Here is a 144,179-nt window from a genome sequence, read left to right on the forward strand (position 1 = left end):
ATGACCAAAAACTGAGAGGCACATTCAAGCCTTACAGCCTGACCAGTAAATCAATTGTTATCAATTACATAAAAGGTCCCCTGTAATCAATTCTCTCGACGTAGGAAACGGCACACTGGTGCACTGTTGTTTTAGGTACATGGCACATTCAAATTCATACTATGTTATTAAGGGCTGTGAACTGGCGAAAATCCCTCCAGCAATCGGTCTCCTTTCATCTCAACGTTGTCACTCTTTTCAGTGCCTGCTAGATACTTGAAGCAGTTTCCTCTTCTGGAATGCAAACAGTGCTTTATTTATTGAAACTGAGATGAAGACACAGTAATAGTATCTATGCAGTTATAAAGATCAAAATAGATCCCCGATTACAAAACACTATTGAGGTCTTGAAGGGTTGACTAAGAGCTTATTTCCTGTAATAACACACTGCATGCTGGTCTATTCTTCTAGTGAATACATGCCATGAGATTCAGAGAGTGGGAACAAGGGGCAAAATGCATTGTGCTCCAGTATGCTTTATGTGCTGAGTGGTTGCGCCTCCTACCATTCCCAATTTGCTACTTCTGGCCAATCAGTGAGTGGGTGTTGACGAATGTGTGGTTAAAACATATGTTCTTCATTTGTTAAGAAATGGGCACTCATAGTAATACCATTAGGATTACATGGTGTGATGGAGTGTACCTTCCCAGAGGGGGACTGGGAGGCTCTGGGACCCTGGGGGTTATGGAAGGTGCACTCCATCTTGGGAAAGGAAGCTGAACACAAGGTGGCCACCTTGGTAGAGGCTCTTCAGGCTGTAATTGGCTGTTGTCTGATGGGGTTAATAGGATAATTAAAGGCACTTGGGGAAGAATTATTTAAAAGCACATGAATACAAAGAGCAAAAGAGAGAAGGGAGTACAAAGGAGAATCTAAAGGAAAAGAAAAATGTAATATGGCTTAGTGGAGAAAATAAAGGTTTGTTTAGCATGGTAAACATATGTAGCTGTCCCTGGTCAGTTTATTTAATTTGCTGTATATTTAAGGACCCAGAGATGGGTTAGTTTTACAATAAAAACACGCCATGCTGTTCCCACATATCTGTGTGTGTGTGTTCCTGGGTGTCGGCAATACAGGGAAGCTGATCCTTCACAATGGGTAAGACCTCACAATAGAGTTTGTTGTATCTGTATTGCACTTTTTCTTCCTTTCTTGTTCATGATCCCATGATTCTCTTAACAGTCTGTCTGAACACATCATTATAAATAAACTACATGTATATGGTGAGAGCTAGAGAAAGATGCATTTGTTTTTATATTCTTAAATTGCATGGTTTCAAGAGCTGTTGGCAACAGCAACACTAACACATGTTGAAGGTTTTTTCCTAATGAGATAAGGGAAAGAATGATATCCAGATGTTATGGATAAGATTGGACGCCATGGAAGACTGAAGTCACCATGTTAAACAGGGTTCAGTGCTAAAACCCAACTATCCTGTTAGTGGTCAGTGGCTGTATGTCAACAGGGGTTTGGAAACGCCGGCAGCCTTCAGGAACAGCTGCAAACCTCCTCCAGAAGTGTTCATCACGAAGAGACCATGAGGAGCATGTGTAATATATTTTCAAAGTAGCAGATACCTGTACTTTGGGTATGTGGATAATTCTGTGTTTTAATTAAAAACAAGTGTGGTAAGTGAGACCAGATGCCAATAAAATACACACTTCTAACTGAAGTCTGAGAAACAAATCAACAAATCAAATCCTTCCCTGATGTTTTAATGACAGTTCAGCTTGAATCCCATTTTATCTTTTTAATCATCAACTGCAGAAGGCTATTCAAGAGTCTCAAGTACAGTCCAGCCCACAAAATAATTTGACCAGGTGATAATTTCAGCATAATAAATCGAGGAGTGTAATGTATATTTTAAGACTAAATTAAGAAGCTTAATATCTATGTTATGGTGAAGATGCATGAACAAAACTGGTATGGACATCGCTTCTCTAATCACATGATAATCGTGAGAGGGTACTTCCTTGAATATCTGACACAATCCAGATGGTTCTGTGGAAAGACCACTACCCTAGCAAAATGCATTTATTCTGGTGTAAGTGGCATTTTAGTAACATGATGCATACTGAAAAGTTTTTATATATATAAATGCTTCACTAATCAATAATGTCTCTGGAAGAAAAAAACTGTTTTTTTGCAGCCACAGTCTCCGAATAAAGCATTCCCTGCTTAGTCATTGTGCCCTGGTAGACCTCACCCTGGCACTGAGCCTGAAACAGTATGCATAAGCTCATTAGAATAAGGATTAAATTACACAAGACAGTCATTAATGAGAACAATGGGAGCCCAATTTGCCATGCATTGAGGTATTCTTTTAAAGACGTCATTGGTCTGAACTAAATTGATGAATGTCAGGAAGGATTTAACGGATAGAAGTAAATAAATATTGAAATATCAAATTACTACAATGTATTAGTAAGCATACACCTGCCAAATCTATACATGAAATAAGTTTCCACTAGAGAAATGCATGATTTGTTTAATGAAAGGAGAAACGTTATGTAATAGGAGAATCATTCATACACGCAAGTCTTTAATTTGAATCCGAAAGTCTTCAATGTCTAAAAACTAGTCTGTAGCTTTACCTCTGAATGATGTAACCATTTCTCTTGCTTGGCTCTCCATGTATATCATATAACTACATAATTAATCAAATGAGCATGGAATATCAGAATCCCCATTTAACATTTATGTTGTCTTATAAAGAGGTGTGAATTGTTTTCTTTTTTGGAATAAGGTAATGGATTGCGTTTCTGTTGTTTTCCTAGCACTTCGTGTTCCCTCTAAGGTGTCTGGAGTGTAGGGTTGAGATGAGCATCACTGAAGTCAAGACTATCAAAAATTTATATGAACAAACTTGTATCAACATGATTACAGGACATTGTGCATTTGATCTGAGCTGCCAGGTAAATAAAACATGAAGGCAGTATTGGGACCTCCGTTTTTATAGAATTATAATGTGTACTGTACCCAGGAAATAGTCAATAGAGCAACCATTGCTCATAATAGGATAGTAATAATAGTAAGGAGTGTGGGTGTGTGTGGTATAGACCTATTGTGCTGTATGAATGTGGGTCTCCTTGCAGAAGTCTGTGCTAGTACCCCTAAACATGGTTTGAATAGTGTATCCAGTATATTGGCTTCAGAGTGTGGTATGGTCTGGAGGAAAGGTCAGCCAGGCAGGGACTTTCAGAGATTTGCTAAAGCAAGCTGCTGCTGTGAGACACACTGTTGTTAGCAACTGTTGTAACTGGAGCTGTAACTTGCTGCATTCATGTTTTGTGTTTAGTATGCCATATTTTTCTTCCTGGAAAATGTATATTATTCCCAGAACTTAAGTCTCCTTAACCAGCCAAAAGAGTAGCCCAGGAAAACAAAAACGCAGTGTTGAAATGTGTTATAAAGTACAGAATAGTGCTGACCGAGAAAAACTATTTTTGAAATACTTTTTACAAGTAACTACATATTGCATAGAGATGCCAACAGTCTGTAGACAGAAGCAAAGCAAAACGAAGACAAATGTCAGTATTCTAGTTCTATGGCCATTAGCAAGAACATGTCCACCTGTATGACTCGAAGTGTCAAATGAAGTCCTTCAAATATGTAACTCATTAAAAACTGCACCACATGTTGTACGTTTGTGCTTTAATGTTCACTACAGATAGTTTCTGCATAAAGGTCTAACTATTTCACATCTTTCTGCAAGTTTTAATATTCCTTTTCCTTTATAACAAAAACATACTGTACTAGAAAGCAATATAAAACATACTACAATAAACTACAGCCCTACTTAGAGACTTTCCTGAGCATCTCTCCTGCTCGGGCCTGCGCTGTCTCAGTGTCATTGTGGAAGCCCAGCTGTGGCATTTTTGTCTGAAATGTTAAACCTCAATGTGAAAGGTTCACTGCAATGAGAGCAGGGAGGATCCAGAGGGGCACGGCATCGGGGGAAACATTTTATTTAAGAATTACAATGAAATGGCAAGTCAGGCCTTAATTAATACAATACAACAGGGCAATGAGAAATAAATTCAGACTGCAAAACATGATCGACTTTTCTTTGTATTGGAAAAACAACAGATTAAGTGATTCAGTAATAACCATATCAAAGCATAGCAACATAACATTATCGGAAAGCTGCTCATCCTGATGGGGGTCATGGTGAAACTGGAAACTATTCTGGAAACACAACACACTATGCCAGAGGACATTGCTACCCCCGCCCCATAGATGGGTACATTAATTTATACAATTGAGCATGTTGTGTAATCTTGGGCTCATTCTGGGGTCTTTGTAATGTGGAGATTTGTTTTGATTACATTCTTATGAGAAGGCGTATGAGAAGACTAGAATGCTCTACTATTTTAGTCTAACAGATTTGTCTGAAGGAGGTGTTGTAAAGTTGTTGAGATACAGGGCCCTTATAAGGCTCATTGGGCATTCAAACCACCATTGTGGGGCTACAGAGGGGAAAGAGCAAGACGGGTAGTTGAACACCTGAAGGAAGGCATCAATGTGCAGAAGATGAATGGAGAAATAGTAAGAAAAGGACATATTCTATAGATGTTGCTTAGAAAGAAGCCACAATATCTGGCCAGGGAAGATATGTTCAGAGTAGGAAAGAGAGGAATCCAGCATGACACCAGGAAGAGGCAGGTGGTCAGGAGGTGGTACAAGAAGACGGGAAGAGGGTGGTAGAGAAGGGGAATGCAGGTGGAAAGGTCCAGAGAGGATGACAAAAAGGGAAGGTCAAAGAGATTATTCCTGCAGGGGATGAAAATCATGAGATTTGATGATGTGAGAGGAAATACCATAATGAAAGTATGGGATAGAAACAAAGATCTGGGGATCATCTGCATAGAGATGTAAAAATAAAAATCCATGAGTAGAGATGACAGAACCCAAAAAGTGAGTGGAGAAAAGCAGGGATCTGAGCACCAAGCTTAGGGAGACACCTGTGTCAAAAAGGGAGCGCCACACCTGGAAACGTGGAAGGGGCTGGCAGTAAGAAGGAAGAGTGGAGTGGAGGATGGAGTGGTTAACAGTAACAACAGCAGCTGAGAGGTCAAAAACCACGGGGACAGAGGAGAGCTAAGCTGTGTGAGCAGAAAGCAGAGCATTCGTTACAGAGAGAGACGTCCATGGAGTGAAAACGCCATGTAACTTTTTTTTTTTTTTTTTCTGGGTAGTAAGTGTTATTTCCTAATTGAAATGCCTCAAAAGTATGGAAAATGGCTATTAAATGATATACTGTAAATACAGTATAATCGTAAATCTTGAAAAACTACTCACTTCACATTTTTTGTAGTCATTTTTGTATTACTTTAGTAAAAATAAATGTTAATTTGGATTAATGTTTTTTTTTTTTTTTTCTGACTATGTGAACAAAAAGACACACATTTGCACGTTTTCTCATTGGAAATAGTTTAATTTCAAAATATCACTGTCCTGGTCACAAAAGCAAAGTTTGTGGGGAATAGACATTTTCTATACTTTTGAGGCATAAACAATTAGGAAATAACACTTACTACCCAGGGGGAAAAAAAAAATTGCGTTACATAGTGAAATCAGCTTGCCATAAAACTGCCCTTTTGAGTGTTTTAGATAGTCAAGGAAAAAAAGAGATGGGACAACAGCAGTGGAGATAATTAGGGTCAATATCCTTTCTGAAGGATAGGGGTGGTGTTGGCCTTTTTGCTAGAAAAGCAGAGGAATTGAATAGAGAGCAAATTTAATAGATGAAACATCTTGGATAACAGACAGCAAAAGATGAGTAGGGAGTAGAGCCAAGGTGCACGTTGTTGGGTTGTTTTGAAGTAGACAACAGATCTGAGTCAGATAAAAGGAGTGAAGGAGGAGAATGTATGGTAGAGGAAGAGCAGAAGGAAGGGAGAGAGGAAGGAAGTAGGTGAGGAGGGCGTATTTTTGACATTTGTAAATCCAGAGATACCATTGCATTTGAGAGCGCAGCACAACTTGTCTTTCTTGTGCCGACTCCTATCATCCCTTTCTGTGGCCATGATGTTTAATTACCTCCGGACACATGTAGTTTAAAGGGGCTTCTATCTGTCATAGTTTTCTCTTTCTGCTTAATTTCTATGCATCATCAAATTCAGATTTAATGTAGGTAACATCTTTCCTCACAGCGAAGCATCCTAAGGTACTTCAGCCCTATCCCACAGGGGAAAACAACTGAATAAATATTTCAAAACTTTCTGCAACAAAATTAGTCATTCTATTTCTAATGGTGTTGATTTGGATATTGTCCGATTATAATTCTGATAAATCTTGTCTCAATCCTCTTTCTCCATTCCCCATTCATCTTGTTTTCCAGTCCTGTCAGAGACCATCAAAAGGATGCCAGATGCCACAATTCATTTCAGACAAGTAACATTCATCAGGTTCTAGAAAGAATCCACCAAACCTAATTAGTGTGCCATACTGAAAGGGGGTTTCGTTTAAAACAAATGTAGCTAACTATATTCTACATGTAAATGTGAGATTAGGCTACACCACTACCTTCTGGACTGAATATCATTGGGAGTCCTACATCTAAGAAGTTTTATTACTCTTTAACTATGTGTTCAGTTGTCATATTAAAGCCATACCAACTGTATATTGTCACTTAGTCCATTTAAAAATATGCAGACAGTACCTACATTATCTGGAGTATTATTTAACTTGAACCACAACCCCCTATTCCAACCAACAGCTAACAAACAATCTAAGACTTACTCTAACTGTAACACAAATACTTTCACTAAACCAGAGTTTCCCAGACCTGCAATTAGCAACCACCCTGTACCAAGTGTTGGGTTGAAGAAATCTCTTCATTTAAAAATATTGCGTCAGTGGTAGTGTCTTGAATTTAAGCGTTTGGACCTATGCAAAACGAAGAAATGATATATTATAAGAGCATTCGATAGTGTAATGTGCACCCATATCTGTACCTTATTAAGAGAGGTTAAGAAGTGGAGCAAGCAATTGATTTAAAGAAGGTGAATTAGCTCAACATATTTGTTACAGTATACTTAAAGAAGGGTAAGAAACAGTTGAAAAATAGCTCATCAAGAAAATTGATCAATTAAGACTTCAACAGGTCAAAGTAGTTGGAAACAAAAGCCAGAAATCACAATACCAAAAACCAGTACTGAGGAAACTCAAACACAAAAATGTAAGTGTTACGTACTGCAGGTTTTTTTTTTTTTAATTGTGCTTATCCAAAAAAAGCATGTATGTAAATTATGCAGGGGAATTCACATTTGCCGGATGCCAAATTGTTTGTATTTTGAACTTTGTGTGAATTGAGAAATGCCACCCACTTCTCTGATAACAAGTCACCTGGGACACCGTGTTGTTTGGGTTGATTTTTGGAAATTCTGCCAGGTGGAGTTAAAAGCAAGAACAATTCAAACAACATATACTGTGCGGTAATGATTGATTTAAAATAAATAAAGATGCTCATTTAAAAAAAAAAAAAAAAAGTTAATTTTTGTTAATTCAAAAATCAAGGTGTAACTGATTTCATAATCAAGCTGTTCGTTTATCAGGGATTTCGGTTATAAGATTGTCTATGGTTTTGTTTGTTTTTACACAACTGGCCTGGAATGCGTGTACATACAAACAAGGATGCTTATTATATCCACCTGTGGTACAAAGCTGAAAAGCTACTGGATAAGTCTGACAGTTTCTATAGATTACTGTTGAAACACTTCTTATTCCATCAAACAGAAACCACATGTACAAATACTGTATTGATCGGTTTACATAAATTACAAGTACTTAAAGTTCAGACTTGCATTAAGTTAGGTTACCTCTGGGGTTTCTTGTAGTCTTTAAGTGTATCCTGTTCTTCTGTGCTTGAAGATTATGTATTATTTAAATGCAATAGGTTACCATATCCTTCCATGTATTGTTCTTGCTAAAATGATTGCATATCTATCAGAGTGAAATGAAGACTTTTAAACGGACATACTATTTAGATGATGCAAACACATTTCAATAAGAACAGAAGCCCCATAACTTTGAATTCATGGGAAAAAAATGTATTGTAAGGATCTACCATACGTGCTTTGGACAGAATTAAGACATTAATGTTGTCTACATTTATGGCATCTCTGTATACCATATTTCACGGTAATACACATGTTTCTAATAATAATGAAAACTGATACTACTTCACCCTTTGTAAGCAATGTCACTTTCACTACGTTTCTTTCCAAATAAACCATTCAACTACCTCCAGTAATACATTTGAACTGATGTCGATGCATTGTGTTGCATGTATCAAATCGATAAATATTTTGGTACATCTTTTCCAGTTCTAAATGAAGTGTTAATATCTTGGTTTGGTTTGTTTGCTTGTTTTACCACAGATCCTTCCATTCACAGATGGAACCGCTCATGAAAGTAACAGATGGAAGTACTCTCATGAAACTAAATGGTAAGACAGACCTTAATCAAGGACATGTATTCTGCTCAATACTCACACACAAACAGAAACAAGTATTTGTGTATTTAAAACGAATTACGTTTTACTTTCAACATGCATGGTTATACTGTCCAACTTCTAACAGATAGCCATCCTGCAAACGATGTATGGTGAAGTCAGAAGTATAAGTCTGCAGACATAATATGTAAAGATCTTGTTTCCACACTTCCAGTGCCTGTATCAATACACCACCTCAAAGGAATCCACTCGCATTGTTCTCTGCAGCCCAGCTCCTGACTCCCATTGTGAATGAGCTGAACCTGCAAACTCCCCTATGTTGCAGCCCTAATCACGTTATTTGTAAAAAAAAAAAAAAAAAAAAAAAACTAACTTCTTGATTGTTTCAATTACACTTTCAGTTAGTAATTATCAGCAAAGAAATCTGTTTAAAATGCGGGGGCGGAGGTGACCTAAATGTTATTCAAATGAAGGCAGGATTAAAATATTTAACACATTCTTCATTGGGCAGCATCAAAAGCAGCCACAGTAGAACGATGTAAGTAGTATTCTAGACTTCGGATAGACGTGAGAAGAATGTGGGTGGCAATCATGTGTTGGAAAAGAAATCTGACAAATGTGTCCTTTTTTATTGGTGCCTATAATTCAACTGTCATCGGAAGCATGCACTGCCTGGAATGTACATTACTACTACTACGGTAGATCAAAGCTGTTGCTATGCAATTAACACATTGCACAGAAACACAGTATAGATGAGAGCATGTTTTCTCTGGGTACCAGTCGGAGGCTGACTCACAGTAATAAACCTCTTGTTTAAATGCTTTATAACAGCGGGCTCTGGGCAGCCGTGTAATGGGTTCGCATTACCGAGATCGCTAAAGTTTGGGTTCAAAAGTCCACCAATAACACACTCGGAGGAAAACGTTTTGTGACCGTGACCATATGCCACTGCTGCTCTCATTGCAGCTGTGCAGAGACTGCAGATATACGCACTGAAATCATCCTAGATTTGAGAGATCACGTCCTTTATGTTCAAGAGCTCCTAGGATACCCCTTGCAACGCACAATCATCCTTTTCCTCACGACTCGCAGGAGCAACGCATCCCGCAGCCCGAGCAGTGCAACAGCACCAGCACCAGCACCGGGAGAGGAGCAGAGGGGCAGCCGTGTCTTAAAAAAAGCCCTGTCCGTTTCTGCACATTCACCCAAACTGTCTGATTAATATTTAATCAGGCGGCTGGGTCCGGGCAGCGCGGCGGAGAGCTGCAGGGAGTGGCAAGGTTAACACATCCACCCGCGGATGCCTGTCACCGTGTCCGTGCCGCGCAGGGACACGCCGCGCTCCTGCACATCTTCATATTCCTCCGTTTTTCTTTCCCCAAAAGCCATCGGCAGGCAGGCATTGCGAATTTCATCATGCATTTGTGTCAAAGAAGCATAGCGAACATGGGTCTTACCTCTCCTCTCAATCCGCTCTCCTTGTTGCGGCTCTGCTCTGTCACTGGCTCCGCCCCTCCAACAGCTGAGGGTCCAAAACAAACCCTCCCCCTGCGAGGAGAAGGGCCACAGTGGCGCGGCCCAGCCCAGCCGGGATGGGTCACTGTTAGCGGAACCGCCTTTCCTACAATTACGTTATTTTAAGGCAATACAATCACAATATGAACGGTTTGGGTTATAAAAAAGGTCTGTTTATTCAAGATGTTTTAATTGCATACATGCTGTGAAGATCTCGGTAGTAAATGTCATTAGCAATAATGAGAAGCTGACCTATGCCGATGTGTGACGTCAGCTAGGATAAGCATTATATCAACGTGCTTACATTGAGGTTTGTTGTTACAGGAAGCCTGTAACATTGTGCGAGTTAAGGAATGGTTTGTGCTCTTGCAAACAAAACATGGATATAAATAATAATGCTTCAAAAAATTGTGTATACAGATGATTTAATGTAATGTTCTACGTGTTTGTATATATTATGACTTAAAAGTAATTAAGAATCTAACTAAAGGCTAGTTAATGCCATTTAATTATTCACTGTCTCTGTGTTTGCGTTATTTAGGCCTTCGTTTTACATTTAAATAATTCATTTATATTTAGCCTAATATATACACACACACTATACATATGTGCATTTACAACTATGCAATTTTCATATTTAAGATCGCAACCTCTCCAATTTCAACACACACACACTTAGGGCTATTTTACATATACACGTAGAGCATTACCTAACATGCAATACTTCATATTGAATATGAATGTTGTGAAGTTAAAATAACGAAGACCTGTAGAATTCCTAATTCAAAATAAAGTTATGACGCCAGACTTATACTAGTTCATATTAAAACATCTGACTGAACCCCATGGCTTTATCTAATGAAGGAAGTCTTGTGAAACAGGACTACAAACCCCACAAGCTCCTCGCCTGGCTGCGCATGTTGACACCGGACGCGTTGAGGCGGCGGACCGGAAGGAGCCCACCGGAAGCGGAAACTCACAAAAACAACGGAAGGTGGCTGGTAGAAATAGGAAAACGTATACAATGAAAACTCGATTAAGTTCAACAATTGCTCATGACTCCTCCGGTGCCCTCTCGGATGTATCGCACCAGCGAGGCTTTAAACTTGACCACTGCCTCCTTCTCCGCGGTGTGAGGATGTGCGCGGAGTAGCATCGCAGCGCGGACCGACAGCGGGGAAGCGGGCTTGTTTTTGTGTGAGCGGACACGGGTTGTCTACCGTAGTAATTTGTTAGCTACAGTAGTGTAAGTGGCGGATCGCACATCTTAAACAGACTGGCTAACATAAATGCACATTGGGGGAAGGTGTGTGAGGCTGACAGGTGTGGGAACTACATAAAAGCTGCAGTTGTGCGAGATCCTTGCAGCACTCCATTGAAAAGTTGGATTATTTCAATACACGTGTGTGGAATACATTTAATACGATATAGACGTTTCTGATTGCATTTGTTTTGAAAGACATTGCATAGGGTGATCTCGCCATGCAGCCGCCGGAGTAGCTCCCCTGAATGCGGAACAAAGCTTGGCCGTGGCCGGGTGACATGTTCCCAAGCTGGAGCCAGTGGTGCCTGCAGTGACAACACGGACAGGAAGAGCAGAGCTGCTGCACAGGGATGAGCTGAGTCCCACCGCCCGAGAGAACAGCGTGCGGAAGCGAGAAGACTGGCCGGAAAATGCCCAGAAGGAAACAATCTAACCCACAACCGGTGAAATGTAAGTGTCTTTCCCCCTTAACGTGCTGAACACATGCTTGTGCATTTCTGTGGTGTTTTGTATATATGTATGTATGTATGTATGTGTGTGTGTGTGTATATATATATAATACACACATACACAAATTTGCAAACGCATCAAGTCTGACTTAAATTGCTTAGTTTGCTACAAAAGGATGTCATGTGTTGACCAGGGCTGTCAAGTTTTCTAAGCATTAGCCCAGTGGTTCCCAAACCGGTCCTGGGGGACCCCTTACCCTGCTGGTTTTTGTTCCAACCGAGCTCTCAATTACTTAATTGAACCCTTAATTGAACTAATAATTTCCTAAATCAGATACTTTTAATTATTTTAAACAGTAGGGGTTTTAAGTATAGAATTATATTAAAAAACGTATTGAAGAAACAACTATTTTCTTACACAATTTAAAAAGTAAAATCTAAGCAGATTGTTACTTCAATTAAGGGTCCAATGAAGTAATTGAGAGCTCGACTGGAACAAAAACCAGCAGGGTAGGGGGTCCCCCAGGACCGGTTTGGGAACCACTGCCTAAATCAGTGGTTCTGAACCCTGCTCCTGGAGGAGCCCCTACCCTGTTAGTTTTTGTTCCAGTCGAGCTCTCAATTACTTCATTGGACCCTTAATTGAGGAAATTGGCTTACATTTGACTTTTTAAATTGTCTAAGCAATAAAAAGTTGGTTCCTTAATACGTTCCTTATACAGTTTTATACTTCACTTAAACCCCCTACTCATTAAAATAATGGAAAGAATCTGATTTAGGAATTTATTAATTCAAATAAGTAATTGAGAGCTCCATTGGTCCTCCCAAGACCAGGGCTGGGAACCACTGTTGTCAAATGTCACACTAGTTCCAGGACTACTTGCATGTAGCTGTAATCATTGCGCTGAATGCTATTACTTTCACATTTGATCTCGGCAATTTTTTAATCAACCTTTTATTTAATGTTGCTGAGGTGCTGTTTTTTTAATCATGTGATGTGTCATATAGCATAAGCAAGTCTGTCAGCCAGTTTTTCTGCCTTTGTTTTATGCAATCAGTTTTTGAAACATTATTGTCTATCCCTGCCTGCAACATGCTGTAGTGCAGTTGTCATATTTACCTTTATTGTATTGCACTTCATTTCCTGCTTGAAGAAAAACAATGGACACATAACAGTCATATTAATGATTATGAGAGAACGTAGTTGGATTTATTGTAGCTTATTGGTCCCCATTAGTTAAACATGTGCTGATGTCTGTTTTGACTGCTTTATGGTTCAAATGTAGAATATCTATTTCAGTTACTGGATTCATATTGTAAGCATATCATTTGTGCCCTTTATACAAATTAGACTATAATTTACTTCATTTAAACCAGATAGGCCTATACCATTATCATCGTGACAGTCAACAGATTCACTCTCCTTGTTGTTTCTGTTGAAATTATTTAATTATGTGATAGTAAATTGTTTAAGGGGGGGCGAATCTAAAGAGGTTTCTTGAACTTTTCAAGTTTAATTATATTAGTGCTGCACAGATGCATGCAAGCTAGAGGTGTCCTCATACTTGGTATTATAGGCCTACATTTTAGATGGGCAATTTCTAAAGACGGGGAACAAACAGTTATTTAAGTGTCACTCTTTCAGTTGGAAATCTGGAAATATCGTTCTTGGAAGCCTGAAGGTGTTTGGTCTGTATGATCTCCGTATTATCAAAGTAACCAAAACACATGCTTAATTGTGGTTGTCAGGGACTGGGATTGGACAGCACTAATGTTACATTGAAGAATTAAATTATTATTAGTGTGCCAAATATATAGGCTAGTTCTCTTTGATATTTCCTTTCAGCTTTTGAGCTGCTTTAATCAGAAAGTGTTAATTCTGAGTTATAGGGTGTCATACCAATCTTGGCAGAAACACAGAGTACAGTTTATATGCAAACAAATGAGACCCATTTCTGTTTTAATAATAAGACTAGCTTCTTTAAGTAATTTGTGGTTTGGTTTGAAATGCAACCATGATTCTCCACTAGCCCCAGTATTGCAGGTTTGTAGATGTCTTTAATTCAGGTCTTGAAAATCACATGTTGATAATAAATCCAATATTTGTTTGAATGATGCGATTGATAACCTTGTTACATTGAAAAGCAATAGATCCTGTAGATCTTTAGGACTGGTGTTTTGAGACCCCCAATACAGGGTATTCAGGGTACATTCTACAGAAAGTGACACTGCTCTGTGAAGGTGGTGGTAAAGATTTGAGTGAGCAATTCCATGATAGTGACCCTGGCCATGGGGGGTGGGGGGGGGGGAACACAGTTCTCAATTTTTACATAAAGGTTTAGGCCTATATTTGTGTGTGCTGTAATATTTTGGTTCACTTCATGCCTTTTCTTTAGTTTAAAGCCATTTAAAGTAACTGTTGAAAAAGAAAAAAAACATAATTTATAGAATTATTTTATAGGATGTTTTATGTATACATTTATGAATATGACCAATTTGAATCCAACAGGTATGTAATACCAAGTTAAAAGTGTTAGTATACAATTTGTGTCAATTTTATAAAAAAATAAATTGTTCCTTCAAAATGAAAAGTACTATACCTTTTTTAGCATTACTATTACTAGTTGCTATGGAGTCCACACAATTTTTCGCTAGGGAATACCACTATATTTTATTGTACATTGCTGCTTATTTTTGCAGCACAGCATTTATAATTTAAACCTACATTGCATGCATAAAGCACCAGGCAGGGGCTGCTGTTCAAATCACAAAATGATCGGGATTATTAGTTTTGTGTTTCTGTTTTTTGTTTTTGTTTTTTATTGATTTCCATTTAGAACTTCAAAGACATTCCACTTATGTAACAGATTGAGCCTTGGAGGGAAAGACTTGGCATTAAGCTCAATGTAAGAGTCGTTGATTCCTGTACCAGATTACCAGTACCATCACTTCAGTATGCGTTTCGTAGTCAGTCAGATTGTTGACCGTTAGCATGCTTAAAATGGACATGTAGGACAGAGTACGTAGTTAATCACTAAGTAACAGAAAACATTTAAGTGTAACATACAATTTCACATTAAGTGATTGTACGGTAACCAGATAAAAAAGGTTTACATTTCATTAAAAGCATGGTATCACATTTTAATTTTCTCAAAGGAAATATGTTTTAAAGCTGTAGTGCTCATTGGGAAGTGTCAACATGAGGCAGGCTTGTGTTGGCAATAATAAATGAGTAGGCCAAAATCAATCACACACAGCTTAAGTGTTTCCTCGTATCTAGTGCATGCAATGAAAATAATGGAGAATATTTAGGTTAACTTTCAGTTTGGACATTAAGGAGATTGTAAGCTTTTCTTTGTCATTAAACATATTGACTAGTTTACCTTATTATTTTCACTTGATTTAATGTGTGCCGACATAAGGCCTATATTTTGGAATCTTTTATTTTTATTTTATTTTTTATTTGCTTTTAGACTTAACAAGTATTTTTCTTAAATTACCACGGTCAAAATATTAATGTTTTCCCTTGAAGGCAGTATCTAAAACAAAGGAATTGAGAAAATCTGGGGAGACAGTTTTTTAACGAAGGGCAGGTCTTCTAAGGAAAGACAACCTAATTTCAGATTAAATATTTTAGATTTTCAGTGGTCTGTATCGGAGCAATAGATTAAAAGGCCCTTCTACATTTACTTTTCTAATCGCATTCATTTGATGAGAACTCTGTTTATACATTTTAAAAGATTTATGTTGAAACGTGTATCATTTCAATTCAGAGGTTTCTGCACACGGTTCTGTTGCTAGCAATGTTCACAGTGCATGTTACGATGCATTTTGCCCGTCCTCTGAAGGATACTCCACAGATCTTGCTGGTGTCTTAAATTTAATTCTAAAAATAGTGAAGACCAGTGTAGGCCATTAACTAGTAGTGCGACATATGTTTATACTGTAGAGATGTAAGATTCACTGCTTCATGACAGCACACTTTCCAAATCACTGTGTACAGGTAGACCCAACTTTGCACAAGAGAGGCTCCAGTATATTTCATGCTAAGCAGGGTCATGCATACATTGAATTGGGATAGGTTTCATAAATGTGAAAACATACATGAAAATGATCTAAATACTAATACTGTATAAATGTGTTAATCAGAATATTTGTTTGTTAACAATAATACAAATAATAAACTTGGTAAACTTGTTGTCAAGACTGTTCAGGGAGAAGGGGAGTTAGACTGACTGCAGGTACACTGTTTGATTTTGACTCGCTTTGTGGATTTTAATTTTGTTTTTAAATTACTGAAGATAACTGAACTTTAACAAAAAATGTAATATACAGATGTGGCCAAAAGTATTGGTACCCTTCCACTTATAAAAATAAATAAATAAATAAATAAAATCGGGAAAATTTTATCTGAACTAAGTAGAAATGGACAAAAGTATTTGGTATCCATCCTTTATTTCACATTCAATAGAACAAACTTTGCTTTTGATTTAAGACTTAACGTATTACTTTAAATAGTAAAACAAATGAAAATGGCACAGACAAAAATATTGGGACCTTTACCCTAATATTTCATTGCACAGCCTTTAGACTAGAGACAATAACTGCAATCAAGCCCTGAATGAGATTTCTACACTGGTAGTTTGGCCCACTCTTCTTGAGCAAACTGCTCCAGCTCTCTCAGGTTTGATGGGTGCCTTTTCCCAACTGCGAGTTGCAGCTCTTTCCACAGATTTAGATCAGGACTCATAGAAGACCACTTCAGAACGGTCTAATTGAGGTATGCTTTTTGAGGTATGTTTTGGGTCATTATCCTGCTGGAGGTCCGATGACCTGCGACTGATACACAGCTTTCTGACCCTGGGCTGTACGTTTAGCTCCAAAATGCCTTGATTAGGCTTTTGATTTCATTGTGCTCAGATTCATCCCTCAGCAGCAAAGCAACCCCAAAACATCACTGAGCCTCCTCCGTGTTTCACAGTAAGGATGGTGTTCTTTTCTTTGAAAGCTTCATTTCCCCCCCCCCCCCTGTAAACATGGAGTTGTTGTGATTTACCAAAAAGCTCTACTTTTGTGTTGTCTGTCCAAAGCACATTCACCCAGAAGGACTGCGGCTTGTCCACATGCATTTTGGCAAACTCCAGTCTGACTTTTTTGTTTGTCTCTCTCAAGAGGTCTTCTACCATGGAGCCCATTTTCATCCAGACAGCGACGGAAGGTGCGACTTGAAACTGTTGCACCTTGAGCTTGAACATTGCCTTGGATCTGTTTTGAAGTTTTCCTTGGTTCTTTCTCCACCATTTGAACAATCCCTCTCTTCATTCTTGGGTCAATTTTCCTCTTGCGGCCACGTCCAGGGATGTTGGCTACAGTCCCATTGGCCTTAAACTTCTTAATATTGGCAACAGTGCTCACAGGAACATCAGGCTCTTTAGAGATGGTCTTGTAGGACCATGCTTGGCTATTACCTTCTTTCTAACCTCCTCAGACAACTCTCTGGTTTTCCTTCTCTTTTCCATGTTCAGTGTGATACACACAGTGAGACGAAACAGCAGAGTAAACAGAGTAAACTATGTAAACTGTCTGAATGAGTGATAATGCGATTGAAGACACCTGTGATACTAATTAAAAAAGTTGTCTGCTTGAGGTATCGTTACAATACAATTATTTCATGTAACTTCTAAAGGGTTTCAATAATATTGTCCAGGCCATTTTAGAATGTCTTTATAGAATAAGCAATAATTCAGTTATTTTCAGTTTTTTTGGCTTTGTTCCACTGCAAACCAAAGACATGCATGTATAGACGACAAAATATCTTTTAATTTCAACACAGTGCGAATGGTGCATTATTTGAATAAAATACAAGGGTACCAATACTTTCGGCCATGTCATGTATGTATGTATCTATGTATGTATGTGTGTGTGTGTGTGTGTGTGTATGTATGTATGTATGTATGTGTATATATATATATATATATATATATATATATATATACACACATTATTATTATTAAATGTCATTTTAAATAAATGGATTTCATGAATCCATGCTGTAATGAATCTGTGCATAGGTGTATACAAAATAGCCTTTTTTCTTTCCCATTTCCCTCATCTCAGGTGTTTTTGTGCACAGCAAAAGAGCTGATTCTTTCCATACATCATTCACTGCCTTTGCTAATCTATACACAACTGTTTTTATAGGATTTTCCCCTGTGTTGGTGTAAATACAGTGCATTTATTGTGTTTATACAAGTAGACTATACCAAGAAGCCAAGTATGTTATAGCACTTTTATGCATGGGTGGTGAAATTGCTTCTGAACAGCTTGACTTCTCAGGGTTTTTGTTTTACCCATTCAAATTGAATAAAAACTAATGAATCTATGGGGTTGATGTACGTTTATGCTTTTCGCTCCTCAGGATATGTTCTGGTTTAATGAAACACTCCTACGGTCTTTGTCTGTATGAGACTCTAAATGACTAGAGAATGCCTATAACCAATAATAACAACAACAACCAAACCGTATCCATGGGGCTACAGTACTGAATCAGAAGTGTATTTCCTGCGCTCAGAGGTTGTGACACGATTAATTACTTAATTTGTCTCATTATAAAGGAAGGGATGTAGGGAAATTAAATCGTGGTCTGTTTTTCTTTTTTCCTTTCCTCAGACTTTCGAAATGATAATCATCTCTGGAATACTTGTGGTGCTATTTTGCCAGGATCTTTTATTTTGATGGTTTCTACCCAGCATGTGTGCTCTGTGATATTTTCCTGTGCTGACAAAGACAGTTCAAAGAGGGAGTTGCCCTCTAAGAACTAGGAAATCCTGCAAAGTATTATATTTCATAAGCTTACATTACTCCCTTTCTTTTTTTTATCCAAACAAACCAAAACCATAAATAGACATAAGATCTTGAGTGTAGTTGGCTGTTTTAGTGTTTTAATTATGGTTGTTTTTTGAAGTTGAGAAGGTATGATCCATGAAAACTGTACACGTTTGAAAGGTTGTTTTTTCATTAATCAAATGCATACACCAAGATTCTTCCTTTCATATTCCATACCTCACTGTTTCTTTGTTCAGCCATATAACTCTCCTTCTGCCACCTCAAAGCATGCTTCATCAGGTTGGAAAGTGGCCTTGATTGCCACTTGTTTTGAATGCTTAATTATTTTTTATTCTGATTTTAGTCAGTTTAAGGGGTGCAGCAATGAGCCACACAGAATAACTACAGACATTCTGCAAATACTTGCAATCAATCCACAGTAATTGTCAGGTCGTATCATCTGGGAAACTTGTTGTTATAATAGCGGTTTTATTTAGTCTTCATCAATTAAATGAACGGAATGTGGACAATTCCCACATATACTGATCCATGTGTTGTGCAGTAAGATTAATTACTTATACTCTTCATCAGTGTCATCGCAAGTAAGCCATCGCTTTTTTTCCCCCCAGTTTGTCGAATGGAGTACTTTGGTAGAATAATCCATTTTTTTTCTTTGAAACCCTTTATCTGTTATAGATGATCCTCCTACATGTTTATTATCCTTCAAAGGCTTTTTCTCTGCTGTCCTGAAAGAACCTGAACAATACTCTTAAGTGTTACTCCATAAGAGGGCAGTGTAGCACTCATCTGCACCAAGGAGCGTGTGCAGAATTGTAATTCTGCCTGAGTAGGATGCAGGGCATGGGGTGTGAATGTATAAAGGGGACATGTATATGTCTCGGAATTTATTTAAAACGTGAATGCACATTATAGAATCAAAATAGTTAGACTTAGTGACGAACATTCTTTCAATGTTTCTGAACAATATACTAAATTGTAATTTGACTCTAAATGTGAAGGAGAACGTGAAGTAAACATTTTCTTGCAGCACATTGTCCTTTCACACTGGGTTTGAATCTTGCCAAGTTCTCACACAAGCTTCATGGATGAGATTTGATGCAACTATGCAGTCATTACTGAACAAGATTTTTTTCTTATTTTTTCTGTTCTTAGAACAATGGAATTGATAAACCCTGCTTCCTTTCAGAACACAGACAAGACCACAACAGAGATGTTGGACTTCTGTTTTCTATGAGGAGACTGACTAACAATTAGCCTATAGCCAGAAATCGTTAGGAATTAGCAATTAGGAAGAGAAATGGCCTAATAGACTAAAAACATTCTCCGTGCAGACTTTTTTTTTAGGTTTTTGTACAAGCCCTGTTTGCTGAACTGTTTTTCATCAAAATAGTGATTTCCACTTGATTATATAATCAATTTAACCTAATATCTACTTCACAGGTAGATCAATTCAAAAACTCTGTCCAGTCAATATTTTAACTTCATTTGGCTGACATTGTAATCCTGTATGGGTGTCTTTCATGAGGAATACACCTTTTTCCCTTTCTTACTGTCTAGAAAAGGAAAAATAATATAATGTCTTGGCTTGGCAGGCGGTCTTTCCCATCTCAGACTCCTAAAATAGGCTTCCCACCCAAGTGTATAGAGATCATGGCAGATTTTGACCTGACCTATATTTCTTTCCTTCAATAGTTGTAATTGTTTTTCCCATGAAGCACCATTAGTCAATTTGATCATCAGCTTGTGCAATAGTGGTAATGAATATTGCATATAATAATCATGTTTTCCCTCCTGGGGATCTCATTCCATCCTATCATCATCATCATTATAAATAAAAAACATATATATTTCTGACATCTCCTCTGTAAATGATTGTGCGGGAATGAGCTATCGAGGCAGGTTGCTTGGCGGTGGGGTGTTGATGCGATGCTTGTGTTGTGCTTGCAGTGGATTCTGAAGATGGATTAGGGGTGGAGAATGCTGGGAGCCTCGTCTTGGAGAGTGACTTCCTCCTGGGTCAGGATCTGGAGTTTGGGGACAGCGACGACAAGATCATCGGATTCGAGAGGGACTCGGAAGGTTTGTGAGAAGCTTTATAACGATGCCCGTGTTGGTTTGAGGAGGTCACGTATGCAATAAGATAACCACAGAAGCATGTCCTCTTGCTCAGCCATGTGTTTTACACCTGTCCATGTGGAGTGAATGTGGAGTGTCTGGCCATTTCATGTAGTCCTCTCATTTCATGGACATGTTTTGGTGTTATTTCTGTTTGCCAGAGATTTTCCAACTGTATGCTACATTTCCAACATGTCCTTTAACTCTCACTCTCAACAGTTTGTATTCTTCTATCGGCTGATGAAAGTATATTATAATGAGCTTCCCCAAAAGTGCTTGGTGAAGTATGAAAAATGAGGATAGAATACTTGGCTTTTGTTCTCTGATTTTCCTTCCCTGTGACCTACTGGGATGATGATGATGATTTTGTTAGTTCAGACTAGCTTTCTTAACCTTCTAACAGTCATCGTAACAGTGAGGTTATAATCTAAACCGGTTTATTGTTGGTTTATTTTATAGAGATTGATTTTCTCCAGTTAAATTTTCTTTAACACTAGAGGGCAGTCTCAGTGTTCTGAGATTCTCTTTTAAGAAGTGTTAATTTTTGTAATGGCATCATCCATCTCTCAGTGGTGATGTGCTTGTTTTTTTTATCATTCTTAACACACACCTTTTGATATTTGTAAGTGCTACAAATTGCAACCTATGACAACATTCTGCAAAAGAGGCACATGATACAATAACATACAACACATAAAAACGTTTTTTTTTTTTCTTCCCCCCGCAATTTGTACCCATCCGACCTTTAACTATTGATGTTGCATCGCCATTTCGTTTGCTGACGTTTGAAGATGTAAGGCGTTCTTGTACCTTTTGTTCAGCAATTCTTGACCACATGATTTATAGTCTTTCCTATTCTGCGGTGCGGTACCATTTAGACAGCAAAATGACTTCACGGTTCAGTTTTTCTTTAATCTTATAACGCTATTAAGCTCCCCGTTTTCTTTCATCCTAAGTTGTAAATTACTTCAGCAACTAATTTGGGGGAGGCAGCTCAAGTAATTCACACACCTGCAGGGAAGAATCGAATCAAAAGACTGTAGGCTCAGACGTGCGTGTCCGAGAACCAGTCATGCTTAATCAAGATCTGCTTCAGCATCAACACTCTGCTGAGAATGGGCAGGAACACGCCACAGCTTCAAAACATAAATCATCAGGATAATAAGATGCAGTACTATATTATGAATGGGATTGATGGTAATGTTACTAAACATAGTATTTCCATTCTCTCTACAAATGAAGTTTATGCAGTAGGTTGAATTGAAGGTTTAGTAATTGAATAAAGGAAAAATAATGGGAGTTTATGAAGTACTGAAAATGTATGGTCTTTGACAGTAATAAGGTTAAAGTGCTTCTCGTAGAGGTTCTCTGGACTTATGGTGACAGTTCATCAAAATATTTGTACTTTGTATGTTTGGGATTTTGTGTATCTTTTTTTCACTTTTGCATGGAGAAATTAAAGCATGAAGATTCTGATTAACCTTTCTGAGACCTACACGGTATTGTTTTGGTGCAGGTCACAGATGGTATACACTTGGACACCGATACAATGAATAACAAAGATATAGCTTACACATTTCTTGATTTGAGAAGGTTTTGATCAGTTGACAAGCTTGGAAGTTATCAAAGAACAATTAAGTAGAAACATGCACACATGTATATTAATTATTATTAGCTTGCAGTTGATATTACAAGGTTTGCAAAGGCATTAAACCACTCCTTTTAGCAAAAGGAATAATTTCCAAAAATCCACCAGATTGAACCCTCTCATGCTTCATCATTATGGAGGTTATCAGGAAAACCATCAGAAAGACCATTATCGTAAAACACTCCTAGGGCATCATCATCATCATCATCACCATCATCATCATGCCCACTACCATTATCATTAATCCCCAGCACCATTTATCATCATCATCATCATCATCATCATCATCATTAGGCGTGGTAATCACCCTTGAGGCGATCCCAGAGAGCGCAATATAAGCCCCGGCCCTGCTCCTGCTAGGTGCACTTTTCTCTGGACCTGTGGCTTTAAGCAGCGCTCTTCCTCTTTAAACAAGCTTCTCATTAGCTTGCTTTTGAATCGTGGATCGATGGCTGAGAGCCAGTGGAGGCCCCCGACTCGCAGCTCTTCGTTTCCTTCAGCCGTCTCTCCTCCTCTTCACTAACAGCCTCGTCGTCTTCCTTTGTTCTTTGCGTTTTGTGGGATGCACTGGTTCTGCATGGAGTGTTTGTGTGCTGTGAGTGTCAGGCTTAGATTGAGCCTGTTTCAACATTTCCTTTTCACCTTTTTCTATTTATTTTTTTGCTTTGTTTTTCTAGTTATTCAAGTCAAGTGTAATTGAAAAGTACGGTGGGAATTATTGTAATCCAACCAGAGCTGCTGTTATTAAGCCAGGGAAGTTAACTGGAACCAGACTGGAATGGTTTTGTTTTTTAAATATTTTGTCTTAAGAGATTTGGGAAGCATCAGTATTTGTGTGATTATATTTGTTTCCTCTCAGACTCAGTTGCGGCGGAGATCGTCATCCCCGTGTACTCGCTGAGCGATGACGACTGCTCCAGCTACAACCGGCTCAGCATGGAGAGCGACGCTGAGGACCCCCGCGACACCGAGAGCGACCGGGAGGACCACCACGAGCACACGCTACAGCACTACCTCTCCTGCAAGCAGTGTGGCCAGCTGCTGGACGGCTCCCTGGGGGGGCTGGAGCTCAGCGCCCCCTACTGCCTGAAGTGCGGAGACGGGGGCGAGGGGAGCTACGGCGAGGGAGACGAGACGCCCTCCGACTCGAACACCCCAGCCTCCCGGGAGAACCGTGGCTCGGACGGCGGCGCGCGTAAGATCTACTCCTGCAAGCTGTGCAGCTTCTCCTCGCGCTACTCCAACCACCTGAAGCGGCACATGAAGACGCACAACGGCGAGAAGCCCTTCAAGTGCCCGCACTGCGCCTATGCCTCCGCCCAGCTGGTCAACTTACAGCGGCACGTGCGCACGCACACAGGCGAGAAGCCCTTCAAGTGCGAGTTCTGCGCCTTCGCCTGCAACTCGCTGGGCAATCTCAAGAGGCACGAGCGCATGCACACGCAGGACAAGCTCAACAAGTGCAGCCTGTGTGACTACCACGCCAGCAACGGCCGCAGCCTCAAGCGCCACGCCATGGGCCACGAGGCCGAGGAGCCCACGGGTGCCTCCGAAGGTATCGTACCGCCGTCGAATTGAGCCCCGGCAATGTCAGGTTTGCAGTGATAAAAATACGACTTTGGATCTAAGCAAAAACAGAAACTTAAAAAAAGAGGACTGTTAAATGCACACACAGGAACGTCAGTGTAGGTTCGATTCGATTTTGCTTTTTTTTTTTTTTTTTTTTTTTTTTTTTTTTTTTGTATCCTTGTTTTAACCTTCTCAGTTTGTTTTTTGCCTTTAATTCCTTATTTTCACTTTTTCTTAAATCAGTTTTCATATCCAGTCATTCACTGAAGAGGGTTTGTGAGCGTTTGCCTACGACTCTATATATAAATAGTACATCACAGGAACTGTAGGTCTGTTGGGATGGTTTGTTTTTCTACAGTACCATGTTTGTATATGCCTTGAGCATTTCATTTTCATATAATACAATACTATAGAATGCAGTCACAATGTCGCACCAGAAGGAAAAAATGAAATGAATTGGACCTAGAAAACATGGCAAGAGTATTTTGGATTGTGACCATGACTGATTGTGAAAAGGAGGGAGATTGTGAAGAGGGAGAAAAAAGTGATGGTTTGGATTTGAAACGGGAGACATGATGAATCTGCTGTGGAAATGCAGTTCGAGGTTACAGGTGTTGACAAGAAAACGGCAGATTTTTATCATTTTTTGTAATTAACATGGCAAACACTGGAGGTTCCCAAAGATCTTCTATAGGAAAAACACAGAAATGCAACCAATATCTTCTGTTCTTTGGGTTTTGCTGTTTTGCCAGCCTGTATGTGGTTGGTTGGCAGAATAGCCTGATTAACAGCTCTATACTCAGCCAGCGTCTTTCGTTCTGCTTTCCAGATGCCGTGGTTTCTGACCTGACCCTCCATGTCAGCAGCAGCAACGACTTCCTCCAGAGCTACCCCAGCCTGAAGCCCGAGATGGACCCCCGCAGCCTCCTGGACACCGAGGGGGTCCCGGAGGAGACGGACACCCTTCCCGAGCTCCTGTTCCCCTTCACCTGCCGGCTGTGTGGCCTGGTCCTGGACGATGGCTTCATGCACGAGGACGGCTCGTCCAACCAGATCTGCAGCAAGTGCGGCCTGGAGCTGCTCTCCAAGGAGGACCCCGGCGGCGCAGAGAAGTCCGACAAGGTCTACTCCTGCAACCTGTGCCCCTTCATCACCCACTACCCTAACCACCTGGCCCGGCACATGAAGACCCACAGCGGGGAGAAGCCTTACAAGTGCCCGCAGTGCGACTACGCCTCGGCCCACTTCGACAACCTCAAGCGCCACCAGCGGGTGCACACGGGCGAGAAGCCCTACAAGTGCCACCTGTGCGACTACGCCTGCGGCAACCTGGCCAACCTGAAGCGGCACGAGCGCATCCACTCAGGCGCCAAGCCCTTCAAGTGCAGCGTGTGCAACTACAGCTGCAACCAGAGCATGAACCTCAAGCGGCACATGCTGCGGCACACCGGCGAGAAGCCCTTCAAGTGCCAGGAGTGCCCGTACACCACCGGCCACTGGGACAACTACAAGCGCCACCAAAAGAAACACGGCCACTCCACCGAGGGCTGGACTAAAGAGCAGCAACCCGGGCACACGCTGTCCTAGCTGAGGCCTTTCCACTGATCTCGAGGAGGGAGAGAGACCCGTTCCCCGGTGGCTTTGAAACACAAGTGTCTGATCGGATAAAAAGGCACGTTTCTTCTCGCAAAGAGGTTTCAGAGGATTACCAGGCCTGGAGATGCCTTCATATCCAGCAGTGCAGCGTGTGCATTGCAGAACAGCACCAGGTGATCCATGCAGTTGTACCGGCACCTGCAGGCGGATCAGGGTCTTCTGGGCAACGCGTGGGGGGTCCCAGGGAGAACGAGGATTGGAATAAGGGGAGGTGATAACTGCATGGGCGCCTGGCGGAAGTCCAGGAAGACGCCGCACTGACTGACGCCCCACCCCTCGGACCTCCTCCAACACGCTCTTCACAGCGGCCTCCAGAGATCCGGCCGGGCAGGATGTGTGTAATATGAAGATAATGTTGCTGTTGATTAGTCTGTGATGTCAACTGTGAATTGGGCAATAGTTTTTCTTTCACGACAAACCTGTAATAAACTCGCGTGTCTCAGAGCGCTAGTAAAGCATTTCTATTCTAATGTGATTGTATGGTTTCATTACGAGCGGCAATATTCCATTTTATTTTGTTCATATTTACCGTTTTTTGGAGCAACAGAGGACCCCCTGGCATTTCATTTATATTTGCTCGGTCATTTTACTCCATTTATTGGGGGTGGAAAGTTTGCAAGGACCATGTCAATATAGCTAACTTATTTAATGTATTTCATAATTTAAAGCTGATTAAATAACAAATGAAAGACCATAAAATATAGTTAACCTTTTATATATAAAAGGAGGATCACAATAAAAGAAAATGCACATTCTGTTTTTAGCTTTGTTTTCTTTTTCAGTCTCATTAGAGGGAAAATATACATTTTATATATAATTGTATTTTTATTAATATACATGTATTTTTAAGGTAATGAAACCAAACACTTGAACTGTATCTTCATTGTGACAGTTTCTTTCCATAATCTTTGTTGCCATGGTAATCTGGTTCTTGCAAACTCCAGCACGTCGTATGTGTGTTTTATAGCTGCAGTAGATATACATACATACATACATACATACATAGGCCAGCTGGGGGTCAACAGCCCTGCAGGCCCGTCTGTCTGTCACGGGCCATTAAATCACTAAACAAAGTGCTATGTTTAAGGTACATTTTTAGTCTATTTGCCCACGTAATCCCCTTGCAATCTGGACAATACTGAGTCTTTCAACATTGAGATTTGATGATATCTGTTTCAGATCGTGGGTATGAAGTGCGGGTGTTTAATGCAGTTGCCTTCACTAAAAGGGATGGAGAGAGCTGATATAATTGACAAACTGCTGGGCCACACAGCAGTAAATGCTCTGTATGGAAAGCCAAGGTGATGCTGTTGGACTGTAGTTTCTATAGCAATATGAACTCTTCTGGATACTTTTCAAAAGTTATCGAGACCCGTGCTGCTAACCAGAAGGAAACCATTGGTCTGTTGTGCCGTTTATTAAAAAAAAAAAAAAAAACAAGCACAAACAAACCCAGAGTTACTCGGCCGTTTAAATGGGCAAACAATTTTACATTTGTATATTGTACTTGACTTATTTTATGATGCACACCATCGTCGATTTTAATCTTTCATTTGCACTTGTGTCTCAGGGAGGCACATTTTCCACTCAAATACTGCCTTATAAGTGCATTATACATGCTTTTATCTGAGGTTGTTCTGAATCCAAAAACATTGTGGTTCCTAGCAAAAGCCTCTTGTTTATAAGCTGCTATGTAAAAGTCTGTATCTGTCTCTACAGCAGAGCATAACCCGACACCTGCCTTATCAGCTCAGGGTTGATAGAGGGTCCTTTGGATTGGATCCCCATTTGCAGACTGAAAAAAAAAATATCATCTCTAGGGCTGATGATAGACCATAATAACATCCTTTCCATTGGTCAATACCATGCCATGTTCTGTAGCTGCGTACTGGATTGTAAGAGCCAGTTCTTTTCTTTTCAGCCGAATCTCGGCTACGCATGTCTAAACGCGTCTCTATCAGGAATAGTTTCCCCATAAATGAATACCTAGTAATACATGTCCCAATTCTGGGTGCATTTGCTCAATTCCAGTTCAGACTATTAAAAGAACGAATCACTTAAAAATTAAAAAAAAAAATTGTAACGAACGTGTGCTTCTAGTTGTTGTTTGTGGATGCTCTGTGGCAAGAACTTTATGTTCGCTGTTTGTTTTAAAAAATAATCTTAAATGATCATATCAAAACATTTGATGAGTCAAACTTGGCAGGACACTTTATTCTCGCAGCTCTTGTTCATGAACAACCGTAATTATACATCTCAATTTGTGTATTGGACGTTTTGCCCATGTAAGTTTTACACATTTTTCAAAATGTTGACGAATATGAAGTAGCCCCATGTAGTTTAACTGTCTGCAGGTGATCCTCTTGCATTAAGGTTCAGTCAGAGACAGCTGCTATGGAAATGTGTTGACGCTACAGCTGTGGTCAACCTGATGGACACAAAGTCCAATGTCTCTCCACTGTTTCAGTTTCTATCATAGCTGCAGGGTATTAATTAAGCACAGCTTTATATTTCTTTCTTGCCACACAAAATAAATAAATATAAAATGTAATGTCATTGAAAGATACAAATAATAGTCATATAAAACCTATAAGCTTGAATGTTTAAACTTACAACCCTAAAACAAACCAATAGACTATTTTTGCTTATGCTTGTAAACACTGCAGATTAAATACATCGGGGTGGTAAGAGAGTTCATCTAAAGGTAAAGGCCTATATTTATAATAAATCTGTATAAGCAGGTTTGGATTATTTTGTAGCACCCTTGAATGGATTCATAAGAGTGCTGCTTATCTGGTGTGTTAATGGAGTACAATCATTTCTCAGGAGAGCTATTTGCATTTTGAAACCCCTTAGCTATTTGAAATCTGAAACCCTGTCTGAGGCATTACTTTCTCCTTTTCTGATCGTGTCGGCAAAAATTCTGTTTGAGTATGAGTTTGATCCTGTCAAAACCTTCATTATAACTGACAGGACATCCTGCAGAGTGAGTTTTGGGAAGCCCACTTGATTTAAGCTAGTGATACACCACAGCCCTTTAATTGGTGATATTTCAGTCTCCTGACTTTCCAGATGTAAGCTGTCAAGCTTTATAATTGTATCTCTCAGCCCGCTTTGAAAGCTATCTCTTTAATTGCATTGCTCCACCATTATCGCATGACGCTAATTAGTATCAATGACATGTCTGTTCTTTTCGCATCAGTGTTTTTGAATCATACAATGAGGATAAATAGCAACACTGGAGAGCATTAAGTTAATTTCTGTACTGTAAAATGTGCCCCAGGAGAACAGCAGACCATTGCCGGATGTCTTTAGCATTCATTGAACACATTTGTAGAAAATGCTGTAATGCTCTTCTGTGGCTTTGTACACAAACCTGTTTGACATGTTTACAACAAGCAATTGTTCCTGACAACAGTGTGTTGCATTGAGAGAGGGAGACACTTTGAGAGAGGCTTCACTTCATCACGCAGGATGTTCATGTTGTCGTCCGTCCACTGTGTGTTCTGTTTGGTGGGGGTTTTTGGGTTGAGCTCTATAATGTCTCAGCCAGGTGAGTGGTTCTGAAACCAGCATCACCTTAACGCCCAAAGACTGCAGCCTTTTTCTGATCTTTGCCTCCCAAAACCAAGTCCTGGAGAAAATGGTTTGAGTCGTGCCAAACATGACCAAGTGTTTAAAGGTGTTCTGGTTCGAATGTGTGATCTGATTTCGGTCCCTCTAGTGCTCTCAAAGGGCAGGAGGGAATCCACTGAATAATAAATGAGAAACAAGGTGGGTTGTACCGACTGTGATGTAATTGTAATGAATGATTCATTTATGAAGGTCAGAAGGTGATGGTGTGCAGAGGATTCAAACTGAATAGAGCTACACTGAGAGTTAGGGTGTTTAATAAATAAAGGAGGCTGTTCCAGAGGTTTCCAAGAAGAGCACACAGTGTCAAAGATACAGCACCGTGTTACATTTAATGTTCGATACGGTGTTTAATTCTAAATCTGTGTATTTCCGCTCTCTCTCAACTGGCCTGTTATCCAATACAAGATCATATATTTCAGCACTGTGGACAGCGCCCAACAGAAATAATCTTCAGTTGTCACAAACAATACTGTGTGTGTTTGTTTGATCATAATGATGGCTCCAGTTATCTGAAATAGCAGGTGATACACTGTGAACTGATGAGACCTGCTACACACTGCACCCTGTAGGAGTCTGGGTTTGGCTGCAGCCCAGAGAACCAGCTCTGGTGTTCCCAGCAGTGCAGTGTACAGGTAACCAATTGCTTCTCATAGCTTAGACTTGGGACAGTTGTTGTCTTTTGTGACTGGATGACCGCATTGATGGGGTTGTCAGTCACGTGATATTATCACGTCGATAGATGTACGGGACCTTACCGTGAAATTCCAACACTACTAGTAGTCCGCTGTTGTCACAAAATGTCCCGAAACAAACTCGCAAACACACACACACACCCTATAAAACTCATTGCCTCTAGTACACTCCATTACTGCCAGCAATAGGCTTGTCCAGATTATTTCGCAAATAAAGTGTACGTATCTGGAAAATAGTTTCATAATCAGGATTTTCTCAAAGCTTGCCTCTGCATCTAAATGATGACCTATTTTAATAAGGCAACTGAAACTGACAAAGAACTCGTCATCGCTGCTGCTGTTGCAAAGAATTTCACCTTTTCAGAGTTTGTGTGAGAAGAGATGATTTTAGGGAAATGTGTGAAACCTGATTAACATTATAAATAACTCCAATTGGGATTTTCCAAGTTCTTCATTTTTGATGCCTGCAGCTATGAAATATAGGTGACCGATTATGTATCAGCTTAGTGTTGTGATTTGTCTGTTGTTGTTCTCATGTATTGGTTATGTCTTTAGAAAACATTTGGACTGAAAGCAAGCAAATTTGAACATCCGCCATACTTTTGTATGACTAAATGTATTACTTTATTGTAAAAGCCTTCACCAGAATGTTATTTTGCCACGGCGTATCTTAAACTGACGCTTTTTTCAATTTCCTCATTGTGACAAATAAGAGAATTTTCACCTCAGCATGAAGAACATTGTTTTATCGGTAAATGTATGTATTGTTTCCACTAGGGGGAGTTCCGGGATCACTTGCAAATATTTAATAACCCGTATGTGTGCTCATTATAATCATTTATAGAATTTTACCTCGATAAACACAGAATCCTCTTTCAGTATCAGTTGCATTATCCCATGGTTGTACCAGTTGAGTTAACCATAGCTCCCTCCTTTATGAATTAGAAACTATATATAGATTATTAAAATTTGGAGAAACAATAATTGAATATTGCTTCCAATACGACCCGTAGCTCATACATATAGATCTGATAGTTCATAGTTCTGAGAGATTTGTCCCCCCGACTTGAAGTTTGAGTTGAATTGTCCATCCATTTCAGTGATTATATTATAGAATCAAGGAAGGTCAATGAATGCAAATGTATTCAAATAAAGTATAAACCCTTTATTTTATAGAACCAGTATCCACAGTAACAATCCCAACCCAACATTGGAACTTAATTAGTAGCTCTCTTTTTACACAGTAGTGCTATCTATTATAGTTATAGGTGCTAATGATGATATTCCTCAAGGACGGGCGCAGAGGCTACATAGTATGCAAACTTAAGAAAAAATATTTCACTATTTCACTTTTAATCATGACCTTTCCGACACCACCTTTGAATTTGAAATGCAGTAGAAGTGCACAAAGTAACGGCACTTTTAATATAAAATAAATCAGTTTCGTGTTTTTTCTAAATGATCAAAAAACTGTTGTATTGTATGTTCTCTATTCTCTTCAACACTTTGATCAAATGTGACACAATTCAGCCAGTTATAGATTGAAATGCTGGTGTATATGTTTGTGTGGTCCTGAACTTATGCTGCCTTTTTTTTTTCTAATTCATAGTGTATTCTGCCTCACTATGAACACCCTTGACTCAATTCTTCAGAGCAGCATATTATTCACAGGTCCCTTCTTTCCTCTGTTCTTAGCCATGTCAAAGGTTATAAGTATAGTTAGCCGATGAGTTTCTCCAGTCACACCTCTGCTGTAATACTGTATAAAGCTGCACTCTAATAATGATCTTCACAGTTACTCAAGATTAATCTTATGTCATTCGCTCAGCGCTGGATGGGAATATAATGTCCCAGCTGTAGTTTTGGGTGCTTTTGACCGTGCGAGGCATTGAGGGTGCTGATCAAAGCCTCGGTCATGTGACATCGAAGGACACTTTCATTGCTGGGTTTCGTCATCTTGGGATGTTCATCTCTGCCATCAGTGAATGCGAGTATCGGGGGCCCATATCAACTGAACATAACCTTAGTTTCAGGAACGTGGGAGAAAAGGAGGCATTCTGCTTTCTGCATGGGATGAAACAAGGCCAAAGCTGAGGCAGTGAGTGTTCAGTGACACGGTGGCAGAGACATGCTTGTTTTTTCTTAATAAGGATTAGTTCCAGAACAAAAGTCAACAAAATTGACATTCATTCTAATAATGAAATGGACTATTTTTTAAAGACATACTGTTCAGTTGATCGTCGACATGTATCTTCATTCCTACCTAGATGAGTCACAGTATGACAGAGTGCTGTCCATTCATGCCTCCCAACCACAAGCGTAGAATCCTGCAATGAAAACCATCTTTCCCTTGGTGCTCTGCTCTTCAATTCCAAAACCCTGGGTCTATGTACTGCCCTTACACTTAACTGTCCCTGTTATTCAGATGATGTAATCGTAATTGTTACCCCGTCTTCTGACCTTTCCAATGTGTAGAGAACCGAGCTCTTCTCAGCCTCTAGATGGAGACAGCAACACAAGTAATCCCAGCCAGGACTGATTGCCACTGCTGAGTAAACAAGACACAGCGAGACAGAAGTCCACTGGGGGAAGAGCAGCCTGTCTGAGAGATTAGTTTGTGCTCAGACGGCCGGTTCAAACCTAATGGGTGAGGTAGTTCAAGAGAGTATTGCACCTCACGTGTTCCATCAAACCAATGAGTCTTGTGGCAAGACAGACCAATGCCATGTACCATGAAGAGGCCTTTGTTTGGATGCTAATGAAGCACAATCTCATCTCTCTGCAAGCCTCTACCAGTCACCTAATACAGATCACTGTTCACTGAGCTGCAAAGCACAGGCCGATGGCAGGGAAGTGTCGGGGCTCTTAGCGTGTCTCTGCAGTCTTTTCACCAAACATTCCCCAGACTTCTTCATTTGATTTAGGAAACTGAGAACTACAATCCTCTTTAAACCTCATTTGTGTATTCATTCACAATACAAGCGTGGGTTTCTTGAATATTAAAAACACTCAAGCAGGTCTGTTTTGTTCCAAAGTTGAATAAAAAAATGTATAGTTTTACATAACCTATGCAAATCAGCGCTGATGTAATTATGGTGCAGACGGTGAAATGTCTAATTGTGGGTGTTTCTGACGTATTATGAATAATTACGGTGATGAACAGGAAAACAAATTCCCCCAGGGCTGTTTTAGAAGAGTTTTAGGAGCCCAGTGAGGTCAAGTAGAGGAGGCTGGGATATTTAATGAACACTGCAATGTCAGAAAACAACAGAGCACTGTCTGTAGACATCCCCCCTAACGGACATTTTTCAAGTAAATGAGTTCTCCTTGCAGTGGACATGGAAGTTAAGTGCTCTCCTAGGACTGGAGGACAATTTAAGCTGCCAAGACTGTAACAGAATTTGAGTTTTTTGACCCAAGTGCCCCATTGGTCAGACTGACAAGCAATGGGGATTTGTTCCCAATGTGACCGAAGTGTTGTTGTTTTTTTTTTTTTTTATAATAGATGTTATTGAGAGCAGTATTTTTAATGCATCCACATTGCATTACTTGCATCTTGCATTGCAAGATGAGACTTCGTCTTCAAGCTCGAAATGGATGAAAGCTCAGCAGACACTAACACAACTTCAGGTGCTGACACCTGCCTGAGCAGGAAGTACCAAAAATATCTTAATTTCCCACAGAAAATCATTTCTGTTGGGTTAAGCAGACAGATGGTGACCATAGATCATAATTAAAAGGATAAAGTTGAGTCTCTAGTGTTCTGTGTCAGTTTCCAGTAAAACAGCTTTCTACACGTCTCCAAAGTATGATGCTTTGCAGGTTGATACTGCTATAACAAACTATTTCAGTGTTTTTTAATGGATGTAGCAATCCCTTCTGCTGTATGAAAGGCTGGTAGACTTACTCTGGTAAGCTTTCTCACTAAACAAATCAGGTCCCTCCTGAAGGTGATTACAATGCGCAGGCAGTAATAATCCCTCCACCCCCCCGACCAGCGCACAGAGCAGGGAAGCAGGGGGAACATGCTAATTGGATGTGCTCAGAAGATGCTGCCTGTTTAACCAATGTGAAATTACATGCCCTGATTGTTAATAAAGTGTCAGCAGAGCGCAGATGCAATGCCAATGCCTGCGCGCTCTGCAGGAAAGGTACAAGAGGCCTTGTTCAACTGTAACACACCGGACTATGAAATCATACGATACAATCTCACAACATTAGCATAACATTGCAGGGAAGGAGAGGAGAAAATTATGCAGCTTACCCTCTTCCCTTATTCTTTCAGTGCCTTTAATAACGTGTTAATACTTCCTGACAAATGGATTTAAACAATGTCCAATATTTTGTAAGTCACCCTGGCTAATGGCATCTGCCAACAAATAAATAATAATAATGATAATGATGGACAGCAATGTGTTACAGCTAAACAAGTGTTTTTTTTGTTCTTGTTTTTACATAAAATAGTGTGGAACTATCCCATCAAATGCATGGCTATAGATTACATCCTTTTAGTTTGTTTATCTGAACAACTTCTTAGAAAGCCGACTCGGGGGAAGGATTATGGTGAAAGATATTTGAGATTAAAAGGGATTGACTGATCGATATACACTCACCTAAAGGATTATTAGGAACACCTGTTCAATTTCTCATTAATGCAATTATCTAACCAACCAATCACATGGCAGTTGCTTCAATGCATTTAGGGGTGTGGTCCTGGTCAAGACAATCTCCTGAACTCCAAACTGAATGTCTGAATGGGAAAGAAAGGTGATTTAAGCAATTTTGAGCGTGGCATTGTTGTTGGTGCCAGACGGGCCGGTCTGAGTATTTCACAATCTGCTCAGTTACTGGGATTTTCACGCACAACCATTTCTAGGGTTTACAAAGAATGGTGTGAAAAGGGAAAAACATCCAGTATGCGGCAGTCCTGTGGGCGAAAATGCCTTGTTGATGCTAGAGGTCAGAGGAGAATGGGCCGACTGATTCAAGCTGATAGAAGAGCAACTTTGACTGAAATAACCACTCGTTACAACCGAGGTATGCAGCAAAGCATTTGTGAAGCCACAACACGTACAACCTTGAGGCGGATGGGCTACAACAGCAGAAGACCCCACCGGGTACCACTCATCTCCACTACAAATAGGAAAAAGAGGCTACAATTTGCACAAGCTCACCAAAATTGGACAGTTGAAGACTGGAAAAATGTTGCCTGGTCTGATGAGTCTCGATTTCTGTTGAGACATTCAGATGGTAGAGTCAGAATTTGGCGTAAACAGAATGAGAACATGGATCCATCATGCCTTGTTACCACTGTGCAGGCTGGTGGTGGTGGTGTAATGGTGTGGGGGATGTTTTCTTGGCAAACTTTAGGCCCCTTAGTGCCAATTGGGCATCGTTCAAATGCCACGGCCTACCTGAGCATTGTTTCTGACCATGTCCATCCCTTTATGACCACCATGTACCCATCCTCTGATGGCTACTTCCAGCAGGATAATGCACCATGTCACAAAGGTCGAATCATTTCAAATTGGTTTCTTGAACATGACAATGAATTCACTGCACTAAACTGGCCCCCACAGTCACCAGATCTCAACCCAATAGAGCATCTTTGGGATGTGGTGGAACAGGAGCTTCGTGCCCTGGATGTGCATCCCACAAATCTCCATCAACTGCAAGATGCTATCCTATCAATATGGGCCAACATTTCTAAAGAATGCTTTCAGCACCTTGTTGAATCAATGCCACGTAGAATTAAGGCAGTTCTGAAGGTGAAAGGGGGTCAAACACAGTATTAATATGGTGTTCCTAATAATCCTTTAGGTGAGTGTAGAATATGGCCACAAGGTAACTGGCTCTCTGAAACATTGAATTAATCATAACGGAAATTGCCATTCAGTTATTTTGCATGAATTGTGGTCTTCCTAGGCAATATCAGCAAGAAAAACACTGCATTCTCAAGAGAAAACACCCTACTTATTAATCATTGTCTATGAGATGTTATATTGGAAATTATATTGTTTGACATACGGATCTCAATTTGAAATGATTGCACTGCCTGCTTGTTAAGAAGGAGTAAAAACAACAACAACAAAATAACAGTTAAGAAACAGATCTTAAATAATTGGCGAAAGAATTTCAGACTAAAACAAATCAAATCTCAGCTGCTTTCCAAGCACGTTACATATTTGTTTTCATGTACAATAAGGAGGGGGTTTACTGTGCAGTAAATGCCTTGACATTAATAACAGTGCAGAGTGAGCAGGAAGAAACACTCAAACAAAAGAAGAGCCTGAGGGGCTTTGCTGTGGCTCTCATTTGCTCAGCCCTGCGAGGGACAGAGACAGAAAGACTCATAAATCTCTTTGATGTGTTTAGTGTTCCAGTTAAGCTAATGGCTCATTACTTTCCATTCCAATTCATGATGCAAGATTAGAATACCCTATTTTTGGTAAAGTCCTGGAAATATCTTTGCTAGACAAGCAAGATACAGTGCATCCGGAAAGTATTCACAGCGCTTCACTTTTTCCAGCCTTATTCCAAAATGGATTAAATTAATAATTTTCCTAAAAATTCTATAAACAATACCCCATAATGACAAGGTGAAAGAAATGTATTTAAAATCTTTACAAATTTATTAAAAATAAAAAACAAAAAAAGCACATGTACATAAGTATTCACAGCCTTTGCCATGACACTCAAAATTGAGCTCAGGTGCATCCTGTTTCCACTGATCATCCTTGAGATGTTTCTACAACTTGATTGGAGTCCACCTGTGGTAAATTCAGTTAATTGGACATGATTTGGAAAGACACACACCTGTCTATATAAGGTCCCACAGTTAACAGTGCATGTCAGAGCACAAACCAAGCCATGAAGTCCAAGGAATTGTCTGTAGACCTCCGAGACGACAGGATTGTAATCGAGGCACAGATCTGGGGAAGGGTACAGAAACATTTCTGCAGCATTGAAGGTCACAATGAGCACAGTGGCCGCCATCATCCATAAATGGAAGAAGTTTGGAACCACCAGGACTCTTCCTAGAGCTGGCCGCCCGGCCAAACTGAGCGATCGGGGGAGAAGGGCCTTAGTCAGGGAGGTGACCAAGAACCCGATGGTCACTCTGACATAGCTCCAGCATGTCTCTGTGGAGAGAGGAGAGCCTTCCAGAAGAACAACCATCTCTGCAGCACTCCACCAATCAGGCCTGTATGGTAGAGTGGCCAGACGGAAGCCACTCCTCAGTAAAAGGCACATGACAGCCCGTCTGGAGTTTGACAAAAGGCACCTGAAGGACTCTCAGACCATGAGAAACTAAATTCTCTGGTCTGATGAAACAAAGATTGAACTCTTTGGCCTGAATGGCAAGCGTCATGTCTGGAGGAAACCAGGCACCGCTCATCACCTGGCCAATACCATCCCTACAGTGAAGCATGGTGGTGGCAGCATCATGCTGTGGGGATGTTTTTCAGCGGCAGGAACTGGGAGACTAGTCAGGATCGAGGGAAAGATGAATGCAGCAATGTACAGAGACATCCTTGATGAAAACCTGCTCCAGAGCGCTCTGGACCTCAGACTGGGGAGAAGGTTCATCTTCCAACAGGACAACGACCCTAAGCACACAGCCAAGATAACAAAGGAGTGGCTACAGGACAACTCTGTGAATGTCCTTGAGTGGTCCAGCCAGAGCCCAGACTTGAACCCGATTGAACATCTCTGGAGAGATCTGGAAATGGCTGTGCACTGACGCTCCCCATCCAACCTGATGGAGCTTGAGAGGTCCTGCAAAGAAGAATGGGAGAAACTGCCCAAAATAGGTGTGCCAAGCTTGTAGCATCATACTCAAAAAGACTTGAGGCTGTAATTGGTGCCAAAGGTGCTTCAACAAAGTATTGAGCAAAGGCTGTGAATACTAATGTATATGTGCTTTTATATATTTTTTATTTTTAATCAATTTGCAAATATTTCAAACACACTTCTTTCACGTTGTCATTATGGGGTATTGTTTGTAGAATGTTGAGGAAAATAATTAATTTAATCCATTTTGGAATAAGGCTGTAACATAACAAAATGTGGAAAAAGTGAAGCACTGTGAATACTTTCCCGATGCACTGTAGATTGTCCCTCCTGGCCACATTCTTAAGTTGCCATCCAAAAGCCCTGTTTTGTGATGAGGATATTGCAGTGAATCAGGCCTATTGCACAGCTAGGCAGGGCTTTAAGAAAATAATTGTATTCCTTGACTTTACATTTAGGGAATTTGTTTGTCAATCAATCAATAAACAGCAGGAATATAGCACCTTTAGTCATTCAGGAATACTGAAGCGGTAGTGATGGACTTCTGTGACTGTATCCAGTATCAAAGTGCTACTCCCTATAGGCTGGAACACGTTCCCTCTCAAAAGCTCATCAGGAGAAGGAACACATGACTTTCCCCACTTCAGGTAAAGAAGATTTCGATGTGCCAGATTCAGGGAGTTGGGTTCCAGTCAGGACAATGCATCGGTCAGAGAATCAGGCTGCACAGAGGTGGTCTTCCACAAACCCCCCTGCACCAATGAGCATCACTTCAGGCCTGATGATTATAATGGGCCACATCTGTCCCTGCACTCTGACACCTGCCAGATGTTGCCGTTGTGTTTTTTTACTGGTGTACCGTGGCAGCTTCTTTGAAGCCAACAGCTGAGCCCAGGGTTGAAGGAGTGATGTGAACTAGTTCCCTCTTATTTTGCACCTGAGAAATACACCCAGGTCGACTTTGTCTGAGAAGGCAAACTCTCTCCACACAGAAGACAAATAAAACCCCCAAAACAAAGCAGTGTCACATTTAAAATGTAATTTATTTGGCACCTAAATTCAATACAATTCAGGGCTTGACTCTCCCATTCATTGTCCTTAAACAGTTTAATTGGTATTAGAAATTAGAATGATAAAGATTTGTTCTTATGACAATTTTTGATCCAAAAAAACTACCTTTTTTCCAGACACATCTGTGAACACATTCATTTCAGTCAAGGTCAAAGAGACTAAATAAATTTCACTTTAACCTCCCCCCCCACCCCATAAACAAAAACAAAACTAAAAAAAAAAAAAGAAAGACAAACAAACCCACAAAAAACTATGTGTGTAGGGTTAGTTCTCTCAGAACAAAGACTGAAACGATAAGGACATGATGTGCTCTAGTTCTGTCACTTCCAGACATATCCCATACCAGAGCCGGTAATTTCATGCTCGGCAGTAGTCTAGAAAATAGTAAAAACGTTCATCACTTCACGGTGATGAAAGATGCTGTTCTGATTGCCTAGATAGTCAAAAGATCTGACATTAATACAACTGAAAGCTTATGCAGATTAACACAGACCTTTTTGATTTATTTTTTCTATTTTTGTCTTCATGAATAACCCTGCGAAATTTGTTCAGAAATAAAGAAAAAGAAATGGGGGGGAAAAGCTGGAATCACTCAGTTTTCATAATACTCTGTTTAATTAATAAGACAAGCAGATGAAAGTCTGAATCTGTAAACATTTTGCATTGACTATATGTTTCTACAATTCTGTAAACAATGATACAGATTAGTTTCTATTTTGTTTGATACATCTTAGATTACATTAAGATCTATTTGATTACAATACACCGTAAGAGATACAGATATTAGTAACAATGCTCAGAATACCTTTTCTTTATTCATGTACATATATAAAAGTGACATTATTGTGATTTTGTTAATGCTCCTTTTGTGCAAAATGCTTTAGTAAACTATTATTTTGGCATTTATGAGAAGTCTTAATTTAATTTGACTCGCTGGACAAACAAAACTAGAAAATTGAGAGCACCCTTTCCCGGGTTTCATACACGCGTCCTAGAACTCTTGAAGGTTTTCATTGTGATCTGGATTTTGATTTCATTTTGTTGGAACGGTCAGTTCACCCATTTCCATTCTCAAAATACTGTGCAAAATGATTAGTTCCACAAGTGCAAGCCATTCAACAGAACTGACCAACAGATTTCCTCCAAATCCTGCAAGATTCCCGTGACTCAGCACTCACGGCTGCAACATGACACCATGCGACGGTCATGTGTCCACTGCCCCAGTGACCGTGCTTTTCTGACAAATGAGGTCTGAGGGAAAAGGACTGTTAAGGCTTTAGAAATACCTGTAAGGCAGCAAGAGAAGACCTTTCCCTTCCCAAACACAAAACTCTCAATGCCATCACCTTGTGGCTGCGTGGATGCAGAATCCAGTTTTTAAAACCCACAAGAGCAAATCTGAACACGACAACACCCAAACTGCTATTTTGTTACCAAGTAACAAATATATAATTTCCCACTGGAAAGGAAAACATAAGTCGTTCCTAATGGGTATGGTTTGTACTCACTGAACAGACCAGTAATGATGGTAGGGTGAATCAGCACCCCGCACCCACTGGTTGAAAGGAAAAATCGAATGCTATGCAACCCCGGCCGAGTGTGACTGTAGACTGCAGTCACACGCAGATTTGGCACAACTGCACACTTTGTGATCATCGTCCACTAGCGCATTTCCACAGACATACATTCCTCTTATTGCTGTGCAGAAAACTGACTGCCATGGCACTATGAACGGGAAATATCAATCTCTGTTCTGTGTCGTTTGTAGTAGGCCTTCCAAGTGACTTATATGCTATTTACATTCCAAACACACATTATAAAGGCTATGAATATCTCTTTTAAGAACTATATACAGTAAGTTTCACTAGTGTTAAACTCCATTGACCAAAGGCCTCTGTCAGACCATCCGAAGGCTATTGAGGACTGTCTGCTCAGGTATCATGTAGCTTTGAAGCTGTTCAATTCAACTCTCTTGAGGGGTCTTGGGAGCATCAGAAAGATTTTCAGTCAGTTAAGTCCATTGTGATGCGCTTTTTACAGATCCCAATATAATCCAATAAAACTGCATGCTGTCTCGTACCTGGGGTTCTTGCTGCAAAGCATAAAGCTACTATATGCTTTTTTTTTTTTTAAATGTAATTCTATTTCACATGCAACAACAGTAACTTTTTCACATTAGGAAAATGTCACCTTCTTTTCTGAAACACCCCGAGGTCGAACTCAAGAGACTTAATCATGTTGAGAGAAATGACTGGGAAATCATTCTTCTTGGCACTGATAAATACAGTCAAATGACAACTTAAATGAGTGGGGTTGTTTTTCTCTTCAAGAGAAGGTAACCGTACTAACCTGTGTGACGTTTTCCATCTTGCACACGTCAGATAAAATGACATAAATCTTTTAAACGTTTTTCTAAGGAAAATAACCGTGATTGTAAGGTATATTGTTGAACTGGGAAAATACGGAGAATGTTCAATATTTGTGAAAGTACTGACATGGCTGTGTGACTGATCTTACACAAATATGCTTTAACCAAATGTACTGGAAATTAAAAGCTTATAATACCCACAGTAAATGATAATACTCCTATTCATACAAGGACTGGACTGAGATACAAATCTGATCTTGTAGCCTATGTAATTTAGGGATATATTTGCAGGGAGTAAAACCCTTCGAATCTTGCAGAATTTGGCTCCCTGTCTCTCATCAGCCAGCTCTGGGTTTCTCAGGCGAGGACTGGAATGTTTTTCGTGTTTACAAGTCGTCGTCTCCAATCCCCTCGAAGGCGTAGTTGCCATGGAAATTGTTGCCGCTGATGTCGTTGGCAGAGTTGGACGTGCTGATTCCCCGCAGGGTCACAGAGGTCAGCTTACTCTGTGGAAACACCGTAAGCGGCAGGTAAGGGACAGCAGCACTTCCTCACGGGGGGGGCAAGGGAAATTTTCCCCCCTCACCTACAGGTTAATAGGACTTAATACCCTGTGGAGATTTTTCAGACCGTTGAAAAGTTGAACTGTCATTTGGTATAGACCTCTTTCCTGTTCCTATAATGCAGTTTACTTTCTCAATCCATTCACAAAATGCAGAAGGAACCAATTACCCGTATAATACATAGCACTGTTTAAAGTGCTTAACAAGTCAGGAGGTGCCTCCGCCTGGATCCAAGGCTTTTACCTGCTATGACAGCACAGAGGATGCCTGTATTTATCCAGGACGTCAGCTTAGACATGACCTTGACATGACCGCAGGGGCCGATTCTTTTCAGCCACTGTGATGCTGTTTATGCAAGGCAAGCCAACCAGGTATATGAGTACTAGGCCACCAGTCTTGGAAAGTGTGAAAATGTGCAATTATTAAGAACTTTAAACCCATATATGTAATCAGTAACAATTACCCATCCATTATCAATTAGTGCTTCATCCAATACAGGGTCAAACAGAGGCAGGGCTTTAACCGGGTGGCACAGGGTGTAAGACGGGGCACACCCGATCGCACGGTCAGCAACGAGGATAAACCAGGGAATTTCACTACAGTAACCCAGGCATGTTACATGTGCGTCATTTACATCTCATAAGTGCAAAAACACAACAACTCACCCCCAGTTTGACAACAGGCTCGCGGTTCGTATCTGGGGAGTCCTGGTTAAAATGACAAAGAAATAGAGTATTAGTAACCATGTGAGGAGCCGAGGGCTGATCACATGTTTAAACCTGCTTCCACTAAGAGTCTTACTAGTAAGGGCGGAGATTTCACAGCTTGTTGACTGTCAGATCGGCGGATGGAGCCGTTGTGGCGTTTCTTCAGCATCTGAAAGAACAAACACAAAGATGGCATTGAAAATAGACGTTGAGTGCCAGCTGGAAACAAAAACCTCATGTTTGCCCCTAAACCTCTATTCCCTTTTAAAAAAATCATTGTCCTCTACTGGAAATTTAAAACAGTAGCTGATCTGAAGAGCAAGCATTTGTTGCAGCTGGATTAGAAGATTAAAACAGTGCTGTCAACATCCTAGGAGCATCTCCTGGATGCCCAATACACACGTGCGTCCCATCTAGAAAAGGATCAATAACCTTTTTGATGCTGCCGCCAGACTTCTTCACCATTAGCTCATCCACCATGGACTGCAGACAGATGCTCATCATGATCGCCTTGAAAAGCAAGCAGCGTTGGCAGAACATTAGAAGCAATTCGGGGAAAGGAAATTAATAAAACACACAGCTACCTTCTGGTCCATGTTTCTACAGAGTAAGGAGCCAGGCCCCCCGTGAACAATGCATATCAGTTGAGCTATTGAATTTCTTTCATATGTTTCAGACTGGAGAGAGAGAGAGAAGAACGTAGCTGACTGAGCATAGACAGGGGGTGTAAACTTAACTTGGTTCCGTCCCCTGGATTCTATTTGTTCAACAAACTCAAGAAAAAACACATCACATATAAGTAACTGAATAACATGTTTTCATATGAAGGGTGTGAAAGCTTTTGCCTTCATTTGAACCACATTTGGCTCATGTAGCAGAGTCCGCCACCCACCTGGGGACTGGTGATCGTGACCCACTGTAAGCGATCTTTACTCATGAGATACTCGAATGCCAGTTCCAGTTTGACCTCACACTTCCCAGAGCCGCAACCGTTTGCCGTACCATTAGCCACTGGTACCTGCTGGAGGGCACAAGCACAAACACAACATTTATTGTCTTCTGTCCACCATGCTTGCATTCACACACAACATTAAATCCAAATCATGTCTATATATTTAGAATTATTGATATAACAAATCTGAAAAGTCAGTCTCCAGACATGAAGGAATTCCCTGCCTTCAGAAACTGTTGAAATCCATCTCCTGAAGAAAGTTGTTTTTCCTTGAAATGCTATATTAATATTGGGGGGGTTAATCAATGAATGAAGAAGACTTTTTTTATTATGATTATAATTTTTGCATAAGATACCTCTGTGAGACTCGGATGTTAAACCTGGCATGTTGCAGACCTGGCATGTTGCTCAAGGAGAAAAGACACCGGACGGTAACACAATAGCACAGTAAAGCCTGGGGTCCAGCCTTATCAAAAATGTAAATGTCCCTCAAATGTTAAATTTATGTCCTTCAATTATCCACATGGTACCTGTATTGTACACGCACTGCACCAGAGCTTGGCACTGCAACATGTGAAGCCCTATTCAATACATTTATCTACGCATCATAACTCATAAGACTTCAAACTCAAAATGTCCCTCTTTCTAGTCTTAGATCCTAAACTCGAATGAGCTCCTTCCTTGTCTTAAAGTGATGATATCCACACAGTAGCACTAGCAGTTCTCTTTCAGTTCATAGCCTTATGAAGATGCTTTTCAAGCCTATACCGTTCCACATGAACAAAGCTGCTTCCTTGTAAGCGTGAAGCAAAAGCAGGCTTTAATTTTCAGAAAATAGCAAATTGAGAGAAGATTGAAAGTACATTCTTATAAAATAAATCCGACAGAGAATAAACCATAAAAGTGACAGAAATTGTATCTCCTACAATCACATAAGCTTATACACAAATACAACTATATAATTCAGGAACCATATGGCCCTGCATTAATAAAAGATGACATACATTTATTGATTTCGAATCTTGATGATAAACAGTTGTTTTATGCCAGAGATGGGAAAACTGAGAATTTGACTAAATGTAAGAGTAAGTGCTTCTATAGCCTGTTTCTGCATTACTGCACTTTAGTAATGCCTTACAATGTCTCCTGTGTAAACTGTAAGTCACCCTGGACAAGAAACAAATACTTAAGAATGCTTAACAACAGGTGAAAGGAAATCTATAATCATTGACTTTCTTATGTCATCAGCAAAAGCTGTTGTTTGTATATGACAGTCACAAGACTGTTCATCCTTTTGTGTTGCAGAACATTATTTAACATAACACATTTTCTCTGGATTGCATTTGAATCCTATTCAATATACCAACTGTACCTGTGCGATCTGAAAATCAGTTCTGGATTGTTCAATCTGTACAACCAGTATCAATAAGATTGTATTACAGTGTGGCATTACAAACAAAATATTTGGACATAATAATGTAAAAATCACAGTTTTTACATCACCGAAACAGTGTGTTATGGAAGCAGCCATATTTTAATTTAAACCAAGTTAGAAGCACATCTGTATTCCAGCTGTGTAGATCCGAGATGTCAAGAGGCCCCAGTATCTTAAGACTGAGTTCTTTACAATACTGTATCCGTTCGCAGCTCACATTGCTTTTGTTATTTGTTGCTAGGAAACCCTGATGTGTATTTCTTGGCCTTGGGACACGTCTTGTAGTGCGTATGTTAATAAAGCACAGTGCTCTGAACGATTTACTGTGCACTTCCTCCCCGTTCACACACAAGTGTCATGCGAAACTGTTGCTAACTGGATTCAATCAGAGTCCATTTTGAAGGGATTTTAGGTCAATGTCTGGTATTGTCCTGATGCTCGTCTTTCCCTTCAAATGAAGAACTGATCTGCATGTACTTACAGAGGACGTGACACGCCAGCATCGCATCCGGGTCACTTTAAAGCTTCCTTCCTTGATCTGGTCGTTGGGCAGCTTGACGTGGAAGTTGAGTTCATTGTTGCCCGCGCTGACGATCACGTGACATCCCTTCTCAGGGAAGTCTGTGATGCAGGGATCGAACTTAATGTACCCAAAATATTTCAGGGTTTGAGCTAGATGGATAAACTGGAAAAAAAAAAAAAAAAGACTCAAAGCCATCCTTACTAACCCAAGGTCAACTATCAGGCTAAACATCATGAAACCTGTGAAATGGTCAAATACAAATAAATAGCTGGTTGGATGACATTTGCCATTATACGGCCTTAAATAAACTTGTACAGATTGTCAAATTTCACACAATTTTGTATCAGGATTAAAGTTGATGATTTGTAAAATATATTTGTTTTCGTTACTTACTTCTTTCTTGGAGCCTTTCTCCTGCAGGGATTTGAGCTGTCTGTGTTGGTCTTTATTGACCAGGATCCAATTTCGCTCAATATCAGAGACCGTCTGTAACAGAATAATTGAGATGAGAAAGGTCTTCCTCACCCACACAGAGATTGGCACAGTTTAACTATTGAAGCAGGTCTTCGGCATTTTAATAATATCCATGGTTCTTATTTTTCTCTAAGCTGCAGGTGACTGAAGTAACGGTAAATATTTTTGCAGTGATGGAGGAATAACTGGGTATCTTTTGACTGTGGGAATTATTTGAAGTCAGTTTAAACAAGACATCATTATTTTTACATACTTAACAGACATTTAAGAACTTCAGGTTCAAAAATAAAGAAAACAAAAGCCTGGATGGTTTACGGAAAACAGATACTGGGGGTTTGAAAGTTGAAAGACTAAACTTGATACATATGGTCAGACCAAGTAATAGCTGAAGCTCGGTTGATCAGATGAGACATTTCTGGTTCTCTTTAAAAACATGATGTTGCATGTTGACCTATGAATTATTTTAAAGCTACATCAGATTAAATATAGGAGAAATTACTCACCAGCCCTAACTGTCACATCATATCCCGACAGAGGAAAACATTGGAGACAGTCAAGGAGACAGCATATCATGCATGTTTATCAGTATGTGGGTGCACTTTTAATCATCTCCCCTGAGGCCCAGCTATCAGGGATACAAGAACGCTCTTGTTTACTTGTATCGTTTCATTTTTGTGACTTGCCTGGGAGAATTTCAAGGGATATAGATAAGAGTCTATATGTGCAAATATCAATGGTTACTGCAATCTTGAAGGCCATGCCACTTTTATTAAAGAATTCTTGTTTTTGTCTCAAAGTGGTTATAAAAATGCACAAATGTAGTTTTGTCGTGGTAAAAACTGAATGAAAACGGTGTATTATTGAAGAAAAGATGATAGCTCCAGGTTGTGTGCGTTTTATTTGGTGTCCGCTGTCAAGGACGTAGAAAATAGCATAGATTTACATGGGTTAACATTTTTATGGTGGACCACTTTAATGCAAAGATCTAGAAATATTTAAACCTACCTGAGCATATAGTAAGTTGAGCCCCACCCTGTTGTCCATGACATCGCTGTCATACGCAGAGTCCCAGTAACTACCAAACAAAATGTCAAATATTGAATTTAGCCCACCCCGAGTGGTTGATTTGTTATCTTCAAACATTGAAAGTCCTGATACAAAGAGAACAGCATTTGGACACGACTGAATTAGTATTTTATGCATCTACTGAGGCAAAAGGTAAAACTAACCATTATATGAAAACAACAACAGATGACTAGTTATATTCTGGGGTTCCATATACATAGACAATTTATATGAACTACTGCATGAATGAGTCTAATTGTACAATATATAGTTGTCATATTATATTAGTCTTGTGAATGAAAGTACAGAGTGGATGCTTGCCTAGGCATATACGAGAACACATTATCCAATAGACTAATATTAAATGGGATAGAAGTTCTCCTCACAGGCCATTGCTTCTTCTCCGATAATTGGCTAAAGGAGTTTGTGGTTTATAACTTGCAGTTTTTGACATTCTTTACAGACTATTAAGACAATCCTTGAGAATAAAACCCTTCATCAATACAGATGATGGTGGTCCAATTGCCCAATGAGCTTTTTACAGCCTACACAAAAAGGGAATCTGGTTAAATCAATGTTAAAAGCCAAGGCCCGTAAAGAGTTTTGTTTGTTTGTTGGTTTTTATATATACGAAAACCTTTCCTTTTCCTATATTCCCTTTTCTTAAAGTAAGTTGGTGAAAGTGAAAAATGTGAAGACTAAATCAGTAAAAAAATAAGAATCACACTCCACACCACACCAAATACATTTTCTATCTCCTGCTCCTTTATTTTATGTTATACCTCAAACAAACTGCTAGTAGTCTTCTGACACTGAGAATGTAATCCATACAACAATTTCATGATGCCATTTGTGTGCCATTCAGACAACCAACAGACTGTTATAAAGCAGCGAATGAAAGCTATACATATTCCCTTCCTTTGAAGACAGTTTATGAGTATTACGCTGCACAAGGCCGTCAGTGCTGGTTTCTGTGGGATCCTCCGAGAAGCATTAAAACAAAAATACACTCATTAATCTGCGTATTTTTTTTTTTATCTTCTCAATGACGGTTAGTTATTCTTTGCACCTTTGGATATTCTCTTGCGAGACGCTTTTAGATAAAAGTAGGTCAGATGGCAGTGTGCTTTCCTGTTCTTAGTCCACACAGGGAAGCAGCGAGGAATAAAGTCAGACATTTGTGTGTGTGGTACAGAACTCATGCCTTCAAATCATGCAGAACACAATGGCACAATGTTTTGCAGTCTGCAACATTTTGCAAACTGTGGCAACTGCCCTCCTGGAGAATTCGGGTTTGTTATTATAGCAGGGTGACGACACCTTGTACAGACATGTGAAGTTTTCCACAGAAACGCAGAAGTCTGCTCTGTGGGAGTCTGGCAAACTGATTGATCAACTAGAGAATGCCAGGACCATTCAAATAATTGAAGACCGCCAAGGACATTTAAGAGTCCACAAGGAACACAGCAGAGCTCTCACTGTTCAGGGAGAGGATGCAAGTATTTGTGTTTGTTTTAACTTCAGAATGACTTCATAATGGAAAAAAAAAAAAAAAAACAGTTCAACGTGCCTGAAATCGAGTATCTGACTGATTCGCGAAGGTCATTTCATTCATTCCCTTGTGCAGCCAGTTTTGCAGTAAATCTTTTTAGGGATTTATTTATTTGTGTGTAGATCCCATATTTATCCATTCTCCTAACTTATTTATCCTTATTAGCCAGAGCCACCTCTTATTTTTTGAGTGTTCAAATATGAGAAGAGGCAGCCCTCTCAAGTGTCTTAGTCTTCAGTTTAATATGTTGATGATGAATTTCATAGCTGAAGTTTTATCCATATCAGGGATTACCTATAACAGTCACCTATAACATGCAGTTTTCATATAAATATTCACTAAATATGTAGAACACATCTATAAATAAACACATAAATAAAATAAGACTAGTATAGGTTCAAATGCATGACCAGTTCCTAGTGACTAGAAACAAGTCAAGTCTTACCTCTTCCGAAGGACAATCCTGTATTCTGGATTCCTGAGGCTGGTGACCGAGACGTACGGCAACTCAAACTCCTGCAGCTTTCGTACGACTGGGGAATTTCAAATGACACAAAAGAAAGCCACAGTTAGCACAAGCACGGCCCGGCACAGATGCCAAGGGCAGGACATTTGCCACACGATAACAAAAACAGGAGAAATCTAGCACCCAACAAGAGAAGGCGGAAAACCTAGCGTTTCTTTACAGTTGCCGACAGGGAAACGGGGATATCGAGTGAGAGCCTCACAACATTTTCACACTTTGAAAGCAGAGTTATAACTCCTGTCTTTAATAAGGTTGTTGTGATGGCAGCAAACAGATAGAGCCTCAGTTATTTAATTTTCTGATCTATATCTTTGAAATGTACATGGAAAATATGAAATCTTACAAAATAAGATGCATTCAAAATGCATTTTAACTGACCTCATTAAAAAATTTTTTTTACCGAAACATGTTAATTTTAAAGGGCAAACTTTCAAAAGTAAAAAACTGTAGCAGATTTCCCCTCAGATAATTTTCATTGCACAAGCATTTGCAAAGACAATGGTTCCTAAAACCGTGCCCCCTCCCCCCAGATGACAACAGAAATAAAGTCAACTAAATGATGTCTCGGCAAGATCAACAAAAACAAAAAGCTGGCATTGTTCACTATGAAGCCAACCCAGGACAAGTATTACATGCATATATGCAGCATTTTTGTTTGGTAGCATTACCAAAACTTGAGTTAGACGGAGCAATTTCAATTATGCAACAGGCGCGTGAGAGAGGGAGAAATATTACTGCCTCTTGGAGTTCTTCCAGGATGTGTTTACTACAGATGGATTTGTTTTCTTTGTGTGTCACTGATGACAGATCCTGGCAAACGGAGGAGAGAAATAACTGGCAAAGGAGTCTGGAAAACCAGAGACTCTGTCCAGCTTGTAGGACCCCACTTGGACTGAATCTCTGGACTCCCATATGCCTGGCATCAAATCCAAAAAGCAACATCTTCCAGAGCGTCCGCTACTCATAGATCAAGTCTCTTATTAACCCCTGGAGCGCCTCAAGGACACGTCGACTGACAGCCAGGACCGGCGTGTCATCTGTAACAGCATGCTCAGAGGATTCAGAACATGGACCTGCCGAGGATACGTCCTCCAAAACCCCTGTGCCCTGAATAACGATGTCACGCTAATCAGAGGGGCTTTCTTCTGCCGTGTAGAGTGACCAAAAATCTCCTGGAGTCAAACGGTTTTACTATCACAGGGAAATGGAAGTGCCCGGAGGAGCCGAAGGATTTGATAACCTCTGATATTAACGCACAGCATCGTGGAATTTACAAGACACGGGACTCGAATGCAACAACAGACGTTCAGTATAATGAGGTCTCTATGGTAACGCGGTCAAGGGCGTCTTCCTGTGCTGAAGATATTCTGAGGAGGAATGCATGTGTGGACTACATGTTCCAAAACACTGTGTTGAGCCGAATGGCATTATTTTATTCTAATAGGTTGTTCTAGATTATTTAGCCATTTGCTGTATGGGTTTTCATTATATCCTAGCACTCTGTATTTTTCTGGGCACTTGCATATTTAGTAAGTAGGTTGGACTGTAGCTCCATTGCCTTTGTATATAAAAAGATAGACGTCTCTTTATACAGACATATCGACGGGATGTAGTTGAGGGGACATTCCTCGAGCCAGCTCAAAAGCTATATAGGCCGAGAATACAGTCCTGTGTGGAGCTGTCGTTGAGCAGATGAACACAGTATGAAATTAATTTCCCCCCATTCTTTTAATGAAATCCACTCAGCCCTGCCGACCATCAGCAGACTCGGCGCAATTGCAATAATAAATAGACCCACATAATGTAAAATGAATTGCTGTTCCTGGTGGACAGACATTGAGAGTAACTCCAGTTATGCAGTGCTCTATTCAACAGTTCGGTTGCACCATGCACTGAAAATCTCTCTACACAAAATACCCGTGGTCTGCATACCTTACAAAGAGAATACAGCACTCTGATCTTCCAGGCTAACATACTCTGAGAAATGTAAGGTACTTTATAATGATGAATAGGAAGTTACTAAGCATTTTTTTTTTTTTTGATCCTTATATAAATGGCTGGATGAATGTCTTTGATCAATACGGTACTAGACATTTGACAAGCAAGACAGGCTAAATGAATGACCTCTTCTAGCTACTGCTTTATCATTTTGCTTCGGGTTTCCCATGTTTAAGAGATTCAATGCATGCACTGTTATTAGACAGATCATGTTTCAGGAAATATATATTATCAACACTGCAGTGAATAGTTCATATATTTTCTTCATCATCATGTGAAAGAATTAATGTAATTGTCGAAAAATGTATTAAATCTCTGTTGCATATGGACAAAAAATACGAAAAAGTGAATACGTTATACTCCTACAGCTGGCAGCAAAGCAGATTACAGATTGCTTGCATTTGCACCACCTTGTGTTTGGGCCCAAATGACTTTAATAAAGGTACTTTTCTGTTTGCCGATATCCACAGCCTGAGGTATGCATCTGATTATAAATGTATAACAGAAAGCAGCAGTAATTAATAGTCTGGAATCTGTCACTGTTATGCAGCTTTTACAGCTAAGATGCTTCATTTATTATTCCAGTCTCTGAATCCATAAGCTTGGCTAATAAGGAGGATTCGAAGCGATTTATGCACGTCCAACTGGCAGACGTTCATGAAACCAGAAGGTCTTTATCTACAAAAAACAAAACTTGACTGAAATCCATTTGTAGGCTTGAGCAGGAGTGTTTAATTACCACCGCAAACTCAGTGAGACCACAGACAGGAGACTCCCACTGGATCGCAGTTTGAGTGACTGCAGGTAGTATATTGAGTCATTATTCTGTATAAACCACAACAATAGACATAATTCTGCTAAAAGTAAAGGGGATTAGTCTAAAACTAGGCAGTTAACATAATACTTCCTTTATTCCTCCTGAGCATTGACTGAACTGGTCTCTGAGTTTCTGAACTGGCCTACTTACCTCCCCATAAGCTGCCCAGGCTTGGACTGCATTAGTAAACTATGACACCACCATACAGCACAGCAAAGGCATATTATAGCCTACTAAGCTAGTATATGTTGCGCTACAGCAAGTGAATGCCATGCAGGTCAGTTGTCATCTGTATTTTGAATGTAAAAAGTTACCTCTACGTACAGCAGGAGCCATTGTCATCTCCCGATTAAACCGCCTTGTCCTTCAATACTTAATGCAGTAGACGAGGCAAAACAGTTGGCATCTCAACAGACAAGACTTGAAGTCTACACTATTTTCCCTTTGATACCAGAGCAAAAGGTTAAGTAGAGTAAGATGGGATACAAGAAGAAGAGCAGGAAAGTGCATCGAACCCCTTCAAAAATCACAAAAATACTCACATGTACAGCCACCATCCTTCCCCTCACGGATCAGGAAAAGGCTGAAATATCCAACCAGGTCATCTGGAAGGTCTAACTTCAAAGCTACAGCCTGTAAAACACAATGAAACGGAGATATTTCCTCCTTTAAAAGTTGTACATTATAATTGGACAATCAAAGTCTTATCAGAGACACTGGGAATTGTATCCTCGGCATTGAAGAACGGTTTCGTTTCGGGAGGAGATGCCAACAGAGCTTTGCAATTAAGATAGATAATGATTTGACCTTTTTAAAGGCTACAGTTAAATGCAAATAATAAAACCACATAAAGCGAGCATCTATAAAGGGTTGTTCATCAAAGCTGTAGTGAAGGTTACCAGTTATGCAACATCCAAAGTAATTGTTTCAATCCACCCAGGGATCACAGTGTTTTGTTAGCTTTAGTCATCTATGTTCATAATGTCTGAACATCACAATGAAGAAATGATATCCCCCCAGCCTGCCACTTTGTATTAATGAAGATTAAACGGGACCAGGCTGCTCATCCATCCTTTCAGACACTCAGACTTTGCACATAAACCTCTAGAGGGACACACACACTGTCCGAGTCCCCTGAAGTTGAATCCATGATTTCATGCACACGTTTCCAGATTAGGTATGATTGGGGTTCACTGGGTGTCGTTTTAATGTGGTTCTTGCTTTAACGATGGCCAAGTGTTGAGAAAGGTCAAGAAAATGTGAATCCTCTCCATCCAAGTTAAAGAGAAGCCGATCATCAGCAATGCTCATTTATTCATGAAACTTCCGACCCAGATGTGGTTTGAATTATTCAGTGTGAGACGGGCTTCAGCACAACTTTCATAAACTCCCACCAGAAAGTCAAAGCAGTCAGCCTGGACTTTGTACAGGCTATTCCAGCACATAAATCAGTTAAGAGCGAAGATGTCACAGTGTGGGAGATATAGGATCAGAATCTTTGAAACTATGCGAAAGATGGACTTTTACTCATTAGCTTTTAATGAACTGTGCTTTCTGCCACTGTATCCTTTCAACGTGCGAATTATGCAAATATAAATGGTGTGGTCTGTGTATTTAATTAATATACACATTTTAAAATTAGATCCATGTCATATAAGGCACTATAAATAACATATATAGACATAAATGTTGTAGAAAGAAAACTTACAGACAGTAGGGTCATAGTATTGTACAAAATGATTCTGCAAAACACACCCTATAACACAGCATTTTGCGGAAATTGGCCAGAATAATGCAGTCAGGTGAGAACAAGGTTAAGAAAGTGTTCTTTAAATATAAGCAGCCTGATACAATGAAGACCGTCCGGCACCCCTCTCCCCACAGGTCCTCAACGGCCTATAGTACGCAAACAGCTGTAAACAGATGCTCACAGTTCTGAACACCGAGATCTGGGATGATGCCTGTGCAGAGAGGCGGACATGCTATCCATAACAACCCCAGTCCTGGAACGCAGCTGGGGTCTCACACACACTGATTTCCACCTCCTTCCTCTTCCTCTTCCTCCCCTCTGCAGCTGTTGCATTCCTGATATCCGTCAGTTGAAGTCCAGAGTCATCATCGACACCACGCACTTCAACTTTAAACACTTGGAATACGAGCAACATCTTGCAACATGATGCTGCAGAGAGGATGGCTGCCACGTTCACTGCACACAAATGAGCGCTATTAACTTGAAAAAACAATAATTTCTTGCTTTATGACACGTCCGTTTATGCATCTATGCATTATTTATGTAGATGTATCAATATCCAACATGTATCAATTTATCACAGCAGAATATTGAAATAGTTCCACTCCTTCCGTGATTAAGAGCCGAGTAGACAGTAGGCAGCCATGGTGCAAACCCTTTAAGCAATCAAAACTATGTACTATGTACTGGGACTAACAAAGCCTTTTGCTAAAGAGAAAGACCAGTTACCTCCAGGACATCTTCGGTCTGGTCCGATGTCAGTATGATGACTTTGACCTTCTGGCCGTTTAAAAGGTACACTTCAAGGTGAACCTCCTCTGTTGGAATCTGCTGGGTCTCCTGTGAGATAAAAGGCAGGGATAAAAGTCAGCTGTGTTGTCAAATGCACCAGAGGGGCTACAGGAGTGCTCTCTGTCTCTATGGGGCCGCACAACCCCATCCACTGAGGCAGTCTGAGTTTAGGATCAAAGCTGCAGAACAGAAACCAGTAGGACGTTAAATTGTAGGGAATGGAGTAATTTCGCTCTGGAGCTGAGAAGCAATTCAAATGTATGCATTTTTGTTGATGGTCTCAGTGAGACCCAGGAATTCTTGGCACCCTTTTCATTCAAAATGCAAAGCTGGGATTGTGATGGTCTTCTAAACGGAATATATGATGCCTTAAACTCCATTTACCATATTATGAGGAATAAACACCATCCTATAATAAACTCCTCACATCAAATAAAGGCAAAACTTAATTAATATAAAAATATTTCAAGTAAAATATAGTTACACACTGTAGCCTTCAGGAGGGGATTTCGTTCATAAAGGTTAAAATGAGGACTTGCAATAATCTGGATCTCACTTGACACCTTAACGAAAGCTGCATTGTCAAACTCCCTGACAGCCTGATCAAGTGGCTACGTCAGCTACAGAAATAAATCAACTTCTCTCTCAGTTGTTGTAGAAATTATTACAAAATCAGTGCCTTCTGAAAACTATTACTTCCGATAAATGGGATCCTAACAATTTCAACTAAATGCCCTGCGAGTTAATTCAAATCGATCTCATTGTGTCATGCCCAGTCCTATATACACACACTGTAGAGTGCTGCTCTCAGTTAAAATCATGGAGCAACTATCTGAACTGTATTTCTGCACACCAGCCATACGGATCAATTTAGTTTAATTGGCTCGTACAGCACACTTATTAATCTAGTGCGCTTTGAACCGCAGACTGCAGGAGACTGCTGTTAATAATGCATGATATAATGGCACATTTTGTTGGATTGATGAAATTCATAATTCTGTTGTCAAATTCTGTTAAGTCAGAAGATTAAAATCACTGTATCCAATGTACTGGTTTGTGTAGTTAATCTATATTTAGTTCTCTATCTATGTTTTCTGTGTTGATGCTGTAAGATAAAAACTGAGGAAAGACTAAAAACTCTCGAGACCAAGGCCATGCTGTCCTATAACAAGTCAAAACCTTTTGGCACAATCATAATTCCACAAGGTACAATTTACATGCTATTGACTTGAGGGGGAAGGAAAAAAAAAAAAAAGAACCACAAAAAATATTTACATACACATGTACAAGGAATAGAAGTCCAGCTTCAAAAGCATTTGGGTTTATTCATTTTCTATCAAACATTCTAAAAAGAACAGGAACTGCAATCAAATGATTTCATTTCAAGGACACAGTTGAATGGTTCTGTGCAAATAAAAAAATAATTTAGATTATTACTATTATTATTATTATTATTTTTAAGAGATTAAATCTCAATTTATTACAGAAGCATTTCACCAAACATGCTTGGTTTCAGAAATTGATTCTCATGCTAATGCAGGGGACCGGGGGTTATTTGATTTTCACACTGCTGATTAAATGAAGCAAGACAAGAAAATGTATTCACCGTTGCTCTGTCTTACTGCCCCACCAAGTATCAAACCCAAGGTCGATTACTTTCTGATTACAGGCCATTGCATCTGCTTTCACATTAAACAAATGGGTCTGAGCGGAGATTGATTAGAAAAGCTCCCAGGAGTGATCATTGTTCATTTGTGCCTTTTGTGGTCATTTTAGTTTATTTGGCACTGCTCTTTAAATATATGATTCAAAATTAGAAGCGGCAATCAGGAGCAGGGGATTTGGGTCTCAGAGGTTCAATTGATAACTGAAATCATCTGGATCTCACTTTTAAATTACACCTTAAAGCATTCGAAACAGTTAATGCAAATGGCCATAAAATATATACACGTGGTTTTGCTATAAATTAAAGCATTCATCAGGATTTTATTGGAATATGTCCTACACATTTATGAAGTTATTATTGACATTATTTAGGGGAAAAAAACTGGATAGAGCAATAAAAGTAAAATCAAAGAGTTCTTGCGTACTTTATACGCCTGGCTCGTGTCACAACATTAGAAAAACAATAATAAAAAATATTACAGACCATTGGCAATGTATTTGGCAAGTAGCCTCTTATAATTTTGTGTCCAAGTATTTTAACAGGACACAGATATTACTTAAATGGGAGAAAAACAAGTTGTTCTATTTTCTCCTGCTGCTTATTAACATAGAATCGGCTGTACAAATGGGTAATTGTATCATAAAAAAGGGAGGGTATATTGTATGAAATATTATTAATACTATTATAAAATACAAATACAAAAGGTTATATATTAGTTGACCTTTAGCCTTATTTTAAGAACTAAGAGCAAGTCCGTGTAACTTAATTGTACTTTTTTGCCCTCAATTAGCTTTAGCCAATCACATTATTAATAAAAATGTCAATGAGCTAGATCATGGAGCTCTGATTGCCAAGATATTTAAAATTAAAGGCTTTAAATAAAGAACACATGTTGTTGTTGTTTTTAGGTGACAACAAAAATCCCTTCGGACACAAAATATTGTATTTACTTTTTAAATGTCCCATTTTTTTCTAGGCCTAAATCACAAAGATCCAATAACACTCCCTTCCAGATTGGCAATAACCCCTATTATTGTGGAAATTAATGGCATAAATCAATCTGTCTGTGTGCGGAGATTGCAAACACTCGAGCCATTTTCCTTGTTGGGGTTCCTTTGCATTGTTGAGTCGAATTTCAACACAACTGAGTTGTTACTGGCCCACAGTAACCTACAGTAATGCAGTGTTGTGTAACAAGCACAGGGTGGACTGTCACTGCCTTTCAGAAGACAAGACCAGAGCCAGTGATTGAAGGGGAAGTGGGTGGGAAATAGACCAAATTATATTAACTGTGGTTCTTTTTGGACAGTCAACCCTAACCAAACCCATTGGAGCCTGGCTTGACAGCAGGGAGATGGAGCCTTTTTCTTTTCAGCCGTTGCTGGCATCTGCTCGTACCTCAGTGACACTGATAAGGGCAAATGACTGGCCTACCTGCTGTGCTTTTCTCAGGAAGCTGTTGAATGTCTCACTGCCTCCGAGCATAGGGTCCTGCCGCACTGTGGGTTGAACAACAGACAGAGATTTCAGTGTGAAAGTCAACAGTATCTTATGAGTCAGTCTCATTCAAGTGAAGATGGCAGAGCACAAACAAATCTCGAACAGTTTCTATAAAAAAATGTTAGGGATCACATTTGCAGTGTTTGCTGTCAGACGTTGGATTTGGACCACACAAAGAAGCACCTTCAAGGATAATAATCTGTCTTTCTAATGCATATGGAAATACTAGATAGCTTGGTCTTTAATTTTGAATTAATTCATTCACATCATGACTAATTCAAACCTTAAGCAATTGTATAATATGGAAATGATGTAAACAGTTGTTGTTTTTTCATATTTTAAACATCAAATATGAAACCACATCCTATGTGGATAAAGTTCCCAAATGAAACTAGAAGTATTTTAACAAGAGACCATAAAAAGAAGAAGAATTAGACCCAAGACAAAATAACAGGAATTAATTAATCTAGACCCTTTAACCATTACCAAAACCAGTGTATAACCAAAATATCAAATTTTTAGGAAGGTGTACATTTGCAAAAACTGAGACAGTTGTTTCCTGTGCTGAAACAACAGAAGTGCACAGGCTTTTCAGATGAGCATCATATATTATTATATCAACTGTGAAAGTGCTTTAGTTAAAAAAAATAAAAAAAACATTAAACTAGCATTATAATGCAACATATTTGATATTACAAAGAATTGAGAATTCTCATGATTCATCATCAAATCGTTGGGAGGGGACTTCAGTATCAGATCATTCAGTGAGGAACGATAAGAGAGGGAACAGACAGGGCGTCAGAATGTGGAGTTGGACGTCTGTAAGAAAGTAAAGCTCTGTGCACACAGTGCTGCCTCATCTCTGTCTCATCCGGAAACGAGCACAGCCAGATGACCACAATGTTGGTCACTGTGTGTCTGAAACCAGGATACACACTCTTGATGCTGTGAAACAAGGATGTGCTCCATTCATGCATTTTCCTCTCTGAAATACAGAAAAAGTTGCGGCTGAAAGTTGTGTTCTCTTGATGGATGATGAGAATCCGGGCAAACGCCACTCCTGCTGGAATTCGGTATTGCTGTTTTCAAGCTGGATCCAGACAGAACAGTCACCACTAAATCCACCCAAATGGATAATAACAGGAACAGAGAGCAAACTATTAAATTAACAGTTTAAGATAATGCAACAAAAACACCTTAAAGATAATGCAATACTGGTTGAAAACATACATGATTTAGTAGCAGCTTTGATTCTTCAGTTTTTCATTTGACTTGTACTCCCATTAGTAAGAATATGCAGAATGAATATCTGTCAGAATGAATTTGCATTAAAGGGGCCCTAGTTCATTACAACAGAAAACACTAGTGTAGAATAACAAATATATTCCTAAAGGAATGGGACAAGCGTTCTTGCCAGAAACAATGTGTAAGTGGGTGTAAGCTCCCTATGGCCCAAACGAGCTGCATTGCTTTTGATAACAGGCCTAAGAGTTAAAACATTGAAATGGTCTTATCACTGTGCTTTTTGAATCCCAGCTTTATGGCATGGCACAATTGTGTGCTTTGACAATGTCACAGACACACACAAAACACTATTTTACCATTTAAAACAGATTAAAAGATGGTATTGATTTGTTTTCCACATTCTGGTCTTGAATGAGGAAATGGTCATATGAAGACACAATACACATAGTGTTGATCCATGATGTTCCTAAATGAAGGGCTGAAAGATCCCAGCATATTATTTACACATAACCAATAAAGCTTATTTTGTCCTCCAGAATGCCATTTCCTCGGGAGGTCAAATAAACTTAGCAATGACTGTTGAAGGATGCCATTGTTTTTGTTCTCTGTGGCAAAGGCTTAAAGTAGATTTGCTAAAATACTTTGTCAGCACAAAGTCTCATTTAACACCCATTCAGAGAATATATATCTTAACCCTGTGGATATCAACCAATACACAATGTTGACTGTCGATGCAGATTGTTCAGTGTGTTCATGTTGAGAAGTGAGAGTATTGATCTTTTGTTTCTTTTAAAGAAGTGACACTGATTTGATCACACTTGAGCTTGTTGCCCGGAGACCAGTTGCCACTCACCAGCCTGCATGTATTTCTCCAGCTGCTCCCGCCGCTGCTCCACTTCTGCTGGCGTGAGCGTGAAAATCTTCTTGGGAGGGAATGTGGGGACAACATTGTTCCCATACTCTTTCCTTAACTGAAAAACAGATATAAAAGGATGAAAGGATATTCGTTCACTACAATGCTATCAAAACCATATTTTGCAACTTTCAAACCTTTTATATTTTAACTACATCTCAAGTTAAATGCAAAAACAAAAAAGTTACAGCAATTCTAAATGCATCTAAAAGGTGATTTAATAGTAGAGAACAGTAAATATATCACAATATCATGCTGAATTTATCTATGAATCACTTATTGAGAGCAATATTTAAGTGATCTGAACCGTTGACCACAGACTCTGTAACATAAGCAAAATATTAAATCCTCGCCAATATTTGCCACATGCTAATAAACATGCTTTCCCAGAATGCTCCTCTTCCAGTCAGCATAAACAATGAGTGTGCAGCTTCTAGCACTGTTATCAAGAGACAATGACAGAAAACAGGCCTCCTGCAGCATCTTAATTAGGTGCAAAAGGCCATGGCAATGTATTTAACATTTAGCAGACAGCAGATATGATTCCAGCAATGGTGATTGTTTTTCTGCTTTTTAAATAAACAGAGCAGCACTGCACGTGTTATTTCAATCCTGTAATTGTAATAGGACTCTGTGATACATAAATCTTCTTTGGAAGGGGCTCACTGGCCACTGCAAGCATTATGCCAGAGGAGAATAAGGCCATGTTTAAAGAACAAAGCATATGCACATCCAAAAATATATCCATCTTTAGTTTCACAAATGCACAGACTGGAGTCTTCTGGACGAAACTTATAAAGAAAGACAAATATTTATAATGTGGCTGACGCACATATTCATTATCAGTTTCATTTTAATAATGTAACAATGGTTGTCTTCCTCTGGCATGTCCCTCTCTGACCCTCTTGAAACCATTGTGTGTTTAATGGATGCATTTCCTTCTCACTCAAAGGGCTGACGTCAGCTTTCAGAACGAATCGAGACGAGACGCGCAACGATCTGAGCCAAGCCTGTTTTAATGGAGAAGCTCAAAGAGGGTAGAAGAGGAGCGTACGTAAAGGGACTTACCGTGATGTCAAACACAGTGACCACTTATCCCTACCTACCTTTCAAATGGAAATGCATTTTAGGAGGGACCTTGTATGAAAAGTCATGGAGTTCAGAATACTATCAAGAGAAACAAAAAATGCTATACAAACAAGAGGCCAGAAGTTGAAGAGGAAAAACTAAAAGACTGACCTATCCTTTCCTAACCAGTAATCAGCTTGTTGCTCATTTAAATTCCACATCAAATCTGTCTCCACCAAAAGAAAAACAAAAGAATACCTCCATGAAGCGAACCAGTGTGCTGAGTGGGGGATACTGAACCAAAACAACAAACAAAAAAAGTGAGAAGAGATCTGGGTGGCATATTGTGAAAATGTTGTCATACTTACAGTGAAACAAGGAGGTGGTAAGATGCGTGTATAGCTGTGATGCATGACAAGTAGGAGTGCTAATCCCTTGCATTGCACTTGCACTTTTGAAATTGTTAACACTTACACAACACAAAACATTAGGTTTTGGTCAAAGTATTCTCCAGTACATTTCAGTAAGGCTGTCAATGCGGTGTGCTCTACAGAGGCCACCAGTGTGTATGAAGCAAGTGAGTTGCAAGGCTTCACAGGGAAGACTCTCGCTGTTCCATGTTTTGTGGACATGAAGGGGTGAGAAGTAGCTGGGGTAAGTTGCTACTACAAGCCCTGCAGAGCCACCATCTGGTAAGGGAAGGTGGAAGCGTGTTGAGATCAGCCATATTTCCCTGCATGCTGGAGCTTGCAACACCTGCTGCCAGACAGGAAGAGGCTGTCTGACACACTGGGGTGTTGGCAGTGTGCCTTTGAACCACTGAGCCCACATCCAAATTGGCACTGTCCATTGGTTAAACACAATGCTAAAGGGCAGGGTGGAGAATTACTGTTCCAATCTTTAACAATGCTCAAATTGTCACCGGTGGTTACAGCATTACATAATATTATGATGATTATGTTCTTCTCTATCACAATCTTCAAATTAGCTTAATTACAGACAGAAAAGCATGTAGGTTTCACATAGACTATATGCAGTTTCTAAATTCTAGTTCCTCTTTAAACTGTGGGTGATATAAAAATAGGCATTGTCAAACTATAGAATATTTAAAGAGAAATTAGGCTAATCTTGATAAGTGGAGAAAGTTGAAGTGCAAAAAGTGTTAAAAAATGTAATGTCTATCTTAAATGAACTGCATAAAACATTGGTCAGGGAAGCCAAAAAGCGGAAGGCTCTACCACTATTTATTAAGAAATGAAGGTTTCATGCCCCTCTCGTACAACACACAATTTGGCTTGATCCAAATCATATCTATATAAAACAATCAAATAATTATTTATTTCATACTAAAGTATTTATTTTATTTCATACTTTTATAGTATTCTGGTCAACTTTTGTAAACTAATGTGTTGCTTGTAAAACACAGTAAAATAAAATAAAAAATCAAGTTGTATGTTTACACTGTTCAACAAGATACTTCAAGAAGTCAAAAGGTTAGGTCTAACCTGGACAGCAAATCAATGCAGATTTCAAATCGAAAGAAGAGTGGGATGGAGTGCATTTGGAAGAAATTACACTATTTAATGGCAATCCTCCCACTTGCTAGAAGATAAACTATTTGATCAATGAATACTACCAGTGCTTATGGCTCTGAAACCTGGAAACCTGAAAAAATATATACAAAAACTGGAAAGAACGCAAAGCAGCACAGAAAGATATATTCTTGGAATAACAAGAAGAGACAGAAAACAAAACAAATGTATCTGAAAGTAAATAAAACTGTGACATCTTTGAAAGACCAAAGATGGACAAAATAAGCTGTAGAATGGATCCCAAGAGATGAGAAAAGACCTAGAAGACGACCACATAAAAGATGTGACAATGAAACTGGAAGATTTGCTGGTGTGACCTGGAAAAGAGGTGCTCCACATCAAAACAAGTGGAAACGTCTGGGGGAGGCCTTCATCCAGCAGGGGATCGATAAACACATATCATTATCTGCCTATATCGATCCCATTTATATATTATTTAAATAATTTTGTGCATGTTTTACAATAAAATTAAATAAGCTAAAAAGCTATAGATTGTTCTTGAATGTCCTATTTATGAACATAACACTGTGTAAGCCCAGAAGTGTAATTTCTCCTCATTTGATTCAGCCCCTAAACAGCAGCAGTAAAATATGGTGTGGAGTCTATTCTTTAATTATGTATAGGCTTCGTCCTTTTCCAAACACTTGCCCATATACCTACTGAAAGAAAAGATACAGATCTATACTTAAAAACTACTCAATTAAAGGGATTTACTCTCAGCAATGCTTCCCCACTCAAAGAATTACACACAGGGACACTCAATGAATAGATCATTACTCTTAACAGGAGTATTGCTCTGTAACACCTGGTAGTTTAAAGAGTGTTCCTTTAATTGCAGGAAATTATGCTTGATACATCAGATCTCCACAATTTAATTGAGAAACAGGCTGTAACTGTACTCTTGCGAATGTGTGCATCTCTGTTACCTGTTCATGTAGGCCCAGCAGCTGGCTGTATCGGACTCGACAGTGCAGCACGCCGTTCACATGGATATTATAGGCCTAGGAAAGAGGAACAGAAGAGCCATGAGGACAAAACTGCACACAAACAACAAGGAATGATTCGACAGCAAAGTTTAATTATGAGCTTTCAATCCCATTGTGGCCCCTTAGAGCTGCAGATCACCGGCATTCCTGACATACAGCTCAGGGCGTAATGTATCTGGACGGGCATGGAGACCTGCTTAAGATGATGGACAATATTTGCTACACTCTGGATTCCCTCAGTGTCTTTCAATGTAAAACAAAGTGATGCACTCAAACATCTAAACTCTACCCCCACTGGATCATTAATCTTTAAAGGTAAACATTATGTTAATTTATTCAACAACTTGAAAGACTTTCACTTTGCTTTCTCACAAGCATGTGTTAATGGTCCCCATCGAACACCGGAAGGAAAGGCACATGAGCAAAGATCGGATCATACAGGCAGTGCTTCAGAAGGTATACAGATCAGCCGACATGGTGTTTCTATTCCTAAACCACAGAAATACAGCAGCTGAACGGAAGAAGCTTTATTCCTTTGCATTAATAAATAATCGAAGAACTTAAACCAAATGATAAAACTATTGATGTCAAAATCAGAGAGATGTAGATAAGTTACTGCGTTATGATTGCAATAAAAAACAGCAATAAGATATCCTAATGCATTCTAAAATTGACACCAATAAACACTTTTTGCTCTCACATGTCCGATACAGAAATCATAATCTTGAAGGTGATAGTGATAACTTGTCCATTTTCTGCTGTACTTTTACAAATTATGCAATTCACACATCTAGATTCAGATTCTTCACACTAAGGCACTGCCATCAATCACTGCATTTTCCCTTCGACCTCGCCAGACCACAGACTGACAGAGAAAATTAAGGCTGAATCACATTGAAGGTGAATTCAGTTTGTACTCCTATTTACTATTGACTGTTTGTGTGCTGTGATTTGCCGGAGAGGGGGAAACATGAAAGGAAAAAAAAATAGAATTAAATAAAAAAACATGGGCTAATTTGAAAGACCGTCTTTGGGGATCGGATTTAAAAGGATTAAGTTTTTGAATCAGATTCTTTTCAAAATAAGACAGCATGCTCTCACAACATGGTCCGGAATACACTTTGCCTCCAATGCACAAAAGACTCGGAAACTCCAAAGCCCTGCCCTTCCTGTTTTCAAACAAACAAACACAATTGCTGTCCTCAACATTAATTTGCACCCTTCTCACCAAATTGGCGATAGACTGTGGTGTGCAGAATATAAATGAGTGAAAAGTGGCAGGCTGGCTTAATAAAAGTTTTAGCTTTGGCTAAGCCCAAAGCTCCATATTGCAAGGCAATAATGGGATGTTATATTGCTGCCGAGACATGAGACGGCCACCGTGCTGTTGCTGATAAACAAACCAGTGTGAAAACACAATGTACAGAAGGTGGGGAGGAAATAAAATAAAAATCTCCACTGCACTAGTAAAAAAAAGAAAAGGAATGCAAAAGCGAACAGGAAAAGGACACAGCTGGCTGTGGAGCATTAGACCGGTCATTACTGCGCTGTATGAGCCGTGCACAGCATACAATTACTGCACACAGAAGGGGAATGCTCGAGTCCTGCCACATCGAGCTCAATGGTGACAATTTCTTCCCAGTAAAAAGCAGATGTTTGTTTAGTGTAGGGCTGGGCGATATGACTTAAAAATGGTATCTCGATATTTTGGGACCATACACGATATATACCTCGATGTACCTTGTTTTTATCCAATCAAGCTACAAAATAAGACCAAAGACATTTAAACAACAATTCTTTATTTAATCATTAAATATGCAAAACTAACAAATACTACATGCAGGCTGTCATGGTAAATATATGCAGAATGCAATATATAACAGTGCAAGTGGTGTGTGATTACTATTATGTGTGTTATGTTATGGGATTTTATATATATATATATATATATATATACATACACATACACATACACACACACATACATACATATACACATGATTTACTGTCACATAACACAAGTAATAGTAATCAAGCAACACATGCGCTGTAAAATGGTACAGATTCAGTTATATTTACCACAGCCGGGTTTACAGGGGCGCATTAACATCTCAGGGACATTTCTTCCCTGACTGTCGCGTTTCGATTCTACTTACCGGTACAGCACGTGTTAATACTAAATAGTTATATTATTATTATTATTATTATTATTAATAATAATAATAATAATAATAATAATAATAATAATAATAATAATAATAATAATAATAAAAGCTGTTATACCACTTCACCATCTAATTAAACTTTCTGCATCTGTTTGCATTGCTTTCCAATTTATTAAAATGCAAACAAACTTTTATTCTTTAATTTTATACACATTATATCAGTCTAAATTAGCGGGGGTGGGGGGTGCTGCTTGCAGATCGAGTTCAGCCCGGCGATGAGAGCGGGACGGACCGTGTGCGCTTGCGCATTAAAGTATCTCTTGGTTGTGTAGGTTATTGTGCGTCAGGTCCCTCATGTCTGTCTGTGTTTCTGCTGCTCATTTCTTGCCGCATCCGACACGTGTGGAAGAACCGGGGAGAACGCAAAGCGACCTAATGACGAAAAATACTGCCGTAAAGAGTGCGATTTGCGACACCACGATATAAACGAGAGCATAATATGAAACGATAGACGTTTTTCTATCGTCATACGATATATATCGTCATATCGCACAGCCCTAGTTTAGTGCCATTTAATGTCAACAAAAATCTAATGAAGATTTTGCCATACTTCAATTATTTTACATAACAATATTTCTATGAAAGAAAAAGTGTTAAAAATCAAAAGACTTCACATTTATCCGACTTGAATTAATGGTTTCAATGTACTACTATTATTATTTTCGGGGTCTGAATAGCATTTTGACAAAATATCTTCCTGATATCTGGCTTTTTGAGTTTATGATGTCTCGTATGAAAGTCAGCAACTCCATGCACTGCACACTATTAAGATTGTAATATTGCTTTTACCTTCCAGATACATATTTGGTGTTATCACTAGTGTTTAGCCCTTTAAAACAGCACCACATGGACTTTATTTTTAAAAGACATTAATACATACAAGATCAACAAAAACCAGCATATCAAAGACGTTATCAGCTTGTGCAGCTACCAAGTGTCTGCTTGGATACTTTTGCTTACCAAGAAAGTTATCAGCCTTAAGATTTCCTGAAATCTCATCTGCGCTATAAAACAGAAACACAATGTTTCCAACAAGTGTTTAAAATAACAGCCACTGTTTGCCTTGTGAAACTGCCAACAAACGCAGCCAAGATGTGGAGTTACATGCTTGCAAAAGGAACATAAATATTTCTCCATCACAGCTAATTTTATTTTGGTTTCCAGAATAATGCTGCCTTTTCAGTAAGTTTTCTGGAGTCCAGTCAGCAGTGTCATGTACCTAACACTCACAACTTCAAAGCCTTAAACCACAACCAGTACGGTGTTAGATTGGAATAATAAAAATCATATCAAAATTATATGACTCCTATTGTTTTGAGTGCTGTGGCTTGGATATGTGCCTGGGCTTGACTAAACAAAATGCAGAATAAGGGATTTTCCCTTTGCCTTGAGTCATTTGGTGTAATTATATTTATAGAACATCAGCATTGGTCTGAATGACTTGTTCATCCCTTTAAATGCATGTGGTAGTGTAGTACTAAAAATTAAAAGCATATAAAATATACATATAAACTCACCTTATAAGTACAGTAAAATAATGTTTACCTAATTTCAGTTCACAGCTTTGTGTCTGGTCTGAATGCGTCTTTCTCTGCCATTATGCTTTCGTCCAGATAAAACACATGACTAAATCACAGTAAATAAAGACCAGAAGTCTGAAACACATTTCAGTCCTAATTTGGAAGATTCTATTGAGCTATACGAGCTTGTAAGGATAATGTTGTCCCTGTAGTCCTACAACTCTATACATCCCTTGCACTTCAGGAATGGTCTTGTGTGAAGGTGTTGTAAAACCAAGGTCTGGCTGTAAGCCGCATTTGTCCTGAACATTGTTGTAAAGGCCCTGAAAATCCACCCTGGTGACAAGAAGTGCTATAGAAATGTATATTTGTATTGCTGTTATTATGCAGATTTCTTCCTGAAAGCAGTAGTGCTGGTAAAGTATGATAATTACAGATTTTTCAAAAATGTTATTGAATGAAAAGCATGAACCCTCTAGATCGATTTTATTCTTTCACAGTCAGTTTAACTCATCAAATATTTCCAAGGCTATTTTCCGAGCTCCAAATACGCTAGGACTTCAATTGAACAACATCACAATCAACACAAACAACAATGTTGCTGCTTTGTACTTTAATCATTTCCTAAACCAATGTACAATAAATTACAATTATTTAGAAATGTAATTCAATCACAATACTTAAATTATTAATTAGTGGTTGATTATTTTCTTTCATCTACCAGTTCTTCTCCAGCACAATAATCTATTAAAACTATGTGTAAACCTTCAAAGGTGACCGAATCCAAAAATATACAGATTACTACTGTTTGTAGCTGTGACATCATACAAGGATGACACTGATATTCTCACAGACTTTATGAAACATATATTGGATAGTAGACCTATCTGATGCAAATTACTTTTTTTAATATAGGCAATTAAAAAAAAAAAAAAAATCAGTTCAGGACATGAAAACTGAAGAACAACCAATTTAACCACAAGAGAGATGCTGCAAATTCCCTGCTTTGTTGCATGTTTGTGTGTGTGATTGTGCATTTAAAACACCACCATACAATAACATCATTCATTCTTCTCAACCTTGATGACAAGTGCAGCATCGGACAGGCAATCTTTCAAAACATTTAAATACATCCTTAAACAGGGCTTAATAAGCCACCCAACCCCCTCTTTAGGAGATAATTAATAGCAAGTGTCACTTGGTCAATGCATCAAACTCTTTCTTCATTCACACGGCCTCTTCTGACACGGGTTCATTAGCACCCGGAAAGCAGATGGGCTGACGATGTAACATGATTTGAATGTAGTGACGTGCGTTTTATTTATTGTAATTTTCTGACTGGTTCCTCAAGATTACCATTTCCAAACACTGTGTATAAATACAGAATCAAAGCCCACAGAAGAGCAGTTTATGGGTTTGACATCTGGAACAGCAGGGGTGGGAAGAGGAATTGATTCGGCCGTAAGGAAATGAATTTATTAGGCACAATAGACACTAACACATAGTTACCTTTTCATACAAAACTGTTTGATCCACATCCAGTGCAGCTTAAAATAAATGCAGTATACAAAAATCACTGTAAAACCTTTACAGTGCCTCAGACAACAAGACTATGAATCATAGCAGGGTGCAAAAAGAGGCTTATTTAGAAAACCAGAACCTTCTTTTTGCACACATTTTCCAGTGATTCAGAGAGTTAAAATTTTAGTTTAACTGCTTGCTGAAAAACTGGCTACTGAGGTTGAGCTTCTAAAATCCAGATTGTTGTTCCTTTTTCAAGAAATAAATACAATAAGGAAACGAAACAGGTTTAACTAAGGGTTACATATTTTCTGGAGATTTTGTTACTTCCTTCATTTTCTGCAATGTTCACCATTTATTTGTACTAGAAAAGCCAAGATTTCTAGTACTCATCTGCAGTCTACTCTTATCTAAGCCTCTAAGATTTGGAAATAAAGTAACTTTTAAAGCAATTCAGCAGTTTCCTTCAAATTCCCCTGTTGTCAGCAGCTTCCATCAGAGTCCTGCCTGCTGCATTATCTCGACAGGAAATGAAGAATGGCAATTAAATTACGACACATTAGCTGCAGATTTGCAGTTTTTCTGCATTTTTCTGCTTGGATAGGTTTTCCTAAATGGGTGGTGTCTGGGTTAGATACAGGTGCTGAGCCCAAATTAAAAGGGAATACACTGACTTCTTAATACAATCAGATTTACAGTGCTGTGTGTGTGAAACCCGTGCAACGTACCAACTGTCACTTGAAAGCCCTTGCAGCTTCGATCATGTAAGTATGACATTAGATTTTGCTCTTTTGTCTTTTTCCTTTCTCAGTGAAGAAACTGAAATAGGCCACCAATTTCAAGAATGAAAAAGACAGGTAAATAGACAGGTAAATAAACTTGTACAGTGAGCGAAAAAAGTATTTGATCCCCTGCTGATTTTGTACGTTTGCCCACTGACAAAGAAATTATCAGTCTATAATTGTAGTGGTAGGTGTATTTTAACAGTGAGAGACAGAATAACAACAAAAAAATCCAGAAAAACACATTTCAAAAAAGTTATACATTGATTTGCATGTTAATGAGGGAAATAAGTATTTGACCCCTTCGACTTAGTACTTGGTGGCAAAACCCTTGTTGGCAATCACAGAGGTCAGACGTTTCTTGTAGTTGGCCACCAGGTTTGCACACATCTCAGGAGGGATTTTGTCCCACTCCTCTCTGCAGATCCTCTCCAAGTCATTAAGGTTTCGAGGCTGACGTTTGGCAACTCGAACCTTCAGCTCCCTCCACAGATTTTCTATGGGATTAAGGTCTGGAGACTGGCTAGGCCACTCCAGGACCTTAATGTGCTTCTTCTTGAGCCACTCCTTTGTTGCCTTGGCTGTGTGTTTTGGGTCATTGTCATGCTGGAATACCCATCCACGACCCATTTTCAATGCCCTGGCTGAGGGAAGGAGGTTCTCACCCAAGATTTGACGGTACATGGCCCCGTCCATCGTCCCTTTGATGCGGTGCAGTTGTCCTGTCCCCTTAGCAGAAAAACACCCCCAAAGCATAATGTTTCCACCTCCATGTTTGACGGTGGGGATGGTGTTCTTGGAGTCATTCCTCCTCCTCCAAACACGGCGAGTTGAGTTGATGCCAAAGAGCTTGATTTTGGTCTCATCTGACCACAACACTTTCACCCAGTTCTCCTCTGAATCATTCAGATGTTCATTGGCAAACTTCAGACGGGCCTGTACATGTGCTTTCTTGAGCAGGGGGACCTTGCGGGCGCTGCAGGATTTCAGTCCTTCACGGCGTAGTGTGTTACCAATTGTTTTCTTGGTGACTATGGTCCCAGCTGCCTTGAGATCATTAACAAGATCCTCCCATGTAGTTCTGGGCTGATTCCTCACCGTTCTCATGATCATTGAAACTCCACGAGGTGAGATCTTGCATGGAGCCCCAGACCGATGGGAGACTGACAGTTATTTTGTGTTTCTTCCATTTGTGAATAATCGCACCAACTGTTGTCACCTTCTCACCAAGCTGCTTGGCGATGGTCTTGTAGCCCATTCCAGCCTTGTGTAGGTCTACAATCTTGTCCCTGACATCCTTGGACAGCTCTTTGGTCTTGGCCATGGTGGAGAGTTTGGAATCTGATTGATTGATTGCTTCTGTGGACAGGTGTCTTTTATACAGGTAACGAGCTGAGATTAGGAGCACTCCCTTTAAGAGAGTGCTCCTAATCTCAGCTCTTTACCTGTATAAAAGACACCTGGGAGCCAGAAATCTTGTTGATTGATAGGGGATCAAATACTTATTTCCCTCATTAACATGCAAATCAATTTATAACTTTTCTGAAATGCATTTTTCTGGATTTTTTGTTGTTATTCTGTCTCTCACTGTTAAAATATACCTACCATTAAAAGTATAGACTGATCATTTCTTTGTCAGTGGGGAAACGTACAAAATCAGCAGGGGATCAAATACTTTTTTCCCTCACTGTATAAACATGAATTCTCAACATCAACAGGAAAGTTTCAGAAAACAATTTGTCCATGTCCTCAGGTACAATTCAGAACAGAAAAATAGAAAAGAAACTCTGAGGGCAGAAGTCTCAATTGGTTTCTACAACAGGCAAACTGCTCTCCTCTGCAGTGGAGGCCTACAGGAACATCTCCAGGCAAGCAAGAGAGATCAATTCACAGTGACATCGGTGCAGCAGTCGTTTCATACACTCTACAAACTATTTTCTCAATAGCAAATCTGCCCGAGAGTAACCAGAGTGGTTTAATTAATATTAAACCAAGCCTAGGTCTGCTCCCTACGGTACCGTCAGGGCTGCCTAGAGGTGGGCTCAGAATTGCTTCATGACTCCTGAGCAGCCTTTGTTATTCATAGGCTATAGCTGCTCCATCTGCTCATAAGAGATGTCACATTTCACTGCCTACTCATTTTTGCGAGATAATGAAACAGGCCTTTTTCAGAAGCACACGGGTGAATTAAGACACTCAAAAAATTGAGCTCCTGCAGCATTTGAGCCCTGTGCTTGATCCAGTGTGTGCCATCACAGTAAAGCCAGAGCAGAGTTCTCCACATGCATTTCCGCAGACAGTGGAAGCTCTGCACACCATGCGTGTTACATAACATAGAAGTGACCCAATGATCAACCCCAGTGCCTTGCTTCTGAAGGACAGACCAGTGAGCTGTCAGTTTCAGATCCGCAGTCCGCCCTGCAACTGCTCCCACACGCCCCTCCAGCTCCCAGTTCCCCATTTGCACCAGCTTTAGCTCAATTATTTTTCACTGAAGTGAACCTGGCTCTAGGCCTAAATGTTCTACCCATGTTGACCTCTGAAAATGTGAATATTGCACCTGACCTCATCAGTAAAACATTGCACTTTATTGCTGCTTTTTGGTTGGTAGAAGGGAACTTAAAACCAGAAGAAACAAGTTCTAAAAATTCCCAGACATGGTTTGTTTTCTTCCATTTCAAATCCGCTGTAAAAATAAAACCCAACCTCTACCCACAGTCTGATTCCTTCTTAACCTCCTAGTCCTGGCAGGAGAGCAGAAAAACAAAAAGGTCATTGTAGATGAGAAGTATGGTCTGTGAAGTGAACTACAGTGTGGCTCTGTAATTATGCCCGAGAATGTGTGCAAACTTGCAAACGTTCACCACAGTCCATTCAAAACTGTGTCAATCTCCACAAATGTATTTACAGTTTACTGAACGGAGATAAATTGCCTTCTTTATTCTCAAGGGAGATTGATCTAAACTCCACTGTAGCAATTACCTTATTACACTACTTGAGATTTAACAGCTGCACATCACAGAAGTACTCTCGTCTCCCAGTCAGTGAATCCCTGCACTTAACCATGCAGCATAAGAAGCTAAAATGGATCCCAGAATTAGGAATATTCTTAAGCAGGATTTGTTCTCCATTTCCTCTGCAACTAACACTGTCTCATGGTTACTGTATTTCTTGGGAGTAAAACTTGATCTTCTGTGCAGAAGCGCAATTCTTATTCTTATCTTAATATAGCAGAGAACATGACACTACAAAATAAATGTTAAAATAAAACTTCCATGTTTTTTACGTTTTCATTGCTGCCCCCTGCACTGCTGGTTTTTGTTCCAGCCGAGCTTTTAATTATATAATTGAGCCTTATATTGCTTTGTTTGTACAATTAAGGATTCAATTAAGCAATTAAAATCTCAGAACAAAAGCCAGCAGGACAGGGGGTCCTCCAGGAGCAGTTTGGGAATCCCTACTCTACTGAGCCACCAACGTATTTCACATTGGATGGAACGAAAAGTGGCTGGCATGAGCCAGTCAAAATCCTATGCTGACACACTCCCCATCTCAGTTGACCTGAACTCGGTCCAATCCAATGGAATCCATTTCCTTAAGTTGAAGCCGTTTTCAACAACGTGACATTTTCAGTGCTCAGAATAGTTTCATGAATTGTCTTTATTCAACTCGATGAATCACCACAAATAACATTGTTTCAAATGAATACTAATTTGAAGGGTGTGGATACATTCCATTACACATCTGTGTCATTTACCAGTGCTTTGAGCAGCATCACTTTCAAACAGATACTCATGAATTATACCATTGATCTCTTTAAATTCTGGATCTGGATTCTTGAAAAACATGGACCATAGCTTTGTCAGCAGGTAATCATGTGAACAATGGCGAGAGTGGGTCAGTTTTAAAAGCAACTGTAGTATAGCCTACATGTAACAGAGCTCACAGTGTGTAAAATGAACCTGGTAAGGTGACCGATTTCCCTACCAACCTAGTAGAGCATTCAAACACTGCTCATCATGGAACCAGTCTTTAGATGACGAGGTGTGCCTGAGATGGCCATTAAAGTCTGTGCATTGTCATAGCACGCTCACAACGCACAGCAAATTAATTCCCCTCAGAAAACTGAGGTCAAACAATGCCCAAACACCTTATCTGTTGCACAAACAACTGTCTAGAGTGGTCATTTTCTAAAAACATATCAAAAGCAAAAGTTGTCCTCTTTGGTTCGGTATCTGAACTTTGGAAGTTGTCTACTTTTGAAAAGATTCACGATTTGAACTAGAGGTGATGCGACTGGGTCTAGGAGCTAGGTGGTGTGCACAGGGGCAAAGTAGGTTTAACTTATTATACCAAAATACAATGTTACAGTAAATGATTTCTGCAAAAATAAATATATTGGCAAATCCTAATCTGCTGAGCTGTCATGTACGACAGATTATAATACTGTACTCGGTGCGTTTCTGAACTACAGATAACTACTATGAACTGTAGCTTTCATATGGCTTTACAACAATTTATCAGGACACCAAACAAAATTAGGCTCTCAGTGTGAGATTACCTGATCACTCGAATGTAATGCAGAACTGTAATTCTTGTGTTCTTCACCGAGACAATGCAACAGTGGATATCCTGTCCATTTACCGGTTCAGGGGCTGCGCTGATTTTGCAGATTCGGCATAATAGAATTGCAAAACAAAGAGCTGCCCGCCCTCATTCCTTCACAGTGCAGAAAGCAAAGACGAGGCTGCAGCTGAACACGGTACAGAATTGACTTCGGTGAATTCAGTCCTTACACACAACATATGAAGAAGGTCTTTATAAACTACCTTCACAAAATGCACTGCATTCACATAAATATACATCGAACATCAGTTGTGATAATAGTCAGACATGAACTGGAATTCAATCAGAACTTCGACCTGCCTGCTAATTGCAAATTACAAACCCCTCACAAATGGCTTTTCATTTTCTTTGGCTTGCTTTCTTCAATTCTAGCTGAGCTATGGACCACTTAGTCTAATTAAATCCATTAACTGAATTACTAATTTCATAAAACATTTTCCCCATAAACTAACAGTAGCTTCTAATAAGATCATTTGACATGAGCATCAGCATTTAGGTGACAGATTCCAGTGATGAGGTGTCTGCAATTTATCCAGTTGGGCACATACAGAATTAAAACTATTTACTGTGGGGGAGTTTGTAATTACCACCTGGATGTGTGGCTTATTTCAAAGGTTTAGGCAAGTTTACAAGATCAACAGTTTATGAGACATGTTGAGCGCAGAATTAAAATAATTCTGTTTTCTCAATGTTTTGGCAACAGCACACCTAAAACAGGGCGTTTCTGAAACCAAGGACTGAGAGCAAGGAAAAAACGACGATAAATAAATAGCGAATTAAATCAATTAGGGCTCAGTAAGTTTAGGAAATTACAAACATGGTTGAAACGGGAAACAGAAGATAGTTGGGAAACACTGATGTACTGGGGAGTAATTAAATCAAAACTTTCACCCCGTTAGTTACAAATCTGCCCCTAATGTTAATACATCCACCTGTTAACTCCAGCTGGACACGGGCCCAAACAAAGGAGCAATAAACTTCTATTTAGCGCATAGCCAAAGCTGGGAAACAAGTTATTCTTGATTCTCAGTTCAGTAAAAAAGTCAACAAACCTTTGTTTGTTGTAGGCCCTTATTTTTAATGCCGGGAGGGCAAAAAAAACATGGCACAAACACTCGACAATTATACCATGACTCGGCTTAAAAATGTAATTGGCAGCAAGGGGTGAGTGAGAGAGATGCAACAACAATGGAGCAAAGCTGCAAAAGGAGAGGAATGGCAACGCTGGGGAAAACAAGTGGTTTGTGGAGAATGTCTGTAGTGACCCAAACAAAAACTAAATATGCTCGAAGCAATATACATAAAGTGAGATGCATGAAAAGACCACAGGGAGCAGGAATAACTTTCAGTGTGATAACAAGAACTGCAAACACCATAGCAATTGGACTGGAAGCTGCCCAAAAATATAAGTTATCAAAATAGGTGTGGCACAGTAGTACTTTGAAAAAATTTCCTCCCCAGGGGTATTTCATAACCGGGCAGAAAACTAAATCAGGAGGCTGTTTTTTCAAACCCCCCAGTCAAACATTCTTTGTGTTTTTCATTTTTGCTTACTGTAGTGGTTTGCATATGTTTTTCCCTCTACAGGCAGTTGTTTTCATGTACATACATCAATTTATGGATCAGGAGAGAAAGGGTGCTTTTTTATGAGTCTTCCCGTTACACACTGTTACAGCAGAAAGGGAAAAAACTGAACCACAACTGCCAATCAATTAATTTAGTTTTGTGATTAGTTTACAAAAAAACATGGTTTGAAGTTTGTAGCTTGCTGGTTGAAAAGGCCAAGGGCGAACAGTGTAAACATGCAACTGAAAAAAACATGTAGGGCATGCTCAGAATAAAGGGAAAATCCACAAAATGACTGTGCACATAAAGAAAACAATGCACGGGTCAACAACATAGTCCTTCTTTTTCTCAACTCTAGTCGTGCACAAGAAAATATGTGTAACATATGAATACAATCTTGTCATGAGACAACAGAGCAAACAACAATACTAAAGACAGATAGGGACACTCATTGTAAATGGATCATTTGTAAGTGTTTGTTCAACCAATGATTGTAATACTTAAAATGTCTATTGTGCAATGCCAGGAAATGATAAAAAAAAAACATGTTTAATCTAATGTATGGTATTTAAACTCGAGTTATTTGTTGTTGTTGATACTCATTACATGACTTTCTATTATGTTCTCCACAGAATAGTTATCCTACTAATGCATTTGTAGGCTAAAGAGAGCAATATACAGAATGCAGGCACAGAGAAGAGAGGGAGAGCAGGCATTTGGCACAACTACAAGACCCAGATTTATAGATTAAAAAAAAATGGATTTATAAATTAAGTATGATCTCCACGGATTAGAAAAGAGGTTCATATCGGCCTCCACAACATTAAAACAGTTTAATTGGATAACAGGGAAAAAAGATCAAAGGGAAATTAAACTCCACATCCTGATATACTCCAGTACGAGCAGCACTAAGGGGGCCCCACAACTAATCAGATTCTATTTCCATCACTTTACATCTTTCTGAAACATTTTCAGTAAGCAGTTTCGCCTGAACTTACTTTAACTTTTTACAATCACTTTAACTTCAGCGTCTTCCTTGTCTAATTCCGAACCTTTTCTTCTTGCTAATCCCATAATTTACTAGCACTGGCTATTAGTCACACTAATATGCAAGCTGGGGTTTAAAAGCAGACATCATTCCGCGGATTACTTCTGTAAAGCTACCTAGAGAATCTTCCTAAGAAAATAAATAAATAAATAAATAAAATAAAGAAATAAATTGAATAAATGAAACGTTTTGACTGGGTAACTATGCTGTTTTTCCATTCAGAATGTTAATTTTATTGTGAATTTGACAATTTCACATTAATTAATTATTAGAAACATAAAATTGTATCTGCATAACTAAGTTGCTGGTCAGCACAAAGATAGAAAGTATGTAACCGCACAAGTACAATAATAAGTATATGGTTAACTATATAACAATTCAATATATATATGTCTTTCTTATATTACTGATTACTGGAAGATAGATTTTCAATAGTTTTGTTTAGAGCAGAATTATCTAAAAATGAGGATCTTGAAAACAGCTGATAGAAGACAAACTCCTTGAACAACTCCACTAATATTACTGGTATAAAGATCCACCTGTAATCGTTCGATTTATACTACAATATAAAGCTTTGAGTTGAGACAGGCAATATAAACTCTAAATCATAAACAAAGACATTGAAAAGTCCATAAACACTGACATTAGAAAATCCCAAATCACTGCATCTAGATAAGGTCCATCTAGATATGCCCTGAATAATCACAAACATGGGCCTACACTCGAAGACATGTCAGTGCAACAAAACATAAACCATGAATATCGATCCCTAGTAGACCAGATCCTGTCTATTACCTCACAAGCAGCAGTAAAATGCGATTGTGCTTCACCTAAAACATGGAAGGGACTAACTCAAGCACTTCATTTTCCAATCTCTGAAGTGACAAAGGTTGTTCTGCACTGCCCACATAACCAACTTATGGCAGTGGTGGCTTCTTTGTGAGCACTGGAGGTATTTAACTCCGGCTCATCTGCTGTAATTGGGTGAAGTGCCGTGAGAAGTATGTCAGCATTGGCCCAGGCAAAGAAACGATGCACTTTTAGGGCATGTCAGCAAACCAGGGGTCCTCCTTGTTTTTACATACATATAGACAGGAAGATAGAGCTTCCTAGTCTGCAGGAAGTGCTAGCAGTCATACAGCTTGAAAGAGGCGGCACACACAGGAATCTCAGCTTTATAAAGCAGGCTGTGTTTTCGTTAAGCCTTTCTGCTAGCTCTGCACATTTTGTAGGCTGACTGCACATTTTTCAAGGTACAGTACAGACAGTCCTATAGCATGCGGGTCTCAGCACACATTTCCAGAGATGGCAAAGTCACAAGCCTTTTCTTCAAGAGCAGTGTGTCACTGGAGCAAGTACCAAGGAGTCCAGAAGGACAATCACTTCAACAACCATTCTGCATCGTTAATATCCAAATGCCACACATTAGCTTGTGATTAAACGATTTAGATGATGCCGTTTGTCCTGTAGTGGACCAAACAAATGTGACATTGGTCTGGTATTTCGCTTTCAGTCTATTAACAAAAAGCAAGTGAGAGAGAGAGAAAACCGCAGGTTCTTATTACAGAATGTTCCTATAATTCTCAAGGTTACAAATACAGCTTATCTTGGTTGTAACATGAAACCAAGAGCTCCTCTCATCTCAAAACATACACATCCCTCTGGTAGCCAACACTTTTTGCTCAAATAAAACAAGGCGTATTAAATTAACCGGATGTTTTGTTGCGAAATATGAAGAGAGTAGGTCTACATTACAGCTGTTGATTAGTGAAAGCTGAATAAACAGAGGGAGAAATCAGCTGTTATGCATTTACCAGTGGTTTCCAAAAGCCTTCTGTGATTCATAATGTATTCTTGAGAAACTGTGAAAAAGGTGCAAGAGGTTTCTATTTTCTTCTTTCCTGGCCAATGTGTTTATCATAAATATCTGTACAGGCTTCAAACTACTTTACAATTAATGTCAGTCACACTGGGGAGTCCATAGTCAAGTGGGGCCACATTGTAATACACTGTTCAATGCATTTTGCTGGAAAGGATTGTCTATCAGATTGGTATTTTTGTTGTAGTTTTTTTTATTTATTTTTTATCACATTTGCTTTTCAGAGAAAAATAGTTAAAGCATAAAAATAAAATCAACACAGATTCTGTTATCTGCACAACAGATAGTACAACAGCAAAGCATGACAGAGTGGTTTGGAAATTCACTCAGGCACAGCAATTGAGCTTTCACAGCAGGTTCACAATACAGAGTACCCAGAGATTTTTTCACGAAATAACAGGTCCAAGGAATTGCAGGTTTCCAAAAGTGTAATATTATAACCTACTGTGATGGTTAACATAGTACATGTATTAAACAAGAAATATCCAAGTAGAGTGTGGCAAAGAACTTCACGACAATTAGAACAAATAATCGAAACCAAAAATGTGTAAAATCCCTGGAAAAATATCTTAATTTTCAAACCAAGCCTAACGCATTGCTGAAATGTCTCCATTATGACATCTAAGAATACCTATGGTCAATAAATATAAGAACAAATCACAGAATGCAGCACACAAGGTCAGATGGGTGTACACAGAATTTAATCTTATTGTCAAATATCTGGGTTTCGAAACAGTCTGTTTTCCAGGACGCTTATCTCTATTCAAGGTTACAGTGAGAAATGCAACACTGGCAGTAAGCTAATATTTCTCCTGCTAATCTAACATACTTGCCAATGCTGAGACAAGCGCCAGAGCCCATTTGTGAAACAGTGTGAATAACAACCTTGCACTCCTGATTAGGAGTTATTTTAATTAGGCATAGTTTCTGCTGTCACATTGCCTCGGATAAAGTGAGCACAGCTTATGGCAACAGCAGCATTAATCTTTCATGTGAAAAGCAGCTTCTGAAGTTCTCCGATTCTAAATGGGGGGAAAAGAAATGGTGCAATTAGAAGGAAGGAAAAATACTTTACGGTACACAGACCTTTTAAAATGGGTATTCGTGAAGAACAAACACATGGGAAACTATTAAAATCCATCTCAATACCTTGATATTTTTAATATGATCTTTAACTGATTAATCTGAGAAAACCAGCAAGAATGAGAAGTGAAAAAAGAGCTCTCGAGTTTATTTGGTTCCAATTTTCTCCAGGCCTGTAAATATGCAACGCTGCTAAACCCTCCCAAGGAGCAAACGGAAAGTGCGATTCAATGCAAAGCAGAAGGGTAAATAACTGGTGCTGTCAAGCTGACAGCTTTGGGGAGAGCAGAGCGCTGTATCTCAGCTGCTCCAGGACACCAGTACGACACACATGTAATAAATTCTGTAATCTCTTTCATGCTGGTACGAATTCCCCTATGACATAGATCTGCTGATATACAATATCCCCGGCTCCACTTTGTGCATTTTCAGCAGCCCGACTTTACAAAAATAAAACACAACAGTAGTTTCCAGTGCAAATTCACCAGCCTCCATCTACAGTGAGGGAAAAAAGTATTTGATCCCCTGCTGATTTTGTACGTTTGCCCACTGACAAAGTAATGATCATTCTATAATTTTAATGGTAGGTGTATTTTAACAGTGAGAGACAGAATAACAACAAAAAAATCCAGAAAAACACATTTCAAAAAAGTTATAAATTGATTTGCATGTTAATGAGGGAAATAAGTATTTGATCCCCTATCAATCAGTAAGATTTCTGGCTCCCAGGTGTCTTTTATACAGGGAACGAGCTGAGATTAGGAGCACTCTCTTAAAGGGAGTGCTCCTAATCGCAGCTCGTTACCTGTATAAAAGACACCTGTCCACAGAAGCAATCAATCAATCAGATTCCAAACTCTCCACCATGGCCAAGACCAAAGAGCTGTCCAAGGATGTCAGGGACAAGATTGTAGACCTACACAAGGCTGGAATGGGCTACAAGACCATCGCCAGGCAGCTTGCTGAGAAGGTGACAACAGTTGGTGCGATTATTCGCAAATGGAAGAAACACAAAATAACTGTCAGTCTCCCTCGGTCTGGGGCTCCATGCAAGATCTCACCTCGTGGACTTTCAATGATCATGAGAACGGTGAGGAATCAGCACAGAACTACACGGGAGGATCTTGTTAATGATCTCAAGGCAGCTGGGACCATATTCGCCAAGAAAACAATTGGTAACACACTACGCCGTGAAGGACTGAAATCCTGCAGCACCTGCAAGGTCCCCCTGCTCAAGAAAGCACATGTACAGGCCCGTCTGAAGTTCCCAATGAACATCTGAATGATTCAGAGAACTGGGTGAAAGTGTTGTGGTCAGATGAGACCAAAATCGAGCTCTTTGGCATCAACTCAACTTGCCATGTTTGGAGGAGGAGGAATGACCCCAAGAACACCATCTCCACCGTCAAACATGCAGGTGGAAACATTATGCTTTGGGGGTGTTTTTCTGCTAAGGGGACAGGACAACTGCACCGCATCAAAGGGACAATGGACGGGGCCATGTACCTTAAAATCTTGGGTGAGAACCTCCTTCCCTCAGTCAGGGCATTGAAAATGGGTCGTGGATGGGTATTCCAGCATGACAATGACCCAAAACACACAGCCAAGGCAACAAAGGAGTGGCTCAAGAAGAAGCACATTAAGGTCCTGGAGTGGCCTAGCCAGTCTCCAGACCTTAATCCCATAGAAAATCTGTGGAGGGAGCTGAAGGTTTGAGTTGCCAAACGTCAGCCTCGAAACCTTAATGACTTGGAGAGGATCTGCAAAGAGGAGTGGGACAAAATCCCACCTGAGATGTGTGCAAACCTGGTGGCCAACTACAAGAAACGTCTGACCTCTGTGATTGCCAACAAGGTTTTTGCCACCAAGTACTAAGTCGAAGGGGTCAAATACTTATTTCCCTCATTAACATGCAAATCAATGTATAACTTTTTTGAAATGCATTTTTCTGGATTTTTTTGTTGTTATTCTGTCTCTCACTGTTAAAATACACCAACCATTAAAATTATAGAATGATCATTTCTTTGTCAGTGGGCAAACGTACAAAATCAGCAGGGGATCAAATACAGTGAGGGGAAAAAAGTATCATACATGCACAGATAAACCAATTAGATTTCAATTTGGCGTGATAATGAATAGTCTAAATTCTTACTCAGAGCCCATTTTGTTGAGGATGTAAATCTAGATCATGTAATGCATGCAGAGTAAATCACGCACCTACCTATTCTCATGCAAAACACTATAGTCTGGACAACATTCTCTCTCTCAAAGATCAGCACCATAATTTTGCTGAGAATAAATTTTAAAAAAGCATGAAAGTCTTATTCAATTGATCAATTGATCAATAATATTTCACCAGTGAAGTCGGCTCACTTTGATCTTTAACACCAGACACTGTTTTGCAATTCCATTTGGTCCTGTGTGGCCAAAAAGACTTCCTTTGTCAATTTGCCTTTATTTATTCTGGTTTAATTTCAAGGACATAAACACTACAATCTACTGATGGCCATACTCTTAACATAATGACAACGTGAAAGAAGTGTGTTTGAAATCTTTGCAAATGTATTAAAAATAAAAAACAAAAAAAGCACATGTACATAAGTATTCACAACCTTTGCCATGACACTCAAAATTGAGCTCAGGTGCATCCTGTTTCCACTGATCATCCTTGAGATGTTTCTACAACTTGATTGGAGTCCACCTGTGGTAAATTCAGTTGATTGGACATGATTTGGAAAGGCACACACCTGTCTATATAAGGTCCCACAGTTAACAGTGCATGTCAGAGCACAAACCAAGCCATGAAGTCCAAGGAATTGTCTGTAGACCTCAGAGACGACAGGATTGTATCGAGGCACAGATCTGGGGAAGGGTACAGAAACATTTCTGCAGCATTGAAGGTCCCAATGAGCACAGTGGCCTCCATCATCCGTAAATGGAAGAAGTTTGGAACCACCAGGACTCTTCCTAGAGCTGGCCGCCCGGCCAAACTGAGCGATCGGGGGAGAAGGGCCTTAGTCAGGGAGGTGACCAAGAACCCGATGGTCACTCTGACAGAGCTCCAGCGTGTCTCTGTGGAGAGAGGAGAGCCTTACCTGAAGAACAACCATCTCTGCAGCACTCAACCAATCAGGCCTGTATGGTAGAGTGGCCAGACGGAAGCCACTCCTCAGTAAAAGGCACATGACCGCCTGCCTGGAGTTTGCCAAAAGGCACCTGAAGGACTCTCAGACCATGAGAAACTAAATTCTCTGGTCTGATGAAACAAAGATTGAACTCTTTGGCCTGAATGGCAAGCGTCATGTCTGGAGGAAACCAGGCACCGCTCATCACCTGGCCAATACCATCCCTACAGTGAAGCATGGTGGTGGCAGCATCATGCTGTGGGGATGTTTTTCAGCGGCAGGCACTGGGAGACTAGTCAGGATCGAGGGAAAGATGAATGCAGCAATGTACAGAGACATCCTTGATGAAAACCTGCTCCAGAGCGCTCTGGACCTCAGACTAGGGTGAAGGTTCATCTTCCAACAGGACAACGACCCTAAGCACACAGCCAAGAAAACAAAGGAGTGGCTACAGGACAACTCTGTGAATGTCCTTGAGTGGCCCAGCCAGAGCCCAGACTTGAACCCGATTGAACATCTCTGGAGAGATCTGAAAATGGCTGTGCACCGACGCTCCCCATCCAACCTGATGGAGCTTGAGAGGTCCTGCAAAGAAGAATGGGAGAAACTGCCCAAAAATAAGTGTGCCAAGCTTATACCATCATACTCAAAAAGACTTGAGGCTGTAATTGGTGCCAAAGGTGCTTCAACAAAGTATTGAGCAAAGGCTATGAATACTTATGTACATGTGTTTTTTATTTTTAATACATTTGCAAAGATTTCAGACAAACTTCTTTCATGTTGTCATTAGGGGGTATTGTTTGTAGAATTTTGAGGAAAATAATGATTTTAATCCATTTTGGAATAAGGCTGTAACATAACAAAATGTGGAAAAAGTGAAGCGCTGTTAATACTTTCCGGATGCACTGTACAATCATTTGTTATTCCTTTCAGGGGAACAAAGTTTGTTACAGTTTTAAATAACACAATTTGTCAATATTTTCAACAATTTTCTTTTTCTGACAATAATTTAAAATAATGACTGGATCTGAATTGGCAGGCTAGTGAAACTTGAGAGCCACTAGTCCTGTTTATATTTTCACTTACATTTTATAGAAGCTTTTGTAAAAATATATAGTGATATTATTTTCAGGGATTATGTCAATGTTTTAATGAACTCTATAAATCATCACAGGCTATATCCATAAGTTAATTTTGACCCTTTATACTGTTTTCAAAGGAAATTAGACTTGTAGCACAGACTGACAAATACCAGTGACAACTGCCAGCCTGCTAACAACTGAGAAGAACAAGAAACAATCAATCAAGAAAGAGGCAGACATGTCAGTTCCTGAACAATCAAGAGGGGATGATGCTGTAACTCATTTGTTATTATCGAGGAAGGGTAAGCTTTCTATAAAACTCATATTTGGTCTTAAGCCACATGTACTCCAAGATTGTTTATTGAGCTAACACACTATCTTTAAACCCAAGTATGATTTTCATGATATTTGTGAAGGAAAAAAAACTCTGCTTATGCTACAAACTTCTCACCAAATGCTTTGACTGTAGTAGAGTTAAAAGGTTAATCTCCTTTCAAACAAACACGTACAAATTAGATATTCGTTCAAAGTCCTCAATACGTGACCTTAACAAGACAAAAGAATAGCCTCGCCTCAGAATAGTAAATCCTTTTTAATTAAACAACCCATAGAAGTTTTCATGGAAAATGAATTGTTCTTCTAAGCAGACTAAGCAGTGTAATGCTGACTAAATTTAAACAAACAAAAGAAAGAAAGAAAGACCCCTGACTTTACCATTATTACTGCACTTAGCCCCTGGTATAAAAATTATTAGAATATCCATGTTGAATAAATTTTACCTATCAAATCAAATCTGAATAAGCACTCTAATCTCCTTATTTTACTACAGCACGACTGATAATTCTAATATATATATATATTAAAAAAAGAAATCACAGCACATCCACTTGCTTGCATTGTAAATAATTAACTAATCTATATTAGGGATGAGACGATTCATTGTATATCGACCAAGCACGATACTTCTGTATCGTGAGTTTTTCCATTCGTATCACGATATGCATCATGGATGGTGTATCATGATGTATATTGTATTGTGATTTTGGTGCATTGTCTCACCCCTAATTTATACTGCTGAAGTAATTGTTTCTAATTTGAAGCTTTCCTGTAAACAGAGAACAGTACACTGTGCTAATTGCCATTTCAAAACCAAAAAGTTTAAACCACTTGATGTTTTTCTGGATGAATATACAAAGTGATATTTTTCATATTGTTCCAGCAAAACAAATCTGTTTTAAATTGTCAGTCAACATTTGGTATACATATTTTCCTAGAATGCTGTACCTCTCCAGACTGAGTTAATCAAATACCTATTTATAATATATATAATTTGATGGAGTGTATTTGGAAGGGACAGCACATTGTTGAAAGGAAAATCAACCCATTTGCACTGAAAACAGGTTACTGAATATAAAAAAAAAGTTACAGCAACTGCAGACAACATAGAGAAGCAGGGAAAGATGTATGTTTTGAATAAGAAGAACAGAGAAAAATAAATGAATAGATCCAAGAACAAACAAAAATAAACATGAAAGAATAAAACTTTTAAAAGGAGTCGGACCCATCGCAAGAAGAACAGATACAAGATTGACAAAGGAAGCTATTGAATGGATCCCAAGAGATGGAAAAAAGACCTAGAAGACCAGAAAGGATGGGAAGATGAAATAATAAACTTAGCAGGCGTGACATGGAAAAAGGAAGCTATAGATCAAAGCAAAAGGAAACATCTCAGGGAGGCCTTCATCCAGCAGTGGATCGATATGGCTGAGGATGATACAAACCCTCAAGGACATTAGTCATATTTATTTATTTTAATTTTACCCCCAAAGGATATTTAAAACATTCTAGAATGTGGAGTTTAAGAAGAGTAATTCAGAACTGTCATACAATGTTATTCTAACAAACTTCAGTCCAGAATACATGCTATATTCATAATTAAAAAATAAAATACTAATAAAATTGAGAATTTGCCATTTTGTTCAAATATAAAAATGTTATTCAACTGCCATAATATGAATGCAGAAATTGAACAATTTGAACAATTCTTCTTCTGACTCCCTTCAGAGCCAATGTGGAACATATAAACTTGTACAAACTGTCCTAGGTCTAGGCCTAGACTCTATAAACCTGACCGCTGTGAAGCAGCCAGCTGATATGCCACAATATAGTTAAAGACCTTACAACTGAGGATACCAAATGTCACAGTGGATACCAATCAGAGTAAAAGTTATAACTAGTTCACTTTTATATTGAATACTTATTTTAAAAACAATATTTGGGATTTCCAAGCATATTTTAATAAGAATAAGGAAAAATAGCTTTCAGAAAAAAAAGAGAAAAATAAGGGAGGCAAAACAACCCCTTAATTAAATGCAACTAGACTCTTCACAAGTAAACAAGTGACTAATAAAGGTATAGAAGCCAAAACTAGCAAAGTTTCCTGAGGGAAAGTGGGAAATGTTTATTTTGAAACCCTGGTCATCTGCATGTGCAGTGTTAATGCCACAGCACTGAATACAATGGAAGCTCAACGGCTAGTGCACATAGCAGTAAACCTCGTCTTAAAAAGCGTGGCCAGTGCATATTGCTCACAATAAGTATGTGCAATCAGCCATGCGCAGGACGAGGGATCACACCAGCTTTTACCACAGTTTATTCAACAAACTGCTATGTGCTAATAAACATGTCTGTATCGGGGGTGAAAATCGACAGGACGTCCTGCAAACGAGCATGCATGCGGAAAACACTGATCTGCAAACTGAGAGGCAGAAGCATTAATAATAGTAGTGGGTCCTTTATTTGTTTGGAGTTGCTCAAGCTTGCCAACACAAAGCAGAGCAAATACAAGACGGTACAAGCCTACGGGCATATTGACACCCCATGCCTAGATGGGTGTCTGTATAACAAGCAGCCAATGCATGCGCTGGTGTCAGGGTGAGCCAGGCTGGGACACACCACTGCGTCAACACCGAGACAACGTGCGACGCACACGCAGCGCCGCTGCAAAACTTGAACCGACTCCCAGACCCTCCGATCCTATGTTGAACCATCAGGAGCACAAACCCGGTGCAGCTCCCGCACTGTGACACCAGCAGCAGCAAGACGCGCCGATTCGCACACACGCTCGCCGCCCGTTCATTACACACAGCCGATGCCCTCTGCAAACTTGGGACTGATTCGCTTGACACCAGGGTCGTGTCCCTCCTTCTCCGCGCCTCGTCGGCGCTTGGTGGGGAAGGCTTGAGAGCGGTCCCTTAATCTTAATGAACATAATGGTCAATATGAATAACCAGCCTCCCTAAACAAGACAGCACGGCACCGTCTCTCCCACCGCGTCGCGCATGGCTGTGCAGCACAATCTAGAGTCAATTACAGTGTCAACACAACCATCAATCACTACAGCAGGGACCCGTGGATTCAGAAGCAGCGATTATACTGGACTCTGCAATTTGACGACACACTCATTTAGTTTCTTTTTCTTTCAGTGTGATCTTGTTTTTTGACATTCGCCTCTGCACTATACATTTCTTTTTTGTTTTCCCCCCATCGCACATATATAAACAACCCCGTGCTAGAGTATAATACGTGAGGCTACATTTCTATCAGCTACTCACCACGTACGTGGATCCATTCTCCCCGGACCGGACCTCCGTCTCCGGAATGGAAAAATGCATGGTCGTAATCCAAGGCTGATCTTCCTTGTAGACGAATATGAGGGAAATCGGAATAAAGTTTCACAGAAGGGGTATAAAATGAAATAAAAAAAGACACCCAATGAGAGTGCAAGGGACTGTTAAAGAGCAACACTAAACACACAGCACTCGTCCCGCCGGGTTGTGTTGGGGGTTTGTTTGCTGGGGTGCAATCTCAAATGCCCCCTTCTGCAAACTCAACTCTCGGAGACCACTTCCCTTCTTGGCCCTGGTTTCGCCCCTACAGAGAGAAAGATCAAACTTAACTCAAGTCAAGAGCTAAACTTTCCTTAATATCCCTACAGCAGCCATGTTGCATTTGTAGGTAATTCCACCTTCCAAAGAGGTGTTCAGGCGCCTCGTTTAAAACAAAGCAAGAGTCAGATGAATCTGCTGTTGCTGTAACCACCAGCTCCGTTTTGCAGCAGCACAAATACAATCCCTGCAGTAATCCCACACGTTTCGATACTAAATTCAAGCTACAAAAGCATCACTCTTTCCCCAACCCCCCCTTTCAGTCTTCAATGGTACATACGAATAGATTTTTTTTTTTCTGTTCAGGGTATGTTAGAGTAACTGTCTATGTTAAAAAAAAAAAAAAACATCGGTCAGGATACAAGCACCAGAAAGAAAACATAAAAGTAACAACACGTTTCTAATAGACACAATATCAACTCTTTACTTTAAAGCGCGCATTATGTATCTATTACCACCACTGTCACAAAACATTGCAACACTCACGGATTCAACTATCCTGATAGAATAGGGGGATCTCTTAAACCATACGAGACCAAATACATGTAACACTCAGTACGTAAAGACATATGTAAAGTGTGTATAATGTATATACAATAGTATGTATGAACTTATGCATGATATATGTTTTGTCTCCTTGTTTTCTTTCAGGGACGTGTTTCATAATGTATAGCTTCCCCTTTGTGCTGGGGTGGTACGTCTTAAGTGTCTGAGAGGTCAGGTGATCAGTCGTTTAACAGAGTGCAGCCGCTGCAAAACTGCAGGATTCCTGTACGACCGTCTGTGCAGATACACACAGTGTGGATCTGCATACACACACACACACACACACACACACACACACACAAACACATATGTCTGTCTAATGCTTAAATTGAACAGATATATATATAGATAGATATGAATCTTTACTATGAAACTAAATGCACACGTTATGCTAAAAGAAGCAGTGTAGCTTGAAACAACATGGCTTGCATCAAATACTCACTTCTGCTTATTATTTATGTTCTTATATTCTGCTATAATTGAATTGAAATAATTAACAGCACTCAATGTGTTTTTGCTAGATTGTGATCCAGACCTGTATTGTGTGGACCAGGTATTTGTCATACTATATGGAATACATGACATTTCTCTATATATGTATCAACATTACATGTAATTTAAGTGTCCCTTGGATGTCTTTTCATTGTTTTCTATCAGGCGTTTGATGCAATCATAAAACACCATCACATTCCTAGTCACTATAACATGAAACATTTTGAGTTATTTATCATGCAGTAATGGCCATGTCTGTCCACATTATTTGTTCACATTATTGTATGGGTTATTTGGTTATGGAGGAAACAAATATTTTACAGAATCTAATAAATAAATAACCAAGCTGTGTAACTTTCCTGCGGAGGAAAAATAACCTATTTAAAAGTTTCACCTCACAAATCCTAAGTCAACTCCAGCATTATTAGGAAAAAACAGTTGCAGAGGTACCAGGAAGATACTGATAGCTCTATATTTAGTACAATTATGAAAAAGATGCATGTTAAAAAGTCACATTACCCCACATTTTATTATTTTAATTGCATTGTTTTCTTATGATAGACATATAGATTTCAAGATAACAAGTTTTATTGAATTGACATTTATAAAGCAATCTATCTAAAGCTTTGTGATTTTAATACAAGTGTTATCAATGTGGTTCGTATTTCCCATGATGGAAATTAACTATATTAATCATTGTGACACACTACAGATGTTTATTGGAGAAGCTGACATATTAGCTTATTAAAGATGCATTTTCTGAATATTCACCTGACAGTATTAATATGTATGGAAAAAATCTACCCCCACTACCCTGAAGGGAGTGGTTTATTTCAAATAACATACACAGTTTCTGTATAAGTAATTATAATTATGTGCATGCAGGGCCACTAGGAAGTGCACTTGTTTGAGAAGAAAGAGATATTTTCAGAAAACCCATATACCTATCAGTCCTCTGATAAAACAGGATCTATTTAATTAGGTTGGCAATATTTCCCCCACTGGTACTGTTTCTATACTATTCTACTTCACTATTTTGTTTGTGAGGACATCAGTGCCAGTGGACATTAATAAAAGCATGTTTACTACAATATTGTACAACAAGGCATCCCAACCCTAAGAAGATACAGATTTAAAGTTATTTTGTAAATTGTATTATGATATTACTTGGCAGACATCCTTACCTTTGCAACTTACAATATTAACAATATAGTACATTATTTTTGTATATAATTACACATGTATGCAGCTGTTGTTGTTTTTTTACCTCGTGCAATGTAGGTAAAATGCCTTGCTCAAGGGTACAACAATAGCATCTGCCACCTGGGATTAAACCAACATGGCTCTGCTCAGAGGTCCAGAATCCTAACTACTGCTCCACATTGCTGTCCTAGCTATTACAAAGGTATTATGTCATTTCCAACAGTTTAAGCCTAATTGAACAACCTTTCTTGTTCGAACAAGGGATCACATTAGTAACTAAGGGTTTAGTGGGAACAAAAAACAGTATGAGGTTCAGGATTTGAAAGCCAGGTCGTATACATGCAGCTGGCTGAAGATCAAGATCAAAAGTGACAGAAAATCATCTTTCTCTTGTATATATTATATATTATATATTATATATTCATGTCAGTCTTCATAGCAATGTCCAGATGCTAATGTGACATTTTGTGTCTCTGAAAAGAGAGGCAAGAAGGGCTATGTTTCCTGCACATTATAGCATCAAACATTTAATAAGTGAAGTCCTAATATATTTTTAGATGAGCCATGCAAATGCCTATGACGAAAATGGAGGAAGTGAGAGACCAGAGTCAATTTTTCCACATATATACACAATACCCCACACTGGCTAAATCATGGAGCTATGCTGTCTCCAGGATATTTATTCTCTCATTACAGTAAGTACAGCTCAGCACCACAAATCATATAACCTGTCTGTCTGACTGCAGGAGGCTGAGAGTCTTTGCACAAAAATACTAAATTGAAATGCTTGGCTGAGCATATCTCAATATTTTGAATGTCTGAAGAACAGAAAAATAGAAAGGGGAAAGAAACTTTTTTTTTTATTTTGCAATAAGGCAGATTTAGAATATTCAACCCTGAATGAAAAGTCACTTCACATTCTATGACATAACACTTTTCGATCTTTAGCAGTTTTAAGTCATTGAATTGATTCCTGTGACTCAGTGACATCACACAAGCTTATGTCTTCCAAAAAAACTAAAAATAATGACTGCTCCAGTGACAAAAACATCTTGGAAAAAAGACACTGAAAAAGGACATTTAATAAAGTGAAGCGAGGGCAGCCTGTAGCTCCCCATAAAAGCCATTCTTAGGTATCCTAGCAGGAAGACTTTGCTAAGGTTATGTGAATGTCTGAGTATATATATAATGTTGTACTGCTTTGATCATTGCACTTTCATGATTTCCCAAATCTTCCAGGTTCCTCATAATATATAAATTAATTATCAAGCTTAATTTGATCAACAATGATATTGTAATAAACAGCCATGATGGTACGCCCCTAGTGTGTTTATTTTTGTTATGATAGGCTTTACTTTGTCAACGATAATTGTGTAACTAAATGCATGGATTTCTACATAGCCTTCTACACACCTTGCAATTTAATGCAAGTGTTAGACACAGATATGCAAGGTAAGGTTCTCTTAAATTACTCAGATTTAGGAAGTCCTTTTCAAAATATCACTATGGTTCCCAGATTAAACTCATATAAAACATTTAATTTTCCACGCTTGGCAAACTCTTCACAGGCTTTTCTATGGACCTCCAGGTCCCTGGACTCGTTTTGAGAACAGCCAGACTGCGAACTGCAGCTCTATTATGACACAGTGACATTACTAACACTAATGTAATATTTTGTAATACTGTAAGTACATGTTGCATAAAGTCAAATGATCCCATAACACACACATCAAATTCCATTTCATATGAAATGACAAAGTTATATCCATGCTTCTCTAATGTCCCAACATTGCAAGTTCTTCAGTCCCCAAGTCCCCCAAAAATCTATATCTGTGCTTGAGAAAATTACATTGTATATCATTCATAAAACAGAGTAGAAGATATTGTCAATATAGGAAATAAACTGAAAGACATTGAAGGACATCATAAACTGCAGTTATTCATAAAAAAGTATTCAAATATAAAACTATATATTTTGAAAATGGGGCTCTTCAAGTTTACATTCAGTTTCTCCTATTAATTCATCAATTTTATTGTATGATTTATTTATTTACATAAAATGTGTCTATTATTTATAATTATTTTGTTTTTCCACAAAAGGTGGAGACCCGGCATCATCAACCTTTTCAAGGCCTTAGAAACCTGTTCCTTATTTCATATGGAAAGTATTTAGTCGTCAGCTAGTTGAGCAATAAACTCAGGACCTTAAATCTCAATCCCTTTAAAGGTTACAGTTAAAGCAATGTCTCTGACGCCACACAGACCCTGCAGTGCACACTCCCGGCCGCAGGGGCAGTGTACACTTCTCCTCACGTTAGTTTTGTACCAGAAGCTCTGCCGTCGGTGATCTCGCTGCTCTGTAATTACGGCAGGGTCGGAAATTGCCCAACATGGCGGACACAGTCGGGAAAAAAGAGAAAGCACTGAATGACAGCAAACACCAGATACAGGGTAACGTGTGGCAGCAGCGTGTGGACGGGATGCTTTAATAAGACGCGAGTATTTCGGCAGCTGTGGGTCGTAGTTGTAGAGCCAGTGGAGAGACTCAGGCTGATGTACTCAGTCAGTCTGTGTTGAGTTGGTGTGTCATGGCCTGCCTTGCACTGCTGTTGCAGCAGACTGTGTAGCGTGTGTCACTGTTGTGTTGTTGTGCTGGGTGATGCAATGTCGGTCTTCTTAATTGCTCAGCCCTGAGAGCATGTGTGTGACGTAGTGAAGTCAGCATGTGTAGGGCATGGCGTAACTTTGTAGCAGATCCAAAATAAAATAAAAACACGATACAGATGTATGTTTCAAACATGATGAGGTTGGATTTTGAGACATTTAAGATGCTTCTGTATCGTGTATTGATTAATCACTTTAATAACACAGTGATACGTGTTGGTCTTACAGCCCTGGAGGTCTTTACGACAACTTCACAATGTTAAAGGGTTCTTGAGTTTCTCTACTAATGTGTCATATTCTTAACATCATTATGATTGTATTATTATTACAGATGAAATGGATTCAAAGAGAAAAGACGACGTAAGCTGCCATGTAAGTGCTTATTTTAAATGGGATGTGTATATATATATCTGACACGCATACATACACCTGAGTGAATACCATCTAGTGTTTGTACATGGCAGGATGGCATTCTTTGGGTAGTTGAACTTAAAACAATTAAATATTCAAACTTAAAAGTGCATTCTTGACAGTGATACCCTTTCCGTTGTCACATAGCTTATTTCCACTGATTCAGAAACAAATGACACCAGTTTTGTTTCAGTATAGTCAGACCAAAAAAAAAAAAAATGTTGCAGTCAATGTTATTAGAAATATTTAGTCTAAATAACTAAAACCTACATTTACGTAATATTTAAAGGAAAATACATTATTTTAACTGGTATTATTGACAATATGTAGAGACCAGGTGTGAAATTAGCTTGTTAATTCACATGGTTTTATATTAACTATAATATTTCTGTGAATCAACCTGACTGTCCCATTAAGTGCTGTATAAAGTGCTCTCTGTGTCGCCTCCCATCAGGCCGAGGGCAAGGAGCTGTCCAAGGAGGAGAAGCAGCGTCTGAGGAAAGAGAAGAAACAACAGAAGAAAAACAAGAAGGATGACAAGAATGTGGGAGAAACTGAGAAGGAGAAAACTGCAGTGGTTCCTGCCCATATCCAGCCTACACAGACCAAGAAAGAGTTAAATGCAGGTGCCTAAAACTGTGTGTTTACCCTGTGTGTGTTGGATTAAAGTTGAACGCACATTTGTGGCAGAACGCACATTTGGGGAAAATAATCTTATCATGCAGTCATTATAAGATATAAGAAAATTAAAGCAGAGCTATTAATTTGATTTGTTTATATGAACCCTTTAATATTCCTTCCAAAATTATACTGTGAACAAACTCTTAATTATTAGTTCAGCTACACAAGCCATGACCTATGACCCTAGGGCTCAGTGAAACCCACTGCAGCGACTTCCCTGTTGCACAGTGATGGGTTATGCTCTGTCTCGAAGCTCCTGTGTCCGAGGCCCCGGCGGCTGGAGAGAAGGCTGCCCCGCCCAAGAGCAAGGCCGAGATGCGTGCCGAGAGGAGAGCCCGGCAGGAAGCGGACCGAGCTGCCAAACAGGGCAAGAAAGGAGACCCCAGCCAGCCCCTTTCCACCGCCAAGCAAAAGGTCCTGCCTAGTGAACCACAGCCAGGTAGATCTCTCTAGCGTGTGTTGCTGCATGTAATGTTGCCGTGCAATTATTCAGTTGATGAAGGCAGTCCTGATTGCATTCGTTAACTCTGTGGTTGACCAGTGTCTAACTCGCACCTGTGGTGTGGTAAAGGAAAGTCACGTGCTGAGTCAGGCGAAGGGCGGCCACAGGCTTTTGTTTGGCTGCTGTAAGCCGATTCGTTCATTTTTCCGTCGTCTTCTCTCTAGTGGTCAAAAGACTTCCCGAACACATCCAGGTGGATGACCCAGCTGTGCTGAAGAAGCTGGCCAAGAAACTGGAGAGGCAACAGGTAGGATGAGGAAAGGCCACTGGAATGTGTGTGTTTTAGTGTGGTTGGATGGGGCATTAAGGAGATTGTGTAGAGCAGTGGATCTCAGCTCTGGTCCTGGGGACCCCCTACCCTGCTGGTTTTTGTTCCAGCCCAGCTCTTAATAACTTAATTGAACCCTTAATTGAACTAATACTTTCCTAAACCAGAACCTTTTCATTATTTTAAACAGTAGGAGTTCTAAGTTAAGTATAGAATTGTATAAATAATCTTAAAGAACTAACTCTTGTATTACACAGAATATTTCTTCAATTAAGGTTAAATTATGTAATTGAGGTCCTCCAGGACCAGGGTTGGGAACTACTGGTGTAGACAGAGGAAAGTTTTTCAGTCCTATTCCAGAAGCACTGCTGTACCAGCTGAGCTCTGATTGAATCATTGGAAGCGTATTAAACAAAGGTAGAGGGTTCAGGTGAGGATCTAATGAAGCAGAACGCAGGTTCGGGATGCTTTCACACTTTTTGAGTACAGTTGGTAGGTATGTACACAGTATGGGTTTTCATCTTCCATTATAACAGGAATGTAACGAGATAAATGATCAGCTTAGGGCTGATCAATAAACACAAAACATTAAAAGGAAATGTGCTAAATCTCAGTAAACTGCTCTTTATTATGGTAATATTTGTAGATACGTTTTGAATGTAAGTGTTGACTGTCCAAGGATCTGGTGACAACTTGTCTGTTTTTAACCTGCTCTTGAAAGTCATTGGCTGAAGAGCTGATTACAGTGGGTGTTTTCTTGCCCCTTTTCCCTGCATGCACTGTGATGCCCCTCTGTTTCAGACGCGCCGAAGGGGTGGCAGTAAAAAGGTGTCCGGAGTCAAGGTCTGCCTTGTGAGAGTGCTGTCTGTCTTGAGTGGCTTTGTTTCAATCGGCTAATGTGTCCTCGCTGTCGCTCTGTGGTCCAGAAGGGCTTGATAGAAAACAGCCCACCTGACATTTAAATAAAATTCTTCTTTCAATAAGAACAACAACCTGGGTTCTGTATGTGTGTGTGCTTGTTCATTGTTTTCAGCAGGCAGCCGGTTGCTGTGAAGATTTTGACTAATATTCTTTTGTGCTTTTTTTTTTTTTTTTAACTAAAAACATCCAAACAAAAGTCTGTCTTATGATGGTGTGTTGTACTATTTCTAGGTAAAGGTGGCAATTGTGTGTAAGAAGCCCAGCATCATTAGGCTTGTGTCTGATCCAGTCCAGAGTACAGCAGCATTATTGGTTCCCTTGGGGATGAAACCGCTGCCTCCATCGCAGACTCTGTCACTGCTTTATCTCTCCTGCACACTGAAGGGATGACTGGCTGCTTTAATATTGGTTTGATGTCCTTTTTTTAAATCCAGATTCCTCTGAGGCCAGATTACGGCTACAAAGTCAGTCTCTTCTCCCATCTGCACCAGTACAGTCGAAAAGCACCGCTCACACAGCAGATAAGGTAGGCTTAAAAAGGTTCATCTTCAGGTTTTGATTTGTTAAAATAAATCTGAATATCTTAAATGCATGTATAGGCTTCAGAAATGTGATAATGGCAGTCAGCCATTGTTTTTGACTATCTTGTGGTTGTGGATGACTGTGTTCGGGTAGTTCTGTTTTCCCACAGAGAACTTTAAGCTGCCTTTGTTCTTGATTTACCCCCCTTCCATTAGCTAGATAGGATTTGTTTTAGGCCCCTCTGTGCTGTTATGAATCGCCTGACTTACTGTCACAGGCTTCTTGTGTTTTATATAAACTGGTGGTCATAGATATGGTGCCACCTGGAAAAACTTAATGAAATGCAAGCAATTCTCATCAACTGCAAATTACCTCTCCAGAGAATATAACAACTAATTCCATTTCCACAATTGGATCCCCTCTGCAAAGTGGCATTCACTTCAATTGCAGTGAGTTCCTCTTCCCCATTTCCTCTCCATTGCAGCATTCCCTCGACCGTGATCCACCCCTCGATCGTGCGGCTGGGGCTGCAGTATTCTCAGGGCATCATTGCAGGGTCCAACTCGCGCTGTATCGCCTTGCTGCATGGCTTCAAACAGGTACTGGTCCTGCTGGTTTATTCATCTCCGTAAGATGTGGCATCTCATTTCACTGGCATGCGAAATGTGGAGACCTGTTGTTTTCTTGACTTCTTCACAAGTTTAGTTTTCTCCTTTATAAGCTATGTTGAATATTAATATTGTACTGTTTAAACCTCGTCGCTTTGGGTTAAAGCATCTGTCATAATACTAATAGAAGTTCCACTGATCATGCAAGCATAATTCCTGTGATCTTACTGGAATGATTATAGAAACCCAAGTTGTTATGATCTGTTTTGTGTAACTGGTCTGATTTCCACTAGTGAATCTCTGTAGTTGATGCTACAGCACCGTTCCTTTCTCTTCTTAATTAATTGGGTGCCGGGGTTAATTGCATTAATATAATTCACTGCAATGAATGGTGACCAAAGCGCTCTCCACATCCATTCCCACAGGTTATCCGTGATTATACAACCCCCCCGAATGAAGAGTTATCCAGAGATCTGGTGAATAAACTCAAGCCTTACATCAGGTACTGACCCGGTTAGGTTTTACACTCTCCTTGTTGGAAGAATAAATGGAACAAATTTCAAAAATATAATTCTGTGTCCATGTGTAAAGTCAGACCATGTAAGACATCCCAGTAGATGGGACTGTTCAATGATTCATTCAGTTCACGGCACGGAATCGGGACTTGTGCAGCTCGACACACAATTTCCTACATCCTAGCTCTATTGAAAGAAAGGTCGGGTGAGGATGGGAATACTTGCACTGTAGGAAGGAATATCAGTATAGATGTCATGAATCGGATAAACATCTATAACTTTGAGCTCCATGTTTTTTTGTCATCTGCAATCATGGCCTTTTCCTCTGTTGTAGTTTCTTGAATCAATGTCGACCTCTGTCTGCCAGCATGGGAAACGCAATCAAGTATCTGAAGAAAGAGATCTCCAATATTTCAAGTCAATGCAAAGAGGAGGAGGTGAGAGAACATAGAACACCCCCCACTGGACTCTGAAGAAATTAATTCAAATTACTTTGTCACAGCCGAGCAAAGATTATTACCAAGACATTTGATTAATAGACCGGGTTCGGAAAACTTATTGTCCTTTAGATGTTTTGTTCCTAATGTTACTCTGATCATTTATTTTATTGTGGAATTGTTCCCACATTTTCCATCAACTTCATTCTTTCTTTTGTAGGCAAAGTCTAAACTACAGGACTGTATTGATCGATATATAGAAGAGAAGATTCGTCTGGCGGCAAAAGCCATCTCTAAATCTGCCTATGAGAAGATCAGTGAGGATGACGTAATCCTGGTCTATGGATGGTGAGATCTTTTACTAAACACAACTGATTAGTATGAGTATATTTCTTTTGGGGAACTATAAAAATTAAAATGTATTTAAAGAATACAGAAACAGTGTTTTGCAGTGATATTTTCATAAGGAGTTGCGATTATTGTTCCATCTGCCTACACTTCTGACTATACACAAATTAAACTCTTAAACTGAATCTAGAAGTATTCACACACTGAACTGGAAGCAATGTCAAGTCCCTACGCCATACATAAGCAATTTACATGAGCTTCCCTCTCTTGAGTCACACCTGGAGTAGGGGATGGATGATTAGACTGTTCGACGTTGTTTCTCCTTGCAGCTCGTCCCTTGTGAATTACATTTTGTGCGACGCCTACGAGAAGGGCAGGAATTTCCGGGTCATCGTGGTGGACAGCAGGCCCCGGTTGGAGGGCAGGGAGGCGCTGCGCAGGCTGGTGAAGAAGGGCATCCGCTGCACCTACGTCCTCATCACTGCCGTCTCCTACATATTGCCCGAGGTGAACCAAGATGCACTCTTGACTTCTGCACACAGCATCAACCGCAGACACACTGGAGCTAATCTTGTTTGTTCGTTAATTTATGGGTTTACAACTCCTCCACGAACAATGTCAATGATGAGCTCGCCCGCTGACTGAGTTCATTATCCTCAGCGGTGCATTGCTGTGTCACCCGAGTGCTCTTTAATGGAAAGGAGTTATTAACCACTTGAGTCCAAATTAGATCTGTGATTTAATGGCGTAAAATATTTGGTAAAACTTTATTCTATTAAAGGGCACTTCAGGCTGAAAAGGGGAGTACAGTGTGAGTGGAAGTGATATGTGCCACATTGTGCAGTCACTGACCTATTCTAGAGCTTTCTATACTGTACATTGCTCCCAATCTAGTAGAAACATGGGTCTCAATGGTAGTCTTTGTATTCACTTTCTCAGTCAGAATGGGGTTATAATTCCTGCCTGGGTTGGATGACACCCTTCCCATGCTTCTCCCTTTGTTGCCCTGGTCAAGTGCATGAGGTCATATACAAGGTCATGAATGTGGAGGTGACATCCCAGTCCTCATAAACCTTCCATGATTGTTAGGCTACTTTGAGATAGGCGTTAAAAATGTCTTTCCTCACTTTAGCAAATGTTTTTATTCATCTTAAAAGCTGTCGACTTGGATGAAAAGTGCTGAAGCTCTGTGGCCACTCTTCCACGGTTTGAAATTTGATTCAAGATGTAGATTGTGTGAATCGGTAGATGGACTCTGCTCTCTGTTCCTCTCTTCAGGTCTCCAAGGTGTTCCTCGGTGCCCACGCGCTCTTGGCCAATGGCTACGTGATGTCCCGGGTGGGAACGTCGCAGATCGCCCTGGTTGCCAAGGCCTACAACGTGCCTGTGCTGGTGTGCTGTGAGACCTACAAGTTCTGCGAGAGAGTGCAGACCGATTCCTTCGTGTCCAACGAACTCGGTAGGTCTTCTGTTCTGTCCTGACTCCTCCGCCACCCCCGCCATGCTTCTAATGATGGGCACTTTTTAGCAAGTTAAATGCAGTCAGTCGTTACTTTGATATAGTGCCTTTAACCAGGCTTGCCGGGAAGCACTTTATGCGAGTAAAAGCACTTAATGGAAAAAGCAGTACATTTATCGAATACCAATAAAGTTCAACTGGCAAACAAAAAACCACGAATGTCATTGGGCTATTTTGGCATCGATTTAATGTAAGAGCTATGTGAAGTAAATATTGTAGAATACAGAAATACATTGAATTGCAAACATTTTCATAGCAAGACTAAAGAGTGCGAATCGGGTATCTGATGCACTGAATGTTTTCAATATTAAAGTGGAACAAAGAACAAATGCTGTGTCTGCAAACTGAGGACTGTGGTGGTCTGGATGTTAAGATCAGATCGTGACTCATCAGTAGGCAGCCGTTGATCTAGTTCAAGCCTGTTTCTGACACCACTCCCCTGTCTGGTTCCAGATGACCCCGATGACCTTATCGTGACCCGGAAGGGGACGACACAGCTGGGGAAGTGGCAGGAGACCAGCTCCCTCCGCCTGCTTAACCTGGTCTACGACGTCACACCTCCAGACTTTGTGGATCTAGTAATCACAGACTTGGGCATGATCCCGTGCACCTCGGTCCCCGTGGTGCTGCGTGTGAAGAACGTGGATCAGTGAGCATGCCCTCGGCTCCAGAGAGGTGTTAGCAGCTGTGCTTCGGTGTATACAACTTTCTTTGGCATGGAATAAAGCTACTATTTAATGTGGTGTGCGGCGCGTTCATTTGCATACAGTACAAACACAGAACGCATAGCTTGGACGGGATTGACATGAATTCATAAAATAGTTTATTTTGTATAATGGTAGGCTTTAAATATATAGTCACTCTTAGTAGTCCTTTGAAACCTGCATTCCCCCCATATCTATTAAAACAGTCATGCTTTGATTCAGCTTTCTATAATAACATTTGAAGAAAAAGTGTTTTGCCAGCCAGCAAAATTGGTTATGTATTTCAGCAAATACATAGTGTTGTATATATTGTTCTTAATTTGAAGAAGCTGCTATACAGTACAGTTGATTTTCTCTACAGTATTTTACTAATTCCAGTTGGTGGCGCCATTGGTCAAAAATACCTCTCCATTCAAAGGCAGGCCTTTTTGTGTCCTGGTAAAGTCTAATGAGTAAAGGTGGCCTGTCTGTCCAGGGTAAAAGTTTTGTGTTTTGGTGAATTATGTTTATAATATGTCCTCTAAGACTGTGGCAGTTATTATTAAGATATTGAAATTGGGTCATTATTTTTAGTTTCATCCATGTTTCTGCAGCCATGAGCCTAACGTTGAGTGGCGTTTAATTTTTAGACCCTGATATTTCATACAGAACATGCTACCCTCAGAGAGAATTGTCAATGGGAGTTTAATCAGATCTGAAACATCCTATCTGTGTGGGTCAAAGTTAAAATCTGCCACAATGACACATCACACCCCCTGTAACATGTTCTCCAGTATTCCAATAAAACTACTTTACATAAGTGGCAGAATTAAAGTGGTTGTAAATAGTCATTCCTCACAACACACTAGTGCAGACAGTTGTGTGTGCTGTGCAGTGCAACGTGCTCTTCTGCAAAATCACAAAAATTGGCATATATAGGCAATATGTGTATCCCAGTAGGTATGTATGTGCATTTATTTTGCATATCATAAGCAATGTACATGATTTTTTATTATTAGTGGGAGAAACTATTACAATATTACAAATGCATATACTTTTCTTGTGCAAAACTGGTTGACTCAACCCTTTCAACTGAATCCACTCCCACCTCCCACACTCAGCTCCTCAATATGTTTTCTTTCTCACTGAGTACTAGATTAGATCAAACATAGCAGTGTATTAAGCTGGAAGGTGTGCATGTGGAGCAGGGCTCTTCCAATCTGGAGTGTAAACTTTGTTTTGTAAACATATTGGAAAAGTATCAGGATATTCATTAGCAACTAATTCTGTGTATAACCCCCCACATATGCCCAATTTTACGGTCTCCCTCAGTTTAACAAGGTCAAGTATTTTTCTGGCCATACTTAATTTTTAATAAAAACAAAATCCCCTTAATACAATAATGGATATTTTACGGCACCCTCTCTTCCAAACAACACTGAACTATAAAAGCAGTCACCTGAATATACAGCACACTTCTAAAGGGAGTTCCAGTATCTTTCAATTGAAATGGTCTTTGTGCAGCTCATCCTGTCTCTGGCCTGAATATGTGTGGGACGTTTCTTTGGTTTTAAATTGCTAGTGTCTCCTAATGGCTTAATTCATAAAATGGCTACACAACATAGCAATCCAATTCAAGTGTCAGTTCCAGATTCACTATTGGTTTCTGCTTACAAACCTGTTACAACCTGTTATAAGCATCAGTCTTGGAATCAAACATCTGCAGGAGACACCATACACATTCACTAAGAAGGCATGGCTCGCCCCAACAATGGCAGAGCAACTGAAAAACCAGGGCGAAATGAAGTATTGTCAGCAGGTGTTAATTCAGCCTGTTTAGAAACTTGTCCGCCATTTTGTTTTACTTCCCTGTGATCTACAAAGAGCAGTATTTAGTATTTAGTGCCACGGCCTCCAGGCGACTCAGAATGGTTTGGCCTTGCGGCGCTGAGTGAACCAGAGCGCAGCCGTGACCAGAACCATGGATATTCCCAAAATCCCAAATACTTCTGCGAAGGGGAACTCTCCCTGCAGGGACAGCAAACATGTCACACATGCCCAAGATGACAGCAGACTGAAATACAGTCCTCACCCCGAGAAGATACTGCCAACTGCTTTTCATCTGTGGATCCTATGAATCACTTCCACATTTTATTGAGCAATATTTAGGACAAGATTTAACTTTTTGCTTCAAAACCGAGCTGTCAGCTACTTAATTGAACCTCAATTGAAGTAACAATCTGCTTAGATTTGACTTTTTAAATTGTGTAATAAGGGAGTTAGTTCTTTAATAAGTTCTTTATACAATTCTATACTTAACTTAAACCCCCCTGTTTAAAATAATAAAAAGGCTCTGATTTAGGAAATTATTACTTCAATTAACCACTAAACCAGAGACAGAAAAATATTTTGAAGAGTTAAAAAAACGAAAACATCGAAGTTATCTTTTTTATACAGAACAAATCAGAGAGTTTGGCAGAGAGTTTTCAGGACACAGCCAGGCTGAAATTGTTTGCATTTGAGAGGCAACCAAAACGATTAATTTCATCTGTACCAAAAGAACAGAACAAACCAGAATTTCATGATGTCTTAACACTTTGGCAGACAAAATAATAAATGTTGCCTTTGTTAAAACAAAAATAATAATAGGTTTCATCAATACAAAAAACACTACTTTTAGGGTTATTTTTTTTATTTGAACCTAATGCATACTGGGAGATAACCCAATGTTGCTACATCTGAAGTTGTCTGAAGTTTGATTTCGAAAGCATTCAGTGCTTTACTGCAGGATTACCGTGACATACCTAATTGTTCAGTCTCATTGCAGGCATCCTTCTGTCCTTTACATAGCAGGCTTTCTTCTATTAACCCAACGAACTACCACAAGGAATTGCCTCCAGGACTGGGGGCAGCACTCTGGAACAGAGTGGACAGGATAGATTAAAGTGCCTGTGTACTTCAGTGGATTAGAAGTCCCCCTTGTGGGCACTAACCTTGGCACAATACAAACATGATGCTGTGATTCCAGCAAGGCAAGGCAGAAATACCCTAATCCAGAGCTTAGTCCCAATCCTCCTTGAAGTTTGATGCAAATCTCTGCCATCCATTAAATGGTTACAGGTGTTGGTAACACACTGATGTCATCTGTGTTTGCTTTGACCCATGAGTGATCATATCCAAGATAATGAGAATGTGTTTTGCAATTTCAGTTTCAGCATAAATCAATGCTAACAGACTCTAATCACTTTCTGGGATTCTGAGACCCGGGAATTGTGGGAAAGCAGAGGATTGCATCACATGTCTTGAAAGCTTTTGATATCCTATTACAACGAAGCCTTCAAACACTGCGTTACAGTGGGGTGTGACAACTCTCGCCTCGAACACTTATAAACACAATGAGAACTCAAGGTCTAGGACTATAAAAGATCTAGGTGGATACACCACGAGATGTGAACCCCACATACGTCATCCAATGCGGCTTGCTTGGAAAATAGTGTAACGATCCTGAAGACACAGCTAATGCAAAAAAGCAGTCATTCTTTTTGGAGATAACACTTCAAGGACATGTTTAATACACTGGAAAGCAATAGTAAGGACTGCCTTTGTTGTCTGCATCATAGGATGATTTGTAACTCTGAGGTGCCTTGATTTTAAAGAATGAAAAGTAAATAAATTTCACTATTGCTATCATTAAGATTGGATTGCAGTTTAGCAAGTGTTCTCCAACCAGTGATTAGGTTTATTAAGAATCATTGGAGTGCCTACGCCGGTACGAGTTTAACATGTTTTGCCATTAACATGCTGCCTGAACATAGTGGAGTACTTACAAATTCTGCAGAGCTGTAAACCCTTGAAATGCTGAGTATGACAGATTCAGGGCAGGGTTTTCGGAGAGATCTCTGTATATAAAACAGCAAAAGAAAAAAGTGATAATGCAACTTTGGCATCAAATGATAAATCCAAAGAGTAATATTTATAGTTGTTTTCAATTATGAAAAAGATCTGTTTAATTACAGCTTCCATAAAGCATCTGAAAAATCTAAACCATTAGACAAAAGTCTTGACCCAATCTCAGGCCACATCGTTAAATGGCTTGATAGTGAGATCAAACAATTAATTAAGTCTCTTGATGAAAACCCTAGATCAAGATTTCGATTGCAATATGATGGTATTAAAAAAAGGAAAAATGTGGTATGACCTGTTTTTATATAATCAAACATCTCAGCCATTTAAGAAAACATGGAGACAAACATTTTCAGTATTCTAGGAACTTACATCATAATAGCAGTCGATGCCTCATGAAGATCAACTTGACCTACAGAGCAATTCCACAGGTATAAGTTGTGACATGAAGGAAATATATTGTCATGTGGCAAAATCTCACAATATGCAGAGGAGCAGGCTTTGATATTGATTAAGCATTTTCTTATCTACTCAGTGAAAAACAAAGTGAAAACCACAGGGAAGCTAAACTAAACACTACTATTACTACTACTACTCGAGTTGATGTTTACAGATTGAATTGAATCACCTAGTGTCATTGATAACACAGAGAAACAACACAGAGCCTAGCTGATAATCTGCTGATGCCTTTCAGTTAATATACCCTGCTGAGCTGATCTATTGAACATTGATTTAGGCCTGGAACAAATCAAGACTTTGATCGACCAGAGTATTGCAAATGTGTACCCAATTGCATTTTATTTCTAAGTAGTAGATTCTTATCAAACTGAGTGTAAATGAATGTATGTTGCGGAGCCACACTCACTATTGCAGTGTTGTCCTTACCCAATGATGTATTCAGGCACAGTTTGGTTTTGCAGACAGCAGCGACCTTCAGTCACAAAGCTGGCGTTGGGCCTGCAAAGATCCCCCACTGCCGTGCCATTGCGCAGATCCCCCGGACACAGGCTGCACACCTGGAAACAAGCACAGAGAGAGAGAACAGCAGCAGCAATTATCATACACATAACATTTGATCTATAATATTGTGTCCTGCCCTTTGTATTAGAGATAATAAAAGAACACAATATTGCATATACACACACAGCCTGAAAAGAAAGGAGCCTATATATTGGATGGATCTCACAACAGTCTGTACCCTGGTTATTGGTTTACAAAAAACAATACTGCGTTTTTAGTGATTTTCTTTGTTACTGTGTTAGAACAATCGAAGGGTCATGCAGACACAAAGTAACACTCAATAGACAACAGATACACATGTGTCACACTGATTGTATTGTTTTTCCTACCTAGTATGCGGTGTGCTGATCCGCAGCCACACCACACACTGAACACAGTACAGAGTAACAACTGTCAACAAAAGCTGTGTCTGAAATTGCCCACTTGTTCACTCATGCACTATTCCCTATATAGTGAGTGGCAGTGAGTGCACTGTATTTCAGCAGTGAGTGAACCAAAGCGAGCGATTTCAGATGCTGACGTAAATTCCCTTTCACACATTTCACCTGTGTGGCTTCATGAATTTTATCTCTGTAATCTTTATATATATAGGGAAAAAAGTATTTGATCCCCTGCTGATTTTGTACGTTTTCAATGCCCTGGCTGAGGGAAGGAGGTTCTCACCCAAGATTTGACGGTACGTGGCCCCGTCCATCGTCCCTTTGATGCGGTGCAGTTGTCCTGTCCCCTTAGCAGAAAAACAGCCCCAAAGCATAATGTTTCCACCTCCATGTTTGACGGTGGGGATGGTGTTCTTGGGGTCATAGGCAGCATTCCTCCTCCTCCAAACACTGCGAGTTGAGTTGATGCCAAAGAGCTCGATTTTGGTCTCATCTGACCAAAACACTTTCACCCAGTTCTCCTCTGAATCATTCAGATGTTCATTGGCAAACTTCAGACGGGCCTGTACATCTGCTTTCTTGAGCAGGGGGACCTTGCGGGCGCTGCAGGATTTCAGTCCTTCACTGCATAGTGTGTTACCAATTGTTTTCTTGGTGACTATGGTCCCAGCTGCCTTGAGATCATTAACAAGATCCTCCCATGTAGTTCTGGGCTGATTCCTCACCGTTCTCATGATCATTGAAACTCCACGAGGTGAGATCTTGCATGGAGCCCCAGACCGAGGGAGACTGACAGTTATTTTGTGTTTCTTCCATTTGCGAATAATCGCACCAGCTGTTGTCACCTTCTCACCAAGCTGCTTGGCGATGGTCTTGTAGCCCATTCCAGTCTACAATGTTGTCCCTGACATCCTTGGACAGCTCTTTGGTCTTGGCCATGGTGGAGAGTTTGGAATCTGATTGATCGATTGCTTCTGTGGACAGGTGTCTTTTATACAGGTAACGAGCTGAGATTAGGAGCAGTCCTGTATAAAAGACACCTGGGAGCCAGAAATCTTGCTGATTGATAGGGGATCAAATACTTATTTCCCTCATTAACATGGAAATCAATTTATAACTTTTTTGAAATGCGTTTTTCTGGATTTTTTTGTTGTTATTCTGTCTCTCACTGTTAAAATACACCTACCATTAAAATTATAGACTGATCATTTCTTTGTCAGTGGGCAAACGTACAAAATCAGCAGGGGATCAAATACTTTTTTCCCTCACTGTATATACACTCACCTAAAGGATTATTAGGAACACCATACTAATACTGTGTTTGACCCCCTTTCGCCTTCAGAACTGCCTTAATTCTACGTGGCATTGATTCAACAAGGTGCTGAAAGCATTCTTTAGAAATGTTGGCCCATATTGATAGGATAGCATCTTGCAGTTGATGGAGATTTGTGGGATGCACATCCAGGGCACGAAGCTCCCGTTCCACCACATCCCAAAGATGCTCTATTGGGTTGAGATCTGGTGATTGTGGGGGCCAGTTTAGTACAGTGAACTGGTTATTTCAGTCAAAGTTGCTCTTCTATCAGCTTGAATCAGTCGGCCCATTCTCCTCTGACCTCTAGCATCAACAAGGCATTTTCGCCCACAGGACTGCCGCATACTGGATGTTTTTCCCTTTTCACACCATTCTTTGTAAACCCTAGAAATGGTTGTGCGTGAAAATCCCAGTAACTGAGCAGATTGTGAAATACTCCGACCGGCCCGTCTGGCACCAACAACCATGCCACGCTCAAAATTGCTTAAATCACCTTTCTTTCCCATTCAGACATTCAGTTTGGAGTTCAGGAGATTGTCTTGACCAGGACCACACCCCTAAATGCATTGAAGCAACTGCCATGTGATTGGTTGGTTAGATAATTGCATTAATGAGAAATTGAACAGGTGTTCCTAATAATCCTTTAGGTGAGTGTATATATATATATATATATATATATTTATATATATATATATACATACTTTTACAATATGCAATTCAATATTTTACTGTGCATACCCCTGGCATTGTGTTTTATTTTTGCATTAATACAAAAAATGAATCATAATACAATTAATCTTTTCAAAACTGGTAATTTGTTATGATTATTACATAAATGATAGATACAATAATTCATAAAAAGATAATAGGACTGTTTGTTTCCAGTGTTTGCATCCGCCATTTGCAATTTATTTTTGCACTCTGTCGCCGTCTCCGCGTTGGATTATGGGAAATAGGGGTCGGAGAGTGTACATCGTTAGATCAGATTGCATTGTAGGTAAGAATGAGTGAACAAATGTAGGGAATGAGATGTAGGGAATTAATTCATACACCACTACAAAATGGCTGACACCCGAAATAGTGCACAATTCCACAGATCCCATTGGTGGGGCTGCGCAGAACTTCAGACATCTGCGCTACACGAATGCTACCATACAACTACTACTACTACTACTACTACTACTACTACTACTACTACTACTACTACTACTACTACTACTACTAATAATAATAATAATAAAACAGGATGTGGAAAACAGAGCAATGCCAATTGAGAAGTGTTATTGCGGAACCTGTATGGATGGCTGTTCCTGGTTGATTATAAAATCGATATTGGTTCCTACAGTATCTTTTTTGCTTCTACTTAATAAGAACAACAACTACTACTACTACTACTACTACTACTACTACTACTACTACTATTACTACTACTACTACGATGATGATGATGATGATGAGATTAAATAATCTACTAGTTATTATGTAACCTGCTGCCCTCTTTCTATGTAACTATTTTATGTACTGTAAGCTACAATTTGCGAGTTGTGGCATAAATGCTGCCTCTTCTTGTATTATACACCGATCAGTCATAACATTATGACCACCTGCCTAATGTTGTGTAGGTCCCCCTTTGCCACCAAAACAGCCCTGACCCGTCGTGGCATGGACTCCACTAGACCTCTGAAGGTGTGCTGTGGTATCTGGCACCAAGACGTTAGCAGCAGATCCTTTAAGTCCTGTAAGTTGTGAGGTGGGGCCTCCATGGATCGGACGTGTTTGTCCAGCACATCCCACAGACGATTGTATTGAGATCTGGGGAATTTGGAGGCCAAGTCAACACCTTGAACTCATGATTCATCAGACCAGGCCACCTTCTTCCATTGCTCCGTTGTCCAGTTCTGATGCTCACGTGCCCATTGTAGGCGCTTTTGGCAGTGGACAGGGGTCAGCATGGGCACCCTGACTGGTCTGCGGCTACGCAACCCCATACGCAACAAACTGCAATGCACTGTGTGTTCTGACACCTTTCTATTAGAACCAGCATTCACTTTTTCAGCAATTTGAGTTACAGTAGCTCGTCTGTTGGATCGGACCACACGGGCCAGGCTTTGCTCCCCACGTGCATCAATGAGCCTTGGCCACCCATGACCCTGTCGCCGGTTCATCGCTTTTCCTTCCTTGGACCACTTTTGATAGGTACTGACCACTGCAGACTGGGAACACCCCACATGAACTGCAGTTTTGGAGATGCTCTGACTCAGTCGTCTAGCCATCACAATTTGGCCCTTGTCAAAGTCACTCAGATCCTTACGCTTGCCCATTTTTCCTGCTTCTAACACATCAACTTTGAGGACAAAATGTTCACTTGCTGCCTAATATATCCCACCCACCTGTCAGTGATCATAATGTTAAGGCTGATCGGTGTATATCCATCAATATATAATTTAATCTCAGTTACTCACTCAAGGCTAACCTTGTAACAAAATATAATGTTATATAACTATACATAGTTTATTTCACAAAGAGAGGCATTATTTTTAGGGAAATAACAGGTATAGTATATATTTTGGTTAATGGAGTTAATAAAGTGAAAATAGGAACCACCCTGCTAACACTCAATGTTGCCACAACATTGTAGCAACATCATTTACGTTCCCACAATGTTGTATAATGTTGTTGCAACGTTGTGTGTTAGCTGGGCAGTCCATAACATTGAATTCTGTTTCAGATCTATCCATGGCGAAGAGATATCTTCGGGATGTTTGAACCTTTTTTTTTAAATAAGGTAATTAAACTTCAAACATTGGTCAAAAGAACGATGATGTAGAGTGTTATGGGCAGATGAAAGCATATTTTATCTGATGGGCTCACTTGGTAAAAATACAGAAACAGTGTAGTATCTGTTGTAAATCATGGAGTTGGGGATCAGGTTCTGAAATGTGTTGGCATACAAACAAGAGAGGTAGTGAAGGTAGAAGGTTAATTTGTAAAGTAACAACATTCAGTTTTTCAGCTTCATACAGTAACATCAGGAAGACCGTTTCTATTGTGAAATGTTTGTTGTGTACTCAGTAGTGACAAGGAAAACACAGCCAATCGAAGACTAAATCATTCAAACCAGAAGGAAGAAAATTAATGTTTTACAGTGATGAGTGTGCTTCCCAGTTCCTCAACATTCAGCTCAATGAATAGACTTGAGAGGCTAGTAGCAGACCAGACATTTTGCTTTCTAGTCGCATGCTTGTGGGTACCTGTGCAAGTTGTGAGTGTGAATTTTGTGTGTAATAAAGATGGAGTGAATAGTCTGGTTGCTGATGCAGAATGGTGAAAACAAGATAGCTACTACTGGCCTCCCAAGTGGCTCAGTGGGTTAAAATGCAGACTGTGCCCTCTGAGCTGACGTTCACTAGTTTAAATCCAGCTCATGTCATTAGCCATTTGTGATCAGGAGAGCTCAGCAGCAGTGCACAATTGGTGCTCTGCCACCTGGGTTGGGGTGGGTTATATTGGCAGCACTTATCTTGGCTTGTCACTAATGAGTTTCTTCTACTGGCTCCTAGGTGCCTGCAGACTTGCAATACTGCTGGGAGAGATGTGCCTCTCCTACAATTGGTGTTGAACCTCTCATATGGGCTGTGTATCCTGCAGGTGGCTTGAGAATGGTCAGGAATGGAGGAGCCTGGTCTTGCTTCCTCACCCTCTGCATGTGAAGTGGTGGGAGTTGTAGTGAGATGCATTAACACAACTGAAGGTTCCAAAATTGGTGGGGGGGTGAATGTGATTGCAAATTATAAAATAAAAGATAGCTAGGATATGTTCTTGTTATTTCTGGGGTGTAGATCAACACAGACCTTTTTAAGACCAATAAAGACCAACCAATTATTCATAGCTATGTCTATCCATTTAAACATATATATGGTTAACAGTCCCTTTCTTTGTTGCAGTCTTGGACAATTTAAAGATGTCTCCATACCTGACGAAATGTGCATGCAACAATGCATCACTTAATCTGAGTCGAGCTCAGAGTTTAGAGCTCAGATACTGACATTGAAAGCCTACATAAAAACAAGTTGCATAATGTAAGAGGTAGGCAGTGTGGTTTTTGGGTTTGGTCCAAATAGGAATGCAAAGTCACCCTTACCAGCATCATATGTTCATCTTTAACTCTAAGGTATCTTCAGCTGACTGTTTTTTTCTTATATTTGGGAATGTTCAAATTGTCTGCGTATTGCAAACTTAAAATGCAAAAAATATAATACAAATTAAGAAGAAATTATAAAAGGAAGAGGATAAAAGTTTAACTATATTTTACTTTAGGTAACACAACTCTCCTCGCAAACCACATCCACACTTCATTAGAAAAAAATAACAATTTGTATACTTGCAAAATGAACTCAGTCGTTACTGATGGGGCTCACTCTGCTCGGAGTTGCTCTGTTCAACAGCTGGCTGCTGTAAACTGTGGAAAAGTTGGTGTGATGCAGGAACCATGAGTACAAGTTATAATAACAGCCTTGTTATTCTGTTATTGTCATTCGGAGGCTCGAGTCTTCAGTATCGACTCTTTAAGGCCCTTTTGGAGGATATTGTCAGTACACAAAGACATGTTACTGCACAACGAAGTACGTTGGTTTAGAAAGGGCAAAAAATGTGTGTGTTGGGGGGTGCGAAACAAATACATAACGCTGACCCTCTCAGGACCTTTTGATGTCTCCTAAATATTGGTCAAGTTAGGAGTACTTTTAAATCTAAAGAATCTTTATGAATAGCTTTTACTCCTAAGAGAAAAAGTAGGACAAAATTGACCAAAGTAAGTTCAAAACACACATGTAAACTGCACCATTGTCACAGAGTTCTTTGTTGCTCATGTTGAGTCTATCCTTTCAAATCCACTATCCAGCAAAGGGGACCTACAGGAACTGCAGAATTTATCCTGCAATCATGTGAATCATCACAATTTAACACAGGTGGAGCCACTTACCTTGGTCTGCACTAATTTGGGATTGCTTTTACCAGGGGATGGACCCTTATCCAACCAAGTTATTTCAGTTAATTTAATTTTAATACATCTTCTGCATATTTCTAGAATATATGTTTCACTGGTAAGTGGTGGGGTAGGATGTGTAGATAAATAAGATACAACTGCTATTTTAATGCATTTTAATTCCAGGCTATAAGGGAAACAAAAGTGCAGTCTTTCTATGGGCACTGTATGACCTTATTCCAGCTTTGATTAAATATAGTAAGTCTTGTTGACGGCTTAATTTAATGTCACTTTTACACAATTCAGTTGTTGAACATTTTGCTTGAAGTCTTCATTCTATGGTTGGTTGGTTTCATTATTATTATTATTAAAACAACTGTTGATCAAACTGAATTGATGGATTCTGAATTTGAAATGGGTCACAGATGTATTTACTATCCCTTGGTAAAATACTTTTGGCTTGCCCTTTACAACAGAAGCATTCACATGGGAAAAGGGATTATTAACTGACAGTGTAAAAGCAGAAGGTTGTACCACTCCCAGTTTTATGAAATTCTAACTGTATGTGTGTGTCTTTATAAGTGGAAGAAGGTCTTAAGTTCATGGCAGTAATTTCCCAACTATTTTCTTTCACACAGGCAAGATAGGTTGTGCAAAATGTGGGAGCTGCCTTTATATAAATGCTGCAGACATTGCAATCGCAGCTCATTGTTGGATTTTCTATGACACTGGATCCAAAATCTTTCAGACACGTCCAAAATGTTGTGGCTGGCTTTGGGTATTGTGGTATTCCTCACCATTAAAAGTGAAGGAACAGGTTAGTCCTGTTGGTGATGGTTTATTGGGAAATGTTTATAAGATATTTGCAAACTGAAAATATAGAAATATTAGAAGTTCTTTTCTTCCTCAAAAAGTACAGAGAGTTTTCATATTTTGTATGTATCTGTGAGAGTTGCTATTTGGATTTCAGAACCTTGTAACAATTTTGTGTAATTATTAATTAATTTATGTAATGTTAAGTATGATTAATATTATGATTAATTTTATTATGCATATTTTGTAAATGTATTTATTTATTAAGCATTAAAAGTCAAGTTTACACTCACAGCTTAACAAACAAATGCTACATCAATAACTGATGGGTTAAACAAATACTGACACTCGTTTCTGTGTGATTTTACAGGATGCGTCTTCCCGTTTGTGTACAAGGGAGAGTCTTTCGACTTGTGCATTGCAAAAGACAGCTGGTTCGGGTATTGGTGTTCACAGACCAGTGATTTTGACAAGGACCAAAAATGGAGTTACTGTACTGCCTTTGGTAGGGGATTTATTTCCAGGGAAAATTATATATATATTTTTTGCAGATAATGATTATATATGTGAGTCTGATATCACTGTAGTAGAATATGCAGATACACCAATCAGGCTGCAATAGTGAATGGTTAATAAAAATAAAAATATACTTTTTGTTTACTTCTTCCAATTCAGTTACACAGAACTAAATAATCACTATATACCAGGTGTACATGTTGGTATACTTGTTGTTGTTGTTGTTGTTGTTGTTTAAGAGACATATAAAGAGATCATGGTAAGATACTGAAACCTTGTTTATGTTTTGAACAGGAGTTGGTGCACAAAGCCAACAATACAAGCAATGTGTATTCCCCTTTGTGTACCAAGGGAAGTCATACACCTCATGTACAAGTAAAAGCAGCATTCTTCCAAAATGGTGCTCTATAACCAGCAACTATGACTTGGACAAACAGTGGGGGTACTGTCCTGATGGTACAGGTATGTACTGCTCTTTTTATCCAGGGTTTCTCTGGAGGGTTTGACATTTTTCTATTTCATATCTTTTTACAGAACAATATTGTAGCACTTACTCTGGTGCTCTTATAAACCTTTTTTACACAAGTTATTGTAAAATACCTATTATATTGTCTTGGACAACTTTTATGCAGGTCTTTTTACACACAGCTCTATCATGGAAATACTGTACTTTGCTTACTGTTACTTTTACTCTATTGTGTAACTTAAAGTAGTAGTTGGAAACTCTAGTAGATTTATATATGTATGCTTTATTTATTATAAAGCTGTTCTATTGTGATGTTTTAAAAAAAATCTTATGAATGGTTTGAGGGACACTTCTCAGATGAATGTTCAAATAATGTAAATTTCCATTGCAAACAGTTTTCTTTATTTAATGTAAATCCAACAAAAACTGTTATTTGTTTCTGCATGATCAGACAGTGCTGATGAGACATATAATCCTTATGTCAGGGACCAACTCATTCCCACATGGACAATATTAAAACCAGACCATTTTCTCTCTTCTCTTGAGTCTTTTTCACTCACAACATATTCATATTTTGTGCTACTTATATGAATGTTCTGCAGATGAACTGACATCAACTTGCAGGAGTGTCAAACTCAGGGGCAGATTGTCCACTAGAGGCACAAAATAAAAAGCATAAAAACATCTGCAATAATTTAAGTGCTTAATTCTGACATTTATTAACGTATTTAGTTGTTATTACCCACAGCAAATGTGTATTTTATGGAATAAAAAAGTATTTATGCCAAATCACTGGTTATGCTTATTGTATACCTCTTCTCCTGCTTCCGGAGGATGACCGTTTATGAGAAGTTAAGATTTTAAGTTTTAGGGGGGGAAACTGAACCATATGCAGTTACCACCTGCACACACTAGATGGCCAAGATATTGCTATATGTATGACGATTAATGTGCATGTTGTAGCTCGCACATGAAGCACATCTCGGAAACTGTAGAAATGGACTGCGAAAGCACAATGAATGAACAGACAAATTGTCAAAAATACAGAGCATATACTGAAAGATGTTGATGTTTAAATGAGTTATTTATTTCAGTTGTTTACTCGTTTGTTATAGTTTCACGATTACATTTTGATCATCTTGATATAGCCTATGTTTAATCTTCTGTGATGTGAATGCTGATAAGTTAAATGGACTTTGGGTGTCCATCCTGAATTTTGTTCCAACCAGTGCTTATCTGGATGATTACCTGGGTGGATTGAATGCTTCACTTCAGAATCCAAAATGCTTTGTTGCTACAATATCTGGATTGTCAACGTATTAGAATTCATTAAAAATTAAATGTGAAAATCTTAAAAAAGCCTAACTGAGAAAGTTATTGCATTAATTAAGTAAAATTGGATCAAAAGGACTGGAATCTGACAACACTACTTTAATGCAGAATCTTAAAATGCATAACAATGTAAAATGTAAAATATAGAGTTGTTTTTGTGGGGATGAAGCCTAAAGTGTCCTTTCCACAGACACTCCGACAACTGCTGGGAATGCGTCGGGTGCATGTGTCTTTCCCTTCACATACAAGGGCAAGGAGTATAAGTCCTGCACCACGGTTGACTGGGTTCCTGGCCGACCCTGGTGTGCCACAGTGAGCAACTATGATGCAAACCCAAAAAAGTGGGCATATTGCCAAGGCTCAGGTACCTTTGTTATTTGTTCTTGTATTACTTACATATATAAAATGTGTCAATTCATTAAATGAAAACATTGATGTTATCATTAATTAATTTCATTTGGCACCAAAATTACTGCAACGCTTTATAATAAGGTTACATGAATAACAGTCTGTTTACTATTGACAGATGTTGAAAAATAATCAATAAGTGTAACTGAATTGACCTATTAGGAATAGAGATCAGATTTTATTGTCAACAAACATTAAAAGAAGAGATGTGTAGAAAAATGTTGTATTTATATATTATAACTAGGGTTTTGATCACATGACATCCTTATAAATGTATTGTGAGCCAATTTGCTTTCTTAATTAAATTGCGGAAAGCTATTAATTATGAAAACAAAAGTACATTATTTTTACCTATTTTAATTAGTAAAAGTCATAGAGTTCAAATGAGTCTGTACTGATTTCAGGTATTATAACAACTGGAACTCAGACTTCATGAGTCAACTGATCTGAGTTTGAGGTAAGGAACATTTATTCAACACTTTATTTTAATTTTTTGGGTTGATGTATTCAGTTTTAATTTTTAATTTGTTTTTTCTTTGTATCAGCCCAGAGCCAGACATGTGAATGTAACTCAAAGGTACTCTCAAATCATAGCTGATTTATTACCATTACCATTACCTTTTATTACATACTGTTTATACTTCTAAAAAATGAACAAACCTTCTTTTAATGAAGATGATTTTTTTTTTAAATGAATAAAATGAGAAAACTCCTTCAGTCTCAAGTCACATCATTATTGCACAGCTAATCTGATTCTGACTGACATCAGCGCTGTCACAGCGGGTCTCTGTAATGTAGCACAACAAAGTTTTGAACATGCCATACAAGTCAAGTTGCCACAGAATTTAATGTGCTGGACTGGAGGAGTCGTGGTTGCAAAGCATTTCCACTGTCTCTCAACTCCACTCCAGTCAGCACAGTATCACATCTCATACTCCACAGTGCCAAGGATGTCTGTGTTTACAGAGGTGGGTAACAGGCGACACAGAAGTAGACGCTCTTGGCATCAAGGAGACACCCTGAGTACCACTGCGAAATGGGATACCTGGTCGACTATGTTAGCAGAACCAATGCTGACTTCTTTATTTCATTTTAAAATTATGCTCCAGATGTGGAAATGACATGTTCCTGGGTATAATACCTTCTGATCAATGTTTCATCATTCTCGTCTGTACTTGTAGGTGAGGAAAGCCATAACTGGTACGGCTGCAAACAGAAGCCATGGATGCCTGTTACAAAGATGAAACACTGTTAAAATGCATTTATATCTCTTCGCTAGGATTGATTAATTTTGCCTTGGTTTGCATATTGTTTTCAAATTGTTTTTCTTTGACTAAGCATTTGCTTTAAGGAATATTCCAAAATTGCTCTTAAAATCCCATCAAAATTGCATAACTGGGAATCTGATTTACCTTTATCTGTAATAAAGATGCTTTCTGAAATGTACAGTGCTTTGTTATTTATATCTCTCAATGTAGCCCACCAGGGTTTGCAGCACTCTGTATAGTTAATAGTAAGAACATCTTGCTCTTGTACAGCACTCCTGGTTGTTGTATTCTGATGAAGTTAATTAATTGGAAAGTCACTTAACATTATCAACAATAATTCACAAAGCATTAACCTTTCTGATTTCATGAAGAATCTGTTTTATGAAAGTTCACCAGAGAAAGAAGTCTAAATTCCAGCAGATTTTTTATTAAATTATCCAATCAGATTAATTAAACTTGAGAGACCTATGAAGGCATATAATAGGCTTATAGGCATATACACTCACCTAAAGGATTATTAGGAACACCATACTAATACTGTGTTTGACCCCCTTTCGCCTTCAGAACTGCCTTAATTTTACGTGGCATTAATTCACCAATGTGCTGAATGCATTCTTTAGAAATGTTGGCCCATATTGATAGGATAGCATCTTGCAGTTGATGGAGATTTGTGGGATGCACATCCAGGGCACGAAGCTCCCGTTCCACCACATCCCAAAGATGCTCTATTGGGTTGAGATCTGGTGACTGTGGGGGCCAGTTTAGTACAGTGAACTCATTGTCATGTTCAAGAAACCAATTTGAAATGATTCGACCTTTGTAACATGGTGCATTATCCTGCTGGAAGTAGCCATCAGATGATGGGTACATGGTGGTCATAAAGGGATGGACATGGTCAGAAACAATGCTCAGGTAGGCCGTGGCATTTAAACGATGCCCAACTGGCACTAAGGGGCCTAAAGTGTGCCAAGAAAACATCCCCCACACCATTACACCACCACCACCAGCCTGCACAGTGGTAACAAGGCATGATGGATCCATGTTCTCATTCTGTTTACGCCAAATTCTGACTCTACCATCTGAATGTCTCAACAGAAATCGAGACTCATCAGACCAGGCAACATTTTTCCAGTCTTCAACTGTCCAATTTTGGTGAGCTTGTGCAAATTGTAGCCTCTTTTTCCTATTTGTAGTGGAGATGAGTGGTACCCGGTGGGGTCTTCTGCTGTTGTAGCCCATCCGCCTCAAGGTTGTACGTGTTGTGGCTTCACAAATGCTTTGCTGCATACCTCGGTTGTAACGAGTGGTTATTTCAGTCAAAGTTGCTCTTCTATCAGCTTGAATCAGTCGGCCCATTCTTCTCTGACCTCTAGCATCAACAAGGGATTTTCGCCCACAGGACTGCCGCATACTGGATGTTTTTCCCTTTTCACACCATTCTTTGTAAACCCTAGAAATGGTTGTGCGTGAAAATCCCAGTAACTGAGCAGATTGTGAAATACCGGCCCGTCTGGCACCAACAACCATGCCACGCTCAAAATTGCTTAAATCACCTTTCTTTCCCATTCAGACATTCAGTTTGGAGTTCAGGAGATTGTCTTGACCAGGACCACACCCCTAAATGCATTGAAGCAACTGCCATGTGATTGGTTGATTAGATAATTGCATTAATGAGAAATTGAACAGGTGTTCCTAATAATCCTTTAGGTGAGTGTATAAGCTGCTGTTTACCCCACATCATGAAAATCAGATCAGAGTGAAAACAAAGTAATACAAATGATTGACATTCCCTGTTACCAATGAAATAACAGTAAACATGGTTAAGCCATTTGATTGGCTATTAAATTAAGTCCCAGAAAAAACACAAATACTTGATACAAGGGCTGCATCCCAAATCACACACTTGCTCCCTACACCCTTGAACAAGTGTACACTTGGCATGACGTTGTGCTGACATCTCAAGAGTGAGTGAGCTAGGGTGTAAGGTGTAGGGTGAAACTAAAAGCGTTCAATGGGACACACTTCAGTGCCAGTATTCAGCGCCTTTACCTTTGACCTATGCAATCTTTTCTTGTCAGATTATAGTTTTAAAGAATGGAGACTGCTATAGCATTTGCACTGTTCCTCTTCCAAATAACTTTTTCATGGATTTCAACAAGTATTCTCTGTACAAGATATAATAATAATAATAATAATAATAATAATAATAATAATAATAATAATAATAATAATAATAATAATAATGTGGAAATATATTGTTTGTTTATTAATTGATAGGTGCCAAAACTTTTTTTTGTGGTACTTTCTAATCATATATTTAAATCATGATTATATAATTATTTTATAATATCTATCTATTATAGCTGACTATATTTACATTTATATGCACTCACCGCTGCCATATGTTCCCAATTTACTTGTCTCCAACTTTAACGCACAGAGTTCTGGGACTTCTGCATACGTGTTCTGCTTTGTTCACTCTGTCGAAGGGAGCATTGAAGGGCACAAAAAGCTTGATTAGGCTCTTTCACTCGTTCCCTAAGGGATTGGGACACCCCTTAAGATGGCCACCATAGTACTTCCGCCCCACAAGGGAAGGGAATGATGGAGCAAGTGTGCGATTTGGGACACAGTCTACATTCTAGTGATCCCTGATACAAAAACCGAGTGACTCCTGATAACTGACATAAAATTTGAGTGATACCTGATATTACATTTGAGTGACACCTGACATTAAATTCGAGTGACACCTGATACCTGACATTCAATTCGGGTGACACCTGATATTAAATTCGAGTGATGCATGAGAACTGACATAAAATAGGCATGATGCTCGATGCCGAATAAGACTGACACCCGATGGGTGATAGTGATGGGTGATAGTGATAACTGACGGCTGAACGCTAAATTTACTGAGGGTTGATCACAAAACTAAGTGATGTGTGACAACTGACGCTGGGGAGTGAGGATGTCCTAATATAGACACCATATGCCTTTTGTATGGTATCTCCCAGTGATTCCTTGCTATAAGGTAGGAGAAATCACCTTCTACTAATTTTTCGATTCTGTCAACTTGCACAAGTTTGTGCTTCCTTTGAATTTATAATTGCAGTTCAACCTTCCTCTGCCTCAAATTGAAGTTTTGGACAAAGGTAAATAGGGGGAATGGGGGAAAAAGCTAGTAATTCTATTTTTCTAGTAATGTAACTGATCAATACATCGTTTTGATACGTTTAGAGTAACTTGGCAGATATGCAAAATGTTTTATTTTATTTTGGTTTTGTCTCGCTGTGTGTGTTTGCTGAATTACACTGCAAAGGGATCTCTTTCTCAGTTATGCTGTATGTTTATCGCTGTGCTTTGTTGGTGAAAAAGTGTATTCTATCCATCTATCTTTCTGGTAATGTAATTGTAATCAATACATGTTTATTCTCTCTGCATTTCGTTTACAGTTATCAATAAAGACACTCAATTTTATTCTGTTTTGTTGATGTTCAAGGATGTTTTGCAATGATTAGTATGTGTAAATCCATAAAAAATCTAATGGCAGCTGATACTAATGCAAAATGTTCAACTAGCACCTTATCATTAGATTATAAACTTATATATGGTTGTAGATAGGCTGCACACTGAATTTCTGCAATATTAATAATAATACGAAGGTAAAAGTGAACCCCTGCAAAAAACTCACTCACTGTGACACAGCGCTGTGTTTAGAACTCAAGTGTCAAAGGATTAAACTGGGGTGGTGTAGTCAATTGTGTTTACTTGCAATTTCCAACCTTAGCATGTGACATTTGCTGCTAACGTATGATACCTGGCCGCTTGGAGAAAAGTAATATAAACAGATACGCAGGTCTCTGTCCTTACTTCCCTAAAATCATAGAGCTTACATGATGTTATATACATACTGCGATATCCTGGACAGGGTGAGTTTGAACCAATAAGGGGGAGACAACCCCCTATCTTATGATATCCTCACTATCTTCCTGATTAAGTTTAAACACAATGTTTTCTATTTTATGCCTAAATATGGAGACATATGTAGCCATTTCATTATTTATATTCCACACATATCCAACACATGTCTAGATAGGCAACGGGGGGGGGGGGTTGTGTGCCCCCATCTTCTTGTGGTTTTGTATTGTGTGTCTGCAGAGAGATGCATCTGGTACAAACTGGTAGAAGCTGGTCTTATTATGTGCTCTTTGGTAACCTCATGTACGGGTTAGGAACTTGGGGCCTCTTCATGACATACAACGCTTTTGCCCAGTGGAAGTAGCACCTGGCTCTACCTCCTTCCCCAGAAAGAAAGGAAATCCCCCGGGGCCAGTGTAAATGGGACAGCATTGGCCCCACCTCCAGTCCCAAGGGCACCGACCATCTCCACAGGACCGACTGTACAATATTCTAATGCCACCAGCGTTATTTCCTTTAAGCCTCCGGTACTGGTAGGTTGGACCTCTGTTAGGGACTCTTGCCATGCTGTCATAAAGAGTCCCATGCAAAGCCTTAAATGGTCCACTGTCACCTTGGTTCATCCTGCAAGACACATTTAAAGAGTTAGGAAAGAAACTAAAGAGTAGAACCTCCACGGTAGTTTTCTCCAAAATATTTCCGGTACCACGTGCCAGGCCAGGGAGACAGGCAGAGATTAGAAAGTTCAACATGTGGTTGAAATCCTGGTGTAGGGAAGAGGGCTTTAGATTTATGGGGCATTGGTCTTTCTTCTGGGATAGATGGGACCTGTACAAACCAGACGGTCTACATCTAAACAGAAGGGGGGCTAATGCATTGGGAGAGCATATGTGCCGAATAATTGAGAATTGAGAAACTAGGGACCAGGTGGGCAGGGAGCTCTGACAATGGGAGATGTTCCACTAAGGAAAGAAAACAAATGGAAACTGCTAGTAGGAAAGTCCTGAAATGTTTGTATCTCAATGTCAGGAGTATAAGGAACAAGATGTCAGACCTAGAAGCCACAGTGCTGGCGTGTGATTATGATGTTGTAGGAGTGACGGAAACATGGCTTACAGAAAATTATGGGGATGAATACAAGTTGAAAGGATACACACAGTTTAGGAAAGACAGGCAAAATCGAAGAGGTGGTGGGTTAGCGTTGTATATCATAAATGACATTGAGGCAGAATAACTCAAATTAGATCCTAGTAACGAAACAGAATCTTTGTGGGTTAAACTTTTGAATAAAAGATATTTCCAACAGTACTTAAAAAAAAAAGGGAAATTATTTATAGGCCGCTAACTCAAATATTCCAAATGACACTTAGAACAGGGGATGTGCCAACTGACTGGAAGACAGCAAATGTCATACCAATCCACAAGAAAGGGGACAAAACTGAGCCAGGAAATTACAGACCAGATCAGTCTCACCTGCATCACTTGTAAAATGTTGGAAAAAATTATTAGACAGAAATTAGAGCATCTTAATGAAAACCATATTCTTGGAAATAGTAAACATGGGTTTAGACGAGGCAGATCATGTCTTACTAATCTATTAGGTTTTTGAACATGCAACTGCAGCTGTAGATCATGTGAAAGCATATGATATGATATACTTACACTTTCAGAAAGCTTTTGATAAGGTTCCACACCAAAGACAGATCCAAAAATTGGAAGCTGTAGGCATTCAGGGTAATGTAAGTAGATGGATTATGAACTGGTTGATGTATAGGAAACAGAGGGTGTCGATTAGAGGAGTTGCTTCTAACTGGAGTGAGGTTGTTCCACAGGGATCAGTATTAGGGCCTGTGCATTTTCTAATCTATATTAATGATCTGGACTTTGGGATAAACTTGTCAAATTTGCAGATATACAAAAATACGTGTCTCAGCAGATACAATCTCGGCAGCACAGGTTATTCAAAGGGATAATATTCTGGTGTGGGCTGACACCTGGCAGATGAAATTCAGTGTGCAAGGAATTACATGCAGGTAATAAAAATGTCCACTATAATTACACTATGGGAGGAATAGATCTAGAAGAAGTAACACATGAGAAAGACCTAGGAGTTCAAGGCATTCAAGACAGAAAACAGGAGACACTTCTTCACACAGAGAGTTGTCACAATCTGGAACAAACTCCCCAGCGATGTGGTTGAAGCTGAAAATTTGGGAACATTTCAAAATAGACTGGATAGGATCCTTGGATCACTCAATTACTAATGGACACCAAACGAGCATGATGGGTCAAATGGCCTCCTCTCGTTTGTAAACTTTCTTATGTTCTTATGTTATCCTGCCAGAAAGGACACAGTTGGAACTAGAGTGACCAGTCCTGAATTGTGAGCATTTGTCACGTGTCCCGCAACAATTACACAATGTCCTGCATTATGAGTTACGAGCATAAACATGACTGTGACATTTTATGGACAAACTTTATTCAACAAAATATCAAAAGGGTCTTCTAAATTTATTATATCATTATTTTAGACTGTGCCTTTTGTCTGAAATGGTTAAGTTGCCATGGTTAATTGTGTGGTGAAATGTGATCATTATTTTCTCTAACAATTAATCCCAGTGTGATAGCCATTTACCATTACACTGTTTTGAGCAAAAGCATCCTTTTGAAATAGCATGTGTTGTACTGAAAAGGTAGGGTTGATCACAAACTTACATTCCACAGTGTTTGCATGTGTAACGGTGCTCATCTCTATGTGAACACATTACAAGTGAATTAACCCCTCATTATGAAATCAGTAAAATGCTAATCCTCCCGGGTCAGGAAACCTGGTCTTTCGGTGTTGCAGGCTGATCACACTACTGGGTGGAGCTGTGTGGTGCAGAGCACTTGCAGGGGCGCCTGTGGTGCATGGTCCGAATCCTGAGCAAGGAGCTCCGACCGCACCAGCTTCATTGATATCTTTTGTCATTTAACAGAAACTGCGTCAGTAAATGTAATTCTCATTTAACCATGCCCTCTTTTTTGGGTGTCCTGCAATGTCCTGCATTGGAGGGCTTAGTGTCATTCAATGGTGCTTAGCAAATCTGGTCACCCTAGTTGGAACCACCAACTTTACATCTGAGCACAATGATTGGGATTGGGAGGTTTGCTATTGAGGTAGCAGGAAAGACTGTTTACCACCCTGTATGGGGTGCAAATGTGGACTGGATTTACTCTGATTTGTCAGAGGGCAGTTGGATTTACAATCTGGGACACTGAGTTTCAAAGGAGGTTCTAAGTTGGGCCTGTCCTCACCAGGAGTACTCACCTGCCCACCGGGGGCTTGTGAGGCTGACCTTGTCCAGCTGAAGGGGATGGCCCATGGAACCACTAGGTTGCGAAGGGGAAACAAGGCCTCCCCTCGGACCCCTACCTCTCCTTCCCTGCCTTGCCATGGTGCCACAGCCCCACCACCAGTTACACTGCCTGCTGCCTTGCCACGACCGAAGGCTGCAAAAAGGAACTGCATGGAGAAGGGGTGCTTGCTTCCTACTCGTTGTCTGACTCCCGGCATGGCTGTCTCAAGACAAGGAAGTGTGGGGGGGGTTCTCCTCAGTCCTGCCAGGTCTGTACAGACATGTCTTAATTTTCTCTCCTGTTCCCCCTTATCTCTTCTCCCCAGCCTTCATTCATTCCCGATTATCGCTAACATGACTGCCCTATGGCAGCAAAATTGTAAGCAGCTGAGCTACAGAGCTACGGGAGCAATTGCCAGTGATATAGGAAGGATGCATCTGGTCCAGCACCAGATTGACACAGGGAATGCCCGTTCAATCAGGCAACGTCCACGATACATATCCGGGAGGCTGCAGACCAGATACTGGATGAGATGAAGGTTCCCAGGGTCATTGAAACATCTGACAGACCATGGACTTCCCCTGTGTTCATGGTACTGTCACAGGGTGGAAGTTACACCACCGGGAACTAAAGGTTGTCTGTTCCCCAAATGTGTCAGTTTTACCTAGACACTACCTTTTATCTCCCTTCAATTTGGGTTCTTTTAGTTGGGGATTCACAAGCCAGGAGCACTCCACAGACTACTCAAGACCTTTGTTTAATTTGTGTATTACAAGAAATACTCAATACTAGTAAAAAGGAAGAAGAGGGGCAGGGACAAACAAATCCAGGTTCTGCTCTGGTCCTGGGTTGGTAATCCAAAGAAAACTACAATGTCAGTCCAAAAACACAACAATGGCCAAGATACAAATTGACTAAAAAGCTTTTAAAAAAAAAAAAACTGAAAAAATGGAATACCTTTACTGTATTAACAGTCAATTTGTAGCTAAAAAATGCTAACAAAATCCAAATGCTAAAAACAAGGAATGCAAGTGGGAGCATAAAAGTATAAAAGTAACAATATCCACAGGTTCTCATAGTTCTTATCCTGTAAAACACTGCTGTAGTAAAAACCCATGCACTTTCCTTTCTCTGAATACTCTCTCTGGTGTTACAGGGTCACCTTGGCTCTCACTGGAGTCTTTCTTAGCCCTTTCTTTCCCTTCAGTATCAAGTCCTTTCACCTTTGGCTCCATGTTTCCTTCCCCTAGCTCTTCAATCCCTTCCTGATCACTCTTTGCAATTCCTTCTCTCAAGTTCAAAACCTGGGAGCTTTTTATCTCCAGCCTAACAGGTGTGCTCATTGTCAGGTATTTAGTCTTGTTTGAACCTGGCGAATAAGCAGGTACTCTTGTGAATGCCTGATTAGCCATGCATAGCCATGCATATTTAAATCAATTGATGATTGTAAATAAAATTCATGCATATCCGTGAAGTGGGGAAAAAGCAAACTAAACAAATGTGATTTAAGTAGGAATAAATATGTGATAATATAAGAAATGTATAAAGTGAAAAGTGAAAAATACCACACAATAATAAATACTAAAATATGCTAACACGCATTATTTAAATGTCCCGTGGGTGGCAGTGCCAAAGAAGGGTGCCCAATGGTGGTGACTATCGTCTCCTAAACGCTGTGACCACAAAGGACTAGTATCCGCTTTCCTGCATTGTTGCTAGATCTCTGCTTGGTGACCCTCTTGCAATTAAGACCTTTGGCAGACGCCTTGAGGAGTGGAGGACCCTGAAGGACCTTTTTGATTCTACCATAGAGTGGTGGGAGATGGTGAAGGTTAGAACCAAGGACTACTTCATTCAACTAGGGAAACAGAAAGCTTGTGAGAGGCGGGCGAGATACTCCCATCTGAACGCCCGCCTCCAGCGCCTGAGTCTGTTACAGCTCAGAGGCTTTGACCTGGCTGATGAGGTGGCCCAGGTGAAACCTCTATAGGGAGGAGTGGCCCTCTATAGGGAGGAGCAGGAAAAGATCAAGGTCCTTTCCAAGGTCCGTATCATGTAGGACGATGAGGAACGTAGCCGCTTCTTCTTCAAGAAGACGAAGGAGAGGCAGCCTACAATGTCCTCCATGATTGACTCCTTGGGGCAGGAGGTTAAGGGCAGAGAGGCTGTCGAGACAATGGTGCGTGACTTCTACAGGGAGTTATACGACCAGAAGGTGGTTGATCAAAATCTGATCCATCACTTTCTGTCCCTGTTGGAGTCCTGTAAGGAGGGGGATGAGGAGGAGGAGGAGGATCCAGAGATCACCACCACTGAACTCTCCCAGGTGATAAAGAGTCTTAACTCTGGAAGGACACCGGGTTCTATAAGATCTTTTGGGAGGTGCTTAAGGAAGATCTGGCACAGGTCTTGGGGTCGGTGTACAGAGAGGGTAGACTGGCCCCTTCTATGGAGAGGAGTAATCTTATTGGCGGCCGGTCAGCCTCCTGTGCACCGTCTACAAGATACTGGCCAAAGCACTGACGCTCCGGCTACAGCGGCCACTCCCTCAAGTCGTGGGTCCTGACCAGGTCTGTGGTGCCCGGGGGAGATTGGCGGCTGACAACGCCATGCTGCTTAGGGATGTCGTGGCCTACTCGAACAACAGAAGGCTTCCCCTGGTCTTAATCAGCCTAGACCAGGAGAAGGCCTTCAACAGAGTGGGCCACGAATACCTGCAGCTTGTGATGGAGAGGATGGGTCTCACTCTTGGCCTGAGGAGATGGGTGAAGATCATTTACAGTAGCCTAAGTAGCAGGGTCCTCGTGAACCGCCACCTGACCGAACCATTCCTGGTCAGGTCAGGGGTTCAACAGGGTTGTCCCCTGTCGACCCTGCTGTACATCCTCTGTTTGGAGCCATTCATGCAGGCGATCCACTGGGATGCCCGGATGACAGGTTTCTATCTCTTGGGCACCAGCGGAGAGCAACTGAGAGCCCTGGCCTACAACGTGGCTGTGGTCTGCATGGACGCGCCGTCCATGGCCAGGGTGGTAGAACTGCTGGACGGCTTCTGCAGAGCGACGGGGTCTGCTGTCAATAAGGCCAAGAGCGAGGTTTACCTCTCCCAGGCATGGTCTGTCGGCTGGGGCCCGCCGACCGTGTTCCCTGTGAAGCCGTTCATCAAGGTTCTGGGGATCACGATCGACGGGACCAACACGGGCACCCAGAGCTAGGAGGAAGCTTTATCCAAAGTACAAAGGAAGATCCATGGCTAGAGCACAAGGACCTTGATGATGACTGGTAAGGTGCTGGTCGTAAAGGCCATTCTCTTCCCTATTCTTCTGTATTTAGGCATGGTATATCCCCCAGATATAGGCATACCGATAAATTGATCAACAGAATCATATTTCATTTTGTCTGGGGAAGTAAAATTGATTGGCTGAAAGGAGTGCAGATGGTGAAGGTAAAAAAATTAAACAAAACTAAACCAAAAAAACCCTAAACAATTTGTGTTTTAAAAACAACTAAATCTTTAAAAACAGTTAAAAATTCATTCTTAAAAATCATTTTAAAAGCAATCATTCATAAAATGGTAAAAAGATCTTGGACTCGGGCTCCAGCAGGGGGAACTGACCATCCCCGGAGGTGGGTCCCATCATGGGATCCTGAGCTCCCCCAGATCTTGTATATGCCAGTTCTTATAGGCTTCCTCCTGGCCCCTCTGATGGACCTCCAGATTGACGTAGTCCCTCACGAGCACCATGCCCCTCCGCGCGATGACAATCGGGTCCAGCTCCTGCTTATTGAATAGACAGATATTCCGTCCCTCCCACAGGGCCTGCTTCACTGCGCAGACGACACACCACCAGCACCTCAGGGTGGAAGATGTTAATCCCCTGGCAGGACCGTACAAGATCTGCTGGGTGGTCGCCCGCGCAGGAACAGCAAACCTGTGGAGGAACGGAGAAAACAGGAGCCAGACCCTGTAGGCGGAGGGGCAATCTCTAAAGATGTGAGACTCCGTCTCCTTCCCCAGGCAACCCTTATAGGGGCAGGTGTCATAAGGAGCTATGCCCCTTCTGTGCATGAACACTCGGGTGGGGAGACACCGACTCACAGCCATCCAGGAGACATCTTTCTGCGTATTCGTGAGGCAAACGTGCGTAGCGTTAGCCCAGATAAACCGGCAGGTTTCGGGAGGGAAATCTTCTATCCGGCTGATCTCCTGGGTAGATCTCATCTGGCTACAGATGGTCTTATAATCCCAGGAGGCCAGCACGACTTTATGGAGGCCTACTTCGAGCGCAAAGGCTCGGAGCGCCCTGTAGAACGGCGGGGGATCCCACGAGTGCGGCCTGGTGTTATCCATGGCGCAGAGGCCGAATGGTCTCAGGCTGCTGGCAAAATAAAAGCGGTTCATGAAACTCACTTTCTTGCCAGCAGCCTGGATGTTCTTGACCACATAGGCCAGCCCCTGCGCCTTTATCAGCCGCACAACGTCCGGGACCCCCCTGCCTCCATCCAGGGTACCCTTCACCATCTGCACTCTTTTCAGCCTCTCCATTTTGCTCCCCCAGACAAACCGAAATATAATTCGGGTCACTAGTTTTGCGATGACTTTGTCTGGGGGGGAAGATCATTCCTACGTAGAGGAGTATCGGGAAGAGGATGGCCTTTACGACCAGCACCTTACCAGCCATCGTCAAGGTCCTTGTGCTCCAGCCGTGGATCTTCTTTTGGACCTTAGATATGGCCTCCTCCCAGCTCCGGGTGCCCGTGTTGGTCCCGTCGATCGTGATCCCCAGAACCTTGATAAACGGCTTCACAGGGAACACGGTCGGCGGGCCCCGGCCGACAGGCCATGCCCTGGAGAGGTAGAACTCGCTCTTGGCCTTGTTGACAGCGGCCCCCGTCGCCCTGCAGAAGCCGTCCAGCAGTTCCTCGACCCTGGCCACGGATGGAGCGTCCGTGCAAACCACGGCCACGTCGTCCATGTAGGCCAGGGCCTTCAGTTGCTCTCCGCCGGAACCCGGGAGATGGAAACCTGTCACCCGGACGTCCCGGCGGATCGCCTGCATGAACGGCTCCAGACAGAGGACGTACAGCAGGGCCGACAGGGGACAACCCTGCCGGACCCCCGACCTGACCGGAAATGGTTCGGTCAGGTGGCGGTTCACAAGGACCCTGCTGCTTAGACCGCTGTAAATGATCTTAACCCACTTCCTCAGGCCAAGAGCGAGACCCATCCTCTCCATGACGAGCTGCAGGTATTCGTGGCCCACTCTGTCGAAGGCTTTCTCCTGGTCCAGGCTGATTAGGACCAGGGGAAGCCCTCTCTCGTTCGAGTAGGCCACGACATCCCTGAGCAGCATGGCGTTGTCGGTCGCCGATCTCCCCCGGGCACCACAGACCTGGTCGGGACCCACGACTTGAGGGAGTGGCCGCTGCAGCCGGAGCGTCAGTGCTTTGGCCAGTCGTCGGTGCACAGGAGGCTGACTGGCCGCCAGTTCCTCAGATCTTTTTGGTCTCCCTTGTGAAGAAGGGAGAGGATACTCTTCTTCATAGAAGGGGCCAATCTACCCTCTCTGTACATCGACCCCAAGACCTGGGCCAGATCTTCTTTAAGCACCTCCCAAAAGATCTTATAGAACTCAGCAGGGATCCCATCGGGCCCGGTGTCCTTCCAAAGTTAAGACTCTTTATCACCTGGGAGAGTTCAGTGGTGGTGATCTCTGGATCCTCCTCCTCCTCCTCATCCCTCTCATTGCGGGACTCCAACAGGGACAGAAAGTGATGGATCAGATTTTGATCCACCACCTTCTGATCATACAACTCCCTGTAGAAATCCCGCACCACTGTCTCAACAGCCTCTCTGCCCTCCACCTCTTGCCCCGAGGAGTCGATCATGGAGGACATTGCAGGCCGCCTCTCCTTCGTTTTCTTGAAGAAGAAGCGGCTGCATTTCTCATCGTCCTCCATGATGCGGACCCTGGAAAGGACCTTGATCTTCTCTTGCTCCTCCCGATAGAGGGCGGAGAGACTCAGTTTGACCCGAGCCACCTCCTCAGCTAGGTCGAAGCCTCTGAGCTGAAAAAGACTCAGGCGCTGGAGGCGGGCGTTTAGATGGGAATATCTCGCCCGCCTGAATTTCCCCAGCTGAATGAAGTAGCCCTTGGTCCTTTTCTTCACCATCTCCCACCACTCTATGGGAGAATCAAAAACACAACAGTATTGATATGTTGCTAGACCTAGTGGCTGAGTCAAAGTCCTGTCTCTGGACTTCCGCAGCAGGTACTGGAATGTCACCCACGTGTTGCCTTGTTTAACTGGATGACCTGCTTGTCCATGGAGACCCATTTGACACAGCCTTGGCCTTGCTACAAGAGGTGCTTCAGAGAGTTACAAATGCTGGGCTGAAGTTACATCCAGAGAAGTGCCACCTAATGCGGAGGGAGGTGTCTTTCTTGGGGCTCAGGGTGAGCGTGCAGGGGATCACCACAGAAGTGGACAAAATCACAGCAGTGAAAGACTACATCCTCCAGTCAGCCTGTACCAGGTTCGAGCTTTCCTTGGTCTTGCCTCCTATTACCGAAAGTTTGTGTAGTGTTTTGCTACTCTCACTGCTCCCCTGCATAGCCACCTGCAGAAGGATGAGACATTTCACTGGACAGCGGACAGACAGGAGGCATTTGATGCCCTGAAGAATGTTCTGTGCCAGGCCCCTGTGCTTGCCTTCCGACAGTCAGCTCCTGAATGCCAGTGATGAGGGAGTTGGTCACACAACAATTTCCTGCGGGGAAAAAGTGGTGGCTTATTACAGTCGGTCTTTCAACAATGCTCAATGGAATTACTGCGTCACCAGAAGGGAACTACTGGCTATAGTGGAGTCTGCCACTTTATTAGTTATGCATTATGCATTCGGTGGTAGGTGGTTGTCCCTAAAGGACGAAGTTCTAGCCATGCAGCATGGGCCTCTAGGGGTTGGCCATTTTGCGGTTGTAAAAACATTAAGGCGGCTCTGAAAGACATTCTACTGGGGACAGTGTCAGCAGCATCAAGTAGGGGCTCCTATGGAGAGAGTTGCTGTGGATGTAGTTGGCCCCTTTCCATGCTCTTGGTTGCTCTGGACAATTTTACTAAATGGCCAGAGGTGTACACACTGCCTGACCAGGAGGCCAAAATGGTGAGCGAGGCACTGATAGAGGGGTTCTTTAGCAGCTTTGGAGTCCCCTTGGAGCTACATTCAGACCAGGGGTGGAATTTTGAATCAAGGGTTTTCTAGGAAATGTGTCAGCATCTGGGCATTGGCAAAACTCCCCTGCATCCTCATAATGGGCTGGTGGAGCGTTTTAACCGCACCCTGGCCGTTCAGCTATCCCTCACCACGGCTACAGATCCGAAGGACTGGGATGTCCACCTGCCCCTGGTTCTGTCAGGACTCCACCGCCTGCACCCCTGCCCTGCTGCTGGGGCAGGAGCTCCACACACTCCAAGAACTAATGTATGTGTGGCCACCAGATGCCCCAGAGACATCTTCAGGACCCAAGTACACGCGCAGGCTCTGAAACTGCTTGGAAACAGCACAGTGCTTTGTGAGGGATCAATTGCAGGCTGCAGGGGTGAGGCAAATATGGAAATACGACCTCCAGGAATGGGGACGGCACTTTGAAGCTGGAGAGAAGGTGTGGGTCTATTCTGAGGAGAAGGAGGGGTCGCTGCCCGAAGTTGGAGAGCCAGTGGATCCGTGACTGGGCATGCTCTGTGGGAGGAAGCAGGTTCTAAGCTGCCTAGCAGGCTGGGGGGGTATTAGTTTCTTTTCATGCACTTTTATGTTTTCTTCATTTTTGGCTTGGCCATAGCCATTATAGGGGCCATGGTTGGAGTTAAAACAATAAATAAATAAACAAAGTGCTGTGTTCTTATTAGCTACAATGCCACAGTCATCACAATAATAATAGATAACATAAGCTGCTAGCTATGTAACCTGCTGCCACCTTTTCTTGTAACCATTTTATATGTATGTAAGCTAAAATTTGCTAGTTGTGGAAAAAATGCTGCATCTTTTTGTATCTTTTGTATGTTATTATTTCAACAAATAGAGAAAATAGGAAGCAGTCCATAACATTAAATTCCATTTCAGATCTATCCACAGTGAAGATATATCTTTGGGAAGTTTGTACAACAGTTAGGTAAGATAGGTAATTAAACCTCATATATTGGTCAAAAAAACGATGATGTAGAGTGCTATGGGCAGTTGAAACCAGGCAAGAAATTGTTGGAAGTCTGTGTAATGTCTGTTGTAAATCATGGAGGTGGGGACATAAGGTCATACAGTAACATCAGGAAGACTGTTTCTATTGTGAAATGTTTGTTGTGCACTCAATAGAAACACAGCCAATCCAAGCTTAAATCATTGAAACCAGAAGGAAGAAATGTTAAGTTATGAGTGTACTTCCCAGTTTCCCAACTTTCAGCTCAATGTAAGAGGATGAGCTTGATAAATAGGCTTTGGTATGATTATAATGGATTAAACTATACAGCTTTACACTACTTGAATAATAAGAACAAACAATCCTAGACTATGTGTTGGATTAACTTGCCTACTTATAGCAAACTACAAACCTGTCCTTCACAGCAGCTACATTCATGAGTAGAAGAAAGAAGCATCTTACACAGAATAAACCTCCCACTGAGATCAGTTATGTAGTAATCTATTACTTATGTAGTAATCTAATAGCTGATGGGTCAAATTTTTTATTTAATCCCAGCCTATGTGTCAACATAGTCACTGTTGTATTTTATTTGAAGAAGCTCAATACATATGGGTGGGACCTGGGTAGAACACACAAAAAAATGGTAATTACAAATTAAAAAGATAGCTAGGATTTGTTTTTTTATTTCTGGGGTGTAGATCAACACAGACCTTTTTAAGACCAATTACGACATTTGTATTGATAGCTATGTCTATACATTTAAACATACAACGATCAGCCATAACATTATGACCACTGACAGGTGAAGTGAATAACACTGATAATCTCGTTATCATGGCACCTGTCAGTGGGTGGGATATATTAGGCAGCAACATTTTGTCCTCAAAGTTGATGTGTTAGAAGTAGGAAAAATGGGCAAGCGTAAGGATCTGAGCTACTTTGACAAGGGCCAAATTGTGATGGCTAGATGGGTCAGAGCATCTCCAAATACCAGATACCAGATACCACAGCACACCTTCAGAGGTCTAGTGGAGTCCATGCCTCGACGGGTCAGGGCTGGTTTGACGGCAAAAGGGAAACCTGCACAGTATTAGGCAGGTGGTCATAATGTTATGGCTGATCAGTGTACAGTATATGGTTAATACTTCCTTTCTTTGTTGTAGACTTGAATGATTTAAAGATGTCTCCATACCTGACAAAATCTGCATGCAAGAATGTATGACTGAGTTTAGAGCTCAGCATTTAGCAGGAACCTGAATTTGATACTGACAATGAAAGCCTATGTAAAACAAGTTGCAAAAGGTAGGCAGTGTGATTTTTGGGTTTGGTCCAAATACGAAGTAGGCACAGATTAAATGCCAAAAGAGGGTGAGAAAGGAATATTGCTATTTGGAGCATTGGTACATAATAAAACATCAGGGATCTTCGATTTTAAATATTTCACATTCTAGTGTATGTTGTGTGTATGCAATTTTACTCAATGCAATTAGCCAAAAGCTCTGACACTTCCTCTGTTGTATTTGTAACTTACATGAGTAGAAGTTCATATGAAGCTGTTCTATGTGGCTGTGGGACTGGGAACATGAAGAACAGCTTCAGAACCCTAACACTTCTAGCACAACCTGTCTGTCTCTCACTTGAAAGGCAGCACTGACTTTATACAGACACGATGATGAATGTGATGATATGTAAGAGAATAAAGGAAACATTTGTTTATTTCAAACATGTTGATATTCCACTTTCTGGCTTGTGATGTTGTATTGACATTCCATTGATCAGAGTTCTTCTGCTTAGAAAAGATTTTAAAATCTGCTTATAAATAACCCAGTTTAAAAACAAATCTTCAGTGTGGCACTTGACATCGCTTAGCTACACTTTGTTTAAAAGAACAGAGCCTTTCTAGAGTCATCCATTCACTGCTCTATATAACACTAATATAATACAGTTGCCACTACGACTGCAAATATGACAACCACTACTACTACTACTGCAAAAACTACTATATTACTACTGCTAGTATTAATACTACTTGAAATCATAATAAATACAAATAAAAACATTTTCTTCAAATCCTGTTGACTACAATATGCCACCCCATATACAGTGCCTTTAGAAATTATACACCCCCTACTTGTGTCAGTGCCTCAGAGTTTCATGTATTTATTTTATTTTTATTTTTTTCACTTATCTACACACCATACTCCACACTGTTAAGGTTTTTTATTGTGAAAACAAAGAACATATATAAAAAACAAAAAAACAACCTGAAATAGCATAATTGGTTAAGTCTCCACCCCCTTCAGTTAATACTGGTAGGAAGCACTTTTGGCAGCAATCACAGCTGTGAGTTTGTTGGGATAGGTCTCTGCCAATATTTAACCATTCTTCTTTAAAAAAACGTAATGTTCTGTCCAGTTAATCGGGGAGCATTGATGGACACCCATCTTCAAGTTTCAGCTTTCATGCAGAGGGTAGCATATGATATCCACAAGGATTATCCTCAAGGATACCACATCACAGTAGGATTTGTGTTCTTTGGGTGATGCGCTGTATTTGGTTTACACCAAACATTACATTGGCGTTACATTTAGGCCAAAAAGTTATATTTTATTTTGTCAGACCACAAAACATTTTGCCCCATGGCTACAGAATCTCCTTAGTGTATTTTTTGCATAGTTCAAATGGGATGCAAGGTACATTTTTGAGTAACACACAGATTTGTGGAGTGCTTGGGATACTGTTGTCACTTTAACTAGTCTTGACCAAAAATGCCTGTGGCTCTTGCAAAGTTGCCATTGGCCTTTTAGTAGCCTCTCTGATCAGTCTCCTTCTTTCTCAGTCATCCAGTTGGAAGTACAGCCTGATTTAGTCAGGGTCTTGGTAGTGTCATACACCTTCCACTTCTTAATAATTGTCTTGACTGTGCTCCAAGGCTATAACTTTGTCCCAGAGTTCTTTTGAAAACTTTTTGATGCTCATGTTGTGTCTTTGCTTTGAAATCCATTACCCAGGTGAGGGAACCTACAGGAACTGCTGAATTTATCCTTGCAATCATGTGATCACCACAATTTAATACAGGTAGAGACAACTTACCATGGTGTGTGATTCTGAAGGTGATTGGTTACACCAAACTAATTTGGGATTTACCAGGGGGATGAACCCTTATCCAAACGAGCTATTTCAGTTAATTTAATTTGAATACATTTTCAATATATTTCTAGAATACTGTATATGTTTCACTGGTAAGTGGTGGGGTAGGATGTGTAGATAAATAACATACAACAACTATTTAATGCATTTTAATTCCTGGCTATAAGGTAAACAAAATATTATTTTTTGTAAGTGGAGTGCAGTCTTTCTATGGGCACTGTATGACCTTATTCCAGCTTTGATTAAACTGAAGTGATATTTCGCTTTACTGTCTATTTCTTGGAGATAATTCCTCCATATAGTAAGTCTTGTTGACGGCTTCCTTTAATGTCACTTTTACACAATTCATTTGTTGAACATTTTGCTTGAAGTCTTCATTCTATGGTTGGTTGGTTTCATTATTATTATTATTAAAACAACTGTTGATCAAACTGAATTGATGGATTCTGAATTTGAAATGGGTCACAGATGTATTTACTATCCCTTGGTAAAATACTTTTGGCTTGCCCTTTACAACAGAAGCATTCACATGGGAAAAGGGATTATTAACTGACAGTGTAAAAGCAGAAGGTTGTACCACTCCCAGTTTTATGAAATTCTAACTGTATGTGTGTGTCTTTATAAGTGGAAGAAGGTCTTAAGTTCATGGCAGTAATTTCCCAACTATTTTCTTTCACACAGGCAAGATAGGTTGTGCAAAATGTGGGAGCTGCCTTTATATAAATGCTGCAGACATTGCAATCGCAGCTCATTGTACCTGTTGGATTTTCTATGACACTGGATCCAAAATCTTTCAGACACGTCCAAAATGTTGTGGCTGGCTTTGGGTATTGTGGTATTCCTCACCATTAAAAGTGAAGGAACAGGTTAGTCCTGTTGGTGATGGTTTATTGGGAAATGTTTGTAAGATATTTGCAAACTGAAAATATAGAAATATTAGAAAATGTATTAAATATAAGTGGCTTTGTTCTTCATGTACCATGTTTTTAGATTTTCGTTTTAAATATTTTATGTATCTTTGGAGGGTTGCTGTTTAGATTTCAAAAACTTGTAAGAATGATGTTCATCTATTTATTCATTTATTTCATGCTTATTATTATTATTATTATTATTATTATTATTATTATTATTATTATTATTATTATTATTATTATTATTATTATTATACATAAAATGTATGGTTTGTGCTGTGATCAAACCAGAAAGCAAATATTTATTTATTTATTAAGCATTAAAAGTAAAGTTTATGCTCACAGATTAACAAACAAACTCTACACGAACTCATGGAAAAAACAAATACTGACACTCGTTTCTATGATTTTACAGGATGTTTCTTCCCGTTTGTGTACAAGGGAGAGTCTTACAACTTGTGCATTGCAAAGGACAGCACGTACGGATATTGGTGTTCACAGACCAGCAATTTTGACAAGGACCAAAAATGGAGTTACTGTACTGCCTTTGGTAGGGGATTTATTTCCATTGAAAAAAAATGTTTTGTTGTTAGAGACCTATGAAGAGATCATGGTAAGATACTCAAATCTTGTTTATGTTTTGAACAGGAGTTGGTGCACAAAGCCAACGATACAAGCAATGTGTATTCCCCTTTATGTACAAAGGGACGTCATACACCTCATGTACTAAAAGTGGCAGCCTTAAAAAATGGTGCTCTATAACCACCAACTACGATGTGGAAAAACAGTGGGGGTACTGTCCTGATGGTACAGGTATGCACTCCATATTTTATCCAGGGTTTTACCATCAGTTTTTCATGTTAAGAAAAGCAGGTATTTTAATAAACATCTTAATCATTGCAACACATCTGTAATAAAAAACATTAAAAAATCTTTATATGCAAAAATATATGCATCTTACAGCTCTTCTCTGTCACTTAGATACTGACATAATACTCTGGAGGGTTTGACATTTGTCATTTCATGTCTTTTTACAGAACAATATTGTAGCACTTACTCTGGTGCTCTTATAAACCTTTTGTACACAAGTTCATGTAAAATACCTATTATATTGTCTTGGACAACTTTTATGCAGATCTTTTTACACACATAGATCTATCATGGAAATACTGCACTTTGCTTACTGTTACTTTTACTCTACTGTATAACTTAAAGTAGTAGTTACACATGAACTGATATCAACTTTAATGCAGGAGTGTCAAACTCCAGTCCAGGAGAGCCAAAGTGGCCCATGATTTTTGTCCCAACCCAGTGCTTAAAGGGGAACTCTGCAGAAATTCCATAATTTCTCAGGTTAATCTATAAATAGAAACATATTCTGTGGAGTGAGATTATCATGTCCAGCAAATTCTATGTACCATAAATCAGTGATCAAGAAATTGGCCATGACGTCACGTGGGTGCTAACCCTCTAAATACATTTTTTGAAGGTATGGCATTGAATGCAAGCTGGTGTTCAGTCAAAAAATGTAGTTACTGTTCTTCAGTCTTATCTTTTCTGCAAGCAGCCAGATCAAAACTAAGAGCCGGGATTCCCCTTTGGAGAACTCCAAACTTCCCGCAGTTCACACTCCGCTGTAGCCTACATGGCATCCCCTCGAATAAAACAATATTGTAAAATAATAGCGACAGTTCTGGGTGGTAAAATTTACTTTTTATGACTACAAACTAAAAAAATGTTTCTTTTGGAAAAATAAAGGGCCATCGAATGTGCATGTCTGTTTTTAAAGATTTTCATGACTATTCTGAATTCCCTCATAGACAACCAGCAAAGCAACTCCAGAGTTAGCACCCTGGTGAAGTCACAGCATATTTTTCGATCTCTGATTTCTGGTACATAGAATGAGCTGGACATGAAAAACTCACTCCACAGAATATGTTTCTACTTATAGAATAACCTGAGAAAATATGGATTTTCAGTGTTCCCCTTTAACAGAATGATTACCTGGGTGGATTGAATGCTTCTCTTCCGACTTCAAAATGTTTTGTTGCTGCAATATCTTGATTGTCAACGTATTCGAATGAATCAGCTGAAAAAATTAAAGGTGAAAATCTTTAAAAAGCATAACTAAACAAATTAATTAATTAAAGTTGGATCAAAAGGACTGGAATCTAACAAAAAATCTATATTAACATGGACATATCTGTTCAAAGTGAAATGTAAAATATAGTTGTTTTTGTGGGGATGAAGCCTAAAGTGTCCTTTCCACAGACACTCCAACAACTGCTGGGAATGCGTCGGGTGCATGTGTCTTTCCCTTCACATACAAGGGCAAGGAGTATAAGTCCTGCACCACGGTTGACTGGGTTCCTGGCCGACCCTGGTGTGCCACAGTGAGCAACTATGATGCAAACCCAAAAAAGTGGGCATATTGCCAAGGCTCAGGTACCTTTGTTATTTGTTCTTGTATTACTTACATATATAAAATGTGTCAATTAATCAATTCATCATTCATTCATTTCATTTGGCACCAAATGTACTGCAACACTTTATAATAAGGTTACATGAATAACAGTCTGTATACTATTGACAGATGTTGAAAAATAATCAATAAAAATATGAATAATGTTTTTATCAACAAGTGTAACTGAATTGACTTAACCCATTAGGAATAGAGATCAGATTTTATTGTCGTTGGACATACAAAGCCAAGATTTGTAGAAAATGTTGTATTTGTATATAATATATAATTATATAATTATATAATATTATATACATGTATTGTGAGCCAATTTGCTTACTTAATTAAATTGAAAACAAAGTTGATTAGTTTTTCCTATTTTAAGGAGTAAAAGTCATAAATTTCAAGTGAGTCTGTACTGATTTCAGGTATTATAACAACTGGAACTCAGACTGCATGAGTCAACTGATCCGGGTATAAGGTAAGGAACATTTATTCAACACTTTACTTTTTTTGGACTGATGTATTCAGTTTTTAACCATTAGGGTAAATATAGTGTGTAAATACATACCATCACTTGCACTAATGTGAAGGTGCATTTACACATGCATTCAAGAATCTATATATTCAATTATTACTTGGATGGTAAACTAATTTGGATGCATTATGTCAAATACTGTTATTATGACTGTAATGTAATGACTGTGTATTTCTGCTGGAACCTACATCTCCACCCCCAGAGGAAAATCTGCAACATTTTTCTGCAGGAATTGTCTAAGAAAATCTGATTCTGACTGACATCAGCGCTGTCACAGCGGGTCTCTGTAATGTAGCACAACAAAGTTTTGAACATGCCATACAAGTCAAGTTGCCACAGAATTTAATGTGCTGGACTGGAGGAGTCGTGGTTGCAAAGCATTTCCACTGTCTCTCAACTCCACTCCAGTCAGCACAGTATCACATCTCATACTCCACAGTGCCAAGGATGTCTGTGTTTACAGAGGTGGGTAACAGGCGACACAGCAGTAGACGCTCTTGGCATCAAGGCGACACCCTGAGTACCACTGCGAAATGGGATACCTGGTCGACTATGTTAACAGAACCAATGCTCACTTCTTTATTTCATTTTAAAATCATGCTCCAGATGTTCCTGGGTATAATACCTTCTGATCAATGTTTCATCATTCTCGTCTGTACTTGTAGGTGAGAAAAACCATAACCATAGGAACCATACAGCTGCAAACAGAAGCCATGGATGCCTGTTACAAGGATGAAACACTGTTAAAATGCATTTATATCTCTTTGCTCAGATTCATTAATTTTGCTTTGCTTTGCATATTGTTTTCATATAGTCACTAGTTTCAAAGGGGAAAGTAATCAAACTGAATTTGCTGTAAGGTATATTCCAAAATTGCTCTTAAAATCCAATCAAAATTGCATGCCTGAAAATCTGATTTAGCTTTATTCGTAATAAAGATGCTTTCTGAACACTTTAAAATGTACAGTGCTTTGTTATTGATATCTCTCAATGGGAAATTATTCAGAAGAAGAATAAATTACCCTGAATGGCTGATTCTTAGAAACACAGACAAATTTACTGAAAATGTTTCTCTTCAAGATATCTCTTTGGTACAACTGCACATTCTTTGGGGATTGTGTCCCACAACCTATGTAGTGTGTCTATTCTTGGCATTCTGTTCTATTTATCTCCAGGAAGATATTTTATACCAGCTACTCATCCATTTAAACATATGCTGTTTAGCGTGACTGTATGTCATTATCATATTGGAAAGCACAACTATAGGTATAAAGTCACCATGTTTCATATGCTTGTTTGGAGACATGTTCAATCACCATGGGGAAGCAATAGTTTTGTGGAAGTTACAATACAGTTACAAGAGTAAGATGTAGGGCTCTGGACTCCTGAGCAGAAGGTTGTGGTTTCAATCCCAGGTGGCGGATACGCACAACCTGACGTTGCTGTCATTGCTGGGACCACAAAAAATGTTTTTCCAGGGTTAACAACTCCTTTACCAATCAATGTTAAGATTACTAAGACCTTGCAGTTGTGATGTCACATATCAGAGACTCCATCTCATTTAAAAAAATGTTTTGTGAAAGATGCGGCAGCCCTGCAAAAGGAGGTAAAAAAATATTATTTCATTTTTGCAAAATACATAAAATGTTCAACTGAAATGAAGCAACACATTATATTAAAGGTTTATTGTGCAAAGTTTAAAATTTAAACTTAAGCTATTCAACAAAGCTGTCTTATAATCTAAACAAATGTAGAAATAGATAAACCAAAAGATAATAATGTAGCGATCCTGTGCAGGGCGAGATAATGTGTGTTATATGTAGGGTGTTATTGTGTGGGGTTGGGGATTGATGTTCATGGGTTATTGTGTCTGTGTGTCACGGCTACCATCCAGCACTTCCACTTTCCCCCACTAGATGTCACCATCACCTTGCCTTATCAGTTACTTCTCCCAGCTCCCTTCAATCATTCTATCAACATTCCTGGAACCCTTGTGCACTTCTGTGATCACCCTCTGCTCCCATTCGCCCTGCACCTCCTATCTTGTTCCACATTTAACCCCTTCACTTACTCCCAGTCACTGCGAAGGTTTTTCAGCATTGTACTACATCTCCGAGCGTTACACCCCCGTGCCTTGATTATTGCCTTTGTTACCTGGATTCCTTGCCTGATCACCCGACCCTTGCTTGTGACCACGATCACGACCACGTCTTCGCCTTGCCCTTGATTGACCTGTTCTGCCGGTATCTGACCCACACCTGTCTGACCACCTCTACCCCGCACTGCAACTGAGTCCCCTGTTCCCGTGCCCCGCGGCACGTTACACTGTGTGGTTCCCCCCTTCTCTGGGTGGTGATGGAACAGGAGGGAGTCACCTGACAGAGGGATATATAAAGGCGTGGTGATGCGCCGCTCGGGGAGTTGAAGGAGAGCCGGACAGAGAACTGCACCTGAATGAGGGTTTTAGAGAATCTGCATAGGAATGAGGGACAGTTGATGTACCTCTGGAGAAAGGTTAATAAAACCTCAGTTTTTGTTTTGAAAAGCTCCTGTCTCAGTTCGATAGTGACCAGAAGAGTGAGGTTACTACAATAATGACTAGTGCAAATATAAACTAACCATCCGATAAGCTGGCCCATTCTCCCCTAAAGCGAAGACCACTACAAAAGGTACGGGCTCCATTGTGGAGCACGTTTACCCTGAACTCTGCATCATAGCAAATTTGAACCAGTACCCTCTCTCCTGGGAGTAGTGGATCAACCTTCACCCGCTTGGTGTGACGAGCCCCATCTCGGTCTTGCTGTCACACATATAATTATGATGCTGCAACTTTGTGCCAATGTCGTGTAGTAGCTGGGTCATTTGCAAATGTTCTAATAATTATAATGCAATAGCCTATTGCTTTCTTAAATATGTTAATCTTTTTAAATATGCATCACATCATGGATCGCATTGAATGTTAAACAGATTGTTGTTCTACTAAGTAGCTGTCACGGTTGCCTCGTGGGTGGACCGTCAAGCTGTAGAGAAGGACCCAAGTGCAGAGCTAGTACAATGAGCAGACAAAAGCCAAGGAGAGATCAAAGGCGTGGTCGAGGTCACTGGCAATGGTCGAAATCCAGGAGACAGAGACAAGGCCCTAGAGAGAGACGGCGGAACCAGGCTTGGTGATGTAGGGAGAGCTGACAACACTTCACCCAGAGTGAGGGCAGTGAGGGGTATATAAAGGAGAGCAGAAATTAGGAAGGCAGGAGCAGAACCAATGAGAACAGAGGACAGGAGCAGAAGTGCACAAGGGTGTGGAAGAATGTTAATTAACAGAGTGAAAAAAGGAAAGCAGTGAAGGGAGCAGGAAAAGGAAAGGGAACATTGGTGGCCTCTAGTGGGGAAAGAGGGTCAGAGCTAGGGAACTGTGACAGTAGCCTACTTAGAGCACTGAATATTTACAATATGGGAGATGAGATTAACACATTATTAGACTAACTGTAATGCAGGCTATACTGTATACTACACTAAAATATATAAAAAGACATTATGTACTATAATAAGACAAGATTTTTATGTAACAATAAAAAAATGAACTTAAGGCATGAATTTAGGCAAATACGCATTTACGCACAAAACAGCCACAAGCACTAGACTACTACTACCACTAAAACATACACTGAACAGTTAAACATTATATACAATAGGCCTACATTTTTTAGGTTTTGTTTATTATCTGTTTCTTAATACAGCAATTAAGAAAAATAACGAAGAAAGCTAAAGTCGTCAATTGTCTCTTTTAGACCAGTGCGTATATTGTGCACAGAACACATGCAGCTAAAATGCGATTTTACAGGCCCCGTCCCCCTGCACTTTCAAAGAGGAACACTTCTGTTTTGATGCAGTTAATCACACGATGCTGCTGCTGCATCGCTCACGCAGCTCGTGAGTCCAATAATTTTGCACTGTCACATTTTTCATAAACCACAGTCCCATGATCCTGGGTATTTGACGCTTTCGGGACTAGAACATTGTCCGAGATCCTGGGTTTCGGGAACCCAGGATCCCAGGATTGGATTCCCTAGTCTTGGCACTCTTCCGGGCAACCTAGATAAGAGATCTGCATCCGTATTCTGGCCTGTCTGGTTCCAGATCTCAAACTGATAATTTGCTGGCTGGGCTGCCCACCTCTTTTCAGCTGCCCCAACCATTCTGTACTTGAGGTGATTTGAGGGGAACCAAGGGGTTATTGTTCGTATACACTACAAACTGCATTCCCCATAAATAATCTTTAAACTTCTCAGTCACCACCCATTTCAATGCTATAGCTATAGGCGATAACCTTCTCCTGTCCACCCTGAACTGACATCTGTATAAAGCTTAAAATGTTCTGATGAGTTAGCAAAGGCAAGAATTGGGGCACTTACCAGTTTTGCTTTTAAATGCTCGAACACTGTCTGTCATGCAGGTGTCCAGACGATCTGGGCATTTTACTAAGAAGGTGCAGCCCCCACCAATAGTCAATGAAGAAGAGCTGCCAGGCTGATAAAGGCTGGTATAAAACATCTGTAATAACCTACAAATCCACAAAATTATCTCAACTGACGTACTGTAGTATGCATGGGATACCTGCCTGATTCACCCGAGGTCCCAGATAACCCACCTCCTTCTGAAAAAACAGGTACTTGCAGCATTGCAACTTCAGTCCACATCCCTGAAAGGTGTGAAAAACCTGTTCTAAGTGGTTCAGATGCGATTTGAAATCCGGGGAGTATACTATAATCTAAATTATGAATTTGAATGAACTTCCTGCCACACCCAGGTCACAGTCCGGGCCACCTGCCACTCCCCCTCCCCGTCCAAATTTTCAATCTCCAAATAAGGACGCACTTCTCTTGTCAGTGTAACATGTCAGGAAACTCTGACACCTGCACCCACAGCACCATCACGCTGTGAGGGGGGGGTCAGTATCAGGGATTGTCCCCTCAATACTGGCCCGCTCGACACTGACAGTCTCCAACTTCAGCCTCCTGCAGATGGAAAAAGCCTGATCCTAAGCATCTCCCCTCCGGCTTCCCCCTGAAACCTTGCACAATTCATGTTCTGGCCCCCAAACAGCTGCTTCCAAACTGCCCCAAACACATTAATCCCCAAGATCCCCTCATCTGGGTTGTAGTTTCCAACTGCCACAATTACTTCTCCCTTCTGAGCAATCCCAAGATATAATGGTCCTGCAAGGTCTCCTCGTCCTGGGCTGGACCATCAAGTTCCTCCCGGTGCCACCTGGAAAAGAGTTTGCACCACCTGAG

The 144,179-nt window shown here is 40.1% G+C and overlaps 4 protein-coding genes and 1 long non-coding RNA gene across 6 annotated transcripts; 3 read left to right on the forward strand and 2 right to left on the reverse strand.

Moving 5' to 3' along the window:
• Positions 1–10,855: 10,855 nt before the first annotated feature.
• On the forward strand, positions 10,856–26,017 carry znf513a (zinc finger protein 513a). Its single transcript, XM_066709007.1, has 4 exons — positions 10,856–11,726; positions 20,519–20,650; positions 23,194–23,889; positions 24,733–26,017. The coding sequence occupies exons 1-4, from the start codon at positions 11,687–11,689 to the stop codon at positions 25,488–25,490; spliced, it is 1,626 nt and encodes a 541-aa protein (XP_066565104.1). The 5' UTR covers positions 10,856–11,686; the 3' UTR covers positions 25,491–26,017.
• Positions 26,018–38,705: 12,688 nt separating this feature from the next.
• Positions 38,706–88,117, reverse strand: snx17 (sorting nexin 17). Of its 2 annotated transcripts, none has more exons than XM_066709218.1 (15): positions 87,316–88,117; positions 63,185–63,259; positions 59,539–59,656; positions 57,375–57,439; positions 54,212–54,322; positions 52,275–52,365; positions 48,837–48,924; positions 46,780–46,849; positions 45,694–45,786; positions 45,259–45,462; positions 43,283–43,408; positions 42,823–42,900; positions 42,485–42,559; positions 42,349–42,390; positions 38,706–41,626 (listed from the first exon to the last, which is right to left on the reverse strand). In XM_066709218.1, exons 1-15 carry the CDS (start codon positions 87,373–87,375, stop codon positions 41,507–41,509), a joined length of 1,416 nt encoding a protein of 471 aa, XP_066565315.1. In that variant the 5' UTR covers positions 87,376–88,117; the 3' UTR covers positions 38,706–41,506. The 2 variants fall into 2 exon arrangements, with proteins under 2 accessions (XP_066565315.1, XP_066565231.1); XM_066709134.1 differs by having other exon boundaries at positions 43,283–43,411; positions 87,316–88,116.
• Positions 88,118–92,230: 4,113 nt separating this feature from the next.
• On the forward strand, positions 92,231–100,028 carry eif2b4 (eukaryotic translation initiation factor 2B, subunit 4 delta). The gene is made up of 13 exons (XM_066709340.1): positions 92,231–92,340; positions 92,885–92,925; positions 93,419–93,590; positions 93,899–94,084; positions 94,312–94,394; positions 95,771–95,862; positions 96,343–96,457; positions 96,892–96,968; positions 97,316–97,418; positions 97,639–97,766; positions 98,096–98,273; positions 99,045–99,225; positions 99,739–100,028. Exons 1-13 carry the CDS (start codon positions 92,280–92,282, stop codon positions 99,936–99,938), a joined length of 1,617 nt encoding a protein of 538 aa, XP_066565437.1. The 5' UTR covers positions 92,231–92,279; the 3' UTR covers positions 99,939–100,028.
• A 1,863-nt stretch (positions 100,029–101,891) lies between these two features.
• Positions 101,892–105,326, reverse strand: atraid (all-trans retinoic acid-induced differentiation factor). The gene is made up of 6 exons (XM_066697389.1): positions 105,315–105,326; positions 104,777–104,887; positions 104,244–104,347; positions 103,796–103,867; positions 102,863–102,884; positions 101,892–101,996 (listed from the first exon to the last, which is right to left on the reverse strand). The coding sequence occupies exons 1-6, from the start codon at positions 105,324–105,326 to the stop codon at positions 101,892–101,894; spliced, it is 426 nt and encodes a 141-aa protein (XP_066553486.1).
• Positions 105,327–112,247: 6,921 nt separating this feature from the next.
• Positions 112,248–116,551, forward strand: LOC136759684 (uncharacterized). The gene is made up of 6 exons (XR_010820098.1): positions 112,248–112,387; positions 112,754–112,888; positions 113,194–113,361; positions 114,888–115,061; positions 115,510–115,562; positions 116,287–116,551. It is a non-coding gene; the product is annotated as an uncharacterized LOC136759684 (long non-coding RNA).
• Positions 116,552–144,179: the final 27,628 nt, after the last annotated feature.

This window comes from Amia ocellicauda, chromosome 1 (assembly GCF_036373705.1).
Source record: "Amia ocellicauda isolate fAmiCal2 chromosome 1, fAmiCal2.hap1, whole genome shotgun sequence".
In the NCBI taxonomy this organism is placed as follows: Eukaryota; Metazoa; Chordata; class Actinopteri; order Amiiformes; family Amiidae; genus Amia; species Amia ocellicauda.

What these genes read in the sequence shown, in the direction of transcription:
- znf513a (XM_066709007.1), top strand. Translation starts at nt 11,687, where the DNA reads ATGCCCAGAAGGAAACAATCTAACCCACAACCGGTGAAAT. An exon ending in TAACCCACAACCGGTGAAAT is followed by an intron (nt 11,727 to 20,518) that starts GTAAGTGTCTTT and finishes TTGTGCTTGCAG; the next exon opens with TGGATTCTGAAGATGGATTA. An exon ending in GCCCACGGGTGCCTCCGAAG is followed by an intron (nt 23,890 to 24,732) that starts GTATCGTACCGC and finishes TCTGCTTTCCAG; the next exon opens with ATGCCGTGGTTTCTGACCTG.
- snx17 (XM_066709134.1), bottom strand. Translation starts at nt 87,375, where the DNA reads ATGCATTTTTCCATTCCGGAGACGGAGGTCCGGTCCGGGGAGAATGGA. An exon ending in TGCTGGGCCTACATGAACAG is followed by an intron (nt 59,657 to 63,184) that starts GTAACAGAGATG and finishes TCTGTTTTTCAG; the next exon opens with TTAAGGAAAGAGTATGGGAA. An exon ending in GCTGGCGTGTCACGTCCTCT is followed by an intron (nt 43,412 to 45,258) that starts GTAAGTACATGC and finishes TGTGCCCTCCAG; the next exon opens with CAGGTACCAGTGGCTAATGG.
- eif2b4 (XM_066709340.1), top strand. Translation starts at nt 92,280, where the DNA reads ATGGCGGACACAGTCGGGAAAAAAGAGAAAGCACTGAATGACAGCAAA. An exon ending in TGCTGCATGGCTTCAAACAG is followed by an intron (nt 96,458 to 96,891) that starts GTACTGGTCCTG and finishes CCATTCCCACAG; the next exon opens with GTTATCCGTGATTATACAAC. An exon ending in TCTCCTACATATTGCCCGAG is followed by an intron (nt 98,274 to 99,044) that starts GTGAACCAAGAT and finishes TCCTCTCTTCAG; the next exon opens with GTCTCCAAGGTGTTCCTCGG.
- atraid (XM_066697389.1), bottom strand. An exon ending in TTTACAGCTCTGCAGAATTT is followed by an intron (nt 102,885 to 103,795) that starts GTAAGTACTCCA and finishes ACTCTGTTCCAG; the next exon opens with AGTGCTGCCCCCAGTCCTGG. An exon ending in TGCTGCCCCCAGTCCTGGAG is followed by an intron (nt 101,997 to 102,862) that starts GCAATTCCTTGT and finishes CTGTCCCTGCAG; the next exon opens with GGAGAGTTCCCCTTCGCAGA.